Source organism: Peromyscus leucopus, chromosome 13 (assembly GCF_004664715.2).
Source record: "Peromyscus leucopus breed LL Stock chromosome 13, UCI_PerLeu_2.1, whole genome shotgun sequence".
In the NCBI taxonomy this organism is placed as follows: domain Eukaryota; kingdom Metazoa; phylum Chordata; class Mammalia; order Rodentia; family Cricetidae; genus Peromyscus; species Peromyscus leucopus.
Window position 1 is genome coordinate 62,745,016 of NC_051074.1, and position 144,179 is coordinate 62,889,194.

The 144,179-nt window shown below is 43.7% G+C and overlaps 2 protein-coding genes across 5 annotated transcripts; one reads left to right on the forward strand and one right to left on the reverse strand.

Moving 5' to 3' along the window:
• The first annotated feature begins 9,081 nt into the window (after positions 1–9,081).
• On the forward strand, positions 9,082–49,566 carry Stat1 (signal transducer and activator of transcription 1). The gene is made up of 24 exons (XM_028886666.2): positions 9,082–9,170; positions 12,786–12,916; positions 13,506–13,650; positions 15,648–15,746; positions 19,786–19,875; positions 22,739–22,817; positions 24,391–24,482; positions 24,832–24,983; positions 27,883–28,041; positions 28,656–28,748; positions 29,882–29,941; positions 33,041–33,070; positions 33,157–33,250; positions 34,145–34,186; positions 36,070–36,153; positions 36,646–36,744; positions 37,663–37,798; positions 39,392–39,441; positions 40,001–40,095; positions 40,923–41,068; positions 42,563–42,748; positions 43,669–43,744; positions 44,635–44,734; positions 47,946–49,566. The coding sequence occupies exons 2-24, from the start codon at positions 12,789–12,791 to the stop codon at positions 47,958–47,960; spliced, it is 2,250 nt and encodes a 749-aa protein (XP_028742499.1). The 5' UTR covers positions 9,082–9,170; positions 12,786–12,788; the 3' UTR covers positions 47,961–49,566.
• Positions 49,567–52,346: 2,780 nt separating this feature from the next.
• On the reverse strand, positions 52,347–117,516 carry Gls (glutaminase). Of its 4 annotated transcripts, XM_028886675.2 has the most exons (18): positions 116,901–117,515; positions 106,365–106,461; positions 105,905–106,026; positions 101,598–101,727; positions 100,687–100,766; positions 98,873–99,036; positions 95,428–95,486; positions 87,751–87,783; positions 87,607–87,665; positions 85,365–85,431; positions 84,780–84,830; positions 82,316–82,492; positions 80,471–80,602; positions 79,179–79,271; positions 58,322–58,383; positions 57,320–57,396; positions 57,167–57,230; positions 52,347–54,925 (listed from the first exon to the last, which is right to left on the reverse strand). In XM_028886675.2, exons 1-18 carry the CDS (start codon positions 117,326–117,328, stop codon positions 54,769–54,771), a joined length of 2,052 nt encoding a protein of 683 aa, XP_028742508.1. In that variant the 5' UTR covers positions 117,329–117,515; the 3' UTR covers positions 52,347–54,768. The 4 variants fall into 4 exon arrangements, with proteins under 4 accessions (XP_028742508.1, XP_028742530.1, XP_028742511.1 ...); XM_028886678.2 differs by lacking the exons at positions 52,347–54,925; positions 57,167–57,230; positions 57,320–57,396; positions 58,322–58,383 and adding an exon at positions 76,040–78,189 and having other exon boundaries at positions 116,901–117,328; XM_028886687.2 differs by lacking the exons at positions 52,347–54,925; positions 57,167–57,230; positions 57,320–57,396; positions 58,322–58,383 and adding an exon at positions 78,161–78,248 and having other exon boundaries at positions 116,901–117,516.
• Between the last annotated feature and the right edge of the window lie 26,663 nt (positions 117,517–144,179).

Genomic DNA, 144,179 nt, shown 5'->3' on the forward strand with positions numbered 1-144,179 from the left:
CCTGCTTCAGACTCCGAACAGCCTCCCTGCCAGATGTGCTCGTGTGTCAGCATGTGGGAGGAAGGCTCAGGAAGGCTTAGTTCACGCCTTCTCCACAGCTCCCTCTAAGTCTCCCAGCAAGTGCACATCTCCTGTGTCTTCCGCACGCACGGGACAAGGACAGCTCTGTTAGCAGGACTGTCCCTAGAGCCAAGCACAATATAATCTTAATAGACAGTTAGTACCAGTGCTTGAACACAAGAGCAATGGCTCACCCCTTCTCTTTGCTTCTTGGTTGGCCTGCAAGACCAAGTTAGACTTCTCTCTAGGATACCTACAGCTCTAGACTCCCAGAACAGTCTCCTGTACACACCCTGTCTAACCACAGCACACCGGTTTTCGATACGGCACAGAACAGACTTCCTCTCAGTGTTGCTGCCAGCTCAACTTCTAAGCGCTGGCAAATGATCTAGAATCATGTGTTATTAACTCCCCGCTTTGCTTTGATTTAGATATCTCCCATGTGTACCCAACAGCCCCCGTGTCTGTCCATTCGCAGGTGAACCCAGTGTCCCTGAAATATTCCCCAACCCCGCCTTCATTAAACCCACGTCCATTGCCACTTGTGCAAGGGCCCCACAACATTCCGTCAGGATTGGCAGTCACTGCCTTAAACAGCTGTTCTACAGATGCAAAGAAATAATAGAGAAACCACCCAGACGGGGTAAACCGGCAGAGAGTGTGGGGGCGGTACAAAGGACTGGCCTTCGCATTTGCATTCTGTAGGGAAGTTTTTCAGAGTATATATGCACAGCCCAGGAGGCCTAAGGGCCTTTGTAAGGTCTGAATAGCTGAATTAGCCTGTGATAATGATAGAAATGCATTAGAAATAATTCTGAGAACTGCTCTGTATCAAGCATTGCCTTTCTGGTGCAGGATTTCCCACCTGAGTCACAACAATTTCTGTGTCTGTTTCCTCAGTTCTCCCATGGTGAGCATACAGTGTCACTCTATGTATTTATAGGGGAGAAGGTGATCGTTACGTTGTATCCAGAGTCCCCCAAAGACCAAGAGAACAAATCTGATGCAAAAGCAAAGAGTCTTTCTATTGCAAGTTAACTCAGGACTCCATCTGTCTGACACAGCAGCAGAGCAGGAGAGGCCCTGAGTAGCAATGGGACAGGGTTTTTAAAGCAAAGGGAGCTTGGGGTCTACAGACTTCATAGGAACAGACTCAGGATTGGTTTGGGTGAGTGGCAATCATGTTAGTAACTTTTAATTGGCTATGGTTAGTTGGGGGTTACAGTTATCCATTTTTGGGTAGGTCTGGACAAGTCCCAGGCTCTGTCCTTGAGCTGCCATGGAGGCTGGCTAGCCTAGCACGTACTGACTGTGGGGGCTGACTCAGTGGCCCAGGCTTTTACATTGACCCATGCACATAACTCTAAGTTGGTGAGGGGTCCCAGACAGTAAAAAATTGACTGAACCTTGAGCAGTCAGAGTACGTGCAGAAAGGGAGCTACTGCAAGGACTATGTCTTTAGTTCATGGCCCTCCCAGAAACTGCTTACTCAAGTCTCAGGAAACTGAAATTGAGGCCTGATCTCTGAGAGAAGACTGAGCAGCCTGTTATGGCATCTGCTTGGTCCTTTCAATTACACACAGAGACACATTGAGGCTGTAGGTTTCTTTCATGACATGTGAGTAGAGCAAAGCTGTAGCATAGCAAAAGTTTCTCCTGAAATGGCTATGCCCTGGTGAGGATAAATGAAAACAGACAATAATAGAGAGGGACAGATTTAGCGATATGAGGGTTATAAAAGGTTATTGGAAGAAGTGACCAGTGAAGGCCTTTCCAAGGTGACCCAGCCAAATATGGCAGGGTGGCAGCCCATGAACTTAGCCTGTTAGCCAGCATCCCAAGGACTAGTAGGTTAAAAACTTGGGGTATTTCACGAGCCCAGGAAGCCAAGGGTGAAGGGAGAGGAGCCCGGAAGTACCGACAGAGTGAGATAAAATGAGGAAATAGGCAGATGGGACCAAATTATGTAGGGCCTTCTGTGGAGAAAGCAAAAGGCTCTGGATTCTATTGCCGATGCTGTAGAAAGCCAAGAGACATAAACATGGGAGTGGTGGTATAAAATTTGCTTCCTTATATCTAAGTCTGTGTTCAAACGAACATCTAACAAGGACTCTTTGGAAATGAACACCCCCCACCCGGTGTTCGTCCGTGTGGAATGTCCCTGCCGGGACAGGGCATTTAGACTCTGTTCTTGAGTGGCTGCGTGCCTTGCCTCAAGAACCCTTAGTAGGTTTTCCACTTGCCCCACATTTTCATTTTACCCTGGGCTCTGCATATTGTCCTGCTGGTCCAGAGTTGCAATCGTGGGAAATAAACGTGGTTTTTCCATGTGGGGTTTATGTATCAGCTGTATGTTGGGGGTGTGGAAGTCAGGTGTGTGTGGGCATGCTCTCTGAAGAGGCCTGGCTGTGCATGCCACTTGGGCAGGTCCTTCACACAAGACTGCTGCCAATGTCATCCATACGTTCAATCGTAGTGGCTGAGGAAAGCTACAGGACTCAATCCCTCTGAATCCCAGATTCAGATAAGTCATAAAAAACGGCAGGCAGGGCCCAGGGCCTCTTCCTTTGTCAGCCAAAGTCAGAATCATTTTCCAGTGACTAAGCGATTCTCCTCCCTTCTGGTTCTTCCACACGTCCGTGATCACCCTGGGTGGCAGGGGTCACGAAAACACCAGGAAAGGATGTGCCTGCTCCCGCTTGTAGCCAACGAGGCGCTCACAGCCCATCTCTGGCTCAGGACCCGGGGTGGGGGTGGGGGGTAGCCCGTGTGCACGCGGGGGAGGGAGAGTCGCGGGAAGGAAGGACGAGGAGAACGAGGACCCTCCGCTCCCCTCAAGTCCGCAGAGGCCCGAGCAACCGCAGCTCTCCTCCCGCGCGGTCCTGCAGATGCGCGGTCCTGCAGATGATGCGCGGCCCTGCAGATGCGCGGCCCTGCAGATGCGCGGCCCTGCAGATGCGCGGCCCTGCAGATGCGCGGCCCTGCAGATGCGCGGCCCTGCAGATGCGCGGAGGGGGGAGGGGGCGGGGCGCGGAGCGGCGGGGGCGGGGCGGGGGCGGGGCGGGCAGGCGGTGGGAAACCCCCGGGCCCGCGCCTGCGCACTGCCCGCCGGCAGGAGCTTTCGCTTTTCGGTTTCCTCGCAGAGCAGCTGCTTCTCGGTGCCGGCTGGTTTCCCCGAAAGCACGTGGTGCGGCTCTTCCCAGCAGCCGCCTCCACCCCCCGGCGGCGGCTCGCACACCGCACGGCGCAGCGCCCCTAGCGGCGAGCACCGTCCGGGCCGCCCGCCGGGTCCTAAAGCCCGGCCGGGCTGCTGCTCCTGGGGATTGGTGGGCAATTAAAAATGTAGGTGAACGTGACCCACCACCTTAACGTTAGCATTTTAGACTAGCTTCCCTGGGTTTTGTTCATTTATATTTGCAGGATTCTTGAAATACAGACTACTTCTTATTCTTTTTCTGTTTTGTTTTGTTAGCTGTTAGTTGGATGTTTTCCAATGTCACTAAATAGTCTTTGTCAGCATAACTTTGATATTCTGTCACAGGAATTGTGCTTTGATTTGTCAGCTGGACGACTTTCCACGGATACAAGTGGAGCTTTGGTAACAGTGCCCTCCAGCACAAACCTTTCACGCATAGCTGGTTATTTCCTAATGGTAGATTTCCTGTTAAGTCCAAGAATATTGTAAAAGTCTTCACAAATTATATTTATTGTTTTGATGTGAATATGCGTGTTCCTGCATGAGTTTATGCACACCACATGCATGCAGGCGCCCTCAGAGGCCGGAGGATATGTGATCCCTTGGGACTGAAACTGGGGTTTCAGATGGTTGTGAGTTGCCCAGTGTGGGTGCTGGGCACTCAATCCTAGCCTGCTCTAAAAGCAGAATAGACTCCTAACCACTAAGCAATCTCTCCATCCTTAGCATTTTAATGTTTAGTAAAATTTTGCATGATGTACAACTTGTCATTAATTGAAAGAATTTGGTTTGGCGGTTCATGCATGGTGTCCAGTCTCTACAGAGTGTTTTGGGAAAAAATGTGCAAACAGCAAGTTTACAATGTGGCATGTACCTTGTATTTCAACAAGCTGCAAGGTACAGGGGCTCTTACAGAGCTGCTATTAGCTGAGAAGGAAACACACACCAAGATAAAGGACTATACAAAATCTAAATTCAAATAATTAATTTTAAAAACAATCTATTTCCATGTGTTCAACCATGTTCCAGATACACAAAAAGGGCGTCTATCCAGTGAAGGGTCCTTCTTGGGAGTGCATGGAGCAAGACTTAGAGCTGGCAAGGAGAAGTGAGAAAACATTGGCAGGCAGGAATTCCAATGGATAGCCGCTCGGATTATGGCAATACCACTGACAAGAAGGTATGGCTAAGTTAGAATACGTCGGTTGAGAGGCAAGGGGAATTTTACTATAAATTTATTTGTTGGGTATTTAGCTGCCATTTTTGAAACAGATCAAGGCTGTGAAGAAATATTCCAAACCTAAGTTTTTTGATGAGACTGTCTTAAGCACACACAGGATAAGGCATTCCTTGAAGAGATGCTCCAGGGGGGATGCCATGGGAAAGGGAAATAAGCCTGTTCCACTTAAGAGTCTGTTTAAAATTCAGTTCTTAGATGTTCTGCTCCCCACAGTCTGTATCAGTGATATGATATATAACATATGCACATCAAATGCAACTTGTCTCCCAACGTAACATGGCAAAACAACCATTTACCACTGCTGGTTAAAGACCAGCCAATGTTCTACTCACTTGGGTCAGGCCATCTGATCTTGCCGGAGTTTTCCTCACAAATCTAAGGGCTCACCCTGAAGAACAGCACTGACCCCCCAGCCCATGTGGGGTCACTTCATCCCTCAGGCTAGCCTGACTTGTTCAGACATAGCAGGGCTCTGACACTATGTAATGCCAGCCTCCAGCTGACACAGTGTCGTATCTGTTGCCTAATATTGTTCAAAGGAAGTCACAGGTCAGCCCCGATTCGAAGGCTGAAGAAAATGTTCCCTCATCTGTTAAGGAAGTAAGCACACTGCCATATAGCAGAGAGGTGCAGGAAACAGAGGGCCAGCAAGTCCCACACTGGAAGGACTGTGTAAATGATAGTATCTATCCATTTTCCTTGCCTAGGACTGTGTAAATGATAGTATCTATCCATTTGCCTTGCCTAGGACTGTGTAAATGATAGTATTTATCTATTTGCCTGGCCTAGGACTGTGTAAATGATAGTATCTATCCATTTGCCTGGCATTTCTATCTGCATGTTTCTATTTCTCATTACTGTAAATATTTATTTAATGACTTAAATAATGCTATACATGTTTTGTGCAAGAAGATAGGTATAACCAATTCATGTAAGTGGGTGACTGGAGAATATAAGAAGGGGTGAATAAGGAATGCTCTTGGTTGTTGTTTTGTTCCAGGAAAAAATAAATGTTCTCGAAATGAGAGATTCAGAACGCTTTCTCGGGGTCTTTCCCCACAACATCACGAGTTATTCCAGTGCCTTCCTTATTTGTTGTACAGTTTGGGTCCCAGGTTCCTTACCACCACAGACTTCCTTTTGTCTGCGTACAAGCTCAGGCATGCTAAAGCATAATTTCTTCTTACCTGATGCTTCTGGTTGATTTCCAGTCATTAAAGGGCATCTTGTCATGCCCTGGCCTTTTCTTTCAAACCCCATGCAAGTCTTTGTATTTATTGTTTTAAATTTTCCCCATTGGTAAAATGCCCAGCAGTGTTCTAACCTGCTGAGATTAGTTAGAATGATTGTTTTGTCATCTGTAAAGTAGCTGTCTCAGGGTGGGGGAATCTCAGATACACAGGATAGCTGACGTGGAACGGTTCCCCAGCGGCAGGCTCTAGGGGGTTGCACTGGCCTTTCCCCCGGATCAGGCTGTAGGAGCAGCTGCACCTGGGGACACCATGTCCTGGAAAGAGAATGGGCAAAGAATAACAAATTGATGCCAAAAGAGTGTGGCAAGTACCCGGACAGCAGGACGCCACCGTTCCTTTTGCTGGCAGAAGTCACAAGCCTGAGTCAGGGCCCAGAGAGGAATGAATGCTCTACTCCCAGTGAACCCATGACACTTTAGGAAGAAAAAAAAAAAGATTTGAAAATTATAACTTACCAGATACAGCATCAATTGTTGTTTTTTGAAGTTTTATGCCTTTTGCATATTTCATATTGCTGTTACAAAGATTCAGCTTCCTGAGTTGAATTGTGTATTTGGAAGTTTCTTTCTTGTAGGTTTCTGTTTTTGTTTTTTTGAATTTTTTTGTTTGCTTCTGTGTTTTATTTCTAAACATTTGAGAATCTAATATAATTGCAACATTTCTCTCTTTCCTCCCTCCAAGCCCTCCCATCCACCCCTCCCTGCTCTCCTGAAGAGCCATGACCGCTTTTCTCACCAAGTGTTCTTTGTATGTATATAACCTAAGTACAGTCTGTTCAATCTGCATATTTTACTTGTATGTGAGTTTTCAGGGCTGACTGTTGGGGCCCTGGAAACCTCTTCCCTGAGGAGGACCACTCCTTCTCCCAGCTTTCATTAGCTGACCGTAGTTCTTTGAGTAGGGTTGAGACCTCAGACTTTCCCCTGTCCAGTTTAGCAGCTGATATCCTACATGGTAGTACCTACAAAATAAGAGAGTGATTTCCCTCCAGAAACTGTAGTTCTTAGACATAATAGGACTTGGACACTTCAAAAAACACAAGAAGGAGTTGAAATGAAAACTCTGAGGGCAAAATATAGACAAATTTAATTGGGTAATTAGATAAGGAGAGACTAGACAGGAAGAAAGGCAGGGCGTTTGTGGAGTCAGCTCTGTGCTGACTTCAGGAGGGAGAATATGTGACAAGAAAATAGACTGGACAGACGGAGAAAGAATAATGGCTGTAATGTGCACGCACCTATGCACATCCCTGGGAAACTACTCAGCTCCTTCTGCTACCCGAAGTTGCTGTGCTATTCAAGGCTTGATTCAACTTCCATCTACTTGAAGGAACCACTTGATTCTACAGGTGTACATTCTGAGAAGGTCTAGTCGGGCCTTGATCATACCCACATAGAGAAGTGATCTTTGATCCGAGGTTTTTAAGATGCGTCACCCATCAAAGAATTTGGAGAGCACACATGTTGGCTCGGGGACTTTCCAAAGAGAGCATGACCGGCGAGAGGACTCTGAGTTTGGGGAAAGAGTTTGGCTTATTCAAAGAATAAAAATGCCGAAGCAGGCAGGGAAGAGAGCCACACAAGCCGTTTAGAGAAAGTAATAGGGGAACAAGGTGGCTTTGTAGAAGATACCAAGAAATTCAAATTGTATAAGAGCAAGCAAGAAAAGCCGTCATGAATTTTTCAGGTTGGAATGACTCGATGAGCTCTGCGATTAGATGGACACCACTAAAAACGACTACCTGGAGAACGTGGGCAGGAAGAGCTGAAGCGAGGCAGTCTCGGGGAAGCTGCTGGGTGACCCAGACAGGAGGAGAAGGGTGGTGGAGGAGACAGAGGGGAGGAAAGGAAAGTTAGGAAGGCCGGGCGGTGGTGGCGCACGCCTTTAATCCCAGCACTTGGGAGGCAAAGCCAGGTGGATCTCTGAGTTCAAGGCCAGCCTGGGCTACAGAGCGAGTTCCAGGAAAGGCACCAAAGCTACAGAGAGAAACCCTGTCTCGAAAAACAATAAATAAATAAATAAATAAATAAATAAATAAATAAATAAATGGAAAAAAAGAAAGAAAGAAACTTAGGAAGGAGGAGGAATGAGACCCAGCAAGGTTTAAGGCCCCAGCGGTGGAGACCAGGGAGAAGGCACGCAGCGTCTGTGACTTGTCACACATCACTTCCAGGCTAAGAAAGGTATGAGGAGAAAGCCGGTGGCTTTTGTTTTTCAGTACAGTTGGTTTACAGAGTCAACAGGTATCCAAGGACAGGGGAACTGTGGGGCTTGGAGGGAAGCCAAGGGTTGGTATATGAACATCTAGGAGCGACCCAGGACATGGAAGCGACAGGGGTGGCCGCCAGAGGTACAGCGGGAGAAGGGTAGAGCAGGTCCTGACATTAGCCTTTAGTGGTTTGGAAATGGAGATGGGGGCCCTACAAGTCCAGAGAGGCAGGAAGGGGCAGAGAGGTTCGATCATCGTGATGACTAAAGGCCGAAGAAGTTTCCATAACGGAGGTGTCAGCTGTATTCAAGCTTTGTTTCTTTCTTCAACTTCTTGAGTGGATTTACTCATTTTATTTCATGTGTTTCGCTTGCATGCACGTATGTATGCGCACGGCGGGCATGCTTGGTGCCTGGAGATGTCAGAAGAGGACACCAGCTCTGGAACCTGGAACCTCCCTGTGGGCCCTGGGGGGGCCCCACCTCCGTTCTCCTCTGCCTTTAGTCGTCGCCAGCTCGTCCCCAGTTCCGCGTTCTCAGCGGTGCGGCTGGCTAACGCCGGGTCTCCGAGGCCGAGCCTCCCTCTCGCTGTTCTCCAAACTTGTCAACAGGACCTCGGGTCTGCGGTTTGCACCGCGCTCCCACACGGGGCGGGGAGACCGGGGACGGTGGAGGGGAGCGGCTCGCCCGCGGAACAGCCGGCCGAACCCCGCCGCTGATTGGCCGGCGCGGAAGGAGGCGGGGCGCCCGCGGCCTTTTCTCCAGCCCGGTGCTTTCGTTTTTTCCAGCCCTGAGTCTGTCCAGGCGCCCGGGCCACCGCGGGGACCGCGCCCCACAGACCCCCTGGGGACGCAGCTGAGCGGCGCGGGGAGATCTGCCCAGGCTCGGGCACCTGCGTGCAGTGAGTGAGCCCCGGGTGCGGGCGGGAGCGGGGCGCCGGGACCCGGGCCGTTCGCGGTGCTGGGGTCACAGAAACGAACTTGTGCAACAGAAACCTCTCCCCGGAAGACGCGGCCGCTTCCCACTTAACCCTCGCTCGCCCCACCTCCTTTCCACCGCCGCCGCCGGTAACTGTTTCTTCTGTTTCACAGTTGTATCCGCACTGTCCGGTCCCCAGAGCTGCGGCCACCCTGTGCGTGCAGCAGGCACTCAACGTGCTGTGTGTGGTGGCTGCTCGGGTTGAAATTCCTAGCCTGCACCCGGAGACAGCCCGGTAAGTGTTCTTGACAGCCCAGGTCGCGTTCGTGGAAATGAATGCATTTGGAATGTATGCCCTTCACCGGGTTTCTGGAACCTAGAAGTGGTATTTAGTTACTGCAGAAGCACTAATGGTATCATGATTATTTAAAAAATAATAATAATAATAACTCCCGGGCACTACCAAAGAGTTCTGGGGTAGGTGCACAGGTGGGTGAAAGTTGTTATCTGGAGGAAATGACTTGAGCCCTGACTGCTCAGCAAGGATGCCGGACTCAAACTTGTAGGATCATCACTTTCCAGCGCCTACTGAAACATACAAGGTTTCAGTTGAATACACTGTTCCGTGCTCAGTAACAGTTAGGATTGAGGCCATATACCAGGCATTGTTCAGGGCCCAGGGGATGCTAATGGCAAAGTGAATCGCCTCCGAGGCTCCGATGCTTACAACGCTGTGGTACGCTTCACAGGGAAGATTGGAGCTGATGCTGTAATAGCAAAGTGCCATAAGGTTCTCACCCAAGGAAGCTAGATGTGGGCGTGATGGACAGCTTTAGAAAGAAGGGCCATTTATATAGAACTTTGATTGTTGGCAGCAGCGTGGTCCAGTCCGTGGCCCAGGCTAGATTGGGAGGGTAGGATGTTTGTTGGAGGCACCCCCAAACTCGGTTTGAGCCGGGTGATTGAGGGTCTTGCCAGTCCCAGGTTTAATGAGAATATGAACTTGAGTCTGGGTTTGTTAAGATGACTCTGTTGATACATACTGGGTTTGTATCCAGTCTATATGTGCTTTAGCACACACACAGTCCTAACAAGTACCTGCACAGAGGAGTAACTAAGTATCTGACAGTACATCACATTTGCTTTGGGCACGTCCCTAATGAGGCAGGGCAGGTACTGCTTTGGACGTCAACATAGGTAAATAAACCAGATGTAAAATATCAAATTGCTACACAGACATGCCACATGGTGGGCTGGATGCAAGGACCAGGCAGACGCCGTAACAGGCTGTCAGTCTTCTCTCAGAGAGCAGGCCTTGATTTCGGTTTCCTGAGACTTGAGTAAGCAGTTTCTGGGAGGGCCATGAACAAAAGACACAGTCCTTGCAGTAGCTCCCTTTCTGCACGTACTCTGACTGCTCAAGGTTCAGCCAGTTGTTTACTGTCTGGGACCCTCACCAACTTAGAGCTACGTGCATGAGTCAAGGACAGAGCCTGGGCCACTGAGTCAGCCCCCACAGTCAGTACATGCTAGGCCAGCCAGCCTCCATGGCAGCTCAAGGACAGAGCCTGGGACTTGTCCAGACCTACCCAAAAATGGATAACCGTAACCCCCAACTAACCCTAGCCAATTAAAAGTTACTAACGTGATTACCACTCACACAAACCAATCCTGAGTCTGTTCCTATGAAGTCTGTAGACCCCAAGCTCCCTTTGCTTTGAAAACCCTGCCCCATTGCTACTCAGGGTCTCTCCTGCTCTGCTGCTGTGTCAGACAGACGGAGTCCTGAGTTAACTCGTAATAGTAAAAAGACTCTTTGCTTTGCATCGGATTCGGTCTCTTAGTGGTCTTTGGGAGACCCTGGGCACAACACTGGAGCCCTTCTTAGTGGTATTTGAAATGGTAGCTAGCTAGCTTTGTCATCCAGACATTTCTTTGCTGTCCATTGGAGGGACATTTGGAGCAGACATGACTTCATCCCTGCACACGAGTGTTTGAAAACAGGAATGTATTTACAGACCTCCATACCTCACCTGAAAACACAGACCTTTCCCCAGAGGTCTGGCAGGACTCGACTGGCTTCACCACTCTGAATGTGGTGATGCCCGTGTTCACTGGTGTGTGTCCTGTTACGTGACGGTCGTACAAAACTTGTTCTTAAGACTTCCTTAAATTAGGGATAATTTTTAACCTTTAGGATTACAATATAAAAACTGACTTCATAGTTATCTGAAGAGAAAAGTGCGGCTTTATTCTTTCAGACGGCATTTAGCAGTGCTGTTTGAGTAGCTCTCGTCTCCTGACACAGTGACTCACTGTATAGCCTTGTAGGCGAGGCTTGCGCTCTTGGTGCAGCTCAGGCTGGCCTTGAACTCGTGGCCTTCCTGGCTCAGCTTTCCCCAGTGTTGTGATTTCAGGTATGGTCAGTCCGGCGAGGCTGTTGTTTCCATCTGTGGAGATGGCTCCACGCACGTAGTTCCCACTGTGCATGCACAAGGACCCAAGTTTGGATCACCAATTAAAAAAAAAAAAAAGACAGGTGTAAAGACATGCAGGTGTGACTTCAGGGCTGGGCGCACACGCCTTGCTCGGGAGCTAGTCTAACCAAAATGGATACAGTTCCTGTCTCAAAAGACAAAGTGGATAAGGGATTGAGGCTGGAATCCTGATATTAACCTTGACCTCTCTCTCCGTGTGCCTGTCAGCACATACACACAAAAAAGCTCGTTATTGAGATGTAAGATTTTTTTTTTTATGCCAGATTTATTGTTTGCAGTAGGAACAAAAAGAAAATTTATTTCTTTTAAAATCTGTTTAACAAAAATACTTTACCGTATGAATCATAAATGTAAAATATCAACTTGAGTCAGAGAGGTGGTTCAGTGGTTAAAGCTCTTGCCGTCAAGCCAGAGGACCTACATGGTGGGAGGAGAAAACCAACTCCTACAGGCTGACCTCTGACCTCCACTCACGTGATGTGGCACATGTGTACACACGTATGCGACACATACGATAAATAAAATGTAATCATAAAATTAAATACCAGCTTTAGCCGGGCGGTGGTGGCGCACGCCTTTAATCCCAGCACTCGGGAGGCAGAGCCAGGCGGATCTCTGCGAGTTCGAGGCCAGCCTGGGCTACCAAGTGAGTCCCAGGAAAGGCGCAAAGCTACACAGAGAAACCCTGTCTCGAAAAACCAAAAAAAAAAAAAAAAAATACCAGCTTTAAAATGTAGTTGGTGGAAACACTTTTAAGAAGTGCTTGTGATACCTTAGTTCTAATAATGTTTTCTACTTGTTTGATACAAAAGTAGAAATTCATTTTAAAATATTTATTGGATACCCAGTTTGTGCCAGACATTGTTCCCTCTCCTTTCCTTCAGACAAAAAAAGATAATGAAGTACAAAAGAAAGCACGTGATGAGTCTGGGTGATAAGTGCTCTGAAGAAAACTATACCAAGGGAGAGGGGTAGTGTTTCCCCGGGAGGGGTGGGTACCACTGAAATGAGATGGCTGGAGTGGCCTGGCCTGGCCTTTGAATAAATACCCGAGGAGATGTTTTCTGCAAAAGAAAAAAATGATTCAAAAATTCAATAAAAAAACAAATATTGGGTATAGATACCATTCGGGTCATGTTTTACAGAGACCAACAGGACCGGGAAGTGATTCTCAGCATGTGGGTCTGACCCCTTTGACAAACTTATGTCTTTAAAAAAATATTTACATTACAATTCATAACAATAGCAAAATTACAGTTCCGAAGTAGCAACAAAAGTAATTTTACGGTTGGGGGTCACCACCACCTGAGGTTGTATGAAAGGGTGGCAGCCTTGGGAGGGGTGAGAGCCGCTGGCACAGAGGCTTTGCCTGGAGCTGGAGCTGGCCGTTCACACATGTCTTCTTCCTGCAGAGGATGTCTCAGTGGTACGAACTTCAGCAGCTGGACTCCAAGTTCCTGGAGCAGGTCCACCAGCTGTATGACGACAGCTTTCCCATGGAGATCCGACAGTACCTGGCCCAGTGGCTGGAAAAGCAAGACTGGTAAGCAGCGCTCACTGGTCAGGGGATGAGTCTCCCCGTGGCCATGAAACCGAATTCTTCAGTCATTAAGTACTTGGTATTTGTTTGTTTGTTTGTTTATTGGTTTTTCCAGACAGGGTTTCTCTGTGTAGCTTTGCGCCTTTCCTGGAACTCACTCTGTAGACCAGGCTGGCCTCAAACTCACAGAGATCCGCCTGCCTCTGCCTCCCGAGTGCTGGGATTAAAGGCGTGCACCACCACCTCCCGGAGTACCTTCAATTCTAAAATATATTGTTCACTAATGGCAAAAGCTTTAAACATTCTGAAAATATTTAACATAGCAAGTCCAGGCTCCTGCTGATTTTTTTTTCGTTCTGGAGATAGACACCATGAATAGTTTTTCTGTACACTCTCTGCCGCTTTCTATAATCTTTCATGTCACTTGTGTGTGATAGAAATACTATGGTAATTGCTAATAAAAACAATGTCAACCTAAAAAAAATAAAGCTAAGAAATGCGTTATCTTTTGATAATCTCCGTACGGAGAGCAGCATTTCCTTTGTGTGTGTTGGGTAGTGTCTAGAACGCATTGTAAATCCCTGTCTCCTAGGGAGCACGCGGCCAATGATGACTCCTTTGCCACCATCCGTTTCCATGACCTCCTCTCTCAGCTGGACGATCAGTACAGCCGCTTTTCTTTGGAGAACAACTTTTTGTTGCAGCATAACATCAGGAAAAGCAAGCGCAATCTTCAGGTACGCACGGGTTTTGCCGGAAGTGTCTCCCTGCTTACTGCATTTCCCCTCGGCAGATGCTACTCAGGACACGCTCACTGGCGTTTAGAGAATAAAGAAACTCTTTCTGTGGCTGCTGTTTATAACGCGTAAATAAAGACAGTTTCTATTTGTTTTATAAACAAGGGTTTTCAGATTTAAGTGTGATGCTGTAAAAACTCCGCTTTGCTAAACATTGTTAATGTTTAGACCAAAGAAAAGAGGACTTCATTTTTCAGAGCAGTGAGCTATGGTCACACATTAAGCTCCAAATTTTAGTGACCAACTAAATCTGAAGCCCTTGCGGGTCCCAGTGAAGATATCCCAGGACGAGGCGAGGCAAAGCGGGTCTAGTCCAAGTCACTCAGCCACTTCCGACTGAGCCTCGGGTGAGTGACTTGGACAAGACCCGCTTTGCCTTGCTTCTGGCAGACCTGAACACCATTGGGTCTTCAGGGGTACTCCCAGCATGCCCTCAGCCTGGCTGCCACATTTATTCTGTAGAGTAGAACTTCCTTGTTTTAATGGAGATGGAAGGTCTCGTGTGGCCCACCAAACACTTCACCCTGGGTAATGGGCTGCCTTCTGTTCTGTTTCCTTTTTGAACATACCTGTGAGTTGATGCCAATGAGGAGGAAAATCACATTAAGTTTATAAAATTTGGCTCTTACTCAGGCTGCTTGGTGGTGACTTGTTGTGGGAACTTGATGGACAGAACTTTGCAAAGTGTCTTTGACAGTGGAAACAGAAAAATCAAGATGAATAATTTTTTCTGGTTAAAAGTCTAATTGTACTTCAGTTCCTGTCTTGAGGAATTAGTTGAAGACCATCAAGAGTAGTTCTTAGATCGTTTGCATTGTCTCCATATCCTAACATGAGATAATTGGCTTCAAGATTCCGTATGGATGGATACCAGGGCATTACTGAAGAGGTGTAGGTATGGCTCAGTGGTTAGGGTGCAGGCTCAGTCTGCCTGAAACCCTGGATTTTATACCTAATACCGCCCCAAACCCTCAAGATCCACATGTGAAAATATTTGTTTTTAAATCAAATTGCTCAAATTTGGTAAGTTAAAGTAATTTTTGCCCTAATTTATGAAAGGAGTATTTTGTTTTTATGAAAATATGTCACTGGGTATGATGGCACATACCTTTAATCCCAGCACTCAGGAGGCAAAGGCAGGCGGATCTCTATGTGTTCCAGGACAGTTACGACTACATAGAGAATCTGTCTCAAACAAACAAAAACCAAACCAAAACAAAACCAAAACAGCAAAAATAAAATCCCTTAAGTCAGATTTAGTAGACAGGAAGTCTTCTTGAGGAATAGAAAAGCTTGTATTAAACCAGGATTTTACAGACTTTCTACTCATGACCTCTTTGTACTCAAGAAATTTTTCCACAACTTCATGCATATCAGTAGATAAAATAGTTACACAGATCAGGCATTTATTGATTAATAAATAAAAAAATTTATTTTAAAACAATTCTTTGATATATTTGGAATTCTACCATTTATTAAAGATGAAATTAAATTTACCTACATGTTAATGGAGTCTTTGTCTAATATGATAAAATTCAAAGATCTATTAATTTTATTCAGGCTTGGAATGTCAGTAGGAAAATACCGAAGGCTCTGTTTCCCATAAGTAAGCCATTGGGTTACCAAAAGAGCAGCAAACTTTGTATGTAGACTCAAACCCTGCAGTTAATCACATGCGGTCCTCTGCAGTCTGAGCCAGGCTGTTTTGATCCTGTGGTGGTGTGCTGTGTGGAGGCAGGTGCTGTGCACAGTACCCATGCTTGTGTGCTCAGAAGCAAGGCGTCCGTGGAATTAAATGATCGCAGTGCCAGATACCAGTGTGTCTGACTTTTAATTTAATTTCACGGTTGCCAGATTTTCTGTCATTCTCGTATTCCATTCCATTCTCACCTACAGTTATTCTGAAATTTATTTTTATTCTAACCACCTGTGTCTAGGATAACTTCCAGGAAGATCCCGTACAGATGTCCATGATCATCTATAACTGTCTGAAGGAAGAGAGAAAGATTTTGGAAAATGCTCAAAGATTTAATCAGGTACTTTATTCTGAGTGGGCACTGACGGTTAGAATAGAAACGCGTTGCGAATTTCACAGATGTTATTACCCGGGCCTCTCTTAAGTCACGGATAGTACACCTCTGGCTTTATAACTTCAGGAAGCAGAAACAGTCAGATCCAGGGGTTTTTCTAGAACTGCGCTTCAAGAAGTGCCGTTGTCTAGATGAGTTGATTCCTAGTGACGGCAGGGAAGCGAGGTACTTGCGGGTAGGGGTGAGGATGCCATGCGGCATGGCCGGGCAGGGCCTGTGTCTTCAGGAGTGGAAGCAGGCAGAAGCGTGGGGCTCTGGCAGCCTTGCCGAGGGGTGGTCGTGGAAGGTATACTCGGTTCATGGAGGGGGGGAAAAGCACACCAGTTCAGGGTGTGTGGGGGACAGTGGATGACCACTCTGAGCTGTGACTTGAGTCATTTGGAGAATGCTGTCTGTCTACCGAGGGCGAAGTCAGGGGAAGGCAGGAACAGGGTGTGTGCAGGACTCAGCGGATTTGGGAGGAGAAGAAAAAAATCAGTAGGAAAATAAAAGCTTCATTGTGAACAGGATGAAGACACACGTTGTAACTAGAGTTTTCCTGCCTGGCCCACAGTCAGGACAAATCTCTGTCACCCGCCAGTCCCACAGCCGCTCAGACCCAACCAAGTAAACACAGAGACTTATGTTGCTTAGAAACTGTATGGCCATGGCAGGCTTCTTGCTAACTGTTCTTATATCTTAAATTAACCCATTTCTATAAATCTACACCTTGCCACGTGGCTTGTGGCTTATCGGTGTCTTCACATGCTGCTTGTCCTGGAGGCGGCTGGCAGTGACTCCTTCTGCCTTCCTGTTCTTTCTTTTCTCCTCTCTGTTAGTCCCGCCTATACTTCCTGCCTAGCCACTGGCCAATCAGTGTTTTATTTATTGACCAATCAGAGCAACACATTTGCCGTACAGAACATCCCACAGCAATGCGATAAATGTTCAGACACCCAACAGTGGGTGAATCAGAGTTGTGATGCCGCTGTGTTTGGGGACATGGCTTTGCTAGTCATCGTGGGGGCTTTCCCAGCAACTGGGTTCAGCGAGGTTTTTGCGGTCCCAGGGGTGGTTTTCATTCCTTTCCTGAGAAGTGCGGTGGTACTTGAGGACAAGGCAGGCAGGTGTGGCTGTGAAACCATCGTCCTATGAGTTCTGGCCAAACCGTTCCAACCCTGGAAGGGGGGTGCAGAGGACACGGTAAAAATCTGTGCCTTGTGGTGCATTTCACCAACAGATAATGCAGTGAGCTGTGCCACCGTGGGGAAAGAGAGCAAACCTAATGCTGGCCACGGCCTTTCTCCCTGCTTCCCTGACCTTTTGTCTGTCACATTCCTGGAGAGCCTGGTCTTTCCTGGGACATTCAGCTACTGTTCCCCTACGACAGTGAAAACACCTTGATGGGCTGCGTACGTAGATATTACGTATCCTAAACCGAAGCCGGGTGGTTCATTCGGTACCTACCCTAATGTGCGTCAGCATTGGAGTGAAATTCTGGGTGCCGTGCCTCCCAGCGGAGACCGCCTGCCGCCCAGCTGGCCTGCCCGTAAGAAGCCTGCAGAGGAAGTTCTTATTTATGTGGGATTCTCACACTAGCGGCAGCATGCAGTGAGTCTCCCTGCGTGTCAGATACGCTCGCTTGCAGGACAGACTGCCCACCTTGGCACATCGGTGTGCCGCTCTTCACGTCTGACCCCCAGCCCAGTGGGGATTGCAAGCGGCAGGGACAGTCTCGGCTCTGCCACACCGGCCCCACCCTCTGGCTAGTCCCGGGGACCCGAAGGCTTGCCCACTTTGGAGCCCCTGTTAAAAAGGCACGTGACTTGGGGAGAGGTTCATTTTGAGCCTCCCACACGACGCCTGAGGGTCGAGCACATTGCCAAGGCCTCTTTGGGTGTGAAGGAGGGTCTTAGTTTTGGGGGTGGGGTGGGATGAGGCTGGGGAAGGTGAAAGGCACAGCGGGCGCCCTGGCCGTTCACCGCTGGCAGAGGTCACCACGTTCTCTTCTTCATGAAGTACGCATGAGTAGGATGACAGGTCTGGTGTGTGTGTGAAAATAATGCAGTTTTGGGGGAGAGTGGAATCGGGGCCATGTGGATGAAATGTCCTCCTTATACAGGAGTGTGGCTCCAACAGGTTAAACATGTCAAACGTGCAAAATGCTGAGTCCGTTCAGAGCATTTCAAGAACACAGAATTATATAGATGTGTTGACACAGAGAGTGTTGTCCCCTGTGTGTGTGTGTGCCGTATGTGCCTGTGTGTGTGTCTCTGTGTGTGTGCCTATGTGTGTGTCTCTGTGTGAGTGTGCCTGTGTATGTGTGTGCCTGTGTGTGTGTGCCTGTGTGTGTGTCTCTGTGTGTGTGCCTGTGTGTGTGTGCCTCTATGTGTGTGTGTGTGTGCCTGTGTGTCTCTGTGTGTGTGCCTCTGTGTGTGCCTGTGTGTGTGCCTGTGTGCCTGTGTGTGTGTGTCTCTGTGTGTGTGCATGTGTGTGTGCCTGTGTGTGTGTGTGCCTATGTGTGTGCCTATGCATGAGCATGCTGAGGCCAGAAGAGGACATGAGAAGTTTCCTGTTTGCCTCCTCACTCTCCACCTTAGTTTTGAGGCAGCATCTCTTACTGAGCAGGAAGCTCTCCTTGGGCTCGGCTGGCCAGCCATGACTTCTCAGGCCGGCCTTGCCTGTCTCTGCCCTGGAGTTACAGGAGTGCTCTGACATGCCTGGGTTTTACACAGTGACAGGTATCTGAGCTCAGGTCCTCCTGCGTTCACAGCAAGGGCTTGTACCCACTGAGCTTCTCCCCGGCCCACCTCACCCCCGCCCTTGTTTTTCAATAGAATTTTTAGAAAAAAAAGTTGCATCACACGTATTTTTCTAGGAGACTGTAGATGTTTCACCTGCTGCCTTTGGTGCTTCTGGGGTCGCAGTGTTCCTGGGTTGTTGAAAGCTTTAGGGTGGTCTGGATGATACTGGCATTCAGTGAGTGCCAGTGAGGTCCCAGAGAAGCAGTTCCTTAGCAGGAGATGGGGTAGGGAGGAGGAGTGGAGGCAGGAGGGAAATACCAGAGTCACGTGAGCGGACTGAGGGGGAGGGTCTTGGGCTCCACCTCGTTGCCAGGCTTTCCCACTAAGCAGCATACAGCACTAAGGCCACTGTAAGGGAGGGTATCCCATTCTTAACATTCTGTCCACACCCTTGGGTAGCTAGAGTTTTCCTGCCTTGCTCACAGTCAGGACAAATCTTTGTCACCCGCCAGTCCCACAGCCGCTCAGACCCAACCAAGTAAACACAGAGACTTAGGCTGGTTACAAACTGTATGGCCGTGGCAGACTTCTTGCTAACTGTTCTTATATCTTAAATTAATCCATTTCCATAAATCTATACCTTGCCCCGTGGCTTGTGGCTTACCGGTGTCTTCACATGCTGCTGGTCATGGTGGTGGCTGGCAGTGTCTCTCTGCCTCAGCCTTCCGCTTCCCAGAATTCTCCTCTCTCCTTGTCCCACCTACTTCCTGCCTGGCCACTGGCCAATCAGTGTTTTATTTATTGACCAATCAGAGCAATTTGACATACAGACCATCCCACAGCACCCCTCGTCACCCAACTAGCCTTTGATAGTTGGGGAGGGGGCCAGGAAGTCGGAATCCACCAGTGACCTCTCCTTCTATATGGGTATGATGTATATAACCTGTGTGCAGAATATAACAAACCTGAAGTAATGCTTACATGCTCCATTAAGTTGCACGAATTAATGGAAACTTGTACAAACCCTTGACATGAATATGCCTACATTTCTGCAGCTTTATTAGTTTGCCCGCATTTTCCAGGGCTTGGGAAATGAGGATTGTTTTGTTTTGGATTCACACATGGGGAGTCTGTAGTAAGTAAGATTCGCAATGTCTTAGAGGTAGGCAGGCTGCAAGGTACGGAACTGGCTTTGGGATGTGGCCACGTGAGTAAGTATATCAGAGAAAGTGCCGGCCATTGACACTGCGTTTCTCGTTAAGGCCCAGGAGGGGAATATTCAGAACGCTGTCATGTTGGATAAACAGAAGGAGCTGGGCGGTAAAGTCAGAAGTGTGAAGGACCAAGTCATGGTGAGTACTGAGTGAATGTGTGCACTTTTCTGTCACTTCGGAAGGGAAAACGTTTCGGTTTCTCCCAGTGTAAACCTAATATAACAACCAGTCTAAGCTGAAAGAAAAAAATCATTCTAAAGCTCTGAACAGAAGTAGACATGGTCAGCTCTGTGTCTTACGGCCTCTGCTTTGGCTTCCAAACCCCAAGCTTCTTTTTCTTCTTTGTGGCTCATGCAGTCAGGGTTGACTTTGCCTTCATTGTCCAATAAACTAGATGTTGCCCCTGTCGGCCTTTTGCATCCACATTTCTCACACGTGACCCTGGAGCTCCATGGGGCTCCAGGATAAACGTGACCCGTCTTCTAGAGCGCTGTTTTACTCGAGGACTCAGAAGATGAACAAAACACGTTTCATTCAAATACATCTCAACACACTTGATTAGAATAAGAGGTCTACAGCAGTTTTTAGATGAGGCCCCAAGACAGTTGATGGAAGCAAATGACTGAGGGACCCTCCTGTCTCCCCAGCTCCACGTGATGGTTATTTATGGAAAGGCCTCCCAGCTGAGAGGTTCAGAAGTGCCCCAGGTCTGAGTAACAGGAGCAGGGCCTGGACTCGGGCTTCAGGCAGCATCCGTCTGAACCCCAGATTTTTGCAGCAGATTTATTCTGCGGTCTGTTAGGGAAATGCTCCACTAAAGTAGAAGTACATGACCCTAATGTGGAAATAGTCGGGGCATCCAGAGTAAGAATATGTAGATGCATGACTAGATCTCAAAACAATGAGGCTCGTTTGTAGGGTGAACATGCAATTTCTTGTTCAAGCTAAGCTGTGTCAGATAAGAACTTATTGAGGAGTGGGCACCTGATCACTTTGGTAAGTAGTTAAATTTAAGCTATGTACATTAATTTATATTCCTATTAATAGAATACTACAATTCCTTTGACCTGTGAGGTAAATTACATTAGTATCCTTCTTCATTAGTATCCTTCTTCTAACTACTAATCACACCAGGACTGCCCCAGTCACACAATCACACCTGCTCACCCTGATCACACCAGGACTGCCCCAGCACACAATCACACCTGCTCACCCTGATCACACCAGGACTGCCCCAGTCACACAATCACACCTGCTCACCTGATCACACCAGGACTGCCCCAGTCACCCAATCACACCTGCTCACCTGATCACACCAGGACTGCCCCAGTCACACAATCACACCTGCTCACCCTGATCACACCAGGACTGCCCCAGTCACCCAATCACACCTGCTCACCTGATCACACCAGGACTGCCCCAGTCACACAATCACACCTGCTCACCCTGATCACACTGGGACTGCCCCAGTCACACAATCACACCTGCTCACCCTGATCACACCAGGACTGCCCCAGTCAGTCACACAATCACACCTGCTCACCCTGATCACACCAGGACTGCCCCAGTCAGTCACACAATCACACCTGCTCACCCTGATCACACCAGGACTGCCCCAGTCAGTCACACAATCACACCTGCTCACCCTATTCACACCAGGACTGCCCCAGTCAGTCACACAATCACACCTGCTCACCCTGATCACACCAGGACTGCCCCAGTCAGTCACACAATCACACCTGCTCACCTTTCTTCTAAAGGGCAAGGTTTTCCACAGTTTGTTTTTTTTTCCTTATGGAATGCTTCACAGTGAGATTATAAAATCATTGAGACTCAAATGTGATAAGCTGGCGAGGTGGTTCAGTGGGTAGAGCACTTGCTGAACAAGCATGAGTGTCTGAGTTCAGATCCCCAGAACCCATTTAAAAAGCTGGGGGTGTCCAATTACATCTGTAACCCAGATGTTCTGTGGTGTCATTAGGACCGCTGAGGCTTGTTGGCTGTGAGCCTAGCTCCAGGCTCAGTGAGGGACCCTGTCTCGAGGGAAATGTACCGCTCAGTGTACCAGAGGGGCAGTGTCTCAGTTAGGGTTTCTATTGCTGTGAAGAGACACCATGACTGTGGCAACTCTTACAAAGGAAAACATTCAGTTAGGTGGCTTACAGTTCAGAGGTTTAGATGATTTTCCAATATCGTCATATCTGGACATGGCAGCGTGCAGGCAGACATGGTGCTGGAGAAGGAGCTGAGAGTCCTACATCTTGCAGACAACAGGAAATGGACTGTCTCGCTGGGTGTGGCTTGAGCATGTGTGAGACCTCAAAGCCCCTCCACAGTGACGCACTTCCTCCAACAACACCACACCTTCTGATAGTGTCACTCCCTTCGGGGGCCATTTTCTTTCAGACCACCCCAGGCAGGATGCCGCGTTATAATGTGTACAGTTCAGTGTCCCAGAGGGCCAGGATGCCGCGTTATAATGTGTACAGTTCAGTGTACCAGAGGGCAGGATATCATGTTATAATGTGTATAGTTCAGTGCAGCAGAGGACCAGGATGCTGTGTTATAATATGTACTGTCAATGTACCAAAGGGCCAGGATGCCACATTATAATGTGTACAGTTCAATTTACCAGAGGGCCGGGAGGCCATGTTAGAATGTGCACAGTTCAGTGCAGCGGAGGCCGGGCGGCCATGTTATAATGTGCAGTAACCAACTTTGCAGACATTTGGTTTTCTATCATCCCAGACACAGATAAAGTCCCCTTGCTAAAGCCGCTTTCCTGGTGTTCGTTTCTTTTCTCGTCTGATCGGTCTGTCAATAAGGGATGCACCAGGGCTCACCTCTCCTTGTGTTATGTTCAGCTGGAAGCCACGTTCCACCCTCTGAAAATGTTGTTACATTCTTATCATTGAGATATCTTTGTGTAAAAGATTAGAGTTCTGTAAGGCTGGCTCATCTTTCAGGGTGTTAGAAAACTTGTTTATGTCTTTGTTTGCAGAGCATAGAGCATGAAATCAAGACCCTAGAAGATTTACAAGATGAATATGACTTTAAGTGTAAAACCTCGCAGAACAGAGGTAAGAACCAAAACGGTGTCCGTTGGTGTACTTTTTCCCTGTCTGCAGTAGTGAACATGTGCCAGATGTTTTCTGACTGGTCGACTGCTTTGGGCTTCTTTGATGACCCAGGTCAGTCTGTTTTAAGTGCTCGCTTCTGCTGACCGTTTGGGCCAGATGTTTTCACTTGCAGCCCTGTCTCCATGCCTGTGGTTCAGTCACCAGATGTGTGTGACACGCCACCCCCCAGTGGTGACAGTCAGAATTGTCCTCAGCCACCGTCAGATGTTTCCAGGGGAAGAGGACAAAACATTTGTGGCGAAGATAGACTGGCGCACAGATGGGGTTTCTGTGTCCTGACACCCGTGGACACTGCCGTGGTGATGCATTTGTTTCTCAAATGCGACAGCAACATCCCGATTCATTGTTGCCACTTTTTTGTTTAAATGCTAATAGAAACTAAAATGACCAGAGGGCCAGTCTAGAGAACACAGGGCCCCGGTAGTCGGCTGGTCAATAGGGAGAGGTTACTAGTGTGGCTGGGAGAAGACGTACGGGAAAAGGAACCTCGGCTGCTGCCTTCTGGCCTGTCTGCTCCTCCCTCCAGGCTGTAGACCGTGCTTTGTACACACTTACGTGACGCTTTGCACTTGGTTATAATCGTTCAAGCAAAATTCAGACCATGACATAAGCAGCAGATTTCCAGTTCGACGTGGAAATTTGTAATCTTCCAGGTTACGTGGTTTGCTGAGAACTGGTTCTTGGTTTAAGTGTGGATGCACCTAACTGTTTCTGTACTTGGGATATTTTTTTCTCGTCTTTTCAGCGAATACTGTCTTAGTATCTTTCCCTGTTGCTGTGAGGAAATACTCTAACAGAAGCAGCGTAAGGGAGAAGGGTCTCGTTTTAGCTTACAGTTCAGGTACAGCTCGTCACGTGGGGAGTCAGTCAGCCTGGAGCCTCGCGTCTACAAGCGGGAAGCAGAGAGACAAATGCACGCTGTAGTTAAGTCCCCTTTCCCCGTGGTACAGTCCACGATCCCCGGAACCTATAACCCCTCACAGGCATGCCGGGAGCCTGTCCCCAGGTGATTCAGGAGTCTGTCAAGTTTACAGTGAGCATCAAACAAGAGTCAGACTTCTCATTTTTATCACGTTTCTCTAAGTTTGTGTGACCCTTGGCTTTAGTTGGATCGATCTTCATGCACATGTGTGGTTAAGAGTTTTTCTCTCCGGGTCCCGCCAAGTCCCCTGCAGTCCTGTAGCCCACTTACAAAATAAACACACAGACACTTATATTATTTAAACTGCTCGGCCATTAGCTCAGGCCTACCACTGTCTAGCTCTTACTCTTATACTCAGCCCATTTCTGTTCATCTTTATGTCGCCGCGTGTTCTGTGGCTTTACCTGTGTGCCATTACATGCTGCTCCCTGGATGGCGGGCTGGTGTTTCCTCCTCTCTGCCTTCCTGTCCCCTCAGTTCTCCTCTCTGCTAGTCCCGCCTATCTTCCTGCCTGGCTCCTGGCCAATCAGTGTTTTGTGTATCAGTCAATCATCCACAGCACACATGTGTACTTCTCTCCTTCGTCCACAGAAAGCGAAGCCAACGGCGTGGCGAAGAACGACCAGAAACAGGAGCAGCTGCTGCTCCACAAGATGTTTCTAATGCTGGACAACAAGAGGAAGGTAGAGGCCGCTTCCGCTCAGAAGAGAAGGCGTTTCAGTCCTTAGTCACGTTTTGTAGAGGCTGCTTCTGCTCAGAAGAGAAGGCGTTTCAGTCCTTAGTCACGTTTCGTTCGGTGCGGGGGTGGGGGCCATTGCAGTAGTCTCTCTTCTCCCCCACCACGCGAGTCCGAGGAACCAAGCTTGGGCTTGGCAAGTACCTCTGCCTGCCGGGCCTGGAAAAAAACGAGATCTATAGCCACTCTGCATAGAGCTCCAGCCGAGAATGAAGAGATCTGTGCTTTGCTTTAAACAAACAAACAAACTTTCAGTACTCACACACGCGTTTGTCTCACCTCGGTTCTTCCTTTAGGAGATAATTCACAAGATCAGAGAGCTGCTGAACGCCATCGAGCTCACTCAGAACATCCTGATTAACGATGAGCTCGTGGAGTGGAAACGGAGGCAGCAGAGCGCCTGTATCGGGGGGCCGCCCAACGCCTGCCTCGATCAGCTGCAGAGCTGGTAAGATTTCCCCCGAGTGGGGTGTTGCCTCTGGTACGCGGGCCACAGACACTGAGGACGAGCACCCTTAGGCTGGGAGTGGAATGGACCCTGTCAGCTCTGCATTGGAGACTCCGACAGAGTTCAGCCTCTGGCCCCACAACACATGGGAAAGGCTGCTGCCACGTCCATCCACCTCTGCTTGGTTTGGACATGCCTCACCTGACTGTACCGGGACCCAAATGACATAGTTGTTACCTACCCCATTTACCAACTTGAGACCCGATACTTATTAAAAGCAAAACATCTTAAGGGATTTTCCAGGCTTAAATGAAATGGGCTGGCCATTCATTTAGTCATCCATCCACTAAATAACCTGTGAAAGGCTGGCTGGCTGGCAGACACCGTTCTGGAACTTGAACACCCAAAGAAGGCTGGTGTTTGGGGCTTTTCCCTCGAGAGCTTCGCACTGGGTGAGAGTGAAAGGCTACCTTTGGGAAATGGGAAGGGATTTGTTCCAGCAAGAGATTCATGTGATGGAGGAGCAGACGTGAGGGCATGCAAAATGGCCTGCTGGATGGCCGGAGAGGGGGCGCCGGCGGGGCACGGCGGCAAGAGGGTCACTGCGGACCGTGGAAGGGCGCAGCCTCTTTCTTGATCCGGCTTCGCTCAGCTGGCACCTGAAGCAAAGCAGGCTTCTCTCTTACCCAGGCTCTGCCTTTCCTCTGCGGCTTTGTCTAGAAAGGTCGCCCTGGCAGCAGGCTGGAGGGCAGAACAGAAGTCCGTCAGTCACTTTACTGCTGCCTGTTCCTGAGGTCCAGGGAGGTCCAGGGAGGCCTTTGAGAACTGCTGAGGGTGGAGCAGAGGGATCCTGGGATGAAAGCATGGGGGTGGTGGACTGAGATGGCCACCAGGCATCCAGGGCCAGAGGTCTAAAGATGGCCACCAGGCACCCAGGGCCGGAGGTCTAAAGATGACCTCCAGACACCCAGGGCCGGAGGTCTAGAGATGACCTCCAGGCACCCAGGGCCGGAGGTCTAAAGATGACCTCCAGACACCCAGGGCCGGAGGTCTAAAGATGATCTCCAGGCACCCAGGGCCAGAAGTCTAAAGATGACCTCCAGGCACCCAGGGCCGGAGGTCTAGAGATGACCTCCAGACACCCAGGGCCGGAGGTCTAGAGATGACCTCCAGGCACCCAGGGCCAGAAGTCTAAAGATGACCTCCAGGCACCCAGGGCCGGAGGTCTAGAGATGACCTCCAGACACCCAGGGCCGGAGGTCTAGAGATGACCTCCAGACACCCAGGGCCGGAGGTCTAGAGATGACCACCAGGCACCCAGGGCCGGAGGTCTAAAGATGACCACCAGGCACCCAGGGCCAGAGGTCTAAAGATGACCACCAGGCATCCAAGGCTGAAGGTCTAAAGATGGCCACCAGGCATCCAAGGCTGAAGGTCTAACGATGGACATCAGGCAGCCAGGGCCAGAGGTCTAGAGGGATTATTTTCTTAAGTTTTTAAGTTAAAATTAACATGCAGCCATTTGTCTTTATTCTGTAAATTGTCTGTGTGTCCTAAATGGCTCATTGGTAGAAAAGAGTTCCCAATCCTGTTTGACCCTTGCACCTTCAGGGTACTGCCTCCCTAGGCCCTCAGCTGGTCAGCCCGGGGCTGTCTGGAGACCGTGGTGGTTGCCACAGGTCATAGATTCTCTTTCAGTAGCACTGACTCTCAGTATGTAGATTGCCATTTTCTCTGCGAGTCACCATTTGAAGGGATCTTCGGGGAGACACTGGGCAGATTTTCCCAGACACCCTCTTACCTTCTCGTGTTATGCCAAGGAGCCCCCTGGTAATGCTCCGAGCTGTAAAGCCACCAGGAGAAGTAGGTGTTTTCAGCCAGGAGAAGGTGTGTTTTCAAAGATGCTCTGCCCTGGCTCTCTGAGTAGCGTAGCGCCCCCACGTGCCCGCCTCAGAAGCCGTGACGCCTCGGGCAGCGGGCACTGGCTTCCTCCTTGGGCAGGTTTGTGGGGTGGGACCTGGGCCGCGTCTCCTGTCTTTCCTCTCCTTCCTCTTCTAGGCTGCCCCGACCCCAGCCCCTCACAGTGTCTCTAGGACGCCTTGTGGTGTCAGCCCTTTTTTCAGGCAGTGCCACCTGAAGGCCTCGGCTTTGCTGGTGCCTCTCTGTCCTCCCTGTCCTGCCCTTTTGAAATCCTAGATACTCTGAGGTCAGAGGTCACCCGGAGCCCCGCCCTGGTACACCTGCTTTGTGTAGCGGTCTTCACCAGGGTTTCTGTTGCTGTGATTAAAAAAAAAAAAATGACTAAAAGCAACTTGGGGAGGAAAGGGTTTATTTCAGCTCACAACTCTCAGGTCACACTCCTTCACGGAGGGAAGTCAGGGCAGGAACCCAAAGCAGGCACCTGGAGGCAGGAACTGAAGACGAGCCCAGAGAAGGGTGCTGTCCCTGGATTGCTCCCCTTGGCTCGCTCAGCCTGCTTCCTATTCACCCCAGGATAACCAGCCCAGGGTTGGCACCACCCACAGTGGGCTGGGCCCTCTCAGTCAGTCACTAATTGAGAAAATACCTCCAGGCTTGCCCAGGGCAGTCTGACGGAGGCTCTTTCTCCACTGAGGTTCCTTTTCCCAGAAAAACAGTAGCCTGTGTCAGGTTGACACAAACATCCAGGACAGTGGCTTTCAGAACTGCGCAGAGAGAGGCCTTTGACCGTGTTGTAATTCTCCAGTGCTAATTTTTTTTTCTCTACAAGTAAGTGAGCCTGACGCTACCACGGGCCCCCATCTCCCGGCCTCTCCGAGTGTGCGGTCTAACACCACACCACGCGTCGATTCCGCGACTCTCCCTAAGCCGGGCTGCTTTGGGACTGGCTCACTGAGACTCACGTCGTGTCCCTTCCCAGGTTCACCATTGTCGCAGAGAGTCTGCAGCAGGTTCGCCAGCAGCTTAAAAAGCTGGAGGAGTTGGAGCAGAAGTTCAACTACGAGCAGGACCCCATTACGAAAAACAAGCAGGTGTTATCAGACCGCACCTTCGTCCTCTTCCAGCAGCTCATTCAGAGGTGAGCCCAGGAGGACTGGCTTTGTCCAGGAGAACACCCGTGGCCGTTCAGACAGTCTGGAAGGCTGGGGTGGGCTCTGCAGGGTTTTAATGGCACTCGGTTCCGCCTGAAGGCTGGATCCTGCCAATGGATGCCTCTTCCTTCCTTTGGCTTCCTAGGGAAAGAGTAGTGATTTTCATTCCTTCCGCTCCTCAGCCAGTCTGTGTTTGCCTCTGCAAGTCTGACCTCAGAATGCCTCTCCCCTTTTCCCTGTGCTGCGGCCTCATCGCCTGCCAGGCTCTCGTATCCAGTCTTCTGCTCTCCTGACTCAGCCTCCCAACCCAGCCCTTCACACCCACAGCAGGCTTCTGGTCTGGTCCCTCATTACCTGCTAGCCACATGGTTGCCTCAGGCTACACCTTCAGGGCCCCTTCCCGCAGTGACCTGGAGGCCACTCCACACTTAGGGCAGACTCTGTTTTTCTTACCCAGTTTGTCGGCTCTCTCCAGTGTTTTCAGTCCTTCAGTTTTCCCACCTACCTCCTCTTTGGGAAAAAAAAATCATTCATTTATTTTTTTACGGCTTCAGCTTTGATGGAAATGCTAATTTATCTATGCTTTCCTGGACGTTGACAGCTCATTCGTGGTGGAACGACAGCCATGTATGCCGACTCATCCCCAGAGGCCGCTGGTTTTGAAGACTGGGGTGCAGTTCACTGTGAAGTTGAGGTAATGAAGTTCCATACGCTGCCTGTCCTGGAACTTGTGTCTTTAATTCCCCACCCCCTTTTATTCACCCTGACTTCCTTCAGACTTACGATACTCGCGCCTCAGCTTTCCAAGTGCTGGGGTAACAGGTGTGTACCACCACATCCAGCCCTTAAGTTTCCTTCTGTAAAACGGCTCTGTGGAGTGCTCTAGAGAGAACAGTTTTCTAATAGGCATTTTAATACGAATTCTTCCTATGAATAGCCAAGGATTAGCTCAAATTAGAACTATAACTAGTATAGACCCAAATATACACATGTGCCCGTTTTGTTTTTTTTTTTTCTAATTGTAAAATAGTACATTTTCAGAGTAAGAGGAACTCAGAATATCAGAAATGTGTATCACAGCCAGTAAGTTCCCAGCAGCCTGCCCCTGATGAGCATAGGCTTGTAGTGGAGCTTTGTGAATCCCACATAGACACTGGAATAGTAGATTATGGCATCCGCATTTTTCTGTGAGTGAATTCCTATCTCTCACCAGGCTGTACCAGTGGTCTGTGATCTAAATATCTGTGGACAACTGCGGTAAACAACCCATGTCTGTCCCCACCGTGGTCTCTGGCTATCAGAGCAGGGGCACAGGTCATCCTGGTCTCTTTCTACACCACCAGTGTTGAGGTGCCATCCTGCGTTTTTCTGACTAGGGGTAGTAGCTGTAATTTAATGTCTTGGAGCTTTATATTTTGTCCAATAGCACAGGAAATTAAATACAACTTTTGTGAAGAGTGATACCCAGCTTTTGCCCGTACAGTACTGGTCAGAAGTGGGGATTTTGGTTGGAACTGTGTTGGCGGGGTTCTCTACGAAAGCGTTGCTTTCACTAACTTTTGGTCAGAGTGTCAAGTCGGTGCTGCGTTCCCTTGGAGTTTAGTGTTCGAATTTTGTCCCAGCATCGTCAGCTAGGAATTGACCCTACAGAGGCCCACAAGGAGAAAAGCCAAATGGCCGTACAAACACGTCAGTTCGTTGTAATCGCCAAATCCAGAAGTGAGGAGAGTGGGTTACATACATGTTTACAGCTGGGGGATTCGCATAATAATAAAGTTTAGTCGGCAGTTTTGTTTTTAAGGTAATGACTGTTATTTTTCTTTCCAGACTGTTGGTGAAATTGCAAGAGCTGAATTATAATTTGAAAGTGAAAGTCTCATTTGATAAGTAAGATTTCTTTCGTCTCATCTAAGATGCTATTTAAAATGCTGGTTTTGTTAACTTCCCCGTCAAATAAACAGACTGGACATTCTTCCCAGGACCCAGGGCTGGACTGCAGGCCCTGAGACTGGCCCGTGAGGAGAGGCTCCTGTGAGCTACCCCAGGGCCATCACAGGCCACTCTAGCAGAGTGACATCACCAGCTCCTCTTCTGAGGGCCGGGAGCTTTCTAGACTAGACTAAAGAACAGAGGAGAGGAGATGGCCGGCATTAGGCCTAACGCAGTAGGACTTGGCACTTCTCACCAGAGAAGAGGCCCTTAGTCCCGCACACACCCGAATGTCCAGGCCGGTCGGCAGCCCGTGGGGAGGTTGTTTCTGGAGTGACATGAGAGACATCTGGGGGTGGGGTGAGGTGGCGTTCCCTTGTGTCTCCTCTGGGCAGTGGTGGGAGCCCAGTCATGGACAGGATCTTTTATGGCAGTCCAGATGAAGGAGCCTCATCCTGTTTGCCCTCAGGCTACATCTCCATGAGCACTGACCTAGCCTCACCCCTTACGGTGAAGGAACATTCTCCCCGCCCCAGACACCTACTGCTTTTGTTGGCTTGTGTTATGTGCTAGTTTAGCTCGGTTCAAAATGACGTGTGATGATTCAGATCCGCTTCCTCGGCTTTTTGTTTCTTCCCACCCCGTTAAAAGTGTTCTTCGTTGCTCTCTCTGTCTGTGCCTTCCCTGTGGTCATCCTTTGTTTTTCTGCATGTCGTTAGTTTTTGCTGTGTAGCAAAGCGTCCCCAAAATTCAGTGGCTTGAAACCTCAAAGCTTATTATTGCTCACATGTAGCTAGAGTTTTCCTGCCTTGCCCACAGTCAGGACAAATCTTTGTCACCCGCCAGTCCCACAGCCGCTCAGATCCAACCAAGTAAACACAGAGACTTATATTGCTTACAAACTGTATGGCCGTGGCAGGCTTCTTGCCAACTGTTCTTATAGCTTAAATTAATCCATTTCCACAAATCTATACCTTGTCACGTGGCTTGTGGCTTACCGGCATCTTCACATACGGCTTGTCATGGTGGCAGCCGGCAGTGACTCCTTCTGCCTTCCTGTTCTCTCTTTTCTCCTCTCTGTTAGTCCCGCCTATACTTCCTGCCTAGCCACGGACCAATCAGTGTTTTATTTATTGACCAATCAGAGCAACACATTTGCCGTACAGACCATCCCCCAGCACAGCCAAGTGCAGACCATCTCAGACACCTGCACTCAGGCCTGTGGTCCTAATCATCCTCTATGCAGACCTGCTGGGTAAAGCCATGAGGAACCCAAGAAGGGCTCCCACAGGACATACAGAACATCCCACAGCACTCACATTCTGTGAGTTGTAGGTAGTCCTTGGGTATAGCTCCATTGGGACTGGCTGTCCCTGCATGGCCTCCTTAGCTGTCTGGGGTCTCGGTATGGGCCTCCTTCCTATGTGGGTCTCAGTGGAATTACTGGGTTCATCTTCATGGACCTGGGCTTTCTACATGATGGCAAGCAGGCAAGACCCGTGGAGGTTCTCTTGGAATGTGCCCAGTTCCACTGCCTTCCCTTGCGTTTTAGAAGCCAGTCCAGGCCCCTGAGGCGCTGGGTTACTTCCCGAAGCTCATCACACACTCAGTTGTAGCTCAATTCCTCTTCCTTGTGTGTCCCTTGTCTCTCCTGTTTATTCCAGTTCTGCTTTTTCTTCTGAGACTTCCCACGGTGGCTTTGTACCACAAAGTGTTTTCTACACAGGGGAGGAAATAGGTTCCTTTTGTGGAAATTTTTATTTCTAAAAACACTGACCTTCTAGTTGAGAGAGAAAGAAGGGTGAACTTTTGTGAGTGAGCTGTACATACATATATTTCTGCTCTATGCTGTTTGATGGGAACATGATTGTCTTAGCTCATTTTTGTGTTGCTGTGACAAAATACTTGAACTGGGTATTTTTAAAGAAGTGAGGTTTATTTATCTCACGTTTCTGGAGGCTAGGAGACCCCAGATCTGGTGGCAGGGACCTGACGGGCCTGTGCATGGCATCACATGGCAGAATTGCCCACGGCAATCACCTAAAAGAAGCAAGAGCAAGCTGAGAAAGCCATTTGTCCTTACAAACCTGTCCTACAGTGCAAGCACTAGTCTTCTGGGGCCTGGTGACCTAACCCTCTCCTCAGGACCCAGCGCTCAGCATCAATGGGGACCGAGCCTTCAGTACATGGTCTCTGTAGCAAAGCGCAGCGAGACAAGAATGACTGGGTTTATATTTGTGTGGAAATCTCCCACGGTTTTGACTTCGGGTTTTAGGAGACTGCCTCGCCCTGGGCTTAGTCACCAGCATGGAGAGAGAAAGGGGAAACATTTAACCTCAGGCTTCAAACTAAAACTGTCCGACTCGCCAGGTGGTTGAGTTTCTTGGTATTTTCTCGGGATCACTCCAAACAGTAGAGGATAAGGTGCAGACTCTGTTTCTGAGGCAGCAGAGTGCTGCTGTCTGGCTGGCTAGCGCCTGCGCAGAGGGTGCACACGCAGCATGGTCGTTTACCGAGTGCTTCACACCCGTGAACAGTTCACCCCCTCAGTGTGCTGCGGTTTAGGGTTGGCAGCAGGCTGTGTGAGAGAGAGATGCAGGGCAGACCGGCTTCCTTGCCTGCGATCATTTGGTCATTCGGTGTCCCTTGGCCTCACTGATGTGAGTGGGGAGGAAATGAATGAACCAAAGGGCAGGTGGACCGCAGGCGCAGAATATCGATTACGTTGTTATTTCGTGTTCTTTCGAGACCGACTGTGCTCTCCGGCACAGGCCGGCCTGGACCCCCGTGGTCCTCCTGTCTCTGTCTTCTGGTTCCACCCTGCTCATAGTTTGTCCTCTTGGCTTCCTTTCGTCTCGTCCTCCTTTTCCTTTCCTTTCCCGCGGTGGAGGAAGAAGACATACTTCCTGAGTAAACTAAGAGGGAAGTGGGCCAGGAGGTAGCTACAGTGCCGCCTGCGGTCTGATCATTACCTTTTTTCTTTTATTTATACATCTGTGTCAACATGTGCATCTATGAAAACTTACTTCAAATTTGCATGTTTTTGTTTTTTCACAGAGACGTGAACGAGAAGAACACAGTGAAAGGGTAGGTGAGACGTCTTCCTTGCACTCTGCTGTCTTGTTGGTCTTGTAGTTCGAACATTTTAAGGATTTATGTCTTGCACTGTACAGATTCCGGAAGTTCAACATTTTGGGCACGCACACGAAAGTGATGAACATGGAAGAGTCCACCAACGGAAGTTTGGCAGCGGAGTTCCGACACCTGGTAGGCAGAGAGAGCGCTTTGTTGTCTCAAAGCTGCCTCCGGTCCCTTGGAACCCTCATGGTGTAGTGGTCCCCTAGACTTGCCCTGCCATGGCATCCTGGTCCTTCTCCAGATCCTGTTTCTCCTCGCTGTGTTTTTGGACTCTTGGGGCTATACTGATCTCATAAAGTTCTTCATAAACTGGCACACACATTGATTCTATAAGCACCCGCCATCTCTTTCTCTGAGCAGTCGCTATGATTCCTGCAGTGTTCCCAAGGAAACCGTTCCCATGCTCTGTCTCCACCTCTCCGGCCTTTGAAGCAGCCTGATTACCGTTGTTGCAAGGGGGGGGGGGTTGGAACTTCCAGACCCAAGCTGCAATGGCTACCCACTACACATGTGTAGAAAGGCAGTGTTTCCCTCTGCCTCCCTGAACCCAGTGCTGGGCTGAGCCTGAAGGGAGGTCAATGCACCATGTTCACCGGGTACCAACTTGTGAGCGAGCCACAGACCTCTTAGCTGGGGAGAGACACGTGAGGCAAGGCCCTCTGTCCAGCTTGGGTGTGGGAGAGTGTCCAGAACAGCCCTTTAAACCTCCAGGATTAAAGTGTGAACTGGGAGACTAAGTTGGCCTGGAGTGCCGAGCCCAGCCCACCGAGGCAGACAGGAAGTCGCTCGTGAGCCTGGGCCGTGGTGTTTGATGTGCCGTTGCACACAGCAGAGCCTTGGCTCTGGGCGTCATCTCCGTCAGCGTCAGCATGCCCACATCCCACCAGGCTGCTGGAGGAGTCGCTTCCCTCTAGTTCTGCGGAGATTGTCACGTCTTTCTTTCTAGTTCTGACTAGGGACTGATTTGCCGATAAGGATATTGACCGTGACGATTAACTTGCCGTTCGTTTTCTTCTTTTCTAGCAACTGAAAGAACAGAAAAATGCTGGCAACAGAACCAATGAGGTGAGCATCTCCGGGCTGTGAGTGGGTCCTAACCAGACTCGTGTGTGTGTGGAGAGGACACATCACGGGGGTCCTCAGACATGACAGGGAAGAGCGTGTCTAGGGTGTCTGGGGATGGTGAAAATGCTCTGCCTGTGTACTTTTTGGATGGAAGGCGGTTTAACCCACAGTCTCGTTGGACCCACAAAGACAGCCAGCTGGCTGGGGATGGTGGGCTTTGTTATTGTTCCTACCTGGGTGAGGAAAGGGAGACCCAGAAGTCAGCATGATTTAACTAAAATACACAGAAAAGCTGGAGTGGGAGACTCAGGATGCCTGTCTTGGTTATGTTTACTAACTATGATGAAGCACACGATGTTTCATACATGACAAAACACCATGAACAAAAAGCAAGTTGGGGCGGAAAGGGTCTATTCTGCTTACACTTCCACATCACTGCTCACCACTGAGGGAAGCCAAGGCAGGAACTCAAACAGGGCAGGAACCTGGAGGCAGGAGCTGATGCAGAGGCCATGGAGGGGAGCTGCTTACTGGCTTGCTCATCATGGCTTGCTCAGCCTGCTTTCTTGTAGATCCCAGGACCACCCACCATGGGCTGGGCGCTCCCCCCTACCAGTCATTAATTAAGAAAATGCCCTACAACCAGATCTTATGGAGGTGTCTCCTCAGTTGAGGATCCCTCCTCTCAGATGGCTACAGCTTGTGTCGGGTTGACGTAATTAGCCAGCACGGTGGCTGATACTGAAGACCTAGTGTTGCGGAGGGTCCCCGGCCACTGAGTCTCCTACACAGTAGCCTTGCCTTGTCACAGATCCCTTTTTACAGCCTGAGCCTTAGAAGTCACGTCTGTGGTGATTGAAAAATGAAAGATGGCTGGGCAGTGGCGGCGTGCGCCCTTAATCCCAGCGCTCGGGAGGCAGGGACAGGCAGATCTCTGTGAGTTCGAGGCCAGCCTGGTCTACAGAGTGAGTTCCAGGACAGTCGGGGTTGTTACACAGAGAAACCCTGTCTCGAAAGAAAGAAAAGAAAGGGAGGGGAGGGGAGGGCAGGGCAGGGGAGGGGAGGGGTGGGGAAGGGGAATGAGAAGTGGATAGAGGGCACAGTGTCTGCCTCTGGTCTGGTTTGAAGTTGTCCTCGGTGCAGACACCGTTTGCTGTCATTCCACGTCATGACCAGTAGAGGTCACTGGAGCAATGAGACAAAGGCTGGTCTGTGCGGCATAGACTGGAAGGAGTTTTGCTCCTTAGCTGTCTTTGTGGCCTCCCAGGTCTAGCAGCCACCTCTGTAATTCCAACACCATGGTGTGATGCTTACGGAAGAGATGTGGATGAAGGCGCGTTGGACACGAACCCTATCTTTTTTTCTTTTTCTTTTTTTTTTTCCGAGACAGGGTTTTTCTGTGTAGCCCTGGCTGTCCTGGATCTCGCTCTGTAGACCAGGCTGGCCTGGAACTCACAGAGATCCACCTGCCTCGGCCTCCCGAGTGCTGGCATTAAAGGCGTGGGCCACCACCGCCCTGTGAAAAGGATACCTTTCTACCAAACCAATGCACTTATGACCGCCAAGCTTCCGTGGGTAGGTGGTCCTCTCAGTAGAGGCTGTCACGTGTGAGACATGCGCTCTCTGCCTTCACCCCCAGCGCCTGGCGGTCAAGAGGATAAACCACCCGGAGTGGCCGTTTCCCATTGGTGTCTCCTTCTCTAAATAGATTTGCCAAATTACACACACCTCTGAGGGAACACCAAAGAGCTTGGAACAGTAAAATCTGGGGTGGATTATTGCACCCTGAAGTCTGCTGGACTGCAGTGGGCTTTAGAATCTCTGCGAGCTGTTTGGGTTTTGAGAGGATCAGTGATCAAGCTGCTTTCTTTTCCTTCCCCAAGGGACCTCTCATTGTCACTGAAGAACTTCACTCTCTTAGCTTTGAAACCCAGCTGTGCCAGCCAGGCTTGGTGATTGACCTCGAGGTAAGAGTTACAGCTTCCCAAGGGAGAATGCACTTTATTTTTGCTTCTGTGAAGTTCTGTGTTTCAGTTTTTATTTCAGAGTTAACTTTACCTAATTGATAAAAAATGGACGATCCCCTTAATTTTTTTTATTATTTAAAAAAGTCTATGTGTGTGGATGTTTTTTATCTGCATGTATGTCTGTATACCACATGTATGTCTGGTGCCTGCAGAGGCCAGAAGAGGGCATCAGATCCCCTGGGACCCCAGTTACAGACAGTTGAGAGCCACCATGTGGGAGTGGGGACCAAACCTGGGTCCTTCACTGCTGAGCCAACTCTCGTCCCCAAGGTGATCTTTTCCAGCAAACACTAGGTTGACATTAATGATTTAGGAAGCTTGAGACTTGAATTAGCTTTAAAGTTTTGTAAAAGGAACGTTCTGATGGAGAGAGCCACTGTTGAGCGTCAGAACTGTGATTCCAGTGATCTCAAGGTCTTGGTTCTCTTTCAGACCACCTCTCTGCCTGTCGTGGTGATCTCCAATGTCAGCCAGCTCCCCAGTGGTTGGGCCTCCATCCTGTGGTACAACATGCTGGTGACAGAACCCAGGGTATGGAAAACACGTTCGCGTTAGTCAGTAGGGTGGTTACCCAAGACTGGAGCTGCCCGCTGCTCCCGGGACCCCGCGGCACCACTGAGGACCTTCAGTGACTGGGGAGTAGTCAGACCTGGGCAGGCTGGTGATTTCCCTGCCCTGTAGATGAACCCAGGCAGTCCATGATTTTCTCTCTCTGGTTGTGGAGCGAGTCTCTAGGTGGTGGTGTTTGTTTTAAGATGTATGCTCTCGATAAGTGAACGTGCCGTTTGCTGGTTGGGAGCATGAATGGACTGCCGGTTGGCTACTTGATTCTCATTCGGTGAAATACGTGTGTGCTCTAAAGTAGCCAGGAACTCTTGTTAAATACAGAGTTCAGGGGCTGTCGGCCCCTAGTCACGGCATTTCTGTCAGCCCGTTGATACATAACTTAAGTGTCTTTCTTTTTAAAGGCACTTTATCTGAATGTGTTGACGACTTGTCACCACTGACTCTGTAAGCCATGCCTGCCTGAAGCATTCTCTCCGTAATGGACGCCTGGCTTCCTTGTGCGTAGGCACTTCGTACTACATCAGCGCAGTGCTTGGCACGATTTTAAACAATGAAGCCACCAACAAAAGTCACAAAAATTAAAAAACCAGAGAGGCCAAAACAATTGTGAGCGGCCATAAAAAGCCAGAGTATTGTTTCGTTCCGTCTCACTTGGGAACGCCAATATGCGACCACAAAGTTGCCTCAAGTGTTGATTTTGGGGCGATAAGTAAATGTTAGTGAGTAAACAGATGCTGACATTCTAATTCTGGGACTTCTCATCCCCAGCCTGACAGCCTGTGTGTCACAGAAGCTGGCACTGAGCTCTGGGGCAGCCTGCGCCTGCAATGCCTGTGGCCAGTGGCTCCTAAGTAACCCCAGCCTCTGGTCGTTTCTTTCTAGAATCTCTCCTTCTTCCTGAACCCGCCGTGTGCACGCTGGTCCCAGCTCTCAGAGGTGCTGAGCTGGCAGTTTTCGTCAGTCACCAAACGAGGTCTCAACGCAGACCAGCTGAGCATGCTGGGAGAGAAACTTCTGGGTAAGGTGGACCCGCGGCTCCCGTCAGCTCTCTCTTCCCATCTCTCTTTATTCTCTGTTTCTCAAAGGTAGGAGAATGTTAAAAATCGGGTGGCTTTTTAATTACAGCCGAGTGAGATTAATGCTTTGAAAACAAAATTAAGTCCTGGAAAAGGAAAAGTGAATCCCGCCTCTCCCTTAACGTTTCCGAGATGGCATCTTAAGGGGAAGCTTTTAGATTATGAAAATATGTTACATGAGCCTGAAATAAGTTATTGATGGACAAATGAGATCGGACTTGTCCTTAGGGAGTAAATGAGGAAAGTCCCTGATGCAGAATCAAGTTCTAGGCTTAAAAGCCCCGGACTCTTGTGTTGGGGGGGCAGTTTTGTTGATCAGGGAGAGTCTGGACCGTGGTGGCTAATTCTCTCGGAGTGACTGATGAAGAAAAGACTCAGTCATCATTGACAGATCTTCCAGTAAACGGGAGTATCTGAACCATGTCTTTAAAATTCCATCAGCACTGTTGTCTGGATTTGCTGTCTGTGTAGCAGGGTGGCGTAGACACAGCGGAAGTGGCCCTTCTCAACCGGGTGGCCCTCAGCAGTGCCTTCTCTCAAATGTGCACATTAACAGAGGTCTAAGATCTCGTTCTGGTGTCTGCATTTGATGGGATGAAAGGATTTTTTTTTCCTGCTTGTTGCTTATCTGTGGTTTTCTTAAACGAAGGCAGTGGACTTACCATAGCTCAGACCGTGTGCTGGTTTAATTTCTACGGCTCATCATGATTATAGTTTGCATCAGTCTGAGTCACTGTCCAGTTTGTGAGAAGGTGGAGGGAAAGAACCAAAGTCTAAAGCAAGCTTGTAGATAGAATCGAGTACCAGTTCAGCTGGTCACTGGGGGGTGATCTCGGACTTACTTCAAACTCTTCAATTAATCTACAGGGCTTCTGGTAGGGGAGACTTCATGTAGGCAGTTATGGGAGCAACAGGAAATGATGCTGGATGGGGGTGGGAAGGAGGGCTTCTCCAGAAAGCCTTGTGAGTTAGGGCGGGGTGGGGGTTGGGGGGGCGGACAGATCATGCCAGAGTGAGATCAGCTTGGAAGGCAGGGTCATGTAGCGAGATTTAGAGATCGGTCCTCTCTCCGAGGAGAGGAGCTAAGAGGTAGCAGATGGCAGGGCTTTCTAATGCCTCAGCTTTCTCTGCACGCTTTCATAATCAGATGCCCAGTAATCCCCACCATTCCTTCATGCGGTTAGAATCCGGGCAGCCAACAGGCAGGGTGGTGCACATCTGTAACCTCAGCGCTGCTGGAGGCAGGGGCCAGGGAGGGGGCGATGAGTGTGAGGCCGGGCTGGGCTACATAGGGAGACCCCCGTCTTACAAAATAACGAAGTAAGTGAAACAAAAGGACCATTCATAGGTTTTAGACTACTTTATGGTATCCACTCAGTCTGTGACTGCTGATCCATTTCCAGTTAACGTACCAGAGCGTCAACCATGATGTAGTCACCCTTTGCAGTAAGTTCTGTCTCCAAAACTGCCGCTCTAACTAGAGCGTCAGATCAATTACAGTCCAGGATAAAGATGATTTTTTTTTCCCTCCTTAGGTCCTAACCCTGGCCCTGACGGTCTTATTCCGTGGACAAGGTTCTGTAAGGTGGGTGGCTGTGTGGTCTTTACAGCCGTGATCCTGCGTTCTTTCCACTCTGGGGAGGCTTTCCCATTTCCCCTCGTGGTAGTTCACTGTTTGCTTATTCTGGAATGTTTATCTGCTCCCCCTCACACCCCTAGAGCAAGCTGTTTACTTTCCTTCAGTTCAGGAGGTCGTCTCCAAGCCAAGCCCGGCAGGAAGCACCTGCCTGGGCGATAACAGTCTCACAGCACCTCTTAGCCAGCAGGGTTTTGCCTGAGGCCATGTGAAATGTGTGTGGTGACTTGTGCAGACGCGCTCAGACCGAGGGCACTGGCACAGGATGTTGACACAGGGGCCACCAGCGGGAGCTGAGCAGCCCTCGCTGGCCTCCGCTAGTGTGAGGGCAGCTCTTGTTTTCCAGTTCCGCTGGGGTGCTGCAGTAGGGAGAGGAAAGGGAGAGGCTAGGGACCCGGGCATCCCTCACTCAGGGACGCCTGCCACTCATGCCTGGGCGGGGCCTCTGTGGAAGGGGCAGGGCAAGCCACTGCTTTGGTTAACCAAATGTGCGTTTCTGCACTTGCAGGAAAATATCAACGATAAAAACTTTTCCTTCTGGCCTTGGATCGACACCATCCTAGAGCTCATTAAGAAGCACCTGCTGTGCCTGTGGAATGACGGGTAAGGGCCACTGAGTGGCGGGCGGACGGACGTCGACAAGGTCTGGGCTGGGCTTCATCAGATGGAAGGATTTCTGTCTCCCTCACGGGCATGCACACCTACATGGTGTCCGGGCTGTGTCACAGGGGACCCTTATAAAATATGTCTTAGGATGTATGTATATGTTTTTTAAAAGCTAAATTAAAACAAAAGCCTCCAAGGGCCACTGATGTATTCATTCATTCCTACAAGAATTGTCAGTATTTACTGTAGTGCCCTAATAAAGAAGCAAACCCCACCAGGTGGGGTAGTGGTGCATGCCTTTAACCTCGGCACTCTGAAGGCAGAGGCAGGGTGATCTCTGTGATCCTAGCAAGTTATAGGCCAGCCAAAGCTACACAGTGAGACGCTGTCTTAAAATAATAATAAAAATAATAACAATAATAAAAGAAAAGGTGTTTAGCTCATTTGTTCCCAGGATCAACTGGTAGCTCAACAGTAGTTTTCAGTTGACAAAAGGTGCTGGTGCATGAAAACGTATCGTCTGAGGCTGTGTCTCAGGTGTGAGATGCGTATGCAGACATTCACGGTGTTTAAAATCAGAGTCACAGCAGAAGGCCCATCCCATACGGAGCTTCACACCAGTGCCTGTTCATCTTGATGCTTACTTGAGCAAATCCGTGTGTAAGGCTGGCTGAGGCTTACGTCCCAGGCAAACATTTTGAAAGTATACATTTTTATAATAATGTTGTTTTCAAGTGGCAGCCGTTTCTCAGATTGTAAGTCGAAATGAAAATTAAATTCATGAGTGAAATACAAAATGTTCCCCTGACCTCTTTAATGTCCAGGTGCATCATGGGCTTTATCAGCAAGGAGCGAGAACGGGCCCTACTCAAGGACCAGCAGCCAGGGACGTTCCTGCTTAGGTTCAGTGAGAGCTCCCGGGAAGGGGCCATCACGTTCACGTGGGTGGAGCGGTCCCAGAATGGAGGCGGTGAGTGAAGTGTGCCCGTGCGTTTAGGCCCGCCACGCACGCACGCACGCACGCACGCACGCACGCACGCACGCCTGAGTCCGGCGCTGCAGATGGGGCCTCTTGAGTAGCTTTGGGACTGAAATTGCATATCCTACAGTTACATGCCTGAGCTCTCCACCGAGAGCACTGGTGTCAGGCTGCCCAGAACGTGTTGTGGAAATGACGCACTTCAAAGCCCAGGTTTCCTGTTCCCTCAGCCTTGTTACCTGCAGATCAAGGCTGAGAGTCAATACAGTCTGCACCCAGTTGTTGGAAGGGATCACATTTCCCATTTCGTGTAAGGTTTCAGGCTCAACTGGCTCCAGGATACCTTGCCTGGGCGAGGACCGGCTTTGTGAGAGGCAGGTTTCTCCACGCACTGTTACGGGGGCTGCTGGGATGAGATGTGGCTCCGCCCACCTTCATCTGTGCCTGCCTTCGTCTCTGCCTGCCGAATCTTAGATTGCTAAATGACTAAACACTCCAGAGCCTTGGAGTTAGACTACAGGTTTCCTGTGACAACAGAACAGAACAGATGGGAAAAGTAACAGTAACAAACTGATATTGCTTATGGCTTGCAACTTACGGAAAGGGAGCTGGATTACCCTAGGACTTTAGATGCAGAGAGAAGGGATAGTCTTCTGATTCTACTTTTTTTTTTTTCCTGATGAAAAAAGGCAGGAGGTCTGGAATCAGGCTTAGTGCGAGCAGTGGACTCTGAGGTCTGCTCAGTTTCACTTTTCCCTTGTAGTTCATTTCCCAAGCCCACTGAGAGATGGGCTAAGAGACTGATCAAAGAGGAAAATACTTAGCAGCCGGGAAAGCTTAAGCAGGGCAGCATTGGCTACAGGATCCTCAGAAACCCGGAGGACTGAGGCACAGCTTATGCCCTGGGGGGGGGGGGGGGTAGGGGGAAGAAGCAGCTTGCAGCATCTTGGTTTTGTTTTAACAAAACAGGGTTTTTCGGCCGGGTGGTGGTGGTGCACACCTTTAATCCCAGCACTCGGGAGGCAGAGGCAGGAGGATCTCTGAGTTAGAGGCCAGCCTGGTCTACAGAGTGAGTTCCAGGACAGGCACAAAGCTACGCAGAGAAACCCTGTCTCGAAAAACCAAAAAAGGAGGAAAAAAATCGGGTTTTTCAATATGAAAGGAAGTGTAGGGAGGGAGCCGATCTTGAATGACGTGATCTGCAGCCTGAGCCCAGTGACCCGGACAGTCGTTAGTTATCTGCGGACAGGCATTGCTTTGTTAAGCTTTGGGTTAGAATTAGAGCCTGACCGGAGAGCGACAAGTTAACTAACAGGCAAGGCAGTGCTTGCCTTCCTCCTTTAAGGGGATTGTCATGTCTGTGGAGCCCCTGGGTGTACAGACTTCGCAGGCTGTGCCCGGTTCTCACCGGGCTCTGTCCGCAGGGCTGTCCTCCTCTCTGAGGTGCTCGGTACTCCCTCAGCCTCACTGATTTCCTCCTTTCAGAACCCGACTTCCACGCGGTTGAACCCTACACGAAGAAAGAACTTTCAGCTGTAACTTTCCCAGATATTATTCGCAATTACAAAGTGATGGCTGCTGAGAATATTCCAGAGAATCCCCTGAAGTACCTGTACCCCAATATTGACAAAGACCATGCCTTCGGGAAGTATTACTCCAGGCCAAAGGAAGGTGAGTGTGAAGCAGGCTGCCGTGCCCGGTGAGGGAGAGTGCAGCGCGCTCCTTCCGGTGTTCAGTTGCTTCCAGACGAGTTCAGCACATGACATTGGTGCTCACCATCCTGTAGGTGGATCTTGGTGACAAAAGGCCACCCCATGTGGTTAGTGTTACCAACACGTCACTTTTAAATGGATGGAGCAGGCTTTTTAAAATAGCATAAACTCAGTAAAGTTAGGGAAATGTGTCGCTTGGCCTGATGTGGACAGTAAGAAATGAATGCATCCTTAAGGATACTGGAAAGGCCCATTTCTGGTTTTGTATATTTGTTATCACTGTTTCCACACGGAAGGACAGAGGAGAGGAACCAAAGCTAACTAATTTCTTGTAGCCTGCTTGGGCTAAAGTGGAGGAAGCCAAGGTCCAGGGTGAGTGAGTGGTCCATCCAGGTGGGCTCAGGTACTTATTAGAGCCTGTGGTTGGGACTGTTGTGGACAGGAATCCTGGAATACAAGTCTGCCTCTCAGGTCACGGGATTACATTTGGAAAAATTCAAATTAAACCCGCCCAGCTAATAGCTGTTTGAAATCTGAAGTCTAACCAGCAGTCCCTTGACTCTGGAGCAAAGACGCCTTTAGCCTACCCCACAGCTGTGCGTTTTCCACCAGGAGACCAGCAAGACCTTTGCATGTCCGGGCTTCATTCGCCTTCTTGTGGATTCACAGCCTGGGGAAGAGGAAAGCGGCTAGACCCCTGGCTTTCTCCTGGCTGGTTCTCCATTCCCACTAGGTTCTTCAGATGACTTAGGCAGGAAGGTCATGACCCCACACAGTTTCAGGGCACTAGGCTGTCACGTCAGACACAATGGCAGAGAGACTGTTCTGTGCCACGTGATTTCCGCTGATGTGAAGTAAACGTGATGTGCTTGCTTCCAGCCCCAGAACCGATGGAGCTCGATGACCCCAAGCGAACTGGATACATCAAGACTGAGTTGATTTCTGTGTCTGAAGTGTAAGTGAGCACAGAAGACTGACATATTCCGAACCTCCTCAGGCCAGCCTCGCTCCTGGCTGGGGCCCCCTGATGGCTCTGGCCCGTAGCTTGCTTTTCTGTTGTAGTTGATGTTTTGCCACCACAGTCGGACTTTGTGGAAAGATCCTAACTAGTCCCATTGTGACCGCTTACCAGCACTTTACAGCCTTAAGATAAGCAGCAACAACAAAAAACCCCAAACAGAACAACAATAAACAGAATAAAAATAAAACAAAGCTGTATGTAAGGAATATACTTTCTCCCCAAACTGATACTTTGAAAAAGTATGAATAAAAGAAACAAAAATGGATGAGTGGGAAAGTAGTTCTTTTCGATCAAGAAAAGGCCGAGGTCGTACCTGGGATCCATCCTCTCCACCTGCTTTTATTTTGTTGTTTCATTCACAAAAGGTAGGAAGTTTTGGAAAAGTCACTGTCAGTTTTTTGGCTTGCGGCACTGTCTTGGGGTGAATGGATGTAGCCTTCATGTAAAAACACTCTGTGGAGCAGCCTTATCCGCATACAACCCTCAAGGTAGGGACGAGGGACTCCCCAGACATTCCTCTGGTGCTTTTCTGTCCAGGGTTAAGCCTCGCGAGCCTGCCATCTCCAGATGACACCACACACGCTCACATCGAGGCTCCACCCAGGCAGCAGCGGTGTGTAGGCCTCAGTCTGGCAATTGCTCACTCACGTCTAGCATATCCCCCGGGGCCGGGCTGGGACATAAACCTCCCGTGGTCTTCACTCTCTGAGACACGCTTTCCTGAAATGAAATGTAAAGTGGTCACTCAATCACAGATAAATGATAGTGTCTCTGCTGCCCGCGTAACCGGGTGTTAACACTGCCCCCCTCTCTCTCTCTTCTAGCCACCCTTCTAGACTTCAGACCACAGACAACCTGCTTCCCATGTCTCCAGAAGAGTTTGACGAGATGTCCCGGATAGTGGGCCCTGATTTTGACAGTATGGTGAGTACCGTGGCAGGCGATTCCTACCCTGAGGAAGCCTAAGCAGGTGTACTGCAGCAGATCTGAAGTCTGTCTGTGAGGAGCAGCCTTGGGCAGAGCCAAGGAAAGGGCTATTTATTTATTTATTTATTTATTTTAATAGATGAGACTGTATTTAAGGTAGCTGCATGGTCAGCAGGATTTTGTCCCTAGTATTCCAGGTGTTCACATTCCCTTCCTCACACACTAAGGGGCCATGGTGTTCAGAGGCAGATGTGTCTACCTGGGGCTTCTGTAAAGGCGTTATCCTTAGGAAGGGGCGGATGCCTGTTGGCTTGCTTTGTAGCTCAGATCTAACTCATCCTGCCAGCTTCTGGGACTGTGAAGGATGGGCGTGATGAATGGTTCAGGGAGGTAGAGTTAATGGGTTTCACAACCTAAATAGAAACACAGTGTTTGCAAGAGAGAGACCCTTCTTTGGGGAGAATGTTTTTCAGCAGATCCAATAGGACCACTTGCCTTTCAGCCAGATCCATCATCCCACGTGTTTTGTTTGGGTAACCGGCGGCCTTGCTGATGCTGTTTAATTTTAAGCCCCCCTTTCATGTGGGCTTAGGCCAGTTCATCTCCAAAGCTTGCTTAATGCTTTCAAAAGCAATTCTCTTAGCCATGGCAGGCCTCTCTTCATCACTGTGTACTTTGTGCCTAGCAAAAATGTGTTCAGTGATGAGAGAGTCCGAGAAGGGGACAGGAGAGAGAGGAACGTGGGCGTCAAGCTTCTCACACCGACGTCCACGTGCGCAGGGAATGCCCGAATGTCGCCTCAGCGATGCCTGTTCCTCATGTTGCCTCAGCGGTGCCTGTTCCTCATGTGTGACTTTGACTTCAAACACCTCATGAAATAGACTAAAAAGCTTAGAAAATACTGTCTTAGATCTTCCTGATTATAGAGAAATGCTCAGCTAGTGTCTGATCACAAATACTGCTGTTTCTTGGCGGGGTCAGCCTTCGGCCTGTGTGAAGTAGCATCCTGACATGACTATGAGAAGTGTTTTGTAAACCTCAGATGAAAATGGAGTAATGGTAAAGTTTGATTCAGAAAATGTAAAGTAGATCAAAGGGTCCAAAACTGGGGTGAGCTTTTACGTGCCCTTTGTTGCTCAGAAAATCATGTCACATCACCACTGCCACTGTGTGCCAGACGGGAACTCTTTGCCTCTACTGAGGCGAAAGCAAGGCAGAGCTGGGTGGGAAGCCCGTGACTGGAATTTGGCATACAGAGTTCCAGCTATCACTGCCATTGTTCCCTGTGAACCCCGAAAACTAAGCCGCTAGTTCCTCCGTTTATGTAAGGAGTACTGCTTCCGGTGTGCTGGAGCGGGGATGCTGCGGGGGCATTTTCCACCCTCAAACAAATGCCAGGAAATGGGTTTGTAGTCTTTGGATGCCTCCTGTAGCCATTCTGTCCTAACCATTTCATCTGTATGATTTATGGAATAGATACAGAGGATGTGTAGATATAATAAATTAGTGTGTGATAAATACCCACTTGTCATAGTAGTCTCCAGGCCAGCCCCCAGCCATCTCCGAGACTCTAGCAGGGGCCCTGCTCCACTTAGACGAGGTGAGGATGAGCTTGGCCTGTGGAAGCAGCGTAACGTCAGCACAGTAACAGTAACTCGAGCTCCGTCCTCAGGCCTCTTCATGACTTCTGTCCTGCCTTAACTCGGAGTAAGAGCCTGAGGGCTAAGTGAGAGGGCTCTGCTTGGAATCCCAGCAGTTGTGAGGCTGAGACAGGGGGATCTCACATTGGAGGCCACATTGGGCTACACAGACTTGGTCACAAAACAAATGGAATTAGGTGTGTGCTCTGAGGTGAATTCGACTCTGAGCTGGCTTATTTCCACCAAGGGTGGAGGGGGCAGCCATGGACTAAAGAGGCAGTCAGAGTTGCTAACCGGGCCAGCCTTGGCACTCAGGCTCCTGAGGTGATTGTCCGTGAGGGACAGTATGCCGGGGGGTTCTATGGTGTGGTATTTATGTAGTCTAACATTTCCACACCATAGACTTGCCTCTCGGAACTGGGGTAGAACCAGTTCACTTTCCTAGAGGCCTCTGTCCAGAGCTCACGCCCACACTGTTTTCTTCTGCCGGGCTGGACATTTCACGAATGCTTTCTTTGAGCAAACCTGTGTGCTGGGCGCGATTACCCAACTCAGTACACGAAGAACTTGAGGTTAATAAGCCAGTCACAGGATTTGAACACAGGTTCTCTCTCTCTCCTTCCCTCCCTCCTCTCCTCCTTCTCTCCCTCTCCCCCCTCCTCCCCCTGCTCCTCCAGTACACCATTTTAACTTCAGATCTGTGCCCTCAACCAGACTGCACCCTAAAAGGCAAAACCCTTCAACATGCTTTTCAGTCTGAAATTGCTTTCCTAAAACCCTCAAGAGGCGTTGTTGGTCTAGCGCTCTGTGTGGTTAGTTCATCTGGCATCTGAGGCTGGAGAATCTCGGTGTGGGGCCGCCCTGTCCACCGAGGGGTGCTTAGCAGCACCCCGGCATCTGCCCTCTAGACCAGATGGTACCAGTAGCACATGCACACACGTACCCTCCCACGGCGGTGTCAGCCACGTCTCGAGCAGCCAGGGGACAGAGCCCTCCTGGAGACATCTGGAACTGCACCAACATGGAAGTCAGAGCCCGTGCGAGCCAGTATTCCGGCCCGTGCGAGCCGGTTTACTGACACAGCTCCTGTATCCAGGGCAGCTGGGCAGGCGAGGGTGGGGAGCTGAGGTGCTTCCTAGTGATTTGACTTCTCTGGCCCACATCCGGAACACGGGCTTTGTTTATTTTGCGTACTCAGTCATCATCTCCTCTGATCCCTCTCTCTCTCTCTGGCACAGGGCTCAGCGTTTCCTCACATTCGTTTTGAATGAGCCGATTTACCATTATTCTGTCCCCAGACTTGCCTAACAGCAGAAAGCTTTATAGAGTCTGTCTGGGTTAGGTCACAAAACTAATCCATCAGGCCAGAGAGTAATAACCCGTCCGTGTAGGTGATGTAAGCAACCCTGGTAGTCCAGGGAGGATGGGACATGCTGGCCCTTCGGGTCCCACGGTGGTCATTCGCAGTAGGGAGCATCTTCCTGCTCCAAGGGCAATGGTGTCACATACATGAATCGCATGTCACAGGACCCACGTAATGAACCTAACTGCATTTTGTCTTTTTGCAGATGAGCGCAGTATAAACACGAATTTCTCTCTTTGGAGACGTTTTTCCTTCCCACCTGTGATCACCTCCTGCTACTGTTCCTTCACATGCTGTATTTCTAGGGAAATGCAAGGAAGAACAACGCGTCTGTTGCACCCTGTGGATAGCAAGTGGATATTTCTCTAATTAGAAAGCTGTTACTCTGAAGGACTTCATGCATCTTACTGAAGGTGAAACGGAAAGTCACTTACGAAAAGTAGATTTTGTGAACAAAAGACCAGAGATCCACCCAAGGCATCAGGACTAGAATGCGAGTGCTTTGGGAAAGGTGAGGAATATAAATCACATCTAGTAAAGGCCGCATAGTCAGTGCCCAACTGCTACACATCACTGGACAGATACACGGTTATGGGGAACCTTCTTGATACAGGATATTTCTGTCCTGAAGATACTGGCATGTCCACTCTGCTTTGTGGCTGGAAGTTTTAACCTATGGCACAGTTCAAAGCCAACTTTACACGCAGTGATATATCAAACTATAGTGGACACCCTTCATCTGAGTGGGAGGAAACAGTTGGGTTCTTATGTCTTCTGTGTTGAGCATGTAAAACTAAAGACACGATTCTCTTCAGGGAATTAGCTCTGTTGTTGGTTATGGCTAAATGAAACTTAACACCCACAGTAGAAAGAACATTTTCCAAATTCACAAGTAGCTTCTGTTTAATATATACTCCACCAAGCTAAGTGGTTTCTGCTGTCATTGTGGTCATCGGTTGAATAAAACTGTCTTTGCACATCCATTAAGGGAGCCAGCTTTCTTAAGGCAAATAATTTTTTAAGTTGAAATTACAGATATAGATAAACCTATCAGTTTAATTCATATTCTTAAATGGGCTGTCTTTATTGTTTTTAGCTGGTTGTCTTAATTAGCCATAAAATTGGAAAAAGTAGTAACTGACTTGAATCATTAGCCAAATATGAGTATCCAATAATTTCAAAACACATCCCATAGAAAGGCACTGAAAACTATTTTTCACCGATAAATGTGTTTTTCTGACATTACATTCACAAATGGTTCCATGGTCTGTCTGTCCTGTGTTTTGTCAGACGCCTTTCTGAGGGACCATGTTTTATGGCATGTGCTGGTTTTTCACTTTCTTCAGTGGTACCAGCCCAGTCCAGTGGCTCAGGTGTTGCGTTGGCTGGCGGGGTTCTCCTGGGCAGCCGGTCACAGCCCGCTGTCTCCCTTCATAGTCTCTGTAGATATAGCTGTCCTCCACCGTCAACCATGGCTATGTCGTCCCGTAATCTTTTGCTTCACTTGGCTGGAGATAAGTCCACTTCAGACCCCAGTGCAAGTGTGTGCTGCACAAAGCATATGCACAGCCCGTTCCCAGGACGGAAACAGAGGCCTCCCTCTTGCTGTGTACCGAGTGGGATTAGCCGGGCTCTCACAGACTCTTGAAATGATCAAGAAACAAAGCATCTAAAAAATACTGTTTCTAAATGCTGAGGTCTAACTATTGCTTACATCATTGTCTATTGAGTTGTTAATGGTTTCATTCTGTTGAACGAGACTTTAAGAAATGTTAAAATGATGCTAGTCTCCTATTAGTATTTAATATAAAAATACTTAAAATGTCTAGTATTGTGAGTTGGTTTAATATGTATCTCATTTATGTATCAGGCCTATTTTAAAATAAGATTAATAACAGTGTTTTCTAAGTGTTGCTCTTGCTCACAGTTCCGGTAGTCACAGTAACGATGGCACGTTAGGGCAGGCACCGTGGCGAGGCCACTTCTGAGGCAGAAGCACAAGGATCAGAAGTTTAAAGTCATTCTTGACAAAACAGCAAGTTGAAGGCCAGCCTAGGCTACATGAGATCATAACTCTTGAAAAAAGAGGGGGCAGGGACATGAGAGGTATCTAAGTCAGTGGAAGACAATGCGTTTACATTCTTGGGTCACTGATGTTTTAAGATGTCACCAAACACGTCCTAGCTTGAAGGTGTTTGTGTTTGAGTATGTCTAGGGTGGTACTTTCTAAGAATGGATATATGTACCACTTGGGATAAACTGACTTTATTTAGGCACTTTCTGAGGTGGCATTACATAAATGGAATCTGTTGGCTGCCTGAAAACTGACGTGGCATGTGAAGGCATGTGTCAGCAAACAGAGCAGACCCATGACACCCGACTGCCCTAGGGAAGATGCCAGACTAAGCTGGAAAGTTGAAAATTGTTTTACTTTTGGAGCTGGAAGGCTACTCCCCATCTTGAGAGTATATTTATCCGAAGGCATCTTTCGTTTAAAATTCATTCATTTATTCATCAAATATGTTGAGTACCTGCCTTGAACCAGGCATTCTTCCAGATGCTTGGCCGATACTAATAAAACAAACAAGTGACTTGCTGTCATAAACGTAAGATGTTCTCAGATTCTGGGCCATATGCTCAGTAGTCACTTGACCCATTAAAGTTCACTAGAGACTTTGTGAGGCAGAAATAGCCAATGACCTGTGGATTCGAACACTTGTTGCTCTTGCAGAACTGGGTACAGTTCCCAGCACCCATGCGGTGGCTCACAGGCATTTATAACTCCAGTTCCAGGGGATCTGATACTTTCTTCTGACCTTCATGGGCACCAGGCACTCATATGGTATACACACATAAAGGCAAAACATTTATACACAAAATCTAATGTTTTACACTAGTGAAAGCTGCAGATAATATAAACGTTAGAGGAAAATGTATATAGTTTCCAAGAAATAACATTTAAACCAACTGCAGGAAGCTGAGGCTACTCAGTATTGTTTGAAAGCCTTGACTGTTCAGTGATAATCAGTGAGATTCAGCTCTCAAGTTCTGGGAAAACCAACTCTGGCTGTGTATTGTGCACTCTTAAGGGACAATGTGATTTATTGTAGAAAAAAATCATAGCTTATTAAAATTAAGCTGAGTGCACAAAGTAAAGCTCCCCAACGGGTAGAGCTGTCACGTATCTGTCATCACAGATCGATGAGTTTTGTGTTTTATAATGCTGTGACGCTCAACCACGGCCTTTCCCGTGCCGTGCACATAGATGAAGTCATGGTATCTGGTGTCCTGACTGTCTAGCTTCAGAGCAGATCCTGCTGATCCGGGAAAGGGCAGCAAGAGGCACAGCTGGCCCCACGAGGCCCAGTCAGGTTAAGCTCCAGAAACAGAACTGAGCCCTCTGAGCAGACCTCATAACGCCTTCCAGCCCGTGGGGTTAGCGTCTGCCACCTCCATTAAAACAACTGCTAAACTGTTACTAAGTCTAGATCCTTCTACCCCCAAACACATACACCCTCTAGCCTTTCATACCTAGATAATTTCCCATTCATAAAAAATGTGAGCCACCTAGTACATCCATGGGTTGCTTCCTTGAACATCCACGATTTATGAACTTACTCATGTTACTATAGGGATTAACAAACTTAACCTAAACTCCTAACAAAGTGCCATAAAAATAGAATGTTCATTATACTAACAAATACAACTTTTCACTCTCGGGGCTATCTGTAGGCTCTGCACTGCTACCAAGCTTTCAGCTGCAGATAAACGTATGTGCAGTAGGAGCTGACTGAGGATGCAAGACTTAACACTGTCATGCTTGGCCCCAAAACTCACCCGCGAGACTTTAACTAGTAACTGTTAGCTAATGTAAGTGAAGATATGCACCTTACCTATAACTGTGTGTTAGGGTTCCGGGAAGGAATATTGGATTAAGAGTTCCATATCATGGGCCACTCGTGGGTCCCAGCTTCATCAATGAGTGGGTTAGATCAGATAATTCCACGTGTCATTTCGAGTTCTAAATTATCAGTGACAGAGATGGCCCAACACCACAGCTCCTGTAACCAAGCAGTGTGGTTTCTGGCACAGAACTTGGGTAAAATGAAAGTAGGATTGGTGTGGTGTTCACATACCTTCTCTATGGTCGTAAAACCAGACGCTAACTTTAAACCCAAGAGGACCAAGGCAGTTCTGGCATTGGACCCAAAAGCCACTCCCACATGTGAAGAATTCAGGGGAGCCCCAGCTAGTCCAACTCAGATCCTGGTGTGGCAGTACTGGATCAACTCTGCAGGTAGAGTTCAAGGCTCCATGGAATCATGCTCTTATCCAAGGATACTTGCAATGGCATGATCAGCGGGGTATCCTGAGCACTCTAACTGTACGAGCACAGGGGAGCTTCTGGAGAGCTGACCTAGCCTGCCCACCACGAACACCACAGCCGGGTCCTCACAGCTCTCACCTTGGTCCTGTGGTCCAAATGTCCCACGTGGTTCTGTGTGCTGCCTGGCTCATAGCAGGCTGGATGTAAAACGGCTACACACTCATAACAAGCAGCGCAGAGAAAAGCTTAGTTATTTTAAGAAAATTCATTTCTCACAGCTTGTTTTCAATACATGTATTTATTATGCTGTAAAAAGCAACACTACCTTATCTCATTTAAAATAAATATTTTCCAATTTCAGAATACTTACAATGTATAGTTTTAAGATTTCATTTTGGGAAATGTTGGAAGTAAATACATTCATAGCTTTGGACTCCCCAGGAGGGACCTAAATTCATCTAGTCCCTGACAGACAGCAGGATCAACCGCGAATCCAGCTGTGCAGCTAAAGCGCAGTGTGGGCAGCGGTGGGGTGTAGTGTCTCAGCAGACATGGGTGCTACAACAGAGAGAGCAGGAACAGCGTAAACAGAGCTTCAACCCAACATGACCATGTCATGTTTCCATGATACCGAAAAATTACACAAGATTGTAAAGCCAAAACAAAAGAGATCTTTGGAGTTTACTGATGGTAGCAGTAACAGCTCATTCAAGCATTTAAAGAAAGTGTTCTCATCACCAGCCAATAGCAAACAGCCAGAGCAAGACCTGGCATACAGTCGTAACAGCATGAGGGAAAAGAGCGTAAGGAACCAAGCCACAGAGACTTTACAAAACAGCACTGATCTCAGAGAAGGTGACAACTTTTGTCTTCAAACAATATACAGAAAAGTATTCAGAGAAGCCTCGAAGTCACTGGCAATATTTAAGTCACGCATTGAACCACACAATGCCAGCTGCTTTTGGAACAGTGTTACCTCAGTTGATTCCAATTAAAACATGTCCACTCCTTAACTCTGGAGTTGATGCCCCTATGTGGAATGTTCCAGGTACCACCTGTCTTGAGGCTTGTGGAAGCAGGAACACAGTGCCGGGGCTGGATGCCTACCCACCATCCTCCCCAGTCTCTGAACTTAGAAACGTGGTGGTGGTGGGGCCTGGCTCAGTGGAGGGACACTAGCCACAGTCTCATCAAGGGAGGTGCTTGCCAGAGAGTGGGAGGGGCTGGCTGAAAACAGGATGGAAGCAGCTGGAGGCTCCTGGAGTGAATAGTGTGCCGTCGGGCGGCATCAAGCTCGGATGTAACCTGTGTCAGTAGTGAGAGTCAAGGGAGAGGCTGTAGTAACGTGGTAACCACTGGTGTTAGTGCAGCTGAGTTTTCCTTAGTCCACAAGCAGTTTCCAAGAAGTGCATCTGTGTGTGTACGTGTATGCACACATGTGCTTAATTATCAGAAGTCTCACTAACAGACCCCTCATCTCTGGGAGGTATAACACGGTACAGTATGTTCAATTCCTAGAAAATTGTGTTCTTTTCTCAGGTCCCTTTTACCTGTTTCCTAAGTTAATCATAAATTACTTTTCCAAAACAAAGAAATGGTGAGTCTAAATTTACAATGAAGTGATCTGTTCTTACTGAATGATCCAGTCCACTGACGTTAGGAACAGAGGAAGCCAGGGGCCCTCCAGAAAGGAGTGCTAGCTAATGCAGACTTTTGACAGGGGGGTTAAAAGTAAATGTTGTCGGTAGCTGTTCCTAAATGTATCATTGTAACTTTGGCAACTGAAAGCATCTCTGAACTTTTCTTTATTGTAGAAGCTGAAAAAGAACTTAGGAATCTGCAGTAGCTCTGTCTTCATTCTTGAGACTGACAGCTAATTTAGACATCTTAATTTTGGTTCATCTTCTATAAATGGCCAAGCTCTTCTCTGACGCTAGGAATGTGAGGCATGATGACTGTCTTGAGGAACTGTGAAAACTGCAGAGCCTGCCTGCACTCACTTCCCAGCTAAGGAAACACCACAGAGAAGCTGTCCCGAGGGCTACAGAGAGAGGAAAGGTTTTAAAGTACTAGAACTATATTCACACATAGGTTTTTGGTCACCAAACGTATCTTAACAGATTCCCTGATAAAAATCTAATCAGAATTGGCAAGTCCTATGAACAGTTAGTAACTATTTCAATATTTAAGAAGCCACACTGTGAAGTGAGGAGACATTTTAAACACTCAACCATGGAAGTGCATACAGTTGCTCAAACACTCGAACTAAACCTATATTGGAAGTCTTGAAAATCACACTGTTTTTTGTCTAAGGACAGCATCGACCCCCTGTGGAGAGACTGTACAACAGAGCTTGACTCATAAATGCATATGAGCATATCACCACCCAGGACTGAAAATTTACAAAGCTCACAAATCATGAAGAGCACACAGGTCAGCTAGCATTGGTAACTATTCTTTTACATCAAATTGTACAACGCACGAGGTAACTAGTGCTCACATTATGAAGGGAAGTTGTTTTATTTCTATTTTTTTCCCAAAGAAATCAGATTTGTCCTGTGCGCACAATGAAGAAAACTCCAGTAACACTGAAATGACAATGTAAAATACACATCACTACCAGATAGAAATATACATGTTCTTCATAATCATGTTCCACAATTAAGTAGGTAAGTAGCTGAAGTCTTGGGGTTTCAGACCATTATAACAACCCATCGAGGTTCTTGTGGACAGTTTGATTCTCCTTTCCGTCGTCAGAATCCCCTTGAGGTGTATACTGAACTTGGTATTCCTGGAGGATTTTAAAAACATCATGGTGTCCAAAGTGCAGCGCTTCATCCATGGGAGTGTTATTCCACCTGCAGCACAGCACAGACAGCGTCATTACCCATAACTACTGAACGAAGATGGTCGCCCAGCATCCCCAGGCTCTAGATCCAGGGTCCATGGCCATTCAAGGTCAGCTACTTTAGGAGTATTTCAAGTGAGAACAGCAGAAACACACAAAAGGACTTAGAGTTCAGAACTGGGTCTGAGGAGCATCTGATGATGAGGACAACAGGATGAGTTCTATGAAAAGATCCTGTCTCCACAGCCAAGTGCTGAACGAGGGCCTTTGGCAGCCAAGTCTAGTGTTGCAGATATTTAAAAATCAGGTAGTAACATGCACCATCCTAACCTTTCACAGAAAATTTATGTTCCTGTGAATTCAAGTCCCACTAAGCTCTACAAGTCTTCCAGGTTTCTAATAACCTCATGACATTAAATACATGTTAGATAAGCAACATCTGCCCAGAGGAAGTGACCCTTTTATTGTACCCAGCAAGGGTTGGAAGCTGCAGACTGAACGGGCCACTGCCTGACCAGAACTGTGAGGGGGAGATGGGAGGTTCAAGGACAAGCAAAGAGTTGCCACAGCAGAGTCATCTGAGCGGTCTGCACAAGTCCACGGCTCAGCAAACACCAGGCTCCTTGGCTCCTTCACAACCCACATGCCCACCCGCTCAGCTCCACCTGCTGGCTCCGGTTCCTCTTCCCACCCCCCTGCTTTTGCTTCTTTCCATCATTCTGTATCTGTCCTGAACCTTTCACCTTCCTCAGGGTTAAAAGCAGGTCACAACATAAACAACAACAACAACAACAACAAATGCTTAACTCAGCATTTTAAATGTTCCTAGTGGCCTGTTCTTAACGTTTAAAAGCAGGTAAGTAACCTTTTACATGTCTCTTACGTTTCTCAAAAAAACAGCTGAACCCTTCTGCGTGGCTTTCATTAGGTCATTGGCTCTAATGTGACCAAATATTTGTGTTAATTTTGGGGGGAAATCTGCCAAGTCATCTTTACATCTTTCATTTCATAATCAAAAATCCATTGGTAACAAATACACTGTTTCACTCTTGCTATTTTACAAATTAGGTGATAAATGACTCTATCTGATGGGGGAAAGTACTCCTGGGTCTAGGCTTCATTTCTGGATACACCGTTACCAAGTTATTTAGCTACCTCTGCCTATAAGATGGACAGCTGTATTTCCACATTCTTAGAGGCAAATCTGGAGTGGAAGAATTCACACAGTCAATATTTCCAACATGTATTAAGTAGAGTTTGAGTTGAGTTATAAACACGGGGCGAAGCTTTTCAGTCTCTTACTCTGGCGAGAACTATGGTGAGCACTACACTGGGAAGATAGGAGGATTGTCGGCCACCTTGAGACTTTAGAGGACTGCCAACATAACTTACTTCAGTCATTCTTTTTAATAACCATTGGAATGGGGAGATGGCCAACATATCACCACCTCACAACACTGCTAGCAAAGTTCAGATACTGACGCTGTAACTTCTCACTCTTTGTAAGTTGAACCAAGAAGATTTAGACCCCTAAAACAGAGGCTTAGCAATCTGACCAGCCCCCTGGGAGGTAGTCAACCTGCTCCAAACTTTGTGCTGCTCTCAGGCTTCATTCCAAGCTTTACCCATCAAACGGCACCAAGTGTGGTCCTCTTGCACTCTAAGCCCGACGGCTCACCCGTTCCACTCGGAGGGGGCGCCCAGGGAGTGGGCACAGTGGTGCACGCTCAGCACTGCCCTCAGCCCCAGGCTGGGAAGTAGCCATGTAGGCCAGGAGGAGCTCAGAGGAGCCAAGGGTTCGAGGTAGTCCTTTCCACTGCAGGGAGAAGGCCCTCCTCGTCCAGTGCCTTCAAATGTCCTTTCCTCCAATGGACCCCTGAAAACTCAGCTTCCACAAAGCCCTTCTGAAACTAACTGCACCAAATCCAGGAGCACCAATCAATCCCAACACACCCTTCCCATGCTCCTGGGTTGTCTATCCTGTGTAGTCAGTCTCGGGAGAACAGAATTCCCACTTTATCTTTTCAAATACAAACAAGTGTCTTCATTTGGGCTTAGAGTCCAACCTGAAATTTCCGAATATGATACTACTCTTAGATACAGAGTTTGATGTCACACAGAAACCAAGGTTTTGTGTCACCACAAATGTAAAAGCCCCTTGGTGGATTCGCATGTAACCATCGCTCAATATCATAATTCTGGGAATTCAAATTGTGTTATCAATTATGTTAGAAGGTAATGTAATACTCACCTGTCCTTGGGGAAAGGGTTTACTTTGCAAGCTTCCAGCAAAAACTTAACAACTTCAACATGACCTATATCACCCAACACACACAAAAAAAGATTTTAGTCTTGAGTAGACTCTAAATCTGTAAAAACTGTAAATAAGTGGTTCGTGTATTACCCTCTGCAGCAGCTACATGGAGTGCTGTTCTGGAGTCATAGTCCCTCTGTTCCATGTCCATGGCTGACAAAGCAAATCTGAAAATCCATAAACAGCTATTCACTATATAAGATTAATTTAATCTCGTGGTAACATTTACTTCATCAGCTCAATCTAGGCTTCTCATTGGGGTTCCATGCTCTACCAGCTTCATGAATGGTAACCAGTTCACCCAGTACAAAGTTGTGGGTAAATTCCATGTGATCTCTATTCCTTGGCTTTGCTACTTTGAAGTAAGGTAAACATTAGCTGTCTCTCCCAGAACTGAGCTTCATCATATTATTATTAAACTCAAGAATAGTATTAGAGTTAAAAGTGCTGGTTGAAAAGACGGTCAGAGGTTATGAGCACTGGCTGCTCTTCCAGAGGTCCTGAGTTCAATTCCCAGGAACCACATGGTGGCTCACAACCATCTGTAATGAGATCTGGTGCCCTCTGCATACATAATAAATATTTTTTTTTTAAAAAAAGAGGCAAAAATGCCTATAGTAAAGCTACATGTTTTCAGTAGGACTCTCATTTTTTAACCTACATTGCCTGGAGTTACATGTACTAATAAAACTTTAAAACAGCATGGAAATCGACTTAGCCATGTCCATTTTAAAGGCTAGCTGCAACTCTGAAAGGGAATCACACTCGGTATTCAGTGGTTCGTGGCCTTTCTAATCCTGGTAACATGTACAACACCAAACACCCTGCCTCCTACCTCATCAGAGATCCGTCATAGTGAACCACTGGCCAGTTAGTGGACTAGTTACCACAGAGATATGGGCTTTTATGGAAAGACGAGAAGCAGGTCCAGGACACTGGGGGGTGGGGGTGGGCAGTCTAAGTGGAGGTGGGGTAGTTTATAACTTGTCTGGTGACTTTTATTAGAAGTGAGTGGGACCTTAAGACGGGTGCTTGAGCAGAGAGATGCACCTTCAAACACCCAAAGCCACAGCACATCCACCCATAGCATACCTCCGGAGGGCAGACACATCTCCAGTGTATGCCGCAAACAGAAGGTTTATTACGGACTTCACCTGTGAACAAAGAAAAGACAGACATTTGCAGGAGGAGGCAAACACTGCCGCTGCTGCGTAGTTCCGCGTGCTTTGAACTTCAGCTGTATTGATCAAACCTTATCTTGGGTACACATCTAAAGAGCACACGCGGACTTTTCTTTCACCAGGACTGGTAGAAAACTAATAAGATACAAGTGGAGAAGACTAGAATACTGACAAGATTGGAAGCTCATAACACTGACATCTACAGTTAGAACGACTGAGAATTCTTTAGAAGCCTCACCTGGCATGTCTCACTACTGTGAATTAGTCTGTAGATGGGTAAAAGGCGTATCACATACTACAAGCAGCTCAGGCTACGTAACTGTCTCATCCCTGGCGGCGTTACTGTCCTCTCTAGTTACCGAATTCTTTGCAACTCTGAGACAGAAGTTAGTGTGTGTCACTGTAAACCTAGTAAAGCTAGTCTTCACTGGAGAGTCATGCTTATTGCCAGATGACAGATGTAAACCAGGGCATGCTCAGAACACAGCCTAAGTCCCTGCTACACAGTGCTCCAAGGCAAGGTGCATCTACTTTCGACAGTTTCTGCTTGGTTTTACAGTCCAATGGAAAAGGCCAGGAACTCTATGACCAGCAGTTTTGCCCTGCTTTCATCCAGACGATCTGTCCCTGCTTATTAACCAGACACTACTGATCATACACTGCCATAGTTACACCCTGTAGCATCAGCATTCATCCTGATGACTTCACTGAATGGGACTTGGTGGTAGACACAATAGTCAACGAGACACAATGTATGTAGCCCAGCTCTCCAGGAACAAAGTCACAACCCTGGAACTGCTTCCCTCCGGATATGAAGCCTGACGTTGCCTTCACTGGATGGCTCCCTTCCATAGCCTGTGAACTTTAAAGCTGACTGCTGAACATTGCTAAGCTTCTGACTTGCATTTAAAGCATATTTCCTAGAACCTAACCCCCAAAAGATTCTCCATGAAAATAAAGGCCCTTTGGTTGGCTATGTTCTTAAAATACTAAGTTCCCTTGTTGGAGACTCATGGGCACACGGCACTCTGGAGTGCTGAAGCGTGGAGCCTGCCTAGCTACCAGTGACACCTCCCTAGGACTGCTGCTGACTTCTATCGCCTCAGAAGTCCTCCATGCCTATTCCTTCAGCCCACAAGCTCCCATCTGCCACCAGTCACTGTTCCCGCCGGCCTCCAATGTCACTGCTGCTCCAGAGCCCGTGGGGGGAGGGGAGGGATTCGGCCATGAAGAGTCTGAAAGCGTATGTCAACACCACTCCTCCAGGCGCAGTTGTTTGACTTCTAAAACAGGTCCCATTAGTCTCTCGGTAACGTGGATGGCTCTGCTAAGTGAGGTAGGCGTCACCACTCACGAACGCAGTGCCTGACATTTCCAGAAGAGGGCATGAGATTCATCGGAACGAGTTCGAGACCCTGTTGAGTCACCCCCAGGTGCTGTGAACCACGGTCTTCCGCAGGGGCAAGCAGTGCTCTTCCGGAAGAGCCGTCACTCCAGCCCAGGACCAGTTTCAATCCCCAGCTCCCCTGGGCTGTCGGGCCACAGGAGGCTGGTCCCCACGTCCGCCTCTGCTCAGTTTCTTTTATACTGTCCGCAGGCAAAGCCCCGGGTTCCAGAACCCCACTGATGACCCTAAAATAGCTGATGCTGATTACAACTTCACTGACCACACAAAACTCATTGTCACGACTCCTCTCACTCTTCCTCAATCCTCCCCACCTCACACGGCAGTGCTGCCACTCACTGGGCTATTTCTTCACCGGTTCCTGCGGACACGGTCCTCTAGGCTGCCACCCTGCGGCCAGGGCCTTTGCTTCTAGCATCTCATTTCCTCCCTTCACCGGTTCCCTTGTCTGCCATAATACACACAAACATCCCTTCATTCAATCTGACCCTGTAGTTTCCCCCTTCAGGAAGTATTTTCTGAATACTGACTTCACTGCCCTGAGAACTACCTCCACACTCTGTTACCGGTCCTCTCCAAGCTCCCCTGCTCTCCCGAGCCCAGGGCACCACAGCCCCCCAACACCTTCCTCTTGATCACTGTGCCCTCTCCATGGCTCGGCGTACTCCGAAGGCCGTCACCACCCTTGTTTTTAGCACAGCGTCCCTCGGGTGCATTCACATTCTTCTAGTCAGAATGACTTCCCAATCTAGACCTTTAAGATCAAGGGTCTCGAGTCTACTATTTATTATAGATTATCCCTCATTTCTAACTCTGTTGACTCCACCCGACTGCCCGGCTGCCATTTCACGTTCAAAATTGGAGACAGGCCGAGTCCTCTGTCCGCCCACTGACGGCCCAGGGCCTCCGGGGTAGTCGACAGACACCTCATCCTCATGTCCAAGTGGATCTTGGTTTCGTGCTGCCTTCCTCTCCTCCAGGCTCTCCCAGTCTGCGATGACAGATTCACTACTTGTTCCTTCTAAACCCCAGAAGTCACCAAGGGCGGATGCATTTGCTTGCTGGGTCCTTCACAGGGATGGCTGGCTGAAGCCGCTAGGGTACCCAGCACCAGCACCAAAGTGTCCTACGCACAGTGGACCTGCCAAAGGGAGGGGTACTGCGAGCCGAAGTACTGGTTCAGGAAAGTCTACCACACAATCCTCGCTTCTGTGCTTACAGCCCCCACCTAGCTTGTCCCACAAATCCTCCAAAACATTCATAAGCCCACCACTCCTCATCACCGCCACTGCTGCTCCAGGTCACAGCCCCACCTCACGGGGAGGACTTCAACAGCCTAGCTATCCCTGCCTAACTGCCGCATGCCGCAGGAATCTAAACTGGCAGGCCATCTGCGTTACCTCCATCCTACCTACAGAAGAACTCCCTCTACCATGACGGCAAACTCAGATGCTCTCTATTCCTTGGCGGGTGCACTGCAGGCCATTCCCTACCAACGCCTACCTGAGGCTTTATCCCACCAGGAGGTGCTTGCTCACTTTGCACTCAAAGCCTCCACACCTCTCCCAGGAACACTTTCCCCACAGTGAGGAGACCCCTCATTTTACCCAGGTCAACTACTTACTGCAGACTTACCCTACCTTTTCTTCACTCCTTACCCCTAACTTTGACTTTCCCACACAGGGGAACTATTATTAGTATCTGCCTCCAGCTTATTTATCATCTTTGTCCCATTGAATGTAAGCTCCATGTGAGCAGAAATCTCGTTTTCTTTCATGTATCCTAAGTGGCCATTAATACCGATTGAATGAATATTCTCCCATAGCATCTAACACTCAGTGTGACCACTGCCTGGAGCTGGGAAGCTTCAGCCCAGGATTCAAGGTTCTCCAGTCGTGCTAACCTGCTTTTCCCTCTCAATTTTGACGTAACAGAGCTGTCTCTCACTAAGCCTTTGTTCTGCACCTGCTTGTCTTGGGTTTCTCTGTTCTCCATATCGAAGCCATTCGGCCTCCTACCTGCCCTGCCGCAGCAGGTACCCTGACCCATCGGTTGGTGCATCTCTCCACAACCCGAATACCAAGTCTGCTCCTCAGCCACAGTGCACGGTCTGCCCAAGTATTGCCCCTCTACCCATTTCTCAATGAGATGTCATTGGTGCCCTCTGTAAACACTATCCGGTGTGTGACTGGAAGTTATCTCCTACATGTGCTTCCTTATAGCCCCATCACATATGACCTTACGGTGTATTTATGTTGTATCTCCTCTCCCCCAATACAGAAGAAACCCCCACACTCTGGTGTGCACATCAATATTATATTGTCCTATAACAGTCCTAAACTGTTACCTTTCCTAAGCAGTAAAAATCCTCGTGTTTTAGTTACTGTACACACAACGACATGCCTTTGTTCGGGGCTGGGCTTGCTTGAGTGCGGGGCCTTTGCGCACTTGAGGAAGGTGTTTTGCCAGTTCTTGCTTTTTAAAACCCCGAATTTAGACTAAAGCATCTTTGAAGATAGTTCTCCTTATCTTACAATATAATTAGTCTATTTAAGGTTTATTAACACTTAATCCTCAAGCATGCTTCAGTTCAGAGACAAACACAAATTGAAATTAAGTAAGAAAGCAGTGAGTAGACACAGCTACTTTGTGATAAACAGGAGCTTGCCTTAACAAAACTCATGGGCAACTAACCATGGAAGTTTATTATTCTCATTAAAACAAAGGCCCGAATTTGGTCCAAATCAGTAGGAAAAGCTTGATCACAAAGTCTCTCTCTCCAAGACAGAAGGCACTGGAAGTCATCACATGCCTGGGTACCACTTAACAACATCACAAATGCCTCTTTATTTCAGACACATTTCCTGTTTTAGAGTCCATTTGAAGCCCTGGCTGGCTCTGAACTCCTATCCTCCCATTCAGCCTGTGGGCTTCTGGGATTACAGGGATGTGCCATCTATATCCTATACCACCTAAATTCAGTTTATATATAAATCATATGAGCTTTGGGTAGAGCATCAACAGCTTCGAGACAAGAGGAGTCTCACGTTCACTCGGGGGTAGTCTTCCCCTGCTGTTCAGCACAGTAAGGATGCTGAGGGGCACCACACAGCTCTAATCCACGGCCAGGCCAACCCTGACACGGGCATGCGCAGTTAGAGGCTCTCCCCCACCCTTCCCCTGACACCGGAGGTCCAGGAAACAGCGGGTTAACAAGACTGACTCCTCAGTAACACAGATCACAGACCAAACCCGGCAGGGACGGGGGCCTCGGTAACGGAGAGCTCTGACCTTTAGTGTCTACCCCCACAGTGTAAACTCCTTTGGGGCGCGTAGTCAAAAGGCTCACAAGGTAAGCGCTAAGTGCCCTTGTCTCGCATGTTTCTCAGTACTATTTTCCTTATCAAACCTTTGTCAGAACTTGCCAGAACCAGACATGGTTATCTTGGTTTATTTGTACAAGGTCATGGCAACAGTGGAGCAAAAATGTTACAGGTCACTCGAGTTCACCGGCTCTGCATGCCTGGCACACCCACCCCTCACCTTTTCTGCAACAGCTGTGTGCGTGTGTGCGCGCGTGCACGTGTGTCTGTGTGTGTGTGTGTGTGTGTATTAAGCTTACTATTCTAAAATATGACAGAAACCCTAACATCCCAACATCTTCGACTTCTTTTGAATTTTAGAAGTTCAATTGTGACTTGTCTGTTTCTCAAATACCCTGCTAACTGCACCTGTAAGTAGCAATTATTAGAATCATGTATATGATGAGTTTATGCAGTGGGTAAATTATGAGAAACTCACCATTTACCATTATTTTGAATCCCTGACAGGCCAGATTAAAATATGCAGGTGGCTATGTTTTATCTATTAAATGCTACTGAGACTAAGAGAGCCTTGGCTTGAGGTGACATGACGCAATCAGGGCTCAGGTCCAGAACCCAAGCATCTGCATTCTCAATTCTGCACTTGACCAAGATACGAGTCCTTGAGAGACCTTATATTCTCCGAAGATGAGGAGGAAACTGAACAACTTAGTTCTAATTCCTGAAGGACCTTTGCTAAACACTGGAAGGGAGGAAGCGGCGAGTTGGGGAAGACTGGGCCACTGGTTTCTTTTACCCTGACTGCAGTTTCCAGCTCTGTCACCAGATGGAAACTGCAGTTCCTGGATTTTCCTTCCTTGGTTTGTCTCCACGTAAGTCTTATCCAGCTGTTAGAATGTTCTCTGAAAAGCTTAAGCAGGTGACTGAAAGGCTGTTCTGTCTGACCAACCTGCTCTCCAGTTCCGCCCCCTGCAGTATCTGTTGCATGGAATGGATACTTCACCTGTTAAATAAACCACGACTGCAGATCCTATTTTGTTTTAAAGGTTTCACTCAGAACTTTCTCAGTAACATGTAATCAAGAAGTCTTCCTTAAAAATGGCTACCAGCTAAAACAAAATCAACAGAAAGTTGAGATTATGTCATTATAAAACTAAAACACAGAGCACCTCCTCTCCGTGGCTGAGTCAAAGGCTCAGAGCATTAAATGAAAGCAAGTTCCTGGGCTCCTGTCATCCAAACCTTTCTTCCACTCAGATGAAAACACACATCTGTTAGAGGGGTAGCTAAAGGAACACTTTTAAGTTGTCAATACATGGAAACCAAATGCTGTGCCAACCAGTGTGGAAAATCAACCCATGCCATGTTCATAAGCAGACATGGCTACTCCTCCTGAACCACCTGACTCTCAGCAAGGACACAGAGAACAGCTTTACAGCGCTCGGACGGTCAGGTGGGCTGAGCGGGAGGCTACCTGCTCCTAAGCTTTCCCGCGACTGACTGGGACAAAGCTATTCATGAGCTATATATAGACGGAGCTAATGCAGACTGACCTGCTCGGTCAGATCAGGGGATTAGACACAATCCTTCAGAGGATGTGGTGCAGCCATTTCATGGTCATAGTTCCATTTTCCCCGCCACAAACACAGAAGTCCCCCTATTCAATGGAGAAATCAAATAGTCAACTTTACGCTAAAAGACGGAATTCCCACTCTATAGAAACTTCACTTTAAAAATACAAGGCTAAAAATGGCAGCTCCAAACTGCATTCTACTCTTCATTTAACTCCAAAACAAACTGTTAAGCAAATTAGTTAAAATTTCTCAATAATGTGTAATCTAAGAAGTCTTGCTTAAAAAATGACTTCCCATTAAATAAACAAACAAAATTAAGATTATGTCATTAAAAAAAAAAAAGACTTCCTCTCCTTGACTGAATCAAAGGCTTTAAGTATTGCAACTGGCAGCTAGGCATAAGTGACAGGCTGGGTTGGGTACCAGAGACACTGGCCTGGAAGTCTGCCTGATGCCAGGGACCTCTATCAGGCCAAGAGATCTCCAAGCAAGAACTGCAATGCCAAGATGAAAACACACTGTGATCGGAAGTCAGAGATCCTAGTTTTTATTACAGTGTCAATCAAATTTTTTTCAATGATGTGAAAACAAGGGAACAATTCAGTTTGATAGCAAATGCAAAGATGTTAGTGTGCCTTTGTTCTCTGTATTTAATTCTCTAACGTGAAATCTGAGTTTTGGGTTAATGAGAGTAAGAACCACTGGCAACAAACAGCTTCTTATCTTGGTGGATCATATGACCCTGCTGATGCCAATGACTGGCCTGGAGATGCAGTGCACTCAGAAGCATTCTCCTTATGCTGGGTTATATAAGCAGCCAGCAGCATAACTGTGTGTGCTTTGGGGTACCACACTTTTAGCAAAGGGGCAGCAAAACAGGAAAGGAGACATTACTAAGAGCAAAAGCAGCCTACTCCTCCGAGCAGTAAAACTGCACTTTCCATGTGGACCAAAGAGAACCTGCACTGTTCTGACACGTTCCACTCACTCTCTGGACTTCTCCATGCGCGACTGACTGTAAGGTTTCATCAAGATGGGCAACACGGGCGTTACAGAGGACAGGGGCCACATGGGTGGGCCGGGAGAAGTGCTGCATCTGCTTACACTCGCATTATAGCCAGAAAAAAGCGAGCCCATCAAACCTCTGGAGAGACAAATAAATAAATAAAAATAAAAAAACCCAAGAGCAAGGTAAAAAAAAAAAAAAAAAAAAAAAAAAAAAAGAATTGGTTACCAAATACTTACATGTTACCTCAGGAAAAAACAAAACAAACCATCAGTGCCCCTGAAACACAAGACTCGCTACCAAGACTTGGGTAAACTATAAAAATAAACAGAAACAAGGTCCTGAAAAGGGGGCGGGGCCCATTTCTTCTGAGAAAGTCACGGCAACGCTACGGTCAGTTGTGGCTTTAATTCAGCACTGCATGGCCACCCCTTCTAGAAGGCCCATGACGCTGACAGGCGGTCATGCGTTTTCTAGATACTGTCATCCCAACACACCAACTGCCTTGACATTAGGGGGAAATCCTAATTCTCACTCGTCTATAGTGAGCCACACTGCTTCACAATTCTGGGAAAAGGCCAGTGTGTACTTTATGGGTTGTATACAGAGATGTGACAGTGTTTCCATAGTGTTTTTGCTGGGCATTTTCATAGCCACTCTAATCTGACCATTATTCACATTACAAGGACTTCTAACATATATAGAAAGCTCCTGCATAAAGGATTTTTACTATCTTCAAAAATAAAGTTTGAAGTCTGGTATGTGTGCATACACATTTTTCAACTTCTTTCACAAGACTTTATCATTGCTTAGCAACTATTCTTATTTTAGCATTTACAATGTTTTTTTCCTTCTGAGCACTGTGATTATGTAACTGCCCCATGTTCGGCTTAGCATCTGTATTCCTCTAAGAATATTTTTACTCTGAAAGTAGGGAGGTCGTGCACGGCACAGGACTTACTTGAAAAGAAGTCCACTTCTGAGTATGTAATGCATCAGCGCAGAGACCTTAAGTAGAACCCCACTCTAGAAGAGGGTGGGGTGACAACCTAAAGCATGTCAAGCACGTCTTCTGTGTGGAATCTGAAGTGGTTCCGAAGCCTGATAAAAACCACTGCAAAACCCTTTGTTTCCCAATCTTTTGCGGTTGCTATCTGCTGAAATCCAAATTCAAGGCCCACTCCCAAGATAGTAAACATGGCAGACTGCCATGGCTACCACCCCAGCAGTATTTGAAGGGCACTGCCAAGTCTCCTGGTTCTTCCTCCTCTACACCTGAAACCTTGCAGTTTACTTCTAAGCTCATGATTTATTTTCAACAGAAAGCTCCCTCCCCATGCTCTCCAGGAAAAGAGCTAACACAGCTCCCAAACCCAACCATGTCTACAAATCTGCCCCAGCCTTTCCCTGCCTGTTTTGACGGAGGTGCTTCCCCTCATCCGGACCTCTCTAGGGTCTACTTCAACCTCTAAGTCTTGTTAGGGTCATTTTTTTACCAGCAGTGAAGAGTTCTAGGACCTTTATACTTCAAATGTAAAGTCACAGTTCTTTGAAAACAAGAGGCAGCGCTAGGGAACTCGGCAACAATAGAGAACGTCCATAGAGAACGTCCACAGCATCTACTCTCATCACTGTTTAAGTGAAATGGCGTCTTAACCCCATGAGAGGCTGAGGGAAGACACACAAGCACAAAGCCTTCACTTTAACTCTATTATAGAGTTCAATATTCCCAACTGCCAGACAGAACTTTTCTAGACTCTCGACAGTCCTTGTGTTTTCTCTACTGGCTACTTTTCCCTAGTGAAGGTCCCTTCTCCATCCTACTTTGGAGTTTCTTAGGGCTCCACCTGAGGTCTGCTTTGCTCCCCACTTGCCATTGTCTCCTTAAGCAGCAACATTAGACCTCTCCTACTGCCCTGTCCTAAATGTTCTAGTGGTCGCAGCTGCACCTTCAGAGTATACACCCCACAGCTCAAACACTGCTCACTGTCAGATCAGTATCCATACGCATCAGCTGCCGCAACATCATCGGTTAGGGTAGCAATGTGCTCAAATAAAATTACTTCCTTAGATCCAGTCCCATCACTGGAGTGAAGAGCGCCAGGTGGGTTTCTGAGAAAGTTTTTTCCTGACTGAGGTGCCTCTTTTCTCTCCCCACTTTGCCAATGCAGCTCAGGCAGAGCAGCCAGCTTCTAAGTATAAGGTGACAGGCAAAAGATCTAAGGTTGCCGAGAGTGCTAGTCCTAGAATGGCTTTTACACTTGTTATTTTAGAAAACAACCCTTGCCACTTTCAGTCAGACTTCACTCTTTAAGAGTACGAATGGAGCTTATTTCTTCCCCTCTCCCAAGATGTGGTTCTGTGGTGTTCTTAGGAAGGGCATCAGCCTTATTCCCATTGCTCATCCTAGACATGGCAATGACCTTGAAGTCACACTCTTCTCTCAATGGATGCTAAGCTTATTCTCACACGTATCTCAAGTACACTATCCTTAGGTCCTTAAGATGGCCTGTAAGACCCTGCAGAAATGCTTCCCAAACTATCCCGGGAAATATCTGTGGTGGAAGATCTGGAGTGCAGTAAAGTTTTACATTCTTTACTGCAGCACTGTTTACAAAAAGAAAAAATAGGAAACCTACCTAGGTCCCTACTGATAAATGGATAAGGAAAATGTGGTATATACACAGAGTATTTATGCAGTCATAAGATCACACCATTTGTGGGAAAAATGGATGGAACTGTAGATAATGTTATGTAAAATAAACCAGACACATAAAGACATGTTTTTGTTTTCCATGCTCAATCAACCATATATAAGACAGGTGAGAAAATAAATCCTGGGGACTGGAGAGCTGGCTCAGAGCACTTCTTATTCTTGCAGAGGACACAGTGGCTCACAACTGTCCATACTACAGTTTGAGGAGATCCAATGTCCTCTTCTGACCTCTGTTAACAACAGGCACACATGTGGTGCAGACAGAGATGCAACAAAATATTCATACACATAAAACTAAGTGTTTTTTAAAACAATCAAGATATACTGGCTGGATGAAATCAGTAAATACACAAGAATGCCAAAGTTAATTTATACAGACTGAAACTATTCCATCAAATTCAAATAGCCAAAAAGATTTAACTAAACATGTGCTATAAAAAGTGAAAATAAATAAAAAAATAGAAAATGCTGAGTGATAATAACCTTTTCCCTTTAGTTTTCGATAGAAAAGCTTTAAAAGGCTATGCATTTTCATTATATATAGGGACATAATTTTGGACATCAGCAGGGGAAAATACATATAGATTATATATGTATTATATGTATGCATATGCATATATATGCGCATGTATTTGCACTACCAGAAGTGAAGAGGAGCAAACACAAAACAAGTTAAGATTCCTGTTACTGAGCAAGAACTAAAACCTTTTGGAAGCTATGCAGAATACAGACTGAGAACCCTGAAATGGAGACCCAGAAAACCACATTTCTTATAATCACACAAGCTGGAATGAAATTCCTAAGAGGACCTAACTACTTAACCATTCTGGAACTACATATATCTACCACAAAGGCAACACCAGAAACAGAGCAAGCTACAGCGGGCACACTGACGGAAACGTGACAGATGGCAACCAGGGCCTGTTCTCCCAGGATATCCCCTAATGCAGTACTCCATCAGACTCCAGGACAGTGCACGCCGGTGTGATCTCGCTCCCAACTACCCACCCCACCCTGTACAGTCAAATCAAGCAATTGCACAAGGACAACTAGAATGGATGTTGGTGAAGAGGGAAATTTCATCTGTCACTGATTCATCTTAGTTTTGATTTGGTGCAGAAGCTAAGCTTACTCTTGGAATCATACCCAGAACAGACGTAAATTCTACTCTGAGCCCTAAGAGATCAGAGTTGGTGAAAATTTTAAATAATCCTCATTAGACTGAGAAGACAGTTCGGAGGCAGACGAATTTTAAAAACTTTCTAAAATACTCTGTTCAGAATTAAACAACTTTTAGTGTTAACATTTGCTGTAGTGAACACAAACACGTATCCAAGCAATGGGAAACATGCACATCTACAGAATGATTTAAGTAGTAGCCTGGGGCTTCATCATCCATTTTGAATAGGAGTGTTCTGTTCTGGAACAGACACCTGATCGTTCCAGGTCATGTCTCATCATGCCGGAAAACTTTCCAAAGCTTCCCATCACACTTAGGTAAGAGGATCTTTGGAGTTTTTTGTTTTTGTTTTTGTTTTTTTTTGTTTTTTTTTTGAGTGAATGCATAATGCATATATAAGAAAATCACAGAATCCTGGAAACATGGCTTCTAAGTGCCTCTTACATGATTAAGTTGTAGTAAAAGTAACTTACAGAAAACCATAAAGTTTCTTTAAATTCTTGATCTACAAAGGCATTCTGAAAGTATCAGCCCTTTGGTTCTCAGGAAACATTCTCATTTTCATGGTGATTTATGAACAACAGGACAAAGCATGGTCGGTGGTCAAGAATGAGCTGCTTTCCTGAGGCCACACTCCTAGAGCTGTGTGAACCTAGGCAGTTGATTTAACATCACCTGTCCCGAATCTACAGACAATAAAACACCTCATGTTATGTACCTGCCTCAAGGTTTCCATGAGGAAAGAATAATTCTCAGAAAATGCTATTCACTAGTGGGTGACCCCACAGTGAGCACAATATATGTTAGCTATTACAATGACCCTAGAATTATTCACATGTAAACACTACACTGCCTCTGCTAGTGTTTCACATATGCCTTAATGCTGGAGTTGATTTAATTGTCAACAACAACAAAAAAACAAAGGCACAATGTACAGAAAATGTGATCATTTAAGCTAGCAAGATAGACTGCCTGAATAAACCTGGGCTACACATGTTCAGGCCCAAACCTTTTGAGGACTAATTCCAGGAAAATTAGCCCCTTTCTGTACAGCTCTTGTGATGGAGGACTGGAGCACGGATAAGGCATTTCTCCCAATTTGAGGTACACGTGGTCATTTCAAACTTGTAATTAGATACACACGAGGCTGGAGTGAGCTCAGAGGTTAGGAGAGCAGTTCGCAGTACGTACATCAGATGGCTCACAACTGCCTGTGACTCTAGCTCCAGGGGAAATCCTAAAACATCAGCCTCCTGCATTCATGTGTATATATACCCAGCCTCCAATATTATTAAAAATAAAAATGAAAAAATTTTAAAAACGAGAAATAAAATATGGTATCTCTTCATGAAGCCAGCCTTACTCAGACTGGGGTAAGAAAACTTTAGTCACAGAACTAGTAAACACTATGTTTCAAAAAATATTAAAATAGTGGTTGTGGAGCAGAATGAAATATTAAGACATTTTTAAAGAAAACAAAACATGCCTGTGGTGGACCATCCTGGACAGCCCACACAAACACTGAAACTACCTAGCACTTGCAAGCATCCGGGAGAAGATCCAAATGCTTAGCCCATCTGTTAACAGTGGTGCCTGGCAAAACTTGGCAAAGCAAATATTACAGAAAAACAGTCCTCTACCCTGGGCCCCCAAACACACCAGGTGACCTCAGTTCCAACAGTCATCTCAAACGATTTAATTCATTTTTATTTAAACTGTAATTTATGTGCACCCAAGATGCATATACTGAATATGTAAAACAATAAAGACTAAATTATACTCTGCTTAATAAAAGAAGTTTGGGCTTTATATTTCATGTATGTTTTCTTAAAAGACTAAAAAGAAAAAGGAGAGAAGTGTAAAGAAAGCATATGAGCAACATGGTAATTTAACAATGAAAATCCCCTTAGGGATAACCATGATAAAATTTAAGAAACATCTCATATTCTGTCAGAAGCAAAGTATGATATGAAAATATTAAAAATAAACAGGAATACTTAGAAGTAATCCATGTTGGACTTTTCAGTCAATATTTTTAATTTGAGTAATAGGGAGAAAGAACAGCAGGCTGGCCACAGAATTCAATTAACTAATGTATGCCATGGTTTTTTTACGTATTACTAATCTCACGTAAGAAAGGAAGCTTAAGACTTAAATTGTATGCTGTCCGGTACACGCCACACAGTAATGATCTGTGAACAGGCAGCCACAGAACACTGAAGACTGAACCGCAAACCCCAGACTGAGATTTTAATTTCACAATGGAATAGTTCCATCACGATTATTTATACATGCATATTGACATTAATATTCCAGCTTCCTCATTTTTGTACATAGGCAAGCAGGATTTAAGAGTAAAGCTAGAATCTTCAAAGCTGAGGTTCGTGTATCTGTACATTTGTAGGGAGAAGAGTGAACTAGGCAAGTTTCAGTTAAGACTTAGAAACAAAACCAGTATCGCCCTCCCCCAAACTTCTTGGTGCTAGGACTAAACCTGGGAGGGGCACACCTGACACCGGGCGACACCCACCAGAACAACTAAGTCTCACATTTACAAGTCAATAAAGTCTCTAGAAACAAATACATTTCAAGTGCCCACTATGTAGAACATTTTTCCTCAATATAAAAATTAAAATTCCTGAAACCACAGAGTGAAGAACTGTTTATCAGATAATAAGCACTAGAGACAAACACATGGGGAATTTTGTTGTAGCCATTCACAGACGCAAATAAGACGAGCAGTGGCTTGCTATTTCCCATGTTCCCGGGGACGCCAAAACCCAAAGAAACACAACTGTTTGCTTCAGCCAACACGACTTTGAATTTCAATAATTTTTTGTGCATTTTACAATCTTCTTATTTATACTTAACTCCAAAGAAATTTATTTCTAAACCAGTGGTACGACATTTATTTTTAGAGCCACATTTCTATTACACTTACTTTTTTTTTTTTTTTTAAAGGTTTCAGGGTAATATTTTTATTTTTAGAACTAGGGTATAATTGTAACATTCATTCCTAACCGACTGGTTTTTATTAACTGCACTATTACTTAACAAAGAATACAATTAAGCAGTTTTTTATTTATTTATTTTGGGGTGTTGAGACAGGGTTTCTCTGTAACAACCCTAGCTCTTCTGGAACTAGCTAGCTCTGTAGCCCAGGCTGGCCTTGAACTCAGAGATCCACCTGTCTCTGCCTCCCAAGTGCTGGGATTAAAGGTGTGCTCCATCAGCGCCCTGCAATTAAGCAGTTTTAATAAATGTTGATGGTACAATCAACCTGCCTAGTAACTTGCAGTCGAATCATTGCTAATTATGCTCCTCCTTAATAAGTCTGTGCAAACAAAATATACCACTATCCAACAGACCGCCACCACCATCAACTGTAAACAGGGCAAGCAGGGTGCTGAGAGAACAGCTGGGTGGGAGCCTTCAAGGTCACATTCAAGATCATCTAGTGATTCTGAACAGGTCAAACAGCACACAAGATCGGAGTACGTCATAGGACGTCAAAGACTCACAGACTCAGCTGATTTTCTTTTTCTTTTTTAACACAAAGAAAGAAAACCCATTAGCCGTTTATAGAATACAAATATAGTTATTATATAACTCCAGAGTATGAAGTATTATTGCAGGGCAGAGAAAGTTCACTATAGAAACAAAAATCACCAGAAATGTGATATAAAAGCAAAGATTATTTCAGGTAAAACTTTTTCCTTTCAAAGGCTGTCTTTCAAAATATGTAATTTTAACCACCTGTAGTATTGGAATTATAAGCATTTCAGAAAAGATCAATACTTAAAATGCAGCAATACAATTACTTCAAATACCTATGATCAGTCATTTTTGTTTTAAAATCATTTTCCTATAAGAAATTTAAGAAACATCAAATTTTGTCAGCTCTATTTTACATTCGATAGTAGTTTCTGAAATTTCTTCAAGTGTGACATTTTACAGTATTCACATTAGTAAGCTACTGAATCTGGAGAGAAAAAAAGAACCTTCCATAATACATTTAAATTTCTTCCATTTCTAAGAAATATAAAAAATCTTTGAAACTGTACTGCCATTTTAAATGAAACATGAATATATTTAAATATATGTTCATACATAATTGAACTTATGTGGTGGTATTGTGTTCCCCAATATATTGTGCACCCTAATAAACTTATCTGGGGTCAGAGAACAGAACAGCCACTAGATACAGAGGCCAGAAAATGGTGGCACACACGCCTTTAATTCTAGCATTTCAAAGGCAGAGATCCGCCTGGATCTCTGTGAGTTCAAGGCCACACTGGAAACAGCCAGGTATGGTAACAAGAGCCTTTAACCCCAGGAAGTAATGGCAGAAAGCAGAAAGGTATATAAGGCGTGAAAACCAGGAACTAGGCTGGTTAAACAGTCAGGCTTTCGAGAAGCAGTTCAGCTGAGATTCATTTGGATAAGGACTCAGAGGCTTCCAGTCTGAGGAAACAGGATCAGTTGAGGAACTGGCGGGGTGAGGCAGCTGTGGCTTGTTCTGCTTCTCTGATCTTCCAGCGTTGACCCCAGTACCTGGCCCTTGGTTTAATTTTACTAATAAGACCTTCTAAGATCTGTGCTACACCCTTATCAGAGACCTGCAGCGTCAGAGAATGGACTAACTGAAGTCCATCTGTTCTGAGTAAACCTAAACTCCAGACTTCATGAGGCGTGGTGATCAGCATTTACTCTGTGTCTTCAGGGGGCTTTGACCTCATTACACAATGCACATGTAAGATTAACAGAAAGTAGGGGAGAATTGAAAGGGGGGGAAGTCACATGTAAGTAAACTAATTTATTACTCATAAAGCAATGCTCCTAATATTTACAGTGAACTAAATAAAACCAATCTATAAAGTGAACTAACTGTAAGCTGGTAGTAGCATTGCTTACTTTAAACTGAATAATCCTTCTTTATAATAAATGTTGTAAAGTGCTTCAAGTCAGGGAACCCACAGGAATTCAGACATTCCTGCTGTCCTGGCCCTGGACTTCCCCAACACGGCTACTCACTCCCTTGGCTGACAGCACTGGGAGACACTAGGACAAGACAAACCACAAATCTTTAGTCAGTATGAACAGTAACAGAGTCTGTTAATCTGAGTTCTTTATGGCAAATCCTGGAGTAGGAATACATTGATCCAATAAATCATATCTAAAAGACTACAGAAAGAACAGCTGGTCATTTTCACAACTGGTAATTGAAATAGGTAAACCTATGAGATGCACACACTCAGTCTAGGTCAGCAGTTCTTTCTACTCATGCATGTGTTCCTACGAACTACTACACTATCCAAACAGATTCTCCTTTCACCTTGCTTTTAATGGGTTAAAAAAGTATCTTTAGCTTAAATAAACAAACAATTACTCATATCACATGTACCATACCAAAAGTTGTTAACTAGTACTGAAAGTTAATTTAAAACACCACATATTAATGATAATTAATGCAAACGAGTACTTTCCTTTTCAAAAATTTTAAAATATTTTTAAGGAATCTTTCTAAAATGTGAACAGCAGATCTAGCCAAATAGAAAAATGTACCAACAATGAATGTACCAAATCACAGTATATGTGATTTGGATGATACTTTGAAGCAAATTGTGAATATAAACAAAAGCTCCTAAAGGCAGACTTCTGTATCACAGTTAGCCCACTCTACAAGTTCTATTCTACTGAGGACGACAACTTTATTCTAAGCAGACACTATGATACACTTTATTGGTTTGGCAATGGTTTTCCCCGTTATTTAAACAACAAATTAAATTAGTTGGATTCTTCATCAGAAGCAGAAGCAGCCTGCAAATAGAATAAAAGTGTTTTTGTCTTTTTAAAAGTGAGTGTGTGTGTGTGTGTGTGTGAGAAGTCTTTATTTAAATAATTCAAGTACAACCAAAGAGAAAATTCCTCCCTACTCTATTTCATTAAAAATAAAGACTCAAATGACTTTCTGGTATTTTTAGTTTCCTTTCTAGGCAATCTTCAGAACAGTCAATATCTTCACAAAAGATAATTTTTTCTAAGTTAAAACTCCAAATGTTTTTTTGTTATTTTAAATGTCATGGGTGTTTATATATATATATAAAAAAAACAATAAAATCAGCTTAAAATAAATTTATTGTACAATACAAAAAGTAGGCATACTGGAAAATAAAGGTACATTAAATATACAAAGCAAATGAAGAAAGCTCAACAACACAAATGTTTTCATCCAAACACTAAGATAAAATGCACAACATTTATGCTAAAAACAAAATATTTTAGGAAGAATATGCATTTCAAATGAAATGTTAATGATGGCAAAAAAAAAAAACAGGAAAAGAAAAGAAAAATACGCTATCATGTAAATGCTTGAATATCAAGAATCAATAATGGCTGGAAAAATTAAACCCAACAATACTGGGTACTTCTCAAAGAACTTTATTTGAAAAGGGATTGGGAATACTGAGGGCTGAGCTACACCGCAAACTGGCAAAGCGTTCCCTTCCTTTTCCGTCAGTCTGCACTCACACTCACAATACCTTACCTCTTCTCACACTAACGTCTTCCTACAGACACTTCAGATTGCTTGTTCCACTGCATATTTAAGTGTGCATTCGAACATTACCAGAATTATATATAGGAAATGCCACAAATTAATTTTGAAATTTACAGAAATATGCACACCATATAAAAATTGTGTCAAGTAGTTATTTTATAAAGTAGAGCCAACTTTGACTGAAACAGCAAATTTTAAGTATAAAGAACAGAGGAAAAAAACTAAAAACTAAAATCTTTTCTTCCAATTAAGGTGTTCAGTGACTAAAAGAAATGTTCAATGTCCATAGGAGGAGCAGTGGCCAAGACTTATGAAGCACCCAGTTAGGAAATGCATCTGAACACCGGAGCAACAGAAAAGCCTTTTCTAAAACTCACCATGTAATTATTTAAATACAAAATTTAATACTTAAATTAGTTCAAGGTTTTTAGGTAGCACTTCTCTGAGAAGAAACTTCTTTCCTTAATATCATAGCTTCCAACCTCAAAACAGAGCTTCAGGATTTTCTACACCTTCTTACTTAGTGTCAGTGAAGTATTTTTTCCTGCACTGCATTTACTCTGACAGAGTCTGCCCTACTGAACATATGCTATAAGGCTTTTATTCTCAACCACTTGCCTAAAATTTGCAAGTTTAAAAATGAGTTTGAAAAAATAAACTTAAAATTGTGAGAAAAAGAAGATACATGGATGAAGGAAGAAATGTAAATAAATCCTACAGAACTTTAGCATCACTTTGCCAAGATCGATTTTAAAAATAATACGTATAATTGCTCTCAATCGGACTAAATGAAACCTATGGTTCTCTTGAAAACAAGTTTTGATTCTCAATATTGCATTTTTAAGACAAACAGAAGCATTCAGTTTAACAAATATTTTAGTTGCATACTTAATACCTTCAGACTAAATTCATTTCATAAGTACTCTAATAAAAGTTCAAAAAGAACAAAATTTATGAGATGTCATAATTTATCACAAAATTTATCATTAGCACTTATGAAACATAATATTACTGAAAGCTAAAAAAAAACCCAAAATTTACCATTCATACTTAAATACAACAAAAAATTACATGAATAATATGAAAATACAATCCATTTTGAAGATATTCACTGTCTCTTTTTCTGAGCAACTAACCATGATAGCTTTTGAACAAGAGAACAGGTCATTCTCACACATCTGCAATTCTTTGGCTGCACGGGTTCAGTGAGTGTGAAACACTCCGGATACATCGTGGTTCTGACAGAACAGAGGAGTTGCAAAACAAAACAAAAACCCAGATATATTTTAAAGTATTTTACAAATTTTAACTGAATTTAAGTATTTGGAGCCAATCTACCACTCTAACTGGCATATGTGTAAACCAAAGCTAATTTCATAATCTACCGCTCTTTTAAACGAAATCATTTGGATTACTCTGCCTTATTAGTTTTTTACTTAGCATGGAAGTGCTCTTTATTGTCACTGCCAATATCCTATCAGGCATAGGACAGGACATAGAACTGGAAAAGAAAAACAAATCCAATAATACTTTCAATTTAATATGTAGGTTATAGAACTAAGGACAATGCGGTTATTTGACTATATAGTTAAAATTTTAATGTAAGTAAAGAAATTGCATTTTTGTAGTTCTAAAAAATAAAGCAAATTTGCTTTATTTGTAAATGCTCTTCTAAAAATTAACAAATCTTTTTATTTCTTTATACAAAGATTATAAGCAAAAAAAAAATTTTTTTTTTAAGTTTTTATGGCTCCAGTACCCAAGGTTGATAGCAATGAAAAACTCGAATAAATACTTAGTTTGGAGGGGGAAAAGGCTAAAGCTGTTTCCAAGGTTAAAAGAAGAAACACCTGCAGCTAGAGCCCGTCTCTAGCTCCTCTCCCCCAGACTCTCCATTCTATACACTACAGTTGTAGAGGTGTCCTCACTCGACTCTGGTGACACTTTTTTCCACACTGTGTCTTTTAAAGCAAGTTCTTGCTGGAGACTCTCATAGTCCAGTGGTCCAAAGGAATGCTAGTTGTTCAAGCAACATACACAATTTATTAGTGCACTTGAGTGATGAAAGGTCCAAGCTATAAAATGGTATTTTTCAATGAAAGTTATTAAGAGCCATCAATATATTCACCCACCACCATCTGACATCTTGTTACATGTTACTCATGTTGATTGGTAGGAAAGTTCTACACCGTCAGCTTTCCAAAGTTCTCAGATATTATCAAAGGTTACTCTGACTGGAACTAATACATTTAAGCTGGCACTTAGAAAAATGCTCTGAGTACGTATTAAAATTACTACTTTTAAGCACTTTTCTAATGTACTAGGTAATTTTATTCTTCATGTGGAATACAAAGGAATGTTATTAAAATTCAACAGCAAGTCCTTTGGTCCAATGAAAAAGAAAATTCAGTCCTGATCTTAATAGTAGCTCTAAAAAAGAAATGCTTATGCATGAGGCCACAAACTGATAACAACCAAGACCTTCAGGGTGCTCAGCAGGAAGTACTAGTGCTTTCTCACTGTTTCTGTCAACCCTGTATCAGGAAACATGTTCTGGAAAAAGTGTTTTGTCTTCCGTGGCCTTTTTCTTATGAAGTTTAAATGTACCTTTCCGTTTACCTATCCATTCACAAAGTAGACAATGAGCAAAACTTAATCCCAAACAATAACTGACAAATATTAAGAGCAAAAGGCTTTAAAAATTAGATTTATATTACATAAAATCTTCCACTATCTTATTTTAATGTAATCAATTATAAAGCAATTACATAAAGCAGCAGAAACCAGCACTGCTGCTAAGTTAAACATTTCCAGTTTAAATATCAAAAAATGATTTTAATATATCTATGTCCTAGTGCCTGAAAATAAAAATGTCAACATCTTATTTATTTGAAATTGGCAAAGACATGAGACTGCTAACAAACTGAAGTTTGATCTAGGCAGGCGAGGCTACTTCCCCATCTTAGAGAAAACCATGGAGAAGAATCTAGAAAGGACTGGCTTACCCTCTGATCACCACCTTCTCTCCGAGGATCAAGCTTTTTTGCAAAGTGTCTCAGATTATCATAGTTATGGAAGTTACACAGAGAAACAAGATCCTGTAAAGAGTAACACAGAGTCCACTTAAGAAATCAGCTTTTCACTGGTTAGTTTCCTTCATATAAACATTACTATGCAGCCTCACTGGTATCTCCTAGCAACCACACCGCCAGCTAATCAAACAACCCAACAGTCAGGAAGAGGAAGGACCCCAGGGTAACAACTCAACAGTAGGGCTCAGTTTTTAATAGGTCACATGAAGGGCAACTTATGTAAAATACCATAAACTATAAAAATACCATAAAATTTATCTCTAAAAATCACTTATCCAGCCAGGTGTTGGTGGCGCACGCCTTTAATCCCAGCACTCGGGAAGCAGAGGCAGGCGGATCTCTGTGAGTTCGAGGCCAGCCTGGGCTACCAAGTGAGCTCCAGGAAAGGCGCAAAGCTACACAGAGAAACCCTGTCTCGGGAAGAAAAAAAAAAAATCACTTATCTAAAATACAATACCATTCTCTAGATTTGTAAAATGTGTAAGTTTGAACAGTATCTGAATTTTAATTGGGAAGCCCACAAATGTGAGCACTCAACAGTGGCTCTGGGAAGTAATAAATGAAAATAAACACAAAGCTGAAACATTAGCAAGAATTAGTTGGTAACAAACCACTAAACTAAAAACAAAAGCACATAATTTTTAAAACTTGTCTTTGTTTTTATCTGCAGTATAAATTGCTTTGATAACTCAATTATTAAAAGAGATTTGAGTTTTAATTCTCTATTGCTGAGCTCTTGAAAACTTAAAGTAAATTATAATCTAGGAAATTAAAACACTCAGCAGTTAAGAGCACTGGCTGCTCTTCCAGAGAACCCAGGTTTGATTCCCAGCACCCACATGGCAGATTACAACTATCTGTAACTTCAGTTGCAGGGATAAGACACCTTCTTCTAGCCTCCAAGGACACCAATTACAGAACATATACATGTAGGCAAAACACCTATACACATACAATTTTTAATAAAGTAAACATAAAATAAAGAGAATGTTCTGAAAGAAAATTAAATGGGACCTGTTTTTAGAGACAATTTGAATCTTCTGTTCAACCACCTCCAACACAACCTAGTCAACTAGTTCACAGATAGGAAAAGTACCAAGGGGATAAAAACCCTACACAAAATAGGTGGAAGAGGAAATTCCTGGACACTGGACAGCTTGTATCCCCCCGCCCCCAAGCCTTTTTAACTAAGAAAATTTGCTTACGTGACAGAAGTGAATTCCCTTAACACTGTTGCCCATCTTGTCAAGAGGAGGAGACCAGCACATCATGCCCATGACGTTGGGGACAACTAAAAGAATACCCCCAGCAACTCCGGATTTGGCAGGTAGACCAACCTGAAAATAATGAATAAAGGGGGCATTCATATAAATATTTTAATAACTAAAAACATTATGTTTGAGAACAGTTTCACAATTAGGGCACATGTAAGGCCAACCTTGACAACCTGAGTTCAATCCGTGAGTTCTATGTGGAAGGAGAAAAGGACTGACCCCCCCCCAGGTTTCCCTCAGACCTCCACAGGGTAAGGTAAGTTCTCCATTAAAACTGCTGTATAGATATGTATCAATATATTCATAATACAGAAAATGAGGTTCAAAAGTGATTGGACTACAGTAGAACACAGGAAAAAAATTCAAAGACATTTTGTAACTTAATGCACTTGAATATGAACTCTGGAGCTATGAATGTTATTTTACAGAGCTGTAATCTTAAAAAAGCATACTGATTCTAAATATAATAGCCTTTTCTAAAAAATATTTCATAAATAAAAACTGAGGAATTACATTTTAAGATTTTCTGAAGTACAGTCAGAAAAATAACCAAGGAATAGAGAAATGTTAATACAAATTAATCTCCTTCAAAAAACATGCAAGATGGTTATCACTGTATAATGGTGGAATAATTATAATAAAAATTAGCATTTTCTGCCAGAGAAAGTCCTTAGTAGATTACTAAGATTCCGATACCAAGTGCTTGACAGAAATGTACCACTGCAGCAATCTCGCAAAAACTAAACAAAACAAGCAAACGAAACCATCAGATCACATCTGCCAAGTTATAAGAAATACAAGGGAATACAGAACAAGTACAGAGTTCTGAGAAAATATACAGAAATAAATGACTCAATGTTTTCAATTAAAAACAAGTTAAAAAGAGATCGTGAAAAGAAAAAAGAAAAAAAAAAAAAACCCCAAAAACATTATGAGCCTTATTTACTTTCCAAGTCAAACAAAATGTAGAACTACACAACCACAATTTATAGTACTTTACAAGTAATTTCAATGATTAAGTATTTTTCTATTAAATTTAGTGGTAATGTTAAATGATAAAACATTAACAGTTTTATATGCAATAGTTAAGTTTTTGTGGTACTACAAAGCTGTGTTATGTATTTACAATTACATACTGGAGTACAACAAGATTTAAAAAAGCAAGTATGCACACAGATGAAACAAGATTGATTATGCATTCATAATTAACAAAGGTGAATGATGAATAATATGAAATCCATATTATATAAATATAGATAAATAAAAAGAAGTTAGAAAAACAATTTTTGGAAGGGCATTATGATGTATCAACATAATAAGATCAAATACCTTCATATTTCACAAGTGCCAAATACACAAAGATTAAAGAACATTTTTAAACACAGAGAAACTGGTCTTGGAAAAAAAAATTTTTTTTCAAGTTTTATTAGTATATACTTTACTTTTAATCAAAGACTCAGGCCTCTTGTGTGCATTTTCTGAGTTTAAGGACTTCTTAAGGTACGATCTATCACAATGCCAAGCATCAGCAATGAAAACCACAGCTACTAACCTTGTATCATGAAATGCCTTCAGAACATGAAGAGTGACTGAATTCTTAAAGGACATCTCGCATACTATGTAACTGTACTCCTTACTCATTTGTAACCAATTAACCTTGAAAACAAGCCTCTCTCCAAAAATAAAACAGCTGTAGAAGCAAAGTTCAAACTGCATTTTTAAAAGTACCAGTCTAGACGAGATCCTTGCAAGAGAAAATTAATCAGCATTACTTACATGGAAGGCAAACTGCCCCGAGAAGTCATACATGCCACAGGAATGCATCAAACTCAGTGTATTTCGAACCGCCTCAGGACTGAGGACTCTCTCGCCCGTGATTGGGCAGAAGCCACCGTTAGCCAGGGTTGCGGCCATCACACTGGCGGACTCGCACGTCACTTCAATGGAGCACAGCTACAACAAAGAACAAAGCTGAATTAGGAAAATCTAGGCTCCTGGTGTTTTGTCTCACCTGCCTTCTATCACAACCTATTCATCTGATATCACCTACAAATCTGAAATACGGCTTCAAAAGGGATGATTTTACTCTGAACTTGATGACATTTCTAAGATTTCAACTGACCAAGTTCTAGTCATTTTAAGATTTATTCAGTTGTCCAAATTTATAGTATTTTGGTGACTGAATTAGGTGAAAAAGAGCCAAACACCCTAAACACTAAGCTTTTTTACTGCTCTATACAGTATTCAAATTTGTTTAAACATTAATGTTTTCTATCCATCATACATTATTGTAATAGGAGAAATAAGCCATAATATCTTTTAAGATAAAGTAACCCTCATCAGCATGAAAAATGATCACTAAATGCATGCTGGGGGGGGGGGGTTGATGATGATAAAACACGTAACATTTCACCTGTAACAGAGCTTAGCATTCCAATTTACAGAGCAACAAACCAAGGACAAACAAAAATAGTTCAGACAGCCTGAGTGCTCCATGAACCTATACAATGCTACCTTTTAAAGCCCCTATCAGTTGTCATTTGCTATTTAATGTAGACACTAGACATATCACAACAAACAAAAGGACAGAGCCTAGGTAAAGTGAAATTTTTGAATGGCAATACCATCAAAATAACAGAAATGAAAGCCAAGGGTGTACTCAGCAGAACGCTCGCCTTCCATATTAACAAAGCCCTGAGTTTGATTTCAGCACTGAAACAGAACATCAACAGCACTAACACTTGATCTCACAAACCCAGATTTATCCATAAACCTAAAGTAATATTCCTCTACATTTTATTTTTAGTTAGCAGCAACCAAAACGGAGGAAAGAGGAGAAGACTGGCTTCTCTAACTACACCAGTTGTTACACTGGCCCCCCGAGCAGAGTAGGAAAATGCTTTCTAAAAGAAGACTTAGCCGGGTATATGTTTGTAGACACCTTTAATCCCAGCAGTGAGCTGTAGGTTGGAGGCTAGCCTTGTCTACACTGTGAGTTCCAGGCCAGCCAGACCCCATCTCAAAACAGAGAAGAAGGGGATTCCCATATCACTGCCTAAGTAGGGAAATGCTTAGAAAAACAAAATTTAAATTCCTTTAATCATTTCCTAGTTCATACTTAGAATTAATCAATTTTGCCTGTCATAAAGATATCGTCTCCTAACTGGACAAATACCAGTTTAAGAACCATTTCCTGATAGCTTGATGCTCACTTAAATTCACTTCTCAACAGAGAGAGCACCTCTATGGCTGTCTCGATTCCTGTACTAAAGAATCGAAATTTCACAATGTAGTTAAGTAGTGTGATTTAAACTGTAATAGCCAAAACTAAGTAAGTGTTTTATTGGCTAGAGTAAAACTGCCACTGATTTCAGGAGACGGTTCCGAGGAGTTCTACACATTTTGTGCTGTTCAGTGCTGTACTTGCTGGGGAACCAAACAGGGCTCAGAACCCAAACAGGTCATTACTGAATTGAATTTTATATGGATAGACCGGATTCCCAATACAGCTTTCACACTGAGTAAATGGCATCTAGGACCTGTACTTGCATCAGACTTCATTACCAACCTCCCATAATCATCTGGTAAGGATACCAGAAGCTTAAAAATCAAAGCGCCTTACTAAGACAAACACAAAGTAAACCAGGAATTTAAAAATGTGGTCTATGCATATTCCTATTACAACTTGATTAGGTAAAATACACGAGGAAGGAACGGATTTCAAAGAAGGCTGTACTAAACTGGTATCTGTACCGTAGGAAATTGTGTGTGTGGGATGCTCCTCAACCTAACACAAATATGAAGATCTCTTAGCGCAGTGGAACACACATACTATGTAAGACTGAAGGCACGTGCTGAACAATTCTCAGCACCAATTAAATCAGGATCATTAAGATACAGTGAGAGAAGATAGCCAGACAGTACAAAAGAATGACATTTTAAAATGCCAATAGAAGCTCTCTGAAAACCAAAGTTGTTTGTAGGCAAAATAAAAAAACTAAGAAAACAGAGTAGGAAAAACCAGTTTCTAGAACTGCCATTTTCATCTAAATGTATTTCTATACTGTTTTCTTTGTTCCATTCTGATGTGTGGATTTTTAGGAGCCTTTCATGACATCTTTTCAAAGCCAATGGAAATTTATTTTCTCATGGCCTAGAGTATATCCAAGACATAAGAATTTTGTAAAATGTGATACATCTATTTATGAAGATACATTATACAATCATGAGCAAAAATTACCTGGAAATAAAAATCTAGTATCCCAACCATGTCTGTGCCTTCTGGAAAACACTGAAAAAAGCAAAATCCAAATTCAAAAAAAAGCAATGAAAACTCAGGCAAACAAACAAACAAGCACATAAAAAATACATCAGTGTTAAGTTTAAGATGTATAAAATGTTTCCCTTCATATCAAAACAGTATGGAGTCCATAAACACTATGAATGTAAAATAAATAAAAGCTACATCACATTATATAAATTCCTAAATTCTATTTTAAGAGACAAAGATTAAGTAATTTGTAATTTATCATCTTATTGAACCATTCTCTTAAAGTTCTTTAAAGGAAAAAAAGTTTATCGACACTAGTCAGACAATGAACTTCAAAAAAGAGCAACAAACCAACCAGAATTTACACCAACACTGTCAGACATTCTAATACTACCAGACACATAAAATCAATTTAATATTAACATTAGTAATTTGTTAACACTTGAGTGCTTTGTAAAAACTTTTCACTTAAAATAATTAAAGGCTATTGTTGAGTTCTTAGATGTCACTTCAGTAAACAAAAATAACGTTGAATAGAAACAAAAATTTAAAAACCTTCTTTTCTTTTAAGTAATATCCTATTGCAAAATTTCGGTCTCCACTTTCCCGTTCAGACTGAAACCTGAAAGAAAGAAATTAGTTAACTTTATGATTGTTCTTGAATGGTGTAGCAAAGCACAGCATAAAGAGGGTGACCTGACACTTGGTCAGGACTGCTGATTTTGTCTCTATCTCAACAGAACAGGGCGTAACTCTTTCCTTACTGTTTGAAAGGACATGCACTCAGACCCTTTCTAAACTGCACATACTTTGAACAAAGGAACTAAAATCGACGGAAAGCTTGTCAAACTGTCCTGTGGAATCACGAAAGCAGACTGCGCTGAGGGCAGTGAGGGGCTGTGACACATCAGAACAACAGTGGTCAACCCCACCGGGCAGAACAACTACAGAAGCGGGAAACATGGCTGACACCTGATGCATCTGGGAAATGGTCCATGGAGAAGAATGGAGGACCATCCAACTACCAGAACCCAGGACAGCTGTGTGTGTGTGTGTGGGGGGGGGGGTGTTGGAGACAGGGTTTCTCTGTGTAGCCCTGGCTGTTCTAGACCTTGCTTTGTAGACCAGACTGCTCTTGAACTCAAGAGATCCACCTGCCTCTGCCTCCCAAGAGCTGGGATTAAAGGCACAGAGCACCACAGCCTGGCTGTCAGATATTCCGCAATGGTGTGTCTGCCTGCTGTGTGCTCGGTCTCCATGGAGGCCAGAGGGCATCAGGTCCCCAGGAACTAGAGTTGCAGATGGTTGTCAGCCACAATGTGGGTGTTGGGAATTGAACCCAGGTCCCTTGGAAGAGTAGTCATAGATCTTACCCATGAGCCATCTCATCTCTCCAACCCCAAGGACCACATTTTTAGGGGTATTAAATATCAAAAATGTACACAAAACACAAGCTGGAAGGCTTTTAACCAAGTTTCCTTGTCAGATCGTATTTTGAAAGTATAACTGATACCAGCTGGGGAAAGGGAAAGAAAAAGGGTTGAGATACAGTAGACTACTGAAACGAGAGCTGAAGAAAATCATTCATGTTCTGTTCTTGAATTTATTAATAGTAATGTGATTACGTAGGTAATAGGGGGCTGGAGAGACAGCACAGTGATTAAGAGCATTTGCTACTCTTACAGGGACCAGAGCTTGGCTTCCTTAGGTGCCTCACAGGGCCTTATCTCCAGTTCTAGGTGATCTGATGCCCTCTTCTAGCTACCATAGGCACCTTAACACAGACAGACATACACATCTTTAAAAGTGTACACACACACTTCTATGTATCTATCTATCTATCTATCTATATATATATATATATATATATATATATATATATATGTATTTATCTATCTAAAGAAGAACAGGCTGTCTGTCTGTCTGTCAATCTATCTATCATCTACCTATCTAAAGAACAGGCTAGGGAGATGGCTCATTTGGTAAAGTGCTGCCGTCTAAGCACAGAGATTGGAGAGCAGATTTCCAGAACCAACTGAAAACCCAGGTATGGCAGTGCATGCTGCCTGGAACCCCAGTCCCTTCCCTAAGAACCACCACTCTCCACCCCCCACCCCCTACCCATACACTTTTCCTCCTTTCTCTTCAGAAAGGAGCAGGCCTCCCATGGATCAGCCAGCCATGGCATATCAAGTTGCAGTGAGACTAGGCACCTCCTCTCCTATTGAGTCTGGAAGAGGCAACCCAGGAGGAGGGAAGGGTCCCAAAGCAGGTAACAGAGTCAGAGACAGCTCCTGCTCCCACTGCTAGGAGACCCACAAGAGGACCAAGATGCACAACTGTCACATGTGTGACCTAGGTCAGGTCCATGCAAGCTCTCTTGGTTGTGGTTCAGTCTCTGTAAGACCCTAGGAGCCCAGGTTAGTTGATTCTGTGGTTTTCTTATGGTGCCCTTGACCCCATCCATCTCCCATAATCCTCCCCTCTTTCACAGGGTTCTCCAGGGTCTGCCTACGGTGTGGCTGTGGGTTTCTGCTTCTTTTAAATGTTTCTTTCAGGTAATTCAGACCCAACTAATTTCCTTTGATGACCAAATTCTAAGTAATGAACTATTCACTGAAGTAAATTCTAGGGTCCTAAGTAGACTGTGTGCACATACGTATGTACGTGCATGTGCTTGAATGTCTATATATAAGAAGTAAAACAGTACTGAAAACAAAATTCTATAGTCTGATTACCAGGTGAATTAAAAGAAGTCTGACCAACTAGAAAAGCCCAAGTAACAAATTAGACTCACGTTGCATTACTGAATCCAACATATTCATTACCAGCCATCTTATTCAAAAATTGCATCACCTACAAACCAAATTAAGAGTATTAGTAACCAAAATTAAATGCTTGAGGAATGTAGTACGGAAGCATGATTCTGTGTTGTACTTACATAGTCAAACTTCTCAGCATTATTTACTCCTTGCTGTAAAGAAATGAAAGATAAGTATGTTAATAGAGACAGGGCTGAGGTTAAGTACAAAGCTAATACAATACAAACTTCAAATTGCTACCACTGTATTCAATGCACTGCACAGTACTTTTACATCTAGGAAATCCTTCTAAAATAGCTTAATATTTAAACTTTTGTACATGTCAACACCCATATGATGAAAAAATACAGAATCACAAAGGGAATATACATTTAAGAATACATTTACTAATCTCAGAGTTACAGAAAACAAATCACCCCAGAGCCCCTTATCTTTCCTAACAGCACATGGTTTGCGAAAATGTTAATTCCACAGTTTCAAAACTTTTAAGTTTGCCCTTAAAACATAATTAATAATATATAAAGAATGATTTTCAATTAAGAACAATGTATTTTTAAAAAGCAAAGTCTTTCAACCCGTATTGAGTTAGAAAACTGAGTTGTTGCAAAACTGACTGATCTTTTCTAGTCCTAACTCTAACATATGCAAATGCTGGCTACATTACACTAGCATGGATAGAGCTCTACCCTCTCTCAGTAACTCTCACTTGTAACACTATTTGAGCTAAAAATTTTTACTTCATAGTTCTAAAAAATTAACTTCAATTATAGTTAACATTAGGCCAACTCAGAGTGTGGAAGATGTATTGTTTCATTACTTCCAGTTATGACATGTTATCTACCACAAATGTTATTAGGAAAATGCCTGTGTAATGTAGATCAGTGCAAGTAGCCAAATGGTTTCATTTTACCTCGACGAAGTTTACAAAGCAGTAAGCTGTAGATCTGAAATCAAACGTATTAATTGGTGATATGCACCCAACAGAAACAATACATCTCTAATTTCTAAAGCAGGATTCAAATAAAATAATCTGACAACCATTTTAAAAAGCAATTTGTAAGAATCTACCCTCAAAGTTCCGAAGCATTATAATTTGGAATGTTGTTACAGGGAGATTGTTCCAGAGTGTCATCTACTGAATAAAAGCAGGTCCATTCTCCCTATACGAACTCAAGTTATGACTGATAAATATGTGAAACCCAACAAATCAAGCTATTTATAAACTAAAACCACACATACATAATCAGCAGCAGGAAGAAACACCACAGTATGTCATCAAAATTAGACATTAACAGAACTTAAATAATGTAAAAATAACTGAATGACAGCTAGAGTGTAACCCCTATGTTACAAAAGGGGTTATATATTTTCTCTAAAGCATCCTGACATTTTTAAAGCTTTCTTATAATATACCAAAATTAAAAATGTAGACATGTAACTCCAAAGCTGTTCAATGAAAAATAATTAAAAGAAGAAATTACCAACTTCATTGAACTGTTGCAGTTGTCAAAATATTCCATAGATCCTAATGCTGTAAAATATGTAACAACATTTAAGCCACGAAAACCTTTTAACCTTAGAAAAAGCACAAAAAAAAAAAAGCACAACTGTGTTGTCATATGGATAATCACTGGTTACACAACTAATCAGTATAAAATAAACAAGTTACATGAACTTTCATTCTCTGACCTAAGCTGTTCCCTGTGAAATTAATACAAGTTTTCTTCATTGAATTATAAAGTTTAATATAAAAAAATTTCTGCTCTATGTGACATGGTCACATACGTGGTCTATTTTACGGCTTACAAAAACTGAATTTTGCTTTTAAAAAGAAACAACCTAGCATGCTTTTAATTCTAACACTTAGGAAGTAGAGGCAGGTGGATCTCTGTGAGTTCAAGGCCAGTTTGACCTACAGAGGGAGTTCCAGGACAGTCAGAAATACACACAGAGAAACCCTGTCTTGAAAATCAAAAAAACAAAACAAAATAACAAAAGAAAAAAAAACCCCGTCTTTATTGTATTATTTATTGCATTCAGATTCTATTATTAAATAATGTTTTAATAGGCATCTGAAATGCCCTATGTTGATTTATGTAAGTAGGGAAAAATAAAATACTGAATAATCACATGGACTAAAGAGTATCATTTTCCCCTTTAACTGTAAAGGCACTTGATTAATGTTTGTTCTTATATCTACCCTGGAAATGGTGTTTAATTTAAATCTTTAGTTGCCCCCCATATCTCTTGGAAATGTAACAGAAAGATTTTTCTTTCATGTAACAGATGAAAAGATCGGATAGATGGGACCTAATTGTAATATTAAAATGTTGAGTAAAAAGCTTTGTGCAAAATTCTTAGGAGAAAAACATATTTACACATACAAAACTGAGTAAATGCGCTCTGCCAAAAAAAAAAAAAAGAAAATTTGAAAAAAAAAAAAAAGAAATCAATTTGCTATGGCAAAATAAGTTAAGGTGGGTGAAGGAACAGACACTATATTAACAGAAGCAGGAAATGGGTAAATGGGGCTGGTCACTCTATTCTGTCTGTTCACGACTGAATCTTTCACAGTAAAATGTTTGAAAGAAGATGTCGATTTGCTAATCATCTTGCACACCAATTTGTATTATTATCTTTTAGAGCATTTTCTTTGGTCTTCAAAATCATAACTGATTTTTAGTTCATATGCGAATTGATAGTTTCTACTGACAGAACATGGTAAGAATTCTCACACTACAGTTTATACAGACATTAAAAAACCTTTCTCATAATCAATAGACTGACATGGAACAAGGTTTTTTTACAATAATATTTAGTCCTTTCATACCTGGACCTTATCACATGTAATCAATGTTGTACTTAAGCTTCATTTCAATTTTGTTAAAATAAACAAAGGGAAACACCCTAGAGTACTGTTATTGGTAGTAACAATTCTTAAAAGGCTTTACATTAACTTACAGGCTCAGTACCACCAGCCTCAGGACTTTAAACTGTTGTCTCATCAGCAACCAAGACTTTTACCACAGAGCAGTGAACTGTAATAAAACCTGGACCACAAGAGATGGCCTTTCTTCTGGAAAATGGGAACTACCTAAACCAAAATCAAACTATTTTCAGAAGGGCACACTGGAAGCACACGTGGATGCTCCGTGTCCTTAGTCCTCCCTGCACCGGGGACACACGTGTTCCAGAATGAAGCTCACAGGACAGGCACTGTGACATACTGTGCTGTTCTCATCCTGGACACGCTCACAGAGCTGTGTCGTCAATAGAAATTAAAACTGGGACAAATATATTTTAAAATTCTAATCTATTCACTGAATGACTTTTAAAAGCAAACCTGTGGTCTGTTTGAGAAGAGTGAAAAGACTACTGCTAGACAAGTATAAAAATGTATCTTGTATAAAAGTGTCTGTTAAACTACAGAATTATCTCTTTAAGGAGTGTGTAGGTGAGGATTTAACAAAGGTGAGAGAGCTTTGCCTCTGTCTATTAAAACAATGTATGTAAGTGTTGAGGGAGGGAAGGAGCTCAGGGTACAAAGCTCACCTACACCCACACCCCATTTTTGATACCCAGCATCACAAAAAACTAAATTCAAAGAATTAATCTAACTATGTTGGGAGTATTTTTTATCTGATTTTACAACATATTTGTGAATGAATTCATATAACTCCACAACAACAAATATACTTGGCAACACTAAAAAATGTTTCATTAAACAGACAATAGCTAATCAATTATTATGAAACATAGTCATGAGTAGACATGCAAGCCAATTAAATATTAGAGACCACAGAAGAAAGAGGCAAAGAGAGGTGATGGAAATGATTTTATAAAAGTCTTGGTTTCATCTGGCCACAGAAGAATCTTCTGGAACTAAACATTACTAAATTACAAGTTAGTATTAAAAATGAAAAAAAAAAATGACATTCTTCTAGGGCTTTTTGGAGACAGGGCCCTACTATTACCTCTGGCTGGTCTAGAACTTATGATATACACACAACTGACATCAAACTTACAGAGATCCACCTGCCTCTGCTTCAGAGCACTGGGATAAAGACATGTGCCACTGTGCCCTGCTGATCTAGTATTATTACAGATTATCTCTAAAAATAAAGGAACAGAACAATTAACTCAGTTGGAAATAAAAATCTGCCTTTCATTAAAAAAAAGAAAAAGAAAAAGAAAAAGAAAAAGAAAAAAACTTCTCAAACGTGTCTACTAATGTAAACTCAAGTAAATAAACCACTGAACTCCGGTGTTCCAAAGGCACCGAGCCCAGGGCATCGCGCACCACTACTAGAAGTGACAGGCCATCTGAGAAATCTGCCAGATTATGGCTAACGTGAAAAATGGAAAACACCATACAGATCAATTAAACTTGTCTTGAGTTTTTACAGAGCAACACTTTACAATCTTCAATGTTTTAATTAAAAAATATGACTGCTTCCTAAAATGGGGGGAGGGACCCCACACAGAAGCAAACTTTTTCAAGTAATAAAACTTAGAAATGATCACTAGAAGACATATAGATAGAAAATCACATAGCTTATCATATTTCTAAAATGAAAATGCAATAGTGACAATCATTTTGTAATTTCTTGCCCTCAGTTTCTACCCCAATACTCAAGGCATCAGACTTTAACTTTTAAGATAAAACTAGGTCATTTTTATAACTGAAAAATAAAAACATTAAATATTGTCTTTTCATCTAAACATAACTATCTCTCATATTCTTTCCTTTCAACCACAATCACACATTATCATCACTATCATCACGAGATTAAACAGACTGTAATCAAGTAATCCCTTAAAGTTAGTAGCTACTAGAGGAGAAAAGACAGTAAGAGTAACCCTTATGTCTTTTTAATTATGTGCATTTTAAGTGTAAAATTACATTTGTTTTTAAAAAGGTATTTACCTATATAGCTTTGTTTAAAATTTTAAATATTGGAGTTTTCCTACAAGCTTAGTGGTTAAGAATTAATGCAACAGGTTCCTTCTGTCCAAATCCTCCTTTTTCCACAATCTGCTAATCCTTTTGAACATTTGTTCTGCCTCTTCCCCCATTTCCTGAGGATCACCACCAATCCTACAAGGAAAAAATATCAATACTACAAAATTATGAAATAAAGAGTCTTACTAAAGACTCTACTTTTTTTTGGAGGGGTCTAACATGAGATTTGTTGCAAGGCACGATAACAAAAAGCCTGAACTTTGAAGGGGAAAACGAAACAGTCCTAAGGTCAAGTAAAGAGCTAAAAGCAAGGTTGCATCTGGCAACCATGGGACGAGACCTGCTTCAGACACTTGAGTTCAAGCTCCTGGGAAGGAGCCTGTTTGCATTCAGAGACCAATGTGTGTCTAAATGATGAGTCCTACACCCATTGAAACACTAGATGAAGTTTTTGTACAAGTTAAAATAACACTGTTTCTGCTTTCATAACTGCTATGTCAAAGATGTCATTAAGTGAAACGGCAATGCCCACATTAAATATGGCACAGTAAATTCTAACAAATAATAGAATACCAGATTCTACTGATGATACAACCCATCCAGCGTCCATTTCCTATAAATAAGACAACTGGGCCGTTTGGCTAGGTTTTATTAACTCAACTTCAAACCATTACCAATTTATAAATACAAAATCATATACAGACTGCATACTGATACCTAACGAATCTAAATTCTTTCTTTAACCTAAGGAATGTCTTCTTTTCCAGGGCAGTTTTACAGCTGTATCAAGCTTCTACCTTTTAAGATTTACATTGTGATCAGTTAAAAAAAAAAAAAAAACTTGTGAAACATAGTCCGAAAACAAAGACTCTAAAATAATGAGTTTAAATATGAACTGCCAACTTTGCTGGTAAATTTAAATTTTACAAATTTAAAACTGATCAAATTCATAAATGCAAGATGACTTTTCTTTACTTTGGCCCCTGAACTGCATTTATGTTGTCTGTGTGTTTCTTTACTGTTCCTGATTGCTCACACTAATGTGGATCAATGTGGTTCATGACATATGACTCACCATGGTAAGTGAAACTAATGAAATGATGGTGTGGTATGACCAGACATGCAATTCCCACATGCAGCACGTCAGTGTACTTGACTGAGCCCATAATCATCACACGAAAGCATTTTTAACTGTATGCAGTTAAGAAGGCATTTTGTAAATCAGTTACATACGCCCTCTAAAGAGAAATCTATTGGTGTGCCATGTTCATTTTCTCCAATGTGAGCACCCCCATTTTGTGACAGGGTCTTACTTCCTATGGCAAGGTCTCATCTCAATCCCCCCAGTCTACCTCTAAGTCACTATGTAACCGAAGAACCTGAACTCCGACAGCCCCTCTACTGCAGTAGTTTTTAAGACTGAATCCATGAACCATCTTCAAGAAGGTCAGTGAACCCACTAAAATATATGTAAAGTCATGGAATCTGGACAAAAATGGTTTAGAGCTACACTAGTGTTTTAAAAGCTTAAGTATTAACAGAGATTGTAGATTAACTTCCCTTAGTTCTAATTCGTTGCTTGTGCAACTCTGAATTGTTAATGAGTGATTTGGTGATAAAGGCCCCTTTATCTATGTATATTTCATACTTAAGGATACCTAAACACAGAGCTGTGCTTGTATATCGCTAGATTGCTCCTTTCTACAATAATTTTTCACCTTGGGATAACTAGATAGCATAAACTTACTAAAACTAGCTACATTAAAAGATATTTGGCTATAAAATCTTGTGGGCCAATGTTTATAAATCACTGCCCTAAAATAAGCATGTGTTTTTAAGATAGCAGTTTTCTGCTTTAAAATTCATTGACAGTTAATGTAGGACTTCTACTATAGCATTAGATGAGTTTTTGTGAACTGGGCTAAGCCTGTAATTTACCCTTCAGCATTCTGTTTGTATCCAGAGTACCCCATCTATAGTAATCCATGTACAAGTCCATGAGTTATGTTTTATTCTAACCTGAAATAGACAGGCACAAATTTACTGAGGAACATATAAGTGTCCCAAGCACAAAATTCATTTTAATAATTAACACAAGTAGAAATTTAAAATGAAAGGGGGGGGATCTGAAATTGCATGATATAAAAGTCTATCACACAACAGAACCATTTTGAAATACTTTTTCAAAACATCAGCTTCCAATTATTAAGGCAACACAAACACTAACATAAATTAGTCAACATACAATGCCAACACAGAAATGTAAGTAATGTAATAATTGGAAGAAGCCTTACATTTTTTACTTATGACATGATATAAGTAAAATAAATGAAACAAATTTAAATGAGAATTATGATAGCAGCTTATGAGGAAAACAATTTACTGTTTTTAATATAATAAATATATTTTGTCTTAAACACAAATTAAAACATTTGTTCCTATATTTACTAATAAAAATATTATATAAAAAATTGTTCTTTCTAGAAAAAAGCTCGTTCTTTCTAGAAGCAAAGAGAAAAAATATTAAAAACCTTAAAAAGAAACACCTCAACTCCCACTGATCTGCAAAGTTCTTAAGTTTGTGCCAAAGCTCTACATCCAGAGGTTAACTAATGGTTGGGATTTATGGTGAGTCATGTATTTTTCATTTTGTCCTTGAAATGACATCATTGGGAGGGGAATAAATAAAAATCCTAACCCAATATAACAAGACTATTTTCTTAATTCCAAGAGAAAATGAATGTATCATAGTCCTACATAAATAATCCAAAATACAGATTTATCCTTAGTTATTAAAAATTTACTAGGTTAAAAGGAAATGTCAACATTTTACCTTTATTAGTGAAGTCACAACAATTGCTCCAGCATTTACCATAGGATTATGTGGTTTATCTGAAAAACATAAAAGCAAAAGCATTGTTCCAAATACTTGGTACCACTTCTATGGATGCATATGTACTTTTATGCAGGGAGAATTGTTTGGAGTAAGGTAGTATCAAATCAGTTGTTCACACCGCGGACTCTCAAAGTCACCCAAGTCTGTAAGAAGCGATGTTAAAAGCACATCTGAAGGTTGTAACCCTGCCGCCTCACTCCCAATCTTCCTCCACTCAGAGGTATGATTGAATATATCTCAGATACTAGGATTAAAGCTCACAAAATGCATACATGTAGCTAACATCTACTAAGTACTTAAATGATATAGTAAAAATAATCTTGAAAAGGCTCAACTGATGTGATCCCAATTTTACTTTTTAAAAAAGTTCTTGTACTTATGTAAATGTGTGTGTGTGTGTGTGTGTGTGTGTGTGTGTGTGTGTGTGTATCTACTGAAGAACACAATACAAACACTAGTGATATGCCTAAGTAAGATTACATTCGGTTTACATATATTCTCTGTACCTTCAACACTTCCTGGCAGTAAAGGATACATTTCCTATATAGTTTTTGGGTTTTGCTTTGTTTTTCGAGACAGGGTTTCTCTGTGTAGCTTTGCGCCTCTCCTGGAACTCACTTGGTAGCCCAGGCTGGCCTCGAACTCACAGAGATCCACCTGGCTCTGCCTCCCAAGTGCTGGGATTAAAGGCGTGCGCCACCACCGCCCGGCCATTTTCTACATCTTTTAAGATTAGCTAAATACGTCACTCCAAGAACCAAATCCTTTGCAGCCTCTTGAGCTGATTACTCAGCAAGGAGGCTATGTGACTGTTAGCTGGTCAAGCTAACCACTGGAGGGGAGATAGGGAGGGCAGCATGGTGGCCTGGCAGGTAGGATGGCTGCAGGGAAGCCAGGGTCTCAGGCCCTGAGTCCAATGTCAAAGTAGGGACTCGACTCCACAGTTGTCCACGGTGCTATGCACATACCTTCACCCCACAACATACATCACACATTTACACACCGTAATAATAAACCAAATTACTTTTAAAAAGAAACCTTTCCTAAAGGTATTTTCCAAAATTGCCACCTCCATAAACGTTTCCTCACTTATGATGGTAGAAAGTATCAGCCAACTCCATCTCAGAACAAAAACTATTTATACTTCAAACACTTTAAATTACTACATATGCTGATACAGTAACCACCACTGTTGCTTATGAGTCATCATATTTACATTAATCTTTATTATCATCATCTTGCATAGCAAGAGTGATATTTATAATCATGCTGAAATGAATAGAGGCACAAACATCTGTCTACAAAGCTTCACTACAATCCACTAGTGATTTTAAATGAGAAAAAGATCTTCAAATTGTTGTGTCAGGACTGGTATAAACCATGACTCAATAGCACAGCATCCCTTAAGAACTCAGAACAAGTGGGGAACTGAAGCCTCCCTACCATTCCTTCCAAGATTGCTGGCAGACAAGACCTTTTGCTAAGAAGTTTTATATTTCAGTTCTTATGAAAACTAATACTAAACTCTTGACCTCTCATCACAATTGTTTTTATAGACCATACCACCAATAAAATCATTTTAAAACCATTCATGAACATGTCAAAAATTTTATTAATAATGCTAAATTCATTTTCCCCAATCCTTTTACTCCCCAAGAGGATTTTTCAAATTTTCCTAAGATATTTTACTTTACATGCATGGGTGTTTTCCCTGGATGCATGTATGTCTCTGCACAATGTGTGTGCCTGGTGGTGGAGGCAGCCAGGAGGCCATCAGATCCCCTGAAACGAAGCTGCACAGTTAGTTGTTAATCTACTGTGTGGAGCTAGGAAACAAACCTTGTTCTCTCAAAGAAAAGCCAGAGTTCTTAATCCCTCAGCCTCTCAAAAAGATTTCTAACATTCAAATTCCTACATCTGTTTTTAGATCTTCAAATACCTTCCTCCAAATCAATGTATCTGCCAGAATGACTGATATTACTCCCCATTGCCTTCCGAAGGAAAGTACTGAGTATATTATACAATGTCTTATCTTCCACAAGTAAGAGAATGAATTCTTTCATTAAACCTGGATGTCAATAGGCCTAATCAATATTTCAGAATGATATCCTCAATGAAGCTGCCAATATATGATAATGTACATTAGCATAAAATTATGGTAAAAAAAAAAACCAGCACAAAGATTATGGTAAAATACAGAAAAAAAATGTAGCTGCTCTAAAAAACAGAAAGAAAAACATAGACGATAGCAGTTATGACTCTATTTGAAAAACTAGTAAAATACTAATGAGTGAGACATTTCATTGTTTTTTAGTTTGGCAGAAAGAAAATACTGAAGTTTACCTTTTACAATTTCTCCCAACTTCACTTGCTTCTTTCAATTCTACACCTTAAATCATCCAATAATTAGTAACCTTCACATACCTGCAGGATCGAGGTCCATCTACATGCGGCTCAGACCTACACCTGAGTCTGAAGCACTGTCTACTTTGTCTTCCTTCCTCTCTGAAGGCTGGGACTCCAGGAAAGAGACTTGTTAAGCAACCCAATTATCTGATGTATTTCATCCAAACAGCAAATGTTATGAATGAGAAAGACCAAGTCACACAGAAACAAATCTATCTATCTACCGCTAAAACCACAATATAGGAACACAATATTGCCTCAAATTTTTAGCCCCAGCCCAGTCTAGAGCTTCACTCAAGTATGAAAGTAATATATTATGTGAATATGGAAAAAGGGAAACACTACTCTCTACTGAACTTGCTCCAGGAGATATAGTCTGCCATTTCATTCCTACATGGTTCACACATTTGATGGACAAATGAGGGCCAGAGCTCTAGCAGCGAAACTGGTCAGGAAACTGGGTCTAGCTGCTTCACCTTTGCATACAGGCTCTTAACTGAAATAATTAGCAACATACTGATAATAATTATGATTACTCCAGAACTAAGAGCTGCTCCCACTAACTGTTCTGAAGTAAATTCTAGGTATTTTCAAATGTTAGCAGAATCCCTGATAAGCGACTATAATGTAACTTATTTATTAATGGACAGGGTCTCACATAGCCAAGGTTGCCCTCAAATCTGTTATGTAGCTGAGAATGTCCTTAAGGTCCTCGTCCACCTCATCCCATCTCTTATTTGCCAGGATTACAAGCGTGCACTGTGCCTAGTCATGGAATGTATTCCTTGCCTTTATCTCTCTACTTTTCTTGCTAATGGTGCAAGATTAACCTAAAATAACCATTTTGAAAAGTACGTGAAACTCTATGGCAAACTTTTAAAATAGGAAAAGGTTTCTTCAAAAGCAGAATTCAAATTACTGAGATTTAAACAGAAAAATGAACTATTTCTCCAACCAACTTGTAGGTACTCCTTACCATCTTCATTCAAAAACAGTTTGTTGAATCTCAATCCACTTGGCTCTTTGCCAACATAGCGATGCACATACTCAGTTCCCAAATCATTCACAGCAATGGCATATTTCAGGGGTTTTACACAGGACTGAAGACAAAAGGGAACTTTGGTATCTCCAATAGAATGCCTATTAAAGTAGATTGAAAAAAATTATCATCAACTAGAAAGTTGCATGACTGGACTCGCTTTTTACATTACAAATTCTAATTCATAATTACTTTTAATTCAACAATGAATGTTGACTTCAACATTAAAGATGTTTAAGAGTTGGCTGGATGATGCTGTATTAAAGGTGCTCACCACCAGGCCTGACAACCAGAGTTTAATCGCTGGGACCCACACAATAGAGAACAGACTCCTGCAGCTTATCCTGTGACCTCCACAAGGATGTGTGCATGGTGCGAGTGTGTGAATATGAACATTAAAAAGAGTACATCTAAGAGGGATATTGCAATGTAAATAGCAAAAGCTTAAAGCAGTTAACAAAGTAAGTTTGTTTTTTTGTTTTTGTTTTTGTTTCTTAATCTAAGCAGATTTTATTTACGTATTATGTAAAAATAGGCAACATCACCAATTTAGGAAGAAGCAGCTAGAAATTTGAGAGGGAACAATGGGAGGTTTTGAGACAGGGTTTCTCTGTGTAGTTTTGGTGCCTGTCCTGGATCTCACTCTGTAGACCATGCTCGAATTCACAGAGAGAACAAAGTAAGTTTTATCAGATGTTAAATCAGTAATGTTTTTCTTACTACTACCTGTATTCAGAGTAAACTAGGCCTTTAAAAATTATGCCTTAGAAAAATACTTCTGCTTTTTATCATAACTTAAGGATATTTCAGATTAGATAACTAAGATCACAAATAGATGAAGAAGTTTTCAACTTTACCTTAAAAAGAAAAACCTAAATACTCTACGTTTACCTGACTTGTAGCCTTAAACTTTAGGGCATTGCCAGGCTTGCCAGGATCATGCCTATAATCAAATCAGAAGCAGAGGCATGAAGATTCAAAGCCTGAGGATAGCCTAGGATACAGAGTAAGTTCTAGGCCAGCCCAGCTACATAAAGAAACTGTGGCTCAAAATTGAAAGTAAAAAATAAAAACAAACAAAAAGAGTAAAATTTTATCACTCATATAAAAAAGCTATATGAACAATACTTACAAGTTGTACACATTTTTATGTTAAGTTGCATTTTCATTTTGACCCTTAATGTTTTTTGCCTTGAGTTATGTGTGCATCTGCACTGAGTAGGTGGACGTGTGTGCAATGTGAGGGCAGTCCGCCATCAAGCCCTGCATCCTCTCCGGGTTTCCAAAGCAGTCTCCCCTGGACATGGAGCTTGCCTATTCCCTAGTTTTGTTAGCCTGTTTGCATCGAGGATCTCTCTGCCTCCCTTCCAACTGCTGAGATTACAAGAAGCCACTACATTTGCCTAAGATTTTGTGCCACAGACCAACTCCAGCCTTCCCACTTGCATACCAAATCTTTATCCACCAGGCCATCATCTTTCAAGCCCCCTCCCTGCCAAAAACAGTTCTTGAAAAAACATTCCCACAGGTTAGCACTTTTCCAAAGGTCTCTCTTAATCTAGATGTTTAAAATCAAATCACTCTTTACAGTGCTCCCCAATGTAACACCTTCCGATAATTCTGCAAGGATCCTCATTTGTCAGCAGCTTGCTTAAAATACAAGCACTTCTCAAATATGGTTTTTATGTATTTCTGGAAGACTGTGATTTAAGGGTTAAAGATGTTCTTCATAGATTTTTAAATAAACTTACCTTTGCCCATCTACCGTACAGACAGATACACCCCACAAATCAGGACTGAATTTGGCCAGTTGAGGAATATAATCAGCAACCTATCCAAAATAGTGGAAAGACATTAAGAGACACAAGATAGGCAGTGTGTTTTCTCTCACTGATGACTAGTTGTTTACAGTACTCAGGAGCATCAGTCTGTCTTTTAATGATACTTGTAAAAACTAAGAACACTAATACATAAACCTGAGTATCAGCATGGTGATTTTTCTACCACTCTCTAATTTTCAATGCAATCTTTCTTTCTAAAAATGCTGAGACTTTAAAACAAGAACTTAAAGACTTTTTTTAAAGGAAGAAAAAATAAATAAAAAGCTTACAACCTTATACCATTGAGATTATATACAGTCTCAGCTACCACTCTGGGTACTTGGTTGGGAGGACTAGAAGGTTCCCTATTTGTTGGGGTGAAGGTGTCACAGGTTCTTCTGCAGCACAGGCTGATAGGCTGGGCTCAAACCTGCTTAGACAGAAGAGGCTTCCTCTGAATTTCTGATCCTCCTTTCTCTACCTCCTACATGCTGGGAATACAGGCAGGCACCACCATGCTTGAATGTATCTGGATAATTTTTAAAAACTAGAAATATTTTACTTTATATTAATGGATATCAGATCTGCAGAAATGTCAAAAACTTTTATTAATTAAAAAATGTAAAGCCACTTCAGTCAGTTAATTTCCAAATTAATTTTTTTAAACTAGGTTTCAGTCTAGGCAGAATAACAAAAAGAGTTAAGTACTTAAAATAGTTTAAAAAGCACCAAATCTAATGGCATGACCCACCGAGTTGTTTAATTTGTAAACAAAGCACCCAGGTTTATTCTCTTTATAGTAAATGTTTATATTAGGAAAAATACGTGAATCCAAACCTTACCTTTCCTCCAGACTGCTTTTTAGCGCTTTCATACAACTCATCAATGTGTGAGGTAAAAGACATAAAGTCAGGAATGACAAACTTTCTTCTAAAGGCTTGTGTTAACAAGACAATGTTGCTTTGAACACACCTGTGAAACGCATAGAAAACACAGTGAGCATCTTTCCACTGTCAGCACCTGCTAACAGCACTAACTGGGAACAGTAACATTATTGTAGAGGAGGTAAGTTATGCAGTCCATTTTAACACATGCTCTCCCCATGTTACTTTCTTTCAGCCCAGCTTATCCTGTACAGATAGACATAAATTAGATGTGTCCAGAATTGTGTCAGATACTAAAACAGCAGTGCATTCTTTGAGGTTTAAGACTAGAACAAGTTTTGTACCTTACTAGAATTGATAAATACTCAACATGAGATCTGGCAAACAAAAATCAGTCTTTAAAACACCACAAATGAGTGGCTACAGAGATAGTTCAGCAGTTAAGAGCACTGGCTGTTCTTCTAAAGGACCTGGGTTCAATTCCCAGCACTCACATGTTCACTCACAACCATCTGTAATGAGATGTGGCACCCTCTTCTGGCATAAAGGTATATATGCAGAAAAAGCACTCGTACATAACAAATAAATCCATCTTTGCCAGGAGGAGGTGGAGCACACCTTTAATCCCAGCACTCGGGAGGCAGAGCCAGGTGGATCTCTGTGAGTTCGAGGCCAGCCTGAGCTACAGAGTGAGTTCCAGGACAGGCTCCAAAGCTACACAGAGACATCGTCTCGAAAAACCAAAACAAACAAACAAACAAACAAAAAAACCACAAACAAAACAAAAAAAAAAACAAATGAGATTATGAATATTTTTCAATTTTAAGTAATCTCCAACATATCTTTCTTAGCTCCTGTATAACTACTGGGTAGTATTTCACAAAAAGTTAAAATAATTGCATATATTTTCCATGAATAACACTTTGAAAGCTTTGTAAGATAAAACCAATTTGGTTTGGTCAAACTCAATTTTTGTAAGTGAAAAACTTGTTAAGATGTTTATAAAAATAATGCATCCTTTATAGTTAATTTCTTATAAAGTACTATCATAAATTTTATATTACCAAAACCAAAAGCAAGCTACATGTAAATGTAACACATTACAGAATAAAAAAATGTTTCACTGTTAAAAACCATTTCAAAGACACAATAAACAATAAATGCTCTGATGATTTTAAGCAATACTCTGCTTTCTTCTGAAAAGGATTAAGCCAAAAAACATGTTAGTGTAACCTTGAAGAACTTTATGTGTTGTAGTACTTTTTAAACTCTAGAGCTGAAGATAGTCTTAAGATTTCTCAGTATCAGTAACTCAGTCACAGAGTATTTAACTGACAAAGACAACTTGCTACACACATGAACATCAAGATACAACACAAACTATAATAAATACTTTAAGGCAAGGCCCATAATATGATTTTTAACAAAATTACTGGGTGGTGTTGGAGTATGCTTTTAATCCTAGCGCTTGGGAGGGAGAGGCAGGTGGATCTCGTTTGAGGCCAGCCTGAACTACACAGCGAGTTCCAGGACAGTCAGGGCTACATAGAGAAACCCTGTCTCAAAAAACACCAACAACAAGGAACAAAGAAAGAAAGGAAGGAGGGAAAGAGGGAGAGAGGGAGGGAGGGAGGGAGGGAGGGAAAAGAAAGGAAAGATGGAAAGACAAAGAGACAGACAGAAAATAATGAAGTCAGACCATTATTATGAGGAAATATTTATGTAACTGAATCCCTCACAGATAAATGATATAATACTAAATTAGCATGCTTTGAGGAAAGAGAAAAACAATGGGCATTACTAATGATTGTGTTTAACCTTAAAAATATCAATACTTTCTTAAGTGTTCCCCCTTCACAGGTAAGCAAATGAAATTAAGAGGTTGAATAATATACCAATAAATATTATCATTGATTAAACATTTAATTTTTAAACAGCTCAAATAGCTTCTAAAATTCAACTTCCAAAAATAATCAAAGTTGCAAGGGAAATATAACAAGCATACCTTTCTCAAATGAAAAAGCTTAAGGTAATTCCTAAAATTAAATTACTGCTTATTTTTAAACCAAATATACGGGCTGGAGAGATGGCTCAGAGGTTAAGAGCACTGACTGCTCTTCAAGAGGTCCTGAGTTCAATCCCAGCACCCACATGGTGGCTCACAACCATCTGTAATGAGATCTAGAAAAACAAAACAACAACAACAACAAAAAAAAACCAAAAACTAGAAAATTGAAAAAAAAAAAAAACAAATATACTTCATTTTTAAGAAATTACAAATAAAACATGGAAATTTTTCCACTACTATTTCTCCACACTGTCATTTTAAAACTAATCAGAAGGCTGGAGAGATGGCTCAGCTATTAACAGCACTGATTACTTTTCAGAGGACTCTGGTTCGATTCCCAGCACCCACAAAATGGCTTATAGCCATTATGGTCTATTACACCAATTTCAAGAGATACAACGCCCTCTCTTCTGGCCTCTGCCAGATATATTTTAGGTTAAATATCAACACTTTCACTCAAAACTAAATTATCTACCTTTATAACTACTTCTCACAGAAGAAAGGAATTCCATGTTTTAACAATTCCTTCCCAGCAGTGTGGAGATGGGATGGTTTATTTTGACAACCTCAAGTAGGTAACTTCATATACTTGAGATCATAGAAGGAATGTCTCTGAAGTAATCACCTTTCTAAGTGACCCAAAAATGCTCATAGTCAGGTTTTGAGTTACTCATTCTAGAAACAAAATAAAAAACCTTTTGACAATGACTCACTAGAGACTACTGTGTTTTCATGTCAGGTTGGGTATTGCCTATATTACAATCAGATTTTTTAAAAAACTTGAGTTTGTGTTTAAAGTTGTGGTAATCATTATGTATTAATTCAATTACAAACAGAATTTTATGATTGTGGGTCTTTGGGTTCATAACTGAGAGAATATTTAAATTGCTTTTAATTTCATAATGAAACAATGTTCATAAAGCACATTTTAAAGGTGGTTTAAATGTGCAATTTAGTGTTTTCCCTTAAAAATTCCCTATACTAATTACTCACAATCCAACCTACCATCAATTAACTATACTCACAGATAAACTAAAATAACCTTCCAGAAGGCACCATAATCAAGAAAGAGTACTTTGCAAAGGTAGTTCCTAAGACAAATCCTACCCCAAAGGCTCAAACCAATCTAGAAGTGAATTCATGCCTTTCACAAAATGAACAGGTCAACAGACTCAACTTCCTAACACCAACTGCAAAGTAAGCTTACCAGCTACACTTTAGCTACACTTTAAAGTTGGCTGCATCAAGAGAACCAAGAGCCTTCTGGTGAGAATTCAGAATTGGCACAAGTGTCACAAGCATGCCAGAAACTTCAGAGAACCTTACTTAAAAACTTCTCTCTCCCAGGGACTTTGGGATACCCCCAGGAGAGATCTAGAACAAATCATTCAATCCACCAACGAAAAGAACGGTAATTAAACACACACACACACACACACACACACACACAAAATAAACTTTTAAATTAAATGTAGAAATTCCTTGGATCCATCTCAACTTAAGTCTGTAGCTTAGAAAACAAAAACAAAAACAAACTGTCTTACAGTTGCTTATAATTTTATGCTGCTTTCCATTGACTATTAATAAATTATTTGACTCTTTAGGATCAATTATAAACATGTTCTCTATTAAAACTAATACAAATACAGTGAAGAAGATTAAGAAACAGATGTGTGAATTCAGCAATGTTAAAGTGTTCTCATTCAATCAAATCAAGGTTTTAATCTTCAAAGTTGTCTTAAGTTCTCAACTGTTTTGCAAAAAAAAGACAACAACCCAAAACCCATTCATTAATACATTTGAAAAAGAGAACGAGGTCATGCAGATACATAACTATAAGGACTACAGAGCTGTCTGAAGTCCTCTTATGTCCATCATCGACATTACCACATGGAAATAAACTTACAGACTAAACTGAGAAAGTCAGCAATACTGCAGACAGTGGAACACCCGGACAGAGTACAACCCCTGGGCACAAACAGCATTGATAGCAAACTTTCATTACAACCGATTTAAACCCAGTATATAATGGAACTCTAATATACGCCATAACTGCTTTTCAAAGATACAATATTCACAGATCCCTTTTCTCAGTAACACTACAGCACTAGTCTTTAAAATGTAAAGTCGTGTTTTAAAAGCACAATCAGCATACAGCATAGCAAATCACCATTAAAGGTTTGGCAGAAGTTTTTACTTTTTAAAAAGATCTTTGTCTAGCATGACACCATCTGACGTTGTCTGAAGAGTTAATCTTAACATATCCATACACTCTTTCAACCTGGGATCAGACGTTCGCAATCCTGTAGATTTGAGTGCCTGTTTTTAAAAAAATAAGAGTTTGTAAATATACAGCGTAGATAATGTATATGCTTATTCCAACTATAAGTTTCATTCCTGTATAATAAAGTTTCTACGCAAGACTTGATCATGTATGTGGTATTTATATCACTATTATCCACTTTCTGAACAAGTTTCTCACTCTTTCTTTTTCTTTCATTGATCACCTTGAAGTGAACATGGTAAAAATTTGAAAACAAGAGAAACACTGTCAGAACCTACAGGTCAGATAAACTTTAAGACTATATTTCAGCAATAGTGTGTAACTGACTAGCATTACTTCTTGGAACATTGAGAGAAAAATATTAAAAACTTACTGTAATAAACTTGTGAACAGGTATCTTTTCTTGTCCTTCTGCAATGGTATAAAAGAGCAAATCTTCCAAGCTAGGTAACAGACCCTGTTTTATTTTACTAAAGGAGAAAGAAAATAATACAAAATTAATCCTTGTGTGTATAGTCTAATGGATGAAAATCAAGTCCATTATTAAATAACCATGTACCAAACTATAGTTGAGATGATGCATTCATAAATACTATAGCCATAATAAACACTGATTCACCAGAATCAAGTCAGTACCATTAGAAACCACACTGGAAAAAAAGTCAAAAAAAATTTAATAGTTTTCAATACCAGGTCATTTTTATTATTACATACATATATAATTTTAAATCTAGGTTCTGTTTATGAAAGAAGACAAGCAGTATGTCTCCTTCCAAAGTCTGGGTTATTTCACTTACTATGATGATTTCCAGTGACATGCATTTCCCTGTAAATATGACTTCACTGTATTTTACAGTTCAATAAAATGCCACATATATGCACGGGACATTTGCTTTACCCACCCGATGGGTATCAACACAGTTACACTTCCTAGATAAGAGCCGTGGTTGTGCTGATTCTGAATGACTGTTAAGCATGAACTCCTGACAGAATGTAAGCACTTAATTGATAGGACTGTAGTGCTTTTTCTTTCTCCATGTGCATGTATGTGTGTGCAAGTGCCTGCAGGACCAGGAGAGGGCAGCAGATATCATGGACCTGGGGCTAGATCAGTTGTGAGCTTCCTGACTTGCATACTGGGAACCCAACTTGGGTCCTCTGGAATAATACCAAGTGCTTTTAACCATTGGGTCATCTCTCCATCTCTTGTAGTTATTTCTAAAGCAGTGCACACTTACATTAATAACAAACAAAAAACCAACAACAACGAAACTTCACATATCATAGAATATTAGAAGAAAATGTCACCAGCAATACTAAAACTTAATAACTAATTTAACAAAACTATGTTAAGAGTAACCAAACTTCTAAATGGGAAAGCAATCTTTCCTATCTACTGAACAGCCTTTAAGTAAACAAACTGTCACACAGTAATTTAATGTATTCTGGGTGGAAAGGTTTCAGAACTCAAAACATACTCCATTATTCCAATTACTAATCACTGTCATAAATATTATAATTGTTACAATTGCAGGTCTCAGCAAGGCATAACTAACACCTGCAAGCCCAGCACTGGGAGGCTCAGATAGGAAGATCTCTCTGAGTTCAAAGCCAGCCTGATTACAGAGGGAAATCTAGGCCAGTGTGTGCTTCAGTTGAGACTGTCTCTGAACAGAAAAGAATGGCAGCCCTAAGGCAGACCAATCCACCGCCTACCTACCATGATTCATACACACACACGTGGAAGAAATATATATATAACTCTACTTCAGAAAGCAAAAAAAAAAAAGAAAAGAAAAGAAATAGAATACTAATTCTTAAATGTCATCAGTTCTAGACTAGTCATAAGTATAACAGCAACTTTCATGGGTAAATTATATACATTGCTCATTTAAAAAAACTAACAGATCATGTCTGTCTATAACTATTTCTGTGTTGTTGAAAAGACCTTTTCTACATGTCTAAATGATTCCTGGATTTAAAGATTATATAACAGTTCTGAACTTTAACAGGTCTACTAGTATTTCATTATTTCCTAATGAAATTACTTCTCAGTCTCCTAGTATGATATATATATAGAGTGATACACACAAAACACCCCTCTTTGAAAAGATAATAGCTAAAAGAAACATCAATATTTGCATCAGTATCATTTATATTTATTTTCAAAACACTGTTGTACCAACCTCAACGGCTTTTAAATTTTTGTATTAATGTGTGTAAGAGAAAGTAGGCATGTCATGAAGAAGTCTGAAAACAATTTTGCGGAGTCAGTTCTCTCTCTTTATGGGGTTTCCAATGATCCTACTCAGGTTTCTCAGCTTGGGTGGCAATGCTTTTATTAGTTGGGCTATCACCTCTAAAAGTATATCAATTTATCGATACTAGTATGTTTTAAAAATTAACCTTTATAAAGTGCTAATGACATATCCTCTCATAATTTTGACCTTCCACAACCTTTTTTTTAAAAGCACCTACAATTTTTTAATAATAACAGAAAATCACTTACATACTGTGCTGTTTTATGAACACTCTTACTTAATCTATTCTAATTAATGATCTAGTGACAGAAATACAAGCCTTACAAAAATATTGTGTAATTTCTGGTACTAAACAAATTTACTAGCTGACAAAAATGAGTAACACTATCTCTATCCACAGAGGGAGAAAGTTACTAACTCAGAGAGGGTAAGAACCTTCCCAAGGTTGCACAACAGAAGAAATGAATTTTGAATGTACGTTTCTCTGAATGTAGGATTCAAATTTACTACACAAGCATGTTTTCTAGGTTTTATCCTGCTCTAATAGCTTTAAACAAGAGTTCAATAATACTGATGACCCAGTATTTAAATAAAAATTAAACCAGCTGTCAAAATCAGTGAATAATAACATACCAATTATTTACAGAAAATGGTTTCTCAGATAAAACTTTAGATAATGGCAGTTTATTACTTTAAAAACTGCAGAATAAGCTTTCTACATATTTATCACACCAGTAAATGGTATTTACTTTGCCTAAAAGCTATGTAAATAACACTAAATATAGACTTCTTTCACTTATGGTACATAGTGAAAAAAATTAAAATGGTTCTTTATTACCATAGCTAGCAAACTGAGTAAATATTTACTTGCTTAAAAGAGAAGAAACTAATTTGTATCCATAGAAAATAATGTAAACCATGCCTACGATACATGATCATAAAACCGTAAAGACTGAAATGGCAGCTCGTACCTGTAATCCCTGCACTCAGGAGGCCAGAAACACCAGGATTCAAAATTCAAGGCCAGCCAGGGCTACAGAGCAACTAAGTCTCTGTCCCCTGCCCCCGCAAAGAAACTCCACAGAAATTACTACAGCTTCCACCAAACACACACCAAAGAGCGTTCTTGCCTTATACTTATTTCTCTTCTCTAAATTATTACCTTTATGGTGTCATAACCATGTGTTTTACTATTAAAATTGAAAAGCTAAACACTATTATATGCCAGATGGCTATTTTTTCCTGCCTTATCATAGCTTCAGCTGTCAACTTGACACAAATCTCGTCACCTGGGAAGAGGGATCCTCAACTAAAGAGCGGATCGGATTGGGCTATGGTCATGTCTATGAGACATTTCCTTAATTGCTAGTTGAAGTAGGAGGTTCCAACCTATCCATTCCTGGGCAAGTGGACCTGTACCTTCTCAAAAAGGCACCCGAGCAAGACTATAGTCTTCCTCTGTGGTTTCTGCTCTAAGCTCTGGCCTTAACCTGTAAGATGAAATAAATCCTTTATATTTCCTGCCCAATTTACTTTTGGTTATGGTGCTATGCTGGCTAGTTACATGCCAACTTGACACAGCTGAAGTCGTTGGGAGTCAGAGACCTCAACTGAGAAAATGCCCCATCAGATTGGCTGGGAGGGCCTAGACCACCAGAGGTGGTGCCGGCCGCTCAGGCAGGTGGTCTTGGATGGTGTAAGGAAGCAGTCTGAGTACACCATGAGGAGCAATCCACAGCAGTCCTCCTCCAGGGCCTCTGATCAGTTCCTGCCCTGACGTCCCTTGAGGATGAACTGTGATATGGAAGTAGCAAAATAAATCCTGTCCTCCCAAGTAGCTTTTGGTCATGGTGTTTCATCACATTAGAAATCTGAACTAAGAAATGTGTATGTATTTCACAGCAACAGAAACCAAACTAAGAATTGTTAAAACAATCTTTTACAAAGCAAGGAGATTATTTTAAACAAATAGTACTTTGGTACCATTATAGCTGACTTATTCAGAACTACATTATAGGGAGAAATTAATAAAAAATAGACTTCAGTTATAAGTATGGAAAAATGAAATAGCTCTGAAAATATAATGAATGGCCCTTTTCAGGCATGAACTCTTGTCAGAGTATTTAAATAGAAGGAACAAACAACCTTTACAGCACATAACACAAGGAGGGGGCAGCAGATGGAGAGATGAATTTTTAAGGTCTCTCCTAAACCTAAAAAAGACCAATTAATTCAATAAAGTGTTTCACAGAACTGTCAACAGCAGTTGGGGGAGTACTATGAGCGTGGTTAGGTAATATACTCTTCTGGGGTAGTTTGTGAAATACACAAAATGAGGTAGAGAATTAAATGATCTTCGAAGTCATTTTCCAATTCCAATTGTTAATGAATTGCTTAAAATAATGTCATAAACTAATAAAATCATAATTTTACTCAGTATTTACATATCCTTATTTTATAAGTACATTCTTAATGTAAAAACTATGGGTGGTACTTAATGTCACAATTTTCTTGGTGCAATACCTAATTATTCTTATACAACCAGAAATGAGGTATCAGGACAGCAGTAGCAGCAGGTTATCAAAGTTTAACTGAAAGGGGTCTTCCACTTTTTAAGATGTTTTCACTCACAAGGGAAATCCTGCTTAGAAGCAACTGTTGAGAGGTAGAAAAAGCATGTCCACACGGACAGCTAATGCTGCCATTTTTGTTCTGTCCATCTATTACTCTTCCTAAGCTTTTTTTAAAAATTAAGATCATACAGTTCACAGAAAATGTTGTATTCTAATGACCTAGCACTCCATTTCCTTGCAGCTCTAAGAAATGGTTAATTTCTTAACGACCCCATTGATGCTGAGCATGGGGACCCATTACAGCTAACTGTATTTTAGCACAGCAATAAACAAACTACAGAAGGGGTCATCCCTTTCTATAAATAAAGCATCTCGCTCCAATATGTAAGATGCCGTACTAAAAATATTGGGGATAAATTTTTCTATTATTTCAGTTTATTTTGTTAGCCTAGATTACTAAAATAATTTATGAGTCCCTAAGTTAAAAAAAAATCTCCAAAAAGTCTGTACTGCTTTAATAACTCCTATCCAAAAAAAAAAAGAAAAAAAAATCCAGTTTGTCAAACTATCAAGAGAAGTTTAAAATCTTTAAAACTGTACCAGAAATGAGTAGATGAAAATACATTCCCAAATCCTGACATTATCAAATTGGCATTCATTACACCAAAACAACAAGCTCCATGCTTTCAAGGTAATACTTTCACGTCAACTTTTCTTCAGAAATCAGTAAAGAACACTGAATGCCACATACCAGAGAATGGGCACCTCCCAAAGGAGACCATTTCACTCCAACTTCGTTGTTAGAAAACGTCGAGTTCAGACATTATTTCTATGCACTATTTCATAACCCAATCAATTTTATAATGGAGTAGTCTGGGGTAAAATTGGGAGTAAATGTCTCTGTGCAACCATGCACAACACTGCCAGACACCAATAATCTAACCAAAAATTTTAAAAGTGTGTTTGTTCTCTCAGTTTTAAGCGTTCCTCTTACAGTAGGTAACTTAGGTGAAAATGTCCACATAACTATACAATATGCCCTTGATTTATATAGGATTTGATATTTAAAGAATGTTTTTTCATCTCAAATATTACTGGATTATAGTAAGTGTCTTATTATTGATTTCAAATGTCTTAAAAACTGAAGAAACCCAAGTATCTTCCCAAACTTGCTCTTGAAGGTAACATTTACTTCTCAGAGGAAAACAATATCCTTCCCCCCTTTTGGGCTAGGTATCATTGCCTCATTAAAAAAATAAAAAAAATAAAAGATGAAATTGAGGCTGGAGAGATGATACCCCAGTGGTAAAGAGTACTTGCTGCTCTTGCAGAGGACACAGGTTCAATCCCCAGCATCCACAGGGTGGCTTAGAGCAATCCATAACCCCAGTTCCAAGAGATCCAAAGCCCTCTTCTGACTTATGAGAGCAACTAGGCATGCATATGGTGTACATGCATGCATGCAGGCAAAATGCATTAAAAAATAATATTTTTTTTTAAAAAGGTGAAATTCTATTTGGTAGCTCCCCAAATTCTGTGGGTGGCAGACTTCTCAATACAACAAAGCTGCAAGCAAGAAGCTAAAATTTCAGGACTGAAATTTCTGTGTCTGTGAACTTTATGTAAATTTGTTTAGACTAATATTATGCAGTTACTTGCTGATCATATACAGGTTTATCAATGACTACTAGATGCATGGTTTAATGTAAATATTAGGCTTCAAAAGTATAACAGTTACTGGCACTTTCTTCTCTTCCCATTAAAACTACAGGGTTGAAAGGTAGTTTAGTCGCATAACATGCAAGTATGTGCAACATCTAGGCTTAAACCTCTGTGATGCAACAGACAGACAGGAGAAAGCACTGACTTAGTTTACTCCTAGGGAAGTCACAAACGAGAGATAACTAAGAAGCACAAAAGAAAAAATTAGATGTTCTTTCGACCTTAACTCTAAGAAAATGGTAAATATTTTCAAAAGACTATTATTACTTTAAGTTGAGTTTGTCTATGTGAGTGTGTGTGCTCACGCATGTGCAGGCGCCCGCAGAGTCCAGGAGTGGGTGTTGGGTCTCCTGGAGTTAGGCTGGACATGATGATGCTGGGCTCTGAACTCTGATCCTCTGGAAGAGCAGTAAGCACTCTTAACCACTGAGTCACCTCTCCAGCCCTGAATCGTAAATGTCAACCTTTAGGAATCCAAAGTAGATGAAATTGAGAAGGATCATGGAAGTATCTGCCACCTATTTCTGTTTTTATTATCCAATACCAAAATACATTATCTACATCTGCCAAATACTAAATTTCATTTTCAGCACTGTTTGAGGGACATATTATTAAATCTTACTTTGAAATTTAATTTCCACAAAAGACAATAATTTTTGTGCCCCTCACATTCTATTTACTAAAAGTAGGAACTATGAAAATATGCCATACCATACCTTTTGAAGCTAGGTGAAATCACTTTTGTGTGCACTTTATTTTTAAATTTAAATATTCTTGTGTAATTAAAAGCATATTTTTTAAATTCCAGACTTCCTGGAGACATGCAGACATATTTATTGCATAAGGGGCATATAGTTTTTTAACAACTACTAAACTGCTCTCCAAAACAGTGAACAAATTTATACTTTCAGACCAGCACTACAAGAGATTCTCCTTCCTACCACTTTGGAATCATCATACTTAACACCTGCCAAAATGATGGAAAATGGTCTCATGCCTATTTTAACAGAATGTTTTCAATGATGCACCCTACAAAAATTAGGTTTTGTGAAAAGTACATACCAGTATTCCATCTACCTAATCCCTTCTCCTGGTAAAATGTCCAAACCAAAGGTAATTTAATATAACCAAAGCTCTTAATGCCACAACACATTTGTAACTGATAATGTTCTAGTCCACGTTGTTTTCTGAAAGTGATACCCTACATTAAGATATTAAATTCAATTTCAGTGTGCAAAACAGACAATTAGGGGAAATGATGAATTTGGCAATACAAATTTTAAATTTCAAGTCATGTCAAATATAAATGCAAGGGCAGAGCCTGCTTAAGAACTAAGGTACTATCTATACAAAGGTCAGTATCAAAGCTAAAGGAATGGAGGTCCTGTCGAGAAGGTAAGGAAGGAAAGGAATGAAGATCTCAGTGAGGAAGGAAGTGGCCAGGAAAGCAGACCTAACAACTCTTTTAAAATGAAAAGAAGCAAGCCCAGCTGTCTGGTTCTTAATGATGGAATGAATGGGGAGAACAAAATTCAGACCACTACAGAGACGGCTTGAGCAAAGATCATTATGCTTATCTATGAGCTATTAAAATGAACAATGTCACGTAACAACCTCAGACTGAAGGTCTGTGGACAAACCTCCGCCTACAGGTGATACGGCTCAAAGAGTTTTACTCGCTTTTGGAAAAAAAAGGAAGTAGACAACTTGGTTATATTCCAACACCTACAATTTAAGATAAGGTTAATAAAATATAAGGTCCGAACCGAGGAAAGACAAGCAATATGACCTAATGGGAGTGCTGTGGTTAAGCATTAAGTTTGCTCTGCCCTTATTTCCCAACAAAGTTTTAAAATGTAAACTGCACATCATCTCCTGTAAGACATGTTTCTTTCAAGACAAACTTTCTCTGGGAACTAAAAATAAAAATTGTCACATGAGTCTGAAATTCAAATATCAACACCTACAACAGGTTTTTAAAGTAAAAGAAGAAATGCTTATTTAGTGATTAAAGCTGTGTAATTTTAACACATGTCCAACACTGTTCTAAGCCTTGTATAAAATTGCAACTCTTAATGTTCACATGGTTATTTCTCAGGAACACTATAAAACCTGGCAGACCTAGGAGTGCTGGCAACGCAGGCGGACTGCTGACGGGGAGGGAGGCCTGTGCTCCGGAGCCTGAGCACTTAGAAGGGATAAAAAGCACCTAGAAAGGTCAACTAGGAGCTGACCCTAGAGTGAGAGAAATGCTTCTTACGTGGAAAATAAAGCAAGCGTTCAGGAGAGGAAAACTTTACTTTTAGAAAACAGATCAAATAGAAACTACAACCAATTTATAATACTGTCTATCTTCCCTTTACATAAATTCATGACAGGGTGGTTTGAACCTTGACAATAGGTTCTCTCAGGACTGTCATCCTTTTTGAATTGGTTCTGAACCTGTTTAGTTACCTAAGTTTTGGTGCAAACACACACACACCACTAGTCTAGTCCCTTAACTAAAGTCAACAAGGTTATCTCATTGGCACTTAACACTCTCCAGGAATCTGAGCAAACCTTGGGGAATTCCCTCCCTAAACTGGCTGCTTCTGCTGGGCAAGATGAGGGGGGACAGAATGGGACATTAGCCAAAATAGCATTCCTAAGTTACAGCTTTGAGACGATTTGTTAATATTATTAATAGGTCAGTGAAACCAGAAACTTTTGGGGAAACCAAACATGAAAGTTCATTTTCCTATCTGACTTTGAAAAAAGGGCACTGGAGCCATCATGGGGGGTGGGGGTGTCACAGAACCAGACATACTTTTAACAGAAAGCATCTCCTATTCTGCAATCTGTGAATATTAACTATTAAATGGTAGTAAATGCACTTTGCAAGTCTGTCAAATGTAAACATGTGTTTTGTGCCACAAGCCTGGTAAGCCAGACGGTAAAGTGAGCCCTGCATGTGATTAAACATGCATAATACACATTCTACTTTCTAAAACATTAGAGGTGTAATTTAACCAAGGTCTAGGTTTAAAAAACAAAACACTAAAAGGGATTTGAGTTATCTAATCCAACACATTTCAATAATGGTCATCAAGCTAGTTTGTGGCACAAAACCATTATCACAGAATACCACAAATTTTGTTCATCATTAAGTGCTTTTTTTTGTTTGTTTGGTTTGGTTTGAAATAACACTTTTCACTCTGGTAAAATAACCAGGAATGTTTTAGGAAGGTCCCCACATGAATTACAGGAAACATGAAACAGGCCTGAGCTTGAGGTTATAAAATTCGCACTTTCAGTTTGACTTAAGCCACTGTGCAGAGCTGGAAAGCGGATAAAAGGCAACAACAGGGCACACCATGTCAGTATAAAGTCAGAAAAATAGGGTACAGGAAAAGCCTGAAGTCAACGTTCTACCTAGCTGGGAAAACTAAACCTATTTATAGTATAGAAAAGCATTCAGGACGGTGTCATATTTAAGAAAACTCAATTTCGTTCAGGCTCAATTCCCACACTATACACACAATGAGTCAACATCCTATCACAGTTAAGTCCCCCAAACGACTTAGATTTTTGCATGCTTATGTCACACTTCATTTTTGCTCTTTTTTTTTTTTTTTAATTTTAAAAAGGCCGTCAACCTCACAGAAGACATCCGACAAGCTACTGCTGGTCCCCGTAGGAACAGGTGGTCCGTGCTGCGTGCCTCATCCTCTAGGCCACATGTCCCTTATTCCGCCTAATCTCATTTCTGAAGCATTATTTCCGGTGGCCCAGATGGCTCTACGCACGCCAAAAACGATCCACCTCAGAAGGATTAAGGGCCCTCGGCCACATCTGGCATCCAGTGGGATGGTGTGGCAGAGGCTTAGAGAGGAGGCAGGCCTTGTGTGTGTGTGGGGGGGGGGGGCTGGAAAAAAAAAAAGGTGAGTCGGGAGGGTAGAGGCTCCCCGCTCTACGCCCGACTCCTCAATGTCACTGGCTGGAGATGGGATGGATGCTCGCGCGGCATCCCCCTCGCGGGGCCCAGGAGGCGGGCCGGGGTGGCGGGGCTGCTGCAAAGCAGGCAGGGGCTGCTGCAAAGCAGACCAGCCCGCCCCGCTGGGCGCTCGCCGGTCGTCCCGGGGCGACCCGCGCGGGCGGGCGGGCGCCGAAGGGGAAGTGGGAGCAGGCGGAGGGGCGCGGGCGGGGCCGAGCGGGCCTGATCACATGGCGCAGCCGTCGCAGGCCGCCTGGCATCGTTTTCTTTCTCTTCCGCGAGCCCCGGGGCTGCCGTACCAGCCCCGCCGCCGCCCCCCACCACCGCCCCGGGGCCGGGTCCCCCCTCCCTCGGCTCACCCACGCCAGCCAGCCACTCACTTGTCGCCCGCGGCCACCATCTCCTTGCCCTCGCTGTTGCCGAACGCGTCCGTCTCCCCCGGGCTGTCCTTGGGGCCCGGGGCTGGCGAGGCTGGGGGCGGCGACGCCCCGGGCTGCTGCTGCTGCTGCTGCTGCTGGGGCGACGGCGCGCCTCCCTTGCCCAGCTCCTGCAGGATCTCCGAGGGCGAGCTGGACAGACCGCCGGCGCCGGGGCCCTTGGCGCGGCCGCCCCCGCCCCACCACGGGTGGAGTCGCGCGGCGGCCACCAGGCCCGGGGCCGGCCGGCTCCCGCCCCGGGGCCGCCGGCACAGCGTGCCGAGGGGCTGCGCGCGCCGCAGGGCGGCTCCGACCACGACCGCGGCGGCGGCGGCGGCGGGCGGCCGCAGGAGCAGCTCGCGCAGCATCGCCGAGCCTCGCAGCCGCATCATGCCGCCGGCGCCCGCTCGTCAGTCGAGGATGCTCCGGGCGTGGGCAGCCGCGCGCCCCCCGGCACGGGCTCGGAGGGAGGGCGGAGGGAAAGAGAAAGGGTCCACGGCGGGGTGTGGCCCCGCTATCGCCGCCGCCGCTGTCGCCGCTCCCGCTACTGCTGCCGCCGCCGCCGCTGCTGCTGCTGCTGCTGCTCCGGCCGCCGCGAGCTCCGCACTGAGACGGACGCGCAGGGGAGGGCTGGAGACATTCCGCGCTCACCAGCCCGGGGGGCGGGGCGCCGGCGTCCGCCCCGCCCCCTACGCGCCCTGCCATTGGCTCAGCCTGCCGACCCCGCTCCTCATTGGTGAGGGCGCCTGTCATGTCCGCCTCGGCGCCCGTGCGCAGTCCCGCCAGGGGCCCGGGAGGGCGGGGAGAAGGGCGACTGACGTGTGTGGCCGCCGCCGCCGCCGTCGCCGCTGCAGCCGGCGAGGCTCCCCTCCCCTCCGTTCGGGCCGCCTGAGGCCACGCGGGGCGAGCGCCGCCGTTCCGGAGTCTGGCCATTCACCAGGCAGGTGCGCTCCCGGCGGGGTGGGGACGCGCGTCCCCGTGCTCCCGAGGACGCCGGAGCGCTCGAGTGCCAGCCGCCCTGGGCTGGAGCGAGGCCGGGCGGCGGCGGGTCGCCGGGTCCGCGCCTCCTGCTCGTCCCCCCAGCCGGGGATGGGGAGGCGGGGGAATGTGTCCGCCCTTCGGAGGGCATCGGTCTCGCCCAGGCAGCCCTGACGAGCCCCAGCCCTCTCGCAAACGTGCTTAAAACTTTCCATGCTTGGCGACTGCCCAGAAGTGAAATGTTTTGGAAAAAATGAGCAAAATCCTTTCAGCTAAGGCAACTTAAGACATTTTAGAAACGTTGGCGAGTGGGGACCACGCAGAGAGAGGAAGCCAGGGTAGGGTGGCTTTCCTCTCAAATCGTTTTATTTCATGCACACCAGCTTTCCAAATTTTTTGAACGGCGATAATTTCATTGGTGCTTGTTGGCTTGAAGGCAAAATTGCAGATACTGTTTTTTTTTTTTTCTATTTTAAAAGCTGTTTCATTGGTTTAAAATAGAAGCATCCGAATACCGTTTCTCAAAACCGGCTCAGCTCAGCATCACTTAGTCTCTGTACCCTTCCAGACGTGTGGGTCATGCAATATTCCCTGGGCCTGCCGCACACATTTCTCTCCAGAATAAAAAATGTTTTTAAACTATTTCCTGAAACAAATGTGAGACAAGAAGGGTGTAAGGTGCATCATTAATACACCAGATTTAGTAATCCGATGACTCTTTAAATGTTGAACTAGATTAGTAACCAAAGAATCTGACTTACAGGTCTGACATGTTAAAGTTGGTTTTTTTTTCTCTCTCTTTTTTCAATCTGCTCTTTAAATGGAAAAAAATGTGAGGAAAGTGACTTGTAGAAAAAAAAACAATTGCAAATTATTTGGGTGGCTTTTATTATTGCTTAATGTGAATGTGGTGGTTTGAAAGAAAATGGCTCCCAAAGGGAGGGGCACTACTGGGAGGCGTGGCCTTGTTGGAGGAAGTGCGTCACTGTGGGGGCGGGCTTTGATCTTTTGCTCAAGCTTCCCTCTGTGACAGTTGACTTCCTCTTGCCTCTGATGATGGATGTGGCACTCTCAGCTCCAGCACATCCGTCTGCATGCTGCCATGCTCCCTGTCACGATCATAATGGACTGAAACTCTGAAACTGTAAGCAAGCCACCCCAATTAAATGTTTTTATAAGAGTTGCTGCGGGCATGTCTCTTCACAACAATAAAAACCCAAACTAAGACAGAGGACTTGTCAAAAATATTACTAGTGAATCCAAATTATGATGTAATTAGGAGAAAACATCACATTTTTGGGGAAAGATAGTAAAGATTACCCCTAATAATACCTAACCTTTTTTCCCCACTGATTTATGGATGGCTTCCAAACCTTAGTGTTGTTCAGTTTCTTAGAAACAACTAAGTTATCAGTTTTTACTGCCTCCTTTTTCTCGACTCATCCAGACTACTCACCAATCCAGTCAATGTTTCCATAGGAGTTTTTCCTAGTTTCTCCCATTTCTCAATGAAATGACCTCTGATGGTTAAAGGTTTAAACACTTTCTAGTATATTTAACTATTAGGTGCTGGGAACCTGACTAAGTAAGTGGGTACAGAGGCTAGCCACTCAAGTGTGAGACCTGAGGGTCAGATCCCAGGCACTTACCTTAAAACTGGGCCTGGAAGTGTGTGTGTGTGTGTGTGTGTGTGTGTGTGTGTGTGTGTGTGTGTGTGTGTACCCCAAGCCCTGGAGCTGGGTGGGGGTGGATCCCTAGGACTCTGTGCTTGCCACTCCAGCTGAATTGGTGAGTTCCCGAACCTCTGACCTCCACACAGAGGCAAGCACACTGCACACACTACACACATGCAACATACAACATAGGACAAGGGTAAAAAAAGTAAAGACACCTATTGGTAGATTATTTTCTGGAGTTTCTTCTTTCTGAAGGATCAAATGAGAAAGAACGAATGTTACTTCTAACACTTAGAAGACCTGAGCCCCCTACAGTCTTCATAAAACAACTAGTGAAAAATCTGGATCAGATCAGAACTATTACAAATAGACCAAAAATATGACAGAGTACTTAGATTCTTTTCATTTTACATATGTTTATCTTCAGTGGTATTTTAACTACACAACTTTGGAATCAGTGTTTCTGCTGTTACAGTTAACCATATCACCTTCAACCCAAGCTACCCCTATCAAAACACTTCATATGCATATAATAATCTGAGGAGAAACATTCCCCAGGTTAGTGTGTGGTTAGGCTATCAGAGACACCCTTGGACCTCCGCTCTGCCATGTGGGATGCAGCCCCACAGCCCTGGTGAGGTAATCAGCCATCGAGGGAGAAAATGGAACATGTGGCCTGTGCTTCTGCTCTAACCTGAAGAATGTTGCTATGCTTGCCCCTGAGGGTCTATGTCCTTCAAGGTCAGGAAAGGCTAATGCCTCAAGATGGTAACATAACTTCTCTGTAGATTTCCCATCTTCATCTCACAAACAGCGAGCTTACTGTTTGTTGTCCAAGAGGAGAAGAGAAAGTAATTCTCCATAGACCGGCAGATCTCAACCTGTGGCTCACAACCCCTGTGGTGGGGGTCTGATGCCCCTTTCACAAGGGTTACCTAAGACCATTGGAAAACACAGATATTCACATTACTATTCATAACAGTAGCAAAATTACAGTTATGAGGTAGCAGCCATGATCACTTTATGGTTGGAGACACCACAACCTGAGGAACCCTTAGGCATTAGGAAGGTTGAGAACCGTTGCCTGAGATGAAAGATGAAGAGACCTGCCTAACATTCTTCCCGTTGGTCTATTTGAAAGTCTAGTAGAAGTGTGGAAGGCTCAGAGCCTTTAGACAGCCTTCCGCTGCCACTTCCTGCTTGTACAGGCCTAGTGTGGCCTCGCTGGAACACCCTGCTGAGTGAGCATGCCTGCTTTTTCCAGTGCTGAAGTTAGAGCTCCATTAAGTATTTAAATCTCTCATTTATAAAACGAGGGTAACAGTAGCGTTTATAGGACTGTTGCAGGATTAACTGAGCAGCTAATGCACTTAGAACAACGCCAGTAATACTCTTAGGTGTTATTGTCCTCTGGCAGTGAACTGTCGTGTCAAGTGATCAGTTCTTAGGTCCATTATTGAAAAGCAAAAAAAAAAAAGGAAATTATTTTTAAGCCATCTTGGAAAATACTATTTAAAGAATTAAAGCTAGCACCCCTGAGTGAGATCATTTATTACTTTTTAGAAAAAAGATTTCAAAGTATCTTAAAATTGTAAGGGAATGCTGCGTAGATTGATTTTTTTTTTTTTTTAAAAAGCTGGGATTGGTTCCCGAAGTCCCAGCTACTTACAAATAACCTAAAAAAAATTAAGAAAAAAAAAAAAAAACACTTTGGAGGGAGAGAGTGAATCTACATGTTATGTACAAATATCCTAGCATATAGCAATTACATTTTAAAATTTGCCATTTTAAGCCTTTTCATTAGCCTCCTCAAATATATCTTCCATATAAATGAAATTACACCTTTCTTAATTATAATAGCACACAAAAATAATGGAATTTCATTAAATACAAGCAGCACATTAGAAAAGTCTAGCTGAAAACACCCTCTTTTTGAGGACCCCTGCTGGCTAGAAAGGGAGTTGAGGGGGGAACAGAAGATTTCCTTCAGAGTGCCATGGTGAAGATTTCAGTTAGCTGAGTTTGTGAGTTGGGATTGTTTGTGCTTGGGCCACACTGAAAACCAAGGGAGCTCCAATTGGACATTAAGTTTCAAAGTGATTTTCTTATTTTTTTCTGTGGATGCATAGAAAATTTAAATCAAACACCCTCACTCAGAGATAAGACAGTCTTATTACTTGTGCATTAGCATCTGCCCGTGGCTTTTGTAAACAGTCCAAAAGTTAGTCAAGTGATTCTTGCTCAAGAAGAAAGTGTCCTCTGTGATAGACTGTAGTATTGTCCCCAAATATTTGTGTCTGTCCCAAAGAGACACTTTATTACTTCTCTATTTTGGATTTCAGACTTGGCCTTAATGAAACATTAAAGGACATGATATAACATGCCACCACTGTGCATTATTTGGTTCTGCGGTCTCTCTCCTCTTTTCAAGACTGGTTGGCATGTCCAGAGGAAGGATTTCTTCTTTATGTGGCCATCCCAAGCAGAGCCAATGCTTATGACTGACAAATACCACGAAGAGAAAGAAACCTTTTGTAACTGAGCTCTTAAAATAGCAATTTGAATTTGAAAAATGTGAGGCAAATATGGGGTGTTAAGCTCACTTTTAGTCCATTTGAAATAGTGTGACAAGAGAATTTTTGTGTCCGTGTTGAAAGCCGTCACAGCTCTCTAACAATTATTATAAATGGTAAGTTATTAAAGCAACTTGAGTTTAATTTTGTAATCAATGCTGGGTAATAAAGCTAGTAAGCAAGGGCACCACACTGTAAATATTTTTCAAGATGAAACTATGTTTCGATTGCAGATTGTATAAAAGATACAACAATGGCCTGTATTTAACTGAAAACTTTGTAGAGAAAACTATTAATGGCTAGCTCAAACATAAAAAACAATTCTTTCATCAATAAAACATGAATTTAAAACCCTTTCTTTAAAGGTTGAAGATTAATTTGTCTTTGTAATATTCCGGTAGAACATGTCAATTGCTTAGTTTTATGGCTAGAAAAATTATAAGTTAATAAGGGCCCATGGCTAATTAATAATAGAGTTGGTGAAGACATACCCTCCAGCTAGATCTGGCCCTTGACCTCATTTCTTTTAAACCATCAAAGAAATGCCTACGCAAGTTATGTCTACAGACACAAAAACACCCAAGGGCTCAAAATGTCTTTTGCTAGTCCTCAAGTGTGGGACTAGGTAGGTAGCCTGAGCAAAGCAGACCAGGGGTAGCACATTAAGAAGTGGAGACATTGCAGCAAGTAGGACTTGGAATTCACCATCGAAAGGGCAACAGCTTATCTATCCAGCAAAATTTAGCTAGCATGGGCACAGTCAGCCAGACCTTTGGGTTTTCCGAATGAGCCAGATATGCCAATTTTAAAACTAAACTACATTCTATGACTTTTAATTGCAAGAGTTCACTCATCTTAGGGTGGAGAAGACAGCAGTGGAAACATCTGTAACAGTAATTTGGCTCACAGGGTATATTCTGCTTTACCATGAATAGCCCACATGGTAATAGCAATGTAATTTTGATATCTTTTCCCCAGAGCTGATTTTGCTTCCCATCATTGGTCTTGACCAGACATGAACATTGAATTCCCTTACAAGTGCCATCCTGCTACCAAGAAAAGATCCCGCCTCACTGCAAAGCCAGTTAGAGGGAGAGAGAGAAAAGGAACTTGGAAGCTCCATGGCATTCTGGGGCCACTGACTCAACTCTGTGACTTCTTGTTACACATGAAACATCATCTCTTATTTGGATGAATTTGATCCAGCACGGGCTCCCATTAGGATGTCCTACTGATTCAAAGCTACATCATAGAAGTTCCTGTGTCTACTTCAGTCCTGGTTTGCTTTGGGCCCTCCTCCATCAGTTAGCAATGAAAATGCCTCACGGTCCTGTCCTCAGGTCAGTCTGACGGAGGCAAGGAGACATCAGTTCTTCAACTGAGGTTCCCTCGGCCCAGGTGTGTCAAGTCGGCAGAGAAGATTGGTCATCATGGTATCTTTCTCTCTTCGGCTTACATAGAATTTATTGTAGCCTCTCACTTGCTCAGATTTTTAAAAAGACTGATTTTAATTTTATGTGCATGGGTGTTTTGCCTACATGTATATATGTGCACCACGTGTGTGCTGATGCCTGCAGAAGTCAGAAGAGGGTGTTAAACCCCCTGGAACTGGAGTTATGCACAGTTGTAAGCCACCATGTGGGTGCTGAGAACTGAACCCCAGTTCTCTAAAAAAAAGTGTTCCTAACTGCTAAGCTATCGCTCTAGCCCCTCATACTTCTTTTAAAAATTACAGTAAATTATGTATCTGTGTTTCAACCAACATATACTTGATGACTCTTCACTTGTTTAGGGGCTACATATGATACTTTATATCATTTAAAAACAGGGATGTAATAGGAAATACAGTAAACAGACATTATAAAACTTACTTAAGCTCAGGTTTGAACACGGAGGGACTCCTGTAACTTCACATGTGCTTTCTTTCTCTCCCCATCCCCCACCAAAACGCTGAGCTACACTGAGGCAATTAACTCTACCTTCCTGCTAGCTAAGGGTCTTAGTTTGCTTTCTAATGTTCTGATAAAACACTCTGTCGAGAAGCAACTTGGGGAGGAAAGGGTTTATTCGGCTTATAAATACATATCACAGTCTGCCATCGAAGGAAGACCGGACAAGAACTCAAAGCAGGAATGTGGAGACCGGAACTGATGTAGAGGCTGTGGACTGTTGCTGCTCACTACCTTGCTTCTCATGGCTTACTCAGCCTGCTTTCTTATACAGCCCAGGACCACCTGCTCAGGAGGAGCACTGCACACAATGAGCTGTGCTCTCCCACAGACAATGCCCCCTCTGCCCTACAGACCTGCCTATGGGAGATTTGATGGGAGCATTTTCTCAACTGAGACTCCTCTTCCCAGATAACTAGTTTTTGTCAAATTGATGGGGGAAAAAAGACACTGAGCTCCCATAGTTATGCCAAAATTGTCAATGCTTCAGTGTTAACCTTTCTGTCCTTCATTCTTACAAGAATAATAAGTTTCTCTCCACCTTACTTTTTCATTCATCTGTGAGTCCTAAGCTCTGTGTGCAAAGTAACGTTATGGATTCAATGCTGTTTCTTTGTGGTATTCTCCAATTGCAAATCGACCTCAAAACAGTCATTTAAAATGTGATCTCAGTTTGTGTGTGAGAAAATTGACAAAGAAATGTTAAATCCACTCATCACTCTGTGGTTTGCTCTAAAAGCACCATGTCCCTCTTGACCCTATGAATTTTGCGCCAGCAATGGTCTTTTCCCATACCCGCCTGAATAGACCTCCGTATCCCAGGACTCATCTCAGATGCCTCCTTAGAGCAGCCATTCCTGACCTTTCTAGGCACAGTCAAGGGGCTCGTCTTCTTCACATCACGATTTACTTGAAAAATACTCATTTATCTCATTGAACTAATGGCTAATGTGTGTCTCTCTTCTAACTAGAGAGGATTTATACTTTTTTACATAATTTTTTATTGATCATTTGGGAATTTCACATCATGCACTCCAGTCCCACTCATTTCCCAATTCCTCCATATCTGTCCCTTACCCCAGTAGCATCCCCCAAAAGAAAATTTAAAAAATATCAATTAAAAACAAAACAAACAAACAAACAAAAGACACTTTAGTCCATCTTTCCTGCCTCTCCCAACACCTCTTCATTCACCTTAGTGGCTTTGGGAACTGTGGTATGACATGCACTCGGCTTTGTCCACTCAGCTTTACTTGCAAAAATGTTCATTGTGATGAGTTGTTGGTTTGGTCCAGGGCCTCTGGCTTTTGGTACCCCATCATCACTGGACCCTCGCTGAAATTCACCGAGTATATCTTGCAGTTGCCCTGAGTCACAGAGATCCTGTGGCTATGGCTCAGCAGACCAGTCCCTTCACACACTCCAGCAGGTTATGGATAGGGTAGATGTTGGGGTGGACCAACTCAAAGCCCTGGATGTGACGCTGGGTGGTAGCTGATTTGATCAGTCCAGGCCACTGGGACACTCCCTTCAGATGAGGTGTGGAGCCAGCTCTTCTACACCCGTACTGTTAGGGCCAGTTCTCCTACACCTATGGTGAGAGGCGGGGCTGTCTCTCCCAAATACGGGGCCAGCTTTCCCAGGAGGAGCAGAGCCAGCTCTTCTGCTGCAGTGGCCAGGGAGGGGCAGGGTCAGCTCTTCTGCTGCAATGGCCAGGGAGAGGCAGGGCAGCTCTTCCCAGGCCAGCAAAGAGCGGTGCCAGCTTAGCATGTCCCTTGGATTTCAATACACATGATTCCTTTGGCCTCCTGTGGTAACATGAGCCACAGAGGTCAACACAGACTCCAGCTGACACAGGACCATGGACCCAGATATGGCCCTCAGCAACAGCCCAGGTGCTGTGGGATGTCCTGTATGTTGTGAATATATGTTGCTATGATTGACTGATAAATAAAACACTGATTGGCCAGTAGCCAGGCAGGAAGTATAGGATAGGCGGGACAAACAGAGAAGAGAGGCTGGGAGGTGGAAGTCCGGAGGAGACGCCAGCCTGCTGTCCAGGGAGCAGCATGTAAAGGCAGCATTTAAAGCCACGGAACACGTGGTTTTAGAATAACAGAAATGGGTTAATTTAAGATAGAAGCCTGCCACGGTCATACAGTTTGTAAACAATGTAAGTCTCTGTGTGTGTGTACTCTGTTGGGTCTGAGCGGCTGCGGGACTGGCAGGTGAGAGATTTGTCCTGACTGTGGGCCAGGCAGGACTGGAGAAAATTCAACTACACCCGGGTCTGGACATCACCATGGCCTGGGTGGCAGCACAAGCCACCCAAATTAGTATGGCCTCTTGACACCAACATGGTCTCAGGTGGCTGACCAGACCCTGGGCGTCTGTGTGACCCTCGGTGGTAACAGGAGCCATGGACATCAGCTCAGTTTTTGAGACCAGAGATCAAGTCATGTAATTTATAGCTAAAATATTCATTTCCAGATGCATAGAGACCCTCAAAGGGGCTTGGAGTAAAAAAAGAAAAGGTTGTTTTTCAAAGTGAACAAGGGGGATTGTGTGGCGGGAATGAAGTTGGAGATGTAGGCAAAGCATACTTTATGTAAGGCCTTGTAGATCATAGTAAGGTGTTTGAATTCCATTTTAGGCACCATGAGAAACCATTGATGATTCAATCTATATCTTAACCATGTAGTAGATGGGCAATGCAAACACAGGATGTCCGTCTGTGAAATGTAAACATTTTAAAATGTTTCCAATTTTAAGCCTTTTATTTCTAGGTTATATTAGCTTTCAAAATATCTAAGAGCATTTGGAACACATAAAATAACCTAACCGAGGCCCTGAATGGCAACCGAGGATTTACTAACTAGAAATTAGAAACGTATTAGAACAAATAAGCTTTCATAATTACTATAATTTTACACTATAAAAGACTTTATGGGCACTTGTTTATGTACTTGTATCCACCACCATGGGTGGGTCTAAAGTCACACATATAAATGACAGTGTGTAGAATTAAAGAGTACATAAGATACGAATATATCAACAAAATTAAAATACATCTTGCAGAGGATATAAACATTGTATATCACACATATTCAGTAGATGAAATGATGTAGATATACCCTGAAAGATGCTAGGTCTCCAGCAGTGGCGAGGGCACTGTTTCAAAAGCAAAAAGAACCAAGTTGAGCAGGCTCAGAGAATGCTGCATGGCCTGGTATATTACTCATGAAGCAGTTTCTGTCTCCTTGGGAGAACCTCAAGGCTCTTCTAACTGAAGTTGGATGCACCCATGCCACTTGACCTGGCCAGGGAAGTGTCTTCATAATAAACAGTAAAATCAAATACACAGGCTGGGCATGGCAGCACATTCTCATAATCCTAACCTGTAGGAAGCTGAGGCAGGAGGTTCAGGCTAGCCAAAGCTCTATACCGAAAAGTTCCCTCCGGCTTGGTCATAATTGGAAATTTTTCTTCAACAATAAAAAAAAAAAAGCCATGAAGTTATGTAATTGGCAGGAAACATATACAGCTGGCAATAATCACGTTAAATGACTTCCCAGTCTCTGAAAAACAAATGCTGCATGTTTTCTCTCATTTGTGAACCCTAACTTTTATATGGATACAGATTTATATATAGATGTCATAAAAGTAGAAGCAGACTCTAGGGGAATGGAGGGGCCGGTGGGAGGAAGACGGACAGAAAGGGGAGGAGCAGGACAGAGCGGATGATGCTCAAAGCACGCTACAGACTTGCATAGAATGGCCTCGCATGATTCTGCAGAAGAAAATAAAACAACAATAAGCAAACAAAAACCCATTGTGCAATTTTCTGCCCTCTCTTATTCTCTGTTACAATTATTGCCAATGCCTGGAACTAAGGGCTGCTCCCTCCGCCTTGGTGCTTTGGAAAGTAAGTTTGTCATTTTTTTAAGTAGCTGTAATTCTGAGGTTGTTACCACAGCAGTATGTGTTCCGCTCTAACTGAACCATCCACTATGAGAGAAACATAGGGGAAAGCACTGCAGATCAGAGAAGCTATTCTCCTGGCAACACGTTAAAAGGTCAACCCATAAATGGCCATTTAAAAAGCATGTGCCCAAAATATTTGAATCCATGAATTCAAGTAAGCACATTTTATGCTTTTAATACTAAATTTCTTTTTTAGTTAGCTGTTATTTCCATGACTGATTCCAAAGTTGGCAAGTGTAATTTGAGTCAATAAAAAGATGCCTTCACAATCCATCCTCTTATGTATTCTGACAGAGGCCACCTCACTGTGTGCTGTGTTCTGGAGGGAAGGAAACAGTATCCAGAGGCATCTGTACTGTCAGAAGGTATTGGCCAAACCTCTTGCTGAGACTGGATGACACATTCCACTGCAAGAGGCGTGACCCTAAGGAAAATGCTGACACTTTGGAGTTAGACAAGCTTCAACTTGAATTCCAGCACACAGTTTGGCTTCCCAAAGGACTGACTTCATGGTTACACTTTCCAGCTAACACTGGTTGCTTTTTAACAGGGGTTTCTAGAAATAGTGTCTTAATCCAAGACAGTGGTTGAAATATAGGTAGGAGACATGTGTGGACGAGTACCCAAGGCTTTGCTAGTATCCTCGGAGAAGAGGTGTTAGTTTATACAGGCGAGGAAGGAATGAGGAATGGAAAGGTCTAGACAGGACGGGCAGGGGGCCAAGGGCTCATGAATGGGTTGCTTAACCTAAGATACCACAGACAGGAAAAGAAGAAGAGAACATGGGCATGAGGATGAAGATTCTAGAAATACAGCGTCTCCTGATAATTGTAGTCTTTCCTCTGTGTAAAGTGGGCCATGGACATGCCTTCATTGAATGTATTTGTTAGGATCTGCCCACATGTCAAGAAGAAAATCAAGTCTTTGTTACAGTGAGAAAGCCAATAAATAATGTTAATTTCAAGTCTAAATAACAAACTTTTATTAGCCAAATGGTGGTACACTCAGGAGGCAGAGGCAGGCAGATTTCTGTGAGTTTGAGACCACCCTGGTCTACAGAGCGAGTTCTAGGACAGCCAGGGCTTTATGCATGGAAACACTGTCTCAAAAAACAAACAAACAAACAAATAAATAAACTTTTTTATTTCTTTATTTAAACTTTTAACAGTATGTCTTTTGATCAGGGTCTTTCTGACCAGGGACTCAGGAGACTACTAACCCTCATCTAACTGGCTGACCTGGGCAAATGTCCTGACCTGCCTCTGCTCCCACATCTGTAAAGTATTAGCTTGACCATGTGACCTCCAGGTGCCTCTTGGGTCCCAATTCTTGACTCTGAGCACTGGTTACATGGATTTGTGGGTTTCATCTGGAGAGAAGTAGACACATACTAATGAATTCTCATGCCTATTTCCCCCCTCCCCCCAGATATCATGGGAATTGCAGGTGACACATCAGAATACCAAATATGGTTAAAGAATGTTTAAATAGAGCGACTAGACAAAAGCTATAAAGAGCTTAGCATATGGCCGTTTTGCAAGAGCCATAAAGGCTGCATACTGTTGAGTTAATAATCAAGGAAATGTTAGGGCACAGTCTGAGAAAGGGCAATGGCATACATGGCCAGAGGGCCCCGAGCTATCATGAACCTCAGGGATGGGGGGGTCACTTGTCAGGATATGGAACAGTAGCTCCTTAGCTGGTAAGATGTTGGCCATGGTTGTTTTCCTCCCAGTGGTGAATGTCTCTAGAATATAAAGGCAATGAGACCTGACCGTAATTCATGCACCGTGCAGTGGGCTGGCACTCACACTAATGGCAGGGGACCGAAGCCGTTGGAGGTGCAGGTGCACACCGTTGGTAGCAACAGCCGTTGGCTCTGAAGGACCCTGGTGGTCAGACTCCTCCAGCAGCCTCCAGGACAACGCTATGGTAACCCCCTTACCATGTACTTCCGAAGAGTCGTTAGAGAAAAGAGATAACCTCAGGTAAACAGGAAGCAGGTGGACTGGGACCAGTATTGTCACAAATAGTTTCAAGTCGATTATTATGTGGTTCTACTTGTGTGTGTGCGCGTGTGCGTGCCTTTGTAAGGATATCTATGCTCCCCTTCTCTCTAAATAATATATTTTACCCCTAGCAACCACTTCCTGGAAAACAATCTGCCAAAGTGATGAAAATAGGTCTTTTGCACATTTGACATTGATTTTTAAAATATTTTTAAAGGTTTTGAGAGCAGAATCCTAGAATAGTTTTAATCATACAAGGCTATATCCAGTATCTGTCATGTGAAGAGCCACAATCATAGACACGCTTGCTGTGAAAACATGCATTAACTCTCCCTGGCCCACTGGAGTCTGGTATGGCAACCCTTACCTGCAGAAATGCAGAACCATCCAGGAAGCTCTTGTGAAGGGTATGCTGCATCCTGTGGCTTCAATGCACAAGAGAAGGAAGGATATGCATTTCCTGGTATCTTTTTGAGCTCAAGGAAAATTTATACTATGTGGTGATGTATTGTGTCCCCCAATAAAATTTGCCTGGAGGTCAGAGAAAAAAGCCAGCCACTATATAGAAGTCAGGCAAGGGTAGCATGTGCCTTTAATCCTTTCATTTGGCAGGCAGGGATCTGTCTGGATCTCTGTGAGTTCAAGGCCACACTGGGAACAGAACCAGGCATGGTGGCACACACCTTAAATTCCAATACTAGTTAACTATGGAGGTCTGGAGGTCTATACAGACAGACAGGAAGTGACAGAGCTGGACAGGAAGAGGAAGTGATGTAGCTGGACAGAGAGAGCAAATCAGATGTCAGAACAGCAAGGCATATAGGCATGGGTAGACAGGAAGTAGCTCGCTTTTGGAAGCTGTAGAGTTGGTGAGGTGAAGTTAGCTGTGGCTTTCCCTATTTCCCTGATCGCTCAGGTTTTCACCCCTATATCTGGCTCTGTGTTTTTTAATTAATAAGACAGTTTAGAAATTCGTCTACAATATCATCTCAAAAGGACCTCAGTCTTCTTGTCTGTAAGTGAAGGGCATAGTAGACATTTCTCACAGCTGCTGTGAGAAATAAGTAGGGCACACACAGCATATCATTTTGAGACAGGCACACAGAAATTCAACAGATGTTAGCTTCTGGTCCATTGCAATTCACGTCCTTCCTAAGAGGAGCCAAAATGATCCTTCTCAAATATAACTAGGGTCCTGTTACTCTCCATCTAAAATCCCTCAATGGCTTGCCATCCACTTGGGGTAGAATAAAAAATTCATAATGTTTACTTCGAGGGCTTTCTGATTCTGAATTTTAGCCCCAGCTTCGGCTGGTATTCCACTGAAATTCTGTGTTTCAGCTGTGGCTGCCTTCTTTCAGATCTTCCAACTATGCCAGACTCAGCTCATGGTTCCCTCAGAGCCCCAACACAACGGGAGAGCCACAAGGGTTTATTTCCTGCAACATGCACAAAGTCTAGCCTGTCTCTGATATGAGCAGTTTAATATTTTATAAATCCTATATAAAATGCTATACACAAGCAGCTCCTAAGCCACCATTCAGTCCAATTGCTGCCTTGGGGTCTTTCTAACTCATCACTGGGAGCTGTCAGTGACAGCTGGACACGTACCATTTGCTCTGCTGGAAACTCTCGTCTTTCTTTTTGGCTTCTGGCAAAACCTTAGTCACTCTTCAGTTTAAATTTCAACTCCCCTTGTTGCACCCTGTTCATTCCTCTCAAGAAAATGACTAATCTTGTGTGGCCATTCCTCCCTGCTAGGCATTACAGGTTTTAAGTGGCTGAGCTTCTCAGAGCTCCGGTCTGGGTTCGAGAAAGCATTGGGAAGTGTTTGTTGCTAGAAGTCATGAGTTAATGGCCATGCCTGGCATAGGGGCTCATGCCTGCAATTCCAGTATTCCAGAGGCTAGAACAGGAGGACTGCCGTGAGTGTGAGGCCAGCCTAGGCTACAACATGTGATTCTGCCTCAAAAAGCAAAACACAAAACAGAATAAAGAGCACTGACCAATAGTTCTACCCTACAGGAGAACACTGCCCTCGCCAACCTGATGGCAAATCTTGAGTGTCTTTCTTTTGTTGTTGTTGTTTTTTTTTTTTTCCAGACAGGGATTCTCAGTGTAGTTTTGGTGCCTGTTCTAGATCTCGCTCTGTAGACCAGGCTGGCCTCGAACTCACAGAGATCCACCTGCCTCTGTCTCCTGAGTGCTGGGATTAAAGGCGTGTGCCACCGCCGCCCAGCTTGAGTGTCTTTCTTACGCCAGTAAATATCCAGAAGCAAAACAGAAAGGGACTGCTTCTATCAAAGGTCATGCCTTGGTATCCTGAGCCTTTTCTACGCTCTGCGACCCACTTCCTCTTTTCATCCCATCTATTTCAATTTTAGTATTCACAGATGGTTCTGGAGCAAAACGATACTTTACTCAGGAGAAATTTGAAGCTAGGGATGTACGTGGTAGCCCAGTTGATAAGCTAAACATCACATAAGCTAGATGGTAGCATACACCTCCAATTTCAGCACTGGGAAAGTAGAAGCGGGAGGATCAGAAGTTCAGGGTCATCCTCAATGACATCGTGAGTGACATGAGGCCCCGGGGGTGGGGGTGAGGTTTAAGAGAAGGGGTGGAGGACAAAGGCATGCTACGAACAGAAGAGAGAGCATACAAGCATGTGAGCACACCCTGGAGGAACGCTGCTGCAGGTACGTGTGCTCATTTCCCACGGGGCTGGTCTCGTGTCCTTAACTGTCCCCTGCTTCGGTGTCTGGGAGGAATAGAACATCCGTTTCTGTTTGGAGTCCAGGGTTGGTCTTCATTAGTCACCACTGCTCACTCTGCAGTCCCTAAGTCCTGCAGTGTACGAGGCCTTTACCTAGGAATCCCTGTCCTTCCTGCATTCGGTGACCTCTAAATCCACTGTCTTGGCCACCTTGAGTCTCCCTTGCTGTACGGTCTTTTTTTTCTTAAAGTTTCCTTCCCTTGGCCAGTGTCTACTTTTCCCTTGGAGTGTCTTTGTCTGGCCTTCTATCACTTCTATTTGCATATGAAAGGTCATTCAAGGAGTTCTGGTAGAGAGTGTCCTGCGTGTTCGAAGAAGAGGAGGATGGCAGTGTAACTCGGTGGCAGAGCTCTTGCCTGGCATGGGCAAGGCCCTGTGTTTTATCCCCAGAACAAGAAATACATTGCATCTGCTTTCTGTTATGGTAACATGATACCTGAGACAATAAATAAATACATACATAAATAAAATAAAATAAAAAGAGACTGAGTTTCCTTTGGCTCATGGGTTCAGGAGTTCCTGTCTGTACTGACAGGCTTGCTTTTAGGTCTATAATAGGACAGAACATCAGAGCTGAGGAAACATACAGCTCATGGGTACCAGAAGCAAAGGAGGAGAGGAGAGGAGAGGAGAATGAGCAGAAGACAAGGCATATCCTTCAAGGGCACACCCCCAGTGATCTACTTCTCCAATAACGCCATTAGCCACCAAACTTTTAGTGTTTGACTTGACTGACATTTCTGGTACAAACCATACTACATATAGTTTCGATGGAATAGCCAGACTTGAAGCGGCTTCTGGGATCACAGGGGCTCCTCTCTGCAGTATGAACAAGCATCTGCTGCTTTGTTAGGCTGTAACTGAAGCTTTCCTGTGTCCCGCCTGGCCCCCCGGTCAGGACAAATCTCTCTCACCCACAGGTCCCGCAGCCGCTCAGACCCAAGTAAGCACACAGAAGCTTATATTAATTATAATTTCTTGGCCATTAGCTCCAGCTTATTACTAACTAGCTCTTACACTTAAATTAACCCATAATTCTTATTTATGTTTAGCCACGTGGCTTGGTACCTTTCTCAGTTCTGCCTTGACATCTTGCTTCCTCTGTGTCTGGCTGGTGACTCCTGACTCAGCCTTCCTCTTCCCAGAATTCTCCTTGTCTGCTTATCCTGCCTATACTTCCTGCCTGGCTACTGGCCAATCAGCGTTTTATTTATCAACCAATCAGAGCAACATACTCACAGCATACAGAACGACATCACCCATCATTAGACTTTGTGCTAGTTTTTACTATTTTTAAAAGTTCTATGCACCTGCTGGGAGGTATCCCCATAGTCAGGTCTTTTTCTCCAGCTTTTATTGTATTTAGCAAATAAGATAAGCCTCAGAACATTCATAGTACCAGCTGCCTTTGCTGTACCCCATGGTTCATCTGCATTTTCCCACTGCTCCCCTCGACCCCAACTTGTTTGTTTGTTTGGTTGGTTTTTATTGTTGTTGTTGTTTTGAGACAGGGTCTTTCTGTGTAATGTCCCTGGCTGTCCTGGATCTTGCTCTGTAAACCAGGCTGGCCTCAGACTCACAGAGATCCGCTTGCCTCTGCCTCCCAAGTGCTGGGATTAAAGGTGTGCACCACCATTCCCGGCTGACCTCAACTTTCTATGGCAGCTTTTCCCCTCTATGTTTCTGTGGTATACGCTGGTGTGCATGCATAATCCCAGGACTCGGGAGGCTGAGGCAGGAGGACTATGAGACCAGCCTGCTCCATTTAACAAGATGTTGTCTCAAATCAATAATAACTGCTTGCTGGAAAGTTCTACGAGAATCTTATAAATGATCCCGTGGGTTCAAGAAACCGTCCCTGACTATCTTCAGTTCTGCCGTTAGAAGGTTTGGGATTCTGTCGCTTCTCATCTGGACCTTTACCTCCTCAGTGGGACTTCACACAGAGGTGCCCTTGTCTCCTGCACAGTGACAGCACACAAGGTCTGCCAGCTACACGGGTAAGCGAGCCCTGCCCCACCCTGAGAGACCAAATCCCGCCTCAGCCCCCGAGTCTCAACTTGGTTCTCTGGGCACATTCTTCCTGTCTCCCATTTATAGAAACTGCTCATTTCCATCCTAATCTTTTTTGAAACCAAGCAAAGTCTACTCAGATGGTGACAAGGGAGGGTACATACCTCGGAAAGACACCGAAGATTCGGGGTTCACGTCTTCTGTATTTGAACACGATGTTTCATCTTGTAGGGTTTTCTGAATCCCATGAACCTGTATCTTCTACACAGAAGTTAAACAGGTACAGAGTTATAAGACAGTAATATGGGAAGGAAAGGACATGACAGACCTGGACCTCTTCCCATCTGTTTGTCAAACTCCTCGATGATATTCTTAACTAGGGTATCTAGCCACAGCTTTTGTGTGTGTGTGTGTGTGTGTGTGTGTGTGTGTGTGTGTGTGTGTGTGTGTGTATTCTTTTTAGAGTGCTTGTGTGGACACATGTGTGTGGAGGCCAAAGGTGTTAACATCAGCTGTCTTCCTCTACTGTTTTCCACCTTAATTTTGAGACAGCTGCTCACTGAACCAGGAGCTCACTGATTGGCTAGGCTGGATGGCCAATAAACCCCAGGGGTCTCCTTTCTCCTCCTAGTGCTGAGTTTAGAAGCACATGCTACTACACACACACACACACACACCCTTTTCACATGAGTGCTGGAGGATTTGAACTCAGCTCCTTGCCCCCCCATTGTTTTAAAGGACAATAAATAATTTAACATATCAATCCATATTTCTCAAAAACACATGCCTCTACCCATGAAGCTGCTGAGCAGGCCTTAGGCTTTGCCCTAGGTGGAGAATCCTAAGGCCCTGGAAGTGAGGGGAGTTCAGGACTCCCATTCTCAGGTGTATTCATTTAGATAGTCTCATGTATTCCAGTCTCGTCTCCAACTTGATACATAGCAGAGGATGATCTTGACCTTCTGATCCTCCTGTCTCTCCCTCCCCAGTGCTGAGATTACAGGGTGCACTACTGTGCTCAGTTTCCACAGTGCTAGGGATGAGACCAAGCCCTTCTTTCGTGCTAGGTAAGCACTCTGCCAAAGGAGCTGCATCCACTGCCCCTCAGCTGGTTCTCATTCATATCGAAGTCTGTGACTCTGCTTTTTAACTTAGACCTCATGAAATATCAGTGCTATAAAAATAGTTACTATACTCTATTGTTTCGGAGCTAATAATAAGGGGGTACGTATGAGGAGGAGGAGTACCCATGCAAATTCTCTGTTTTGCATAGTTTTGGTGCTCAGTTGTTTGAATCTACAGCTGTGAAATCCAATGAATGTGGAAGGACGACCATACAGACGTTAACCTCCATGTGGGTGAGGTTCTGCATCCTAACAGCCATCAGGCAGTGGAGATAGATGGTCTTCCTCCTGTCTCTGCCCAGCGAAGGAGGAGCGCTTTTCCATGCCTCGGGAGAAGCAGTTTGTGCTTGTTGGCATAGACAGGAATGAGGTAAGACAGCCACTACAAAGTTACCCGTTATTTTCCTCACATCCCACCCTCAGCATCCTAAAGCATTCCCGGAGCTGACAGAGGTGTAGGTAGGTTTCTACTTCCTGATGAGAACAAGGAGAGGAGCCCCTCCCTGGACGAGGGAGAGGAAGATGAGCAGAATAGCCCAGGCCCTTCAGCACTATTTCTAGGCAGCCACAGCAGGGAAAAAGGCTTGAACATTCATGAAAATATGCAGAAACCGGCTTATTAGGAAGCATGTGTAAATAATTCTAGGTTATAAGGGACATATAATAGCTTATTCAATGATAGGAACACGGAGGTAGAAAAATTACTTAAGAGTGTAGGAATTTGGGAAGGAAAAAATGAAAGGAATTCAGGTATAATCTAAGCTGCAATAAAGTGAGTCTTGGTAGTGATTTGACCATTTCAAGCAAAGCAAACGGGCAGCTCTTAGAAGGAGGGTTGTGCGATGTTTAGGTAGCCTGTGCAGCTCCCCTTTGAAAGAGGCTCTTGGTGAGCATTCCAGAAAACCACGGAGACACTGAGCTCAGCCAACAAGAGTAGACTGTGTTGAAAATGCAGGAGCCAGAAATGACACATACCTAGAAAATGACCAAGAGCTAACCAGGGCAGCACAGAGAGGCCATTCTTCATTCTCTCCCAGGGTAGGGGTGACTACACCTCTCTCACACACCCCTCTTCCCTTCTTTCCCGGAGAAAGGGCTGGGGAATCAGAAAACCCAGATTCCAGCTCTGTCTTTGCAACAACCTATTTCAGTCACCAAATGTAAAACACCAATTCTGGATTTTTTTAAAAAAAAATCTATATATTAAAAGCTGTCTCTGCCAAGGTTGAACTTAAAACTTGTTTATTGTTTTTCCATTTTGGATCACTTCAAGAAAGGATTTATTTATCCTTAACATCACTATTTCATTGCCTTTGTCTGGGGGCGGGGATCCACTAAAATGATTCATTTTAATTATGCATAAACAAGCATGAAACTGTACCTTTAACCAAAACAAGACACTATTCTGTTTGGATGATGGAAGTTGTTGATTGTGTCATTCGGGGCCAGACTTCTGTCAACATGCCTAAGTGTGTTTACTTATCCTCACACGGTAGAGAAAAGGCGTCTTTCTCCTTGGATGTGTACAAAGAGAGGACAGAAAACAGAGACCTGATGCTTCTTACTTTTTGGACAAATTTTTGAGCCAAGATGATGAAGAGTAGAGAAAACTCTTGAAACTGAGTGGGAGTGGCAAGGTCTCAGAGTCAAGCTAGAAGCTCTGCTGTGGGATGACAGCTGGGGTGAATAGGGAGTGTGCCCCTTGACGTGGGCACTGGACAGTTAACAGGCCCACCTTCATGGTAGTGGCGGTGGAGTCTTCAGAGAAGCTGTAGTGAGGTGGGTCTTTGGCAAGAGGGACTCCAACAAATGGGAGAAACTCTGTTTCTCCGTGTGAGGCACTCCTCTGTGGCTCTCAGGAGTAAGACAGAGACATTTTCTAAGTTATTGGGAGCTGTATGTGGTGTACGTCTATTCCACAAGACTTGTATTGGGGCATTCAAGAAAAGTACGCTTGCTGCCCCATCCCAAAACTGAGCACTTCTGAACAGTGGAAAGTAGCCTGATGAGATGTAGACCTGGGGACACAATTGTTTGATACCCTGTTGGGTGGTGTTTTGTTTTGTTTTGAGACAGGGTTTCACTGTGTAGCCCTGGCTGTCATGGAACTGGCCTCAAACTCACAGAGATCTGCCTGACTCTGCTTCCTGAGTGCTGGGATTAAAGGCGTGCGCCACCACCTGGCACATAGGGTGGTTTTATGCTGTGGGATGGTCTGTATGTCAAATTGCTCTGATTGGTCAATAAATAAAACACTGACTGGCCAGTGGCCAGGCAGGAAGTATAGGCGGGACTAACAGAGAGGAGAATAGAGAGAACAGGAAGGCGGGAGGAGAGACTGCCAGCCGCCGCCATGACAAGAAGCATGTGAAGGTGCCGGTAAGCCACAAGCCACGAGGCAAGGTATAGATTTGTAGAAATGGATTAATTTAAGCTATAAGAACAGTTAGCAAGAAGCCTGCCACGGCCATACAGTTTGTAAGCAATATAAGTCTCTGTGTTTACTTGGTTGGGTCTGAGCGGCTGTGGGACTGGCGGGTGACAAAGATTTGTCCTGAATGTGGGCCAGGCAGGACCAGAAAAACTCTAGCTACAGTTTTATTGTTCTTGTGTGATTTGCCTGCCTTGGGAATCCAGAGCGGTCACTGCATAAACCCTGTCGTCCTCCTGTATCTGAGCTCAGCAGCCTCACTGTATAAACCCTGTCGTCCTCCTGTATCCGAGCTCAGCAGCCTCACTGTATAAACCCTGTCATCCTCCTGCATCCGAGCTCAGCAGGCTCTAAACTCAGGTCATTGCTCTCGCCTGCTCTTGTCCTTTCACTTGTTACCGCTTCTATTGCTGTGCCCTTAAAGACAAATGGAGCCAGGTGTGGAGCCCACACCTGCAATACGAGCTCTTGGGAAGTGTGGGCACGAGGATCAGGAGTGCAAGGCTAACCTGGGCTGTATGAGACCCGGTCTCCTTCTATGGCGACCAGAAGGCTCATTGGAAGTATCTCATCCTACCTCTTAGAACAACGCTTCACTCAAATAGGCTCTCAGTGCACAGGTTCACGTCTCAGCTACCCAGTTTCCATTTTGGTTCCATGTTGTCTTGAACAAGCTAGAACTCTTAAGACTCAGTTCCTTCATCTAAAACGTTGATAATGGTGCTTAGGCCATGAGGTTGATCTTAATAATTACATGACACAATGGCCTTCACCTGTGAATGATGTGTATGTAAATGAATGTTGGTGGTTATTATTGCTGGCAATCAGAGTTTATTAGGGTGAGCATGGTTCAGAGGGACAGTGACTAATGCTTGTAGCTGTGGCACTAAAAAGGAGTGGATTCCTTTTCATTTATCTGTATTTCAAGAGCCTTTTGACATGATAGACACCAACCGTAGAAACAACTGCAGGAACCACATAGCCTGTGTACCCAGGGACTCATGGTATGGTGGATTTCATTCACCACATTGGCTGTTGGCCAACCCATGGATCCCAAGGGAAGAAACAGAATTGACTTTCTTTTCAATATAACTAGCAATTTAGCCACCACTGGGGAACTGATCTGCAACATTATATATCAAATAATCTGTATTCAAAGTGCAAGTCAATATTATTAAAATATATTGATACTCTCAAACCTACGTCTCTCTATCTTACAATCCCTCACATAACCACCACGCCTGGGTTATGCGGTGATGAGGGCTGAACCCAGGGTTTCTTGCATGCTAGGCAAGTACCCAACAATTAGCTACATACTCAGCTCCTGTGCTTTACTTCTATAAGTTAATTTTTTAAGAAATTCTTCTCTGTGTAATTTTCTTGTAAATCATGCTCTTTGAACACTACTTAATAAAATGGCACAGTGAGTGTTCAGAAGCCTCCTACACATGTATCTTATCTCAGAGAAAACAAAAGGACTTTACTCCCCCAATGAAACTTTTTATGGCCCCTGAAACTGTGATTTAGCTACCATGCGCTCACCATGTGTTCTGTTAATGACACTACACTGCAGTTCTTATTCTTATATGTATCTTTAAAATATTTAATCCCAAGATCATGAAAAATTAATAGAAATTGATTCACCAAAAATTGTGTCCCATAATAATTTCTTTGAATTCTCTTGTTAGTGAACTGTTTAGGATAACATGATTTCTTTGGATTTTCCGTTTCGTTTTTCTTTTATTTTGTGTGTTAGCACACAAAGTAATGGGTTTCACCAAAGAGGCTGCGTACTTACATGTCCTCAGACTTTGTCCTTGCTCGTCCCCTTCCCTGGTGGCCTTCCCTAGCTGGCCTCCTTTCTTCCTCAAGTTACTCACCCATTCTGCTTTCTTATAATACGCATTCCAAATCTTTTAGTGGGTTTTTCAAAAATAAGATTTGTTGCTGCTCTTGCTGTTGCTGTCGAACTGGGGTCTGAAATGAAAATAATCTGACTGCTTTATTTTTGAGACAGGGTCTCATGTACCCCAGGTTGGCCTCTCGCTGGCAATGACATTGAGCTTCTTCCCCTCTTGGAGCACCACCATGCTGGGTTGATGCAGTGCTGGTGGTTCAGCCTTGCACTTTGGGCATGCTAGGTGAGCATTCTTCCAGCCGAGCTATGTCCCCAGCCCCTGCTTTCATGTTTTATTACGCCACGGGAAGCATAGTACTCCCATCCGAATTTTTCCGTATGTATGATTGTTAGAAAATGATCACGAGACAGATGGCAACTCCAACTTCAATGTGATGAAATTCTGAAGTTGTGCTGCCCTCAAATGGAATGATGTCTCCAAGGGCCGCTGGCTGTCACACTATTAGACGAGCCGGCGTCAAGCTGCCAAACACCCCTGAGTAAGCTCCACTCTCTACCCAATAAAGGCTCTCAAAGAAGTCTCGCATTGCTGTGGTCTGGATTCCTGCCTGGTTGGGAGTTTGTGGGCTGGAATTAGGTTAAGAATCTTGAGGGAGAGGACTCCTCTCTGCCTCTCCCACACATACAATATACTCTGGAACCAAGATATGATCAGTGGAGGCCCAAGGTCACTTAGCTTAGATGTGCTTTCTGTAGAGAAGTTTTCAGTGCCCTAAAAAAGTCATCTAGGGGTTAGAGAGATGGGTCTGTAGTTAAGGCCTCTTTGTGCTCTTGCACAAACCTGGGTTTGGTTCCCAGCACCCATACGGTGGCTCACAACCATCCATAATTCCAGTCTTACATAAAATAAAATAATATTTAAAAAAGACTTTCAAAAATCTCCTCTACTAGTTAGGGATGTGGCATCTGCCTAGCATGTGCAAGGCCCTGGGTTCAATCCCTAAGTAAACAGTCAGCTAATAGCGCTTACCAAGGTTGGTAGGGATGCATTTGGAAACGTGTGGGAAGCATGTTGGTTGCCACAGCAACTGGCAGGCAGCAGTGGGGGAGGGGGGAAGATGCACTTAGAATTCAATGGGATAAAACAAGGGATGCTGAAATTTTCTACCATGTGTGATACCATTCTAAACAACAAAGAACTGTCCAGACCTGACATCAGTCACATCTCCCAGCAGCCGCTGGGGGAACCGGGCAGGGCTGCTTACAGCAGCCCTGCCTTCTGTGGAGTCACAGGCGCATCTCAGGAACTCCTCCAGGCTGTGCAAAAGCTTAGCCCATTTCTCCTCTTCCCAGCCCTCAAGAGAGGGAGGCAATACCGGCTGCCCTTCAGATGACGTATTTGAAGGGCATCAAAGTTCCGGGGTGTGTATGGAAACCCCCACTACTAAATTAATCAGCTTGTGAAACAGTCTGCCCAGGAAGGTCAAAGAAGGGCTGGGAGGAGGGAGAGGTTCAGAGAGAGTCCAAAAAATAAATTCAAAAATTAAATATTGTCTCTAAAAGAACATTTTAAAATATAACGTGTTATATTTAATGGGTAAAAACAGTACAAACCATAGCATGAGTTAATTTATCAAATTACCTGGTCTCAAAGAAAATAGATGATAAGTAATTAGTTGTGATCTGAGCAAAGGACAAGAAGAAACTGGAATATGGACCGAAATAGCAAAGTAGGAGAAAGGGGGTACCCAATTTTGACCACATTAACCCTGCACGGTCACTACCATAAGCTTTCTAAAAGGACATGTCAAAATAACCTGCCTCTTTCGAGGGTGGCGCTGCCATTTCTACCTGTGTGTCTCCATGATTCTTTGTGCAATGAGCACTCACGATGTTCTGACAGCTTCTGCAAGCTCAGATTGGTTTTCCAAAAGCTCTCAGGTTCCGAGTCCCGTGTTAGCCATGCCCACACAATGGCTTGTTTGTGTTTTGGGTTCACAGTACAATTTTATGAACATGAGCACACAAGTTGCTTTCTTTCCTCAGGAGGAATGCTTCCAGGTGTTTCGGAGGAAACTGGACCTGGGTAAAAAATAAAGTGGACTTTAAACTCCCTCGGCACAGTGTTTGAAGAGATTAGGTCATGGACTCTCATTTTATGACGAGCCATACATTTTTAACACTGGAAAGAAAGTAAATGAGCTTGTCCAAGTAGTAAGTGACCATGGATCACCCCGAGGCTTTTCCTCATCTAACGTGATGTTTGTGTGTGTGCGCGCGCGCGCGTGTGCTACTGAGGACCAAATGCAGGACTGTGCAGAAGCTACCACAGTCCTTGGGTTTTTAAAAAAAGATGTTACTAGTCTAGTCTGGCTTTGAACTCACAGTCCTGTTTTCAGCCCCAAGGACTGTGGCTTGACAGGCACGTGCCACCATATGCCAATAATTCCTTTACTTGTTTGTTTGATTTTTGAGACGGGGTCTCCTACTATAAAACTTTAGCTGGCCTGGAGTTCACCGCAGACTCCTCTGGCCTGGAGCTCACCGCAGACCCCTCTGGCCTGGAGCTTGTGGTGACCCCCACCCCCACCCGCTCTCCCCAGAGTTCAGGAAAATAAATTCATGTCACTGTACCTGGCAAGATGATCTTTTCTTTCTCTTTTTCTTTTTTTTCCAGCCAATTTCTTAAAACTTTACTGATATTCAGTAGTATGCTCATGAATCTTACTTTTTCATTTATTTTACATCCCAAATGTAGCTTCCCCTCCTTCCTCTCCTCCCAGTCCCCCACCCCCATCCACTCTTCCTCTGTTTCTCTTCAGAAAAGGGCAGGCCTCCCATGGATCAGCCAGCCATGGCATATCAAGTTGCAGTGAGACTAGGCACCTCCTTTCCTATTGAGTCTGGAAGAGGCAACCCAGTAGGAGGGAAGGGTCCCAAAGCAGGTAACAGAGTCGGAGGCAGCCCCTGCTCCCACTGTTAGGAGTCCCACAAGAGGACCAAGATACACAACTGTTACATATATGCAGAGAGCCCAGTCAGTCCCATGACGGCTCCCTAGTTGTCAGTCCAGTCTCTATGAACCCTAAGAGCCCAGGTTAGTTGATTCTGTGGGTTTTCTTGTGGTGTCCTTGACCTCTCTGGATCCTACTATCCTTTCTCTCTCTCTTCTGCAGGATTCTCCGAGCTCTAATATTTGGCTGTGAGTCTCTGCATCTGTTCCCAGCAGTTGCTGGGTGAAGCCTCTCTGATGACAATTGGGCTAGGCACCAACCTATGAGTACAGCAGAATATCATTAGGAATCATTTCATTGAGTTTTTTTTAAAAAAAATTTTCCCAACCATGTTTGGTTCTGGCCTGGGTCTCTGGGTTGTCCAGCCTGGCAGTGTCAGGGGTGGGGCTCCCTCTCATGGCATGGGTCTCAAGCTGGACCGGCCATTGGCTGGCCACTACCACAAGTTCTCCCTCCTTTATCCCAGTACATCTTCTAGGCAGGACAAATTGTAGGTGGAGGGTTTTGTGGCTGGGTTGGTGTCCTAAACGCTCCACTGGAAGGGCAAGACAATTCTTAAATACAATGTAAGGGTGACCAAGACTGAGTATTTAGTTTACTTGACATGTTAAAGTAGATGAAGCTCCATGTTAAAACCTGTTGCTTATATCTTGTTTTCAATCACAGTAGATGCACCTGAAGTCCTGAAAAATGCACTCTTTGTAAATGATTGGTATTACGTGTACTTATTTGTGTTGAGGCTGTGCTGTGTGTTTGTGTGCCTCATGTGCTATAGTGTGTGTGTGTGTGTGTGTGTGTGTGTGTGTGTGTGTGTGTGTGTAAGTCGGAGGACAACTTGCAGGACTCAGTTCTCTCCTG

What these genes read in the sequence shown, in the direction of transcription:
- Gls (XM_028886675.2), bottom strand. Translation starts at nt 117,328, where the DNA reads ATGATGCGGCTGCGAGGCTCGGCGATGCTGCGCGAGCTGCTCCTGCGG. An exon ending in ATGGTGGCCGCGGGCGACAA is followed by an intron (nt 106,462 to 116,900) that starts GTGAGTGGCTGG and finishes TTTCTCCTTTAG; the next exon opens with TAAAATAAAACAGGGTCTGT. An exon ending in CCATGTAGCTGCTGCAGAGG is followed by an intron (nt 57,231 to 57,319) that starts GTAATACACGAA and finishes TGGGTGATATAG; the next exon opens with GTCATGTTGAAGTTGTTAAG.
- Stat1 (XM_028886666.2), top strand. Translation starts at nt 12,789, where the DNA reads ATGTCTCAGTGGTACGAACTTCAGCAGCTGGACTCCAAGTTCCTGGAG. An exon ending in TGCTGGACAACAAGAGGAAG is followed by an intron (nt 24,483 to 24,831) that starts GTAGAGGCCGCT and finishes TTCTTCCTTTAG; the next exon opens with GAGATAATTCACAAGATCAG. An exon ending in GCGGTCCCAGAATGGAGGCG is followed by an intron (nt 41,069 to 42,562) that starts GTGAGTGAAGTG and finishes TCCTCCTTTCAG; the next exon opens with AACCCGACTTCCACGCGGTT.